Source organism: Oryza brachyantha, chromosome 6 (assembly GCF_000231095.2).
Source record: "Oryza brachyantha chromosome 6, ObraRS2, whole genome shotgun sequence".
In the NCBI taxonomy this organism is placed as follows: domain Eukaryota; kingdom Viridiplantae; phylum Streptophyta; class Magnoliopsida; order Poales; family Poaceae; genus Oryza; species Oryza brachyantha.
The window spans coordinates 2,530,613-2,668,072 of NC_023168.2; the positions used below are offsets into that span (position 1 = coordinate 2,530,613).

The 137,460-nt window shown below is 40.6% G+C and overlaps 16 protein-coding genes across 18 annotated transcripts; 9 read left to right on the forward strand and 7 right to left on the reverse strand.

Moving 5' to 3' along the window:
* Positions 1 to 7,361: 7,361 nt before the first annotated feature.
* Positions 7,362 to 8,387, forward strand: LOC102718558 (probable calcium-binding protein CML30). Its single transcript, XM_015838443.2, has one exon. It carries the CDS (start codon positions 7,591 to 7,593, stop codon positions 8,299 to 8,301), a length of 711 nt encoding a protein of 236 aa, XP_015693929.2. The 5' UTR covers positions 7,362 to 7,590; the 3' UTR covers positions 8,302 to 8,387.
* Positions 8,388 to 24,818: 16,431 nt separating this feature from the next.
* On the reverse strand, positions 24,819 to 28,327 carry LOC102718842 (probable galactinol--sucrose galactosyltransferase 6). Its single transcript, XM_015838255.2, has 7 exons — positions 28,056 to 28,327; positions 27,664 to 27,954; positions 26,454 to 27,572; positions 26,141 to 26,350; positions 25,908 to 26,042; positions 25,488 to 25,797; positions 24,819 to 25,360 (listed from the first exon to the last, which is right to left on the reverse strand). The coding sequence occupies exons 1-7, from the start codon at positions 28,247 to 28,249 to the stop codon at positions 25,007 to 25,009; spliced, it is 2,613 nt and encodes an 870-aa protein (XP_015693741.1). The 5' UTR covers positions 28,250 to 28,327; the 3' UTR covers positions 24,819 to 25,006.
* Positions 28,328 to 38,047: 9,720 nt separating this feature from the next.
* LOC102713644 lies at positions 38,048 to 44,073 on the forward strand. The gene is made up of 9 exons (XM_040525548.1): positions 38,048 to 38,360; positions 39,256 to 39,317; positions 39,448 to 39,597; positions 40,211 to 40,387; positions 40,899 to 41,114; positions 41,202 to 42,877; positions 42,993 to 43,058; positions 43,146 to 43,215; positions 43,297 to 44,073. The coding sequence occupies exons 1-9, from the start codon at positions 38,099 to 38,101 to the stop codon at positions 43,528 to 43,530; spliced, it is 2,913 nt and encodes a 970-aa protein (XP_040381482.1). The 5' UTR covers positions 38,048 to 38,098; the 3' UTR covers positions 43,531 to 44,073.
* An 875-nt stretch (positions 44,074 to 44,948) lies between these two features.
* LOC102719120 (26S proteasome regulatory subunit 6A homolog) lies at positions 44,949 to 49,958 on the forward strand. The gene is made up of 10 exons (XM_006655779.3): positions 44,949 to 45,177; positions 45,349 to 45,465; positions 46,331 to 46,438; positions 46,984 to 47,175; positions 47,334 to 47,525; positions 47,823 to 47,941; positions 48,120 to 48,207; positions 48,628 to 48,747; positions 48,832 to 48,972; positions 49,616 to 49,958. Exons 1-10 carry the CDS (start codon positions 45,043 to 45,045, stop codon positions 49,691 to 49,693), a joined length of 1,290 nt encoding a protein of 429 aa, XP_006655842.1. The 5' UTR covers positions 44,949 to 45,042; the 3' UTR covers positions 49,694 to 49,958.
* Positions 49,959 to 51,252: 1,294 nt separating this feature from the next.
* On the reverse strand, positions 51,253 to 53,354 carry LOC121054672. The gene is made up of 3 exons (XM_040524865.1): positions 52,807 to 53,354; positions 51,591 to 51,732; positions 51,253 to 51,396 (listed from the first exon to the last, which is right to left on the reverse strand). Exons 1-3 carry the CDS (start codon positions 53,352 to 53,354, stop codon positions 51,253 to 51,255), a joined length of 834 nt encoding a protein of 277 aa, XP_040380799.1.
* Positions 53,355 to 63,932: 10,578 nt separating this feature from the next.
* LOC107304324 lies at positions 63,933 to 66,216 on the reverse strand. Its single transcript, XM_015837980.2, has 2 exons — positions 65,582 to 66,216; positions 63,933 to 64,563 (listed from the first exon to the last, which is right to left on the reverse strand). Exons 1-2 carry the CDS (start codon positions 66,214 to 66,216, stop codon positions 63,933 to 63,935), a joined length of 1,266 nt encoding a protein of 421 aa, XP_015693466.2.
* Positions 66,217 to 69,929: 3,713 nt separating this feature from the next.
* On the forward strand, positions 69,930 to 72,209 carry LOC102719394 (sulfiredoxin, chloroplastic/mitochondrial). Its single transcript, XM_006655780.3, has 5 exons — positions 69,930 to 70,122; positions 70,604 to 70,770; positions 71,490 to 71,523; positions 71,625 to 71,718; positions 71,816 to 72,209. Exons 1-5 carry the CDS (start codon positions 69,972 to 69,974, stop codon positions 71,829 to 71,831), a joined length of 462 nt encoding a protein of 153 aa, XP_006655843.1. The 5' UTR covers positions 69,930 to 69,971; the 3' UTR covers positions 71,832 to 72,209.
* An 826-nt stretch (positions 72,210 to 73,035) lies between these two features.
* LOC102714197 lies at positions 73,036 to 76,388 on the forward strand. Of its 2 annotated transcripts, none has more exons than XM_015837981.2 (4): positions 73,036 to 73,363; positions 74,352 to 74,637; positions 74,854 to 74,970; positions 75,068 to 76,388. In XM_015837981.2, exons 1-4 carry the CDS (start codon positions 73,083 to 73,085, stop codon positions 76,046 to 76,048), a joined length of 1,665 nt encoding a protein of 554 aa, XP_015693467.2. In that variant the 5' UTR covers positions 73,036 to 73,082; the 3' UTR covers positions 76,049 to 76,388. The 2 variants fall into 2 exon arrangements, with proteins under 2 accessions (XP_015693467.2, XP_040381170.1); XM_040525236.1 differs by lacking the exon at positions 73,036 to 73,363 and adding an exon at positions 73,384 to 73,454.
* Positions 76,389 to 77,197: 809 nt separating this feature from the next.
* Positions 77,198 to 82,666, forward strand: LOC102714471. Its single transcript, XM_015838815.2, has 4 exons — positions 77,198 to 77,273; positions 78,753 to 79,044; positions 79,278 to 79,394; positions 79,471 to 82,666. The coding sequence occupies exons 2-4, from the start codon at positions 78,760 to 78,762 to the stop codon at positions 82,324 to 82,326; spliced, it is 3,258 nt and encodes a 1,085-aa protein (XP_015694301.1). The 5' UTR covers positions 77,198 to 77,273; positions 78,753 to 78,759; the 3' UTR covers positions 82,327 to 82,666.
* A 140-nt stretch (positions 82,667 to 82,806) lies between these two features.
* On the reverse strand, positions 82,807 to 85,904 carry LOC102714746 (vesicle-associated membrane protein 711-like). The gene is made up of 4 exons (XM_040525077.1): positions 85,556 to 85,904; positions 84,732 to 84,922; positions 84,191 to 84,354; positions 82,807 to 83,178 (listed from the first exon to the last, which is right to left on the reverse strand). The coding sequence occupies exons 1-4, from the start codon at positions 85,773 to 85,775 to the stop codon at positions 83,088 to 83,090; spliced, it is 666 nt and encodes a 221-aa protein (XP_040381011.1). The 5' UTR covers positions 85,776 to 85,904; the 3' UTR covers positions 82,807 to 83,087.
* A 2,840-nt stretch (positions 85,905 to 88,744) lies between these two features.
* Positions 88,745 to 92,159, reverse strand: LOC102715029. The gene is made up of 3 exons (XM_006656633.3): positions 91,573 to 92,159; positions 90,656 to 90,825; positions 88,745 to 89,584 (listed from the first exon to the last, which is right to left on the reverse strand). The coding sequence occupies exons 1-3, from the start codon at positions 92,015 to 92,017 to the stop codon at positions 89,066 to 89,068; spliced, it is 1,134 nt and encodes a 377-aa protein (XP_006656696.3). The 5' UTR covers positions 92,018 to 92,159; the 3' UTR covers positions 88,745 to 89,065.
* A 1,863-nt stretch (positions 92,160 to 94,022) lies between these two features.
* LOC102719680 (putative clathrin assembly protein At5g35200) lies at positions 94,023 to 100,761 on the reverse strand. The gene is made up of 16 exons (XM_006655781.3): positions 100,566 to 100,761; positions 99,282 to 99,413; positions 99,124 to 99,193; positions 98,535 to 98,632; positions 97,606 to 97,747; positions 97,399 to 97,499; positions 97,048 to 97,131; positions 96,907 to 96,957; positions 96,747 to 96,812; positions 96,565 to 96,630; positions 96,255 to 96,335; positions 96,100 to 96,171; positions 95,592 to 95,741; positions 95,430 to 95,505; positions 95,037 to 95,146; positions 94,023 to 94,887 (listed from the first exon to the last, which is right to left on the reverse strand). Exons 2-16 carry the CDS (start codon positions 99,378 to 99,380, stop codon positions 94,471 to 94,473), a joined length of 1,683 nt encoding a protein of 560 aa, XP_006655844.1. The 5' UTR covers positions 99,381 to 99,413; positions 100,566 to 100,761; the 3' UTR covers positions 94,023 to 94,470.
* A 5,951-nt stretch (positions 100,762 to 106,712) lies between these two features.
* LOC102719963 (cystathionine beta-lyase, chloroplastic) lies at positions 106,713 to 110,344 on the forward strand. Its single transcript, XM_006655782.3, has 12 exons — positions 106,713 to 107,001; positions 107,103 to 107,215; positions 107,558 to 107,628; positions 107,708 to 107,799; positions 107,886 to 107,973; positions 108,066 to 108,177; positions 108,304 to 108,400; positions 108,503 to 108,584; positions 109,040 to 109,157; positions 109,338 to 109,445; positions 109,591 to 109,693; positions 109,877 to 110,344. Exons 1-12 carry the CDS (start codon positions 106,737 to 106,739, stop codon positions 110,065 to 110,067), a joined length of 1,440 nt encoding a protein of 479 aa, XP_006655845.2. The 5' UTR covers positions 106,713 to 106,736; the 3' UTR covers positions 110,068 to 110,344.
* Positions 110,345 to 119,940: 9,596 nt separating this feature from the next.
* Positions 119,941 to 123,302, reverse strand: LOC102715589 (probable glycosyltransferase At5g25310). The gene is made up of 4 exons (XM_040525044.1): positions 123,032 to 123,302; positions 122,700 to 122,926; positions 122,212 to 122,593; positions 119,941 to 120,901 (listed from the first exon to the last, which is right to left on the reverse strand). Exons 1-4 carry the CDS (start codon positions 123,239 to 123,241, stop codon positions 120,173 to 120,175), a joined length of 1,548 nt encoding a protein of 515 aa, XP_040380978.1. The 5' UTR covers positions 123,242 to 123,302; the 3' UTR covers positions 119,941 to 120,172.
* Positions 123,303 to 127,207: 3,905 nt separating this feature from the next.
* Positions 127,208 to 131,793, forward strand: LOC102720243 (hydroxyproline O-galactosyltransferase HPGT2-like). Of its 2 annotated transcripts, XM_040525045.1 has the most exons (13): positions 127,220 to 127,434; positions 127,504 to 127,567; positions 127,668 to 127,717; positions 127,813 to 128,006; positions 128,258 to 128,318; positions 128,448 to 128,520; positions 128,897 to 129,020; positions 129,098 to 129,185; positions 129,644 to 129,694; positions 130,353 to 130,424; positions 130,862 to 130,974; positions 131,062 to 131,125; positions 131,467 to 131,793. In XM_040525045.1, exons 1-12 carry the CDS (start codon positions 127,283 to 127,285, stop codon positions 131,082 to 131,084), a joined length of 1,065 nt encoding a protein of 354 aa, XP_040380979.1. In that variant the 5' UTR covers positions 127,220 to 127,282; the 3' UTR covers positions 131,085 to 131,125; positions 131,467 to 131,793. The 2 variants fall into 2 exon arrangements, with proteins under 2 accessions (XP_015693468.2, XP_040380979.1); XM_015837982.2 differs by lacking the exon at positions 131,467 to 131,793 and having other exon boundaries at positions 127,208 to 127,434; positions 131,062 to 131,280.
* Positions 131,794 to 134,810: 3,017 nt separating this feature from the next.
* Positions 134,811 to 136,293, forward strand: LOC121054748 (flavonol synthase/flavanone 3-hydroxylase-like). The gene is made up of 2 exons (XM_040525316.1): positions 134,811 to 135,714; positions 135,788 to 136,293. The coding sequence occupies exons 1-2, from the start codon at positions 134,863 to 134,865 to the stop codon at positions 136,067 to 136,069; spliced, it is 1,134 nt and encodes a 377-aa protein (XP_040381250.1). The 5' UTR covers positions 134,811 to 134,862; the 3' UTR covers positions 136,070 to 136,293.
* Positions 136,294 to 137,460: the final 1,167 nt, after the last annotated feature.

A 137,460-nucleotide genomic window follows, 5' to 3' on the forward strand; every position in this document is an offset into this window, starting at 1 on the left:
CCAGAGTATTGCACCCAAAGCATCCAGCCTTTTTCTTTCCTCCCGGTGTTTACCGGTCAGTCTGCCCAGTCCACTCCGTTTCACTGCTTCTCTTTTTGTGGCTTCTTTGAGATGTTGCCATGTTGATGCCCTGTTTCTGAAAGCAAAAGCAAAGATACCTAACCAAGCTCTCTTTATACTCCCTCCGGTTTTTAATATTTAACTTCATTGACTTTTTAACACATCCTATCTGTTCTATTTTATAAGACTTTAGGTTTGTCTAAATTCAGCCATATATCAATATATATGTTTTGTATATGTGTCTAAATTCATTAGCATACAAATAAATTTAGACAATGTCAGAAAGTCTTATAATACTAAACGGAAGGAATATGTTTGATCATTTATCTTATTCAATTAATCATTTGATCTTATATATATTCTCTAGATTGTGATAAACACCTGCGCTTGTATTTTAGAATTGCAGCCTTTGGATGCTAACTTTTTTGTTCTATTGACAAATTACATTCAGGCGGGCATTTCGCCCCACGGTGACCCATCAAAAAATGAAGTTCTATTTTCCCAATTGTTTCTTGTGACTTTGTTGGGATTTGGGAGAAAGGTGAACTTTATGTTTTGTGGAGAGAACACTAACCTGATTATAATAACTCGTGCAATGTATGCAATTAGTTAGTCATAAAGGCTCTGATGATCTTGCTGAATAAATATGTATATATCCAGATAGTTTGGTGCTCCAACTTATAAACAAAACTGTTCCATTCCACTAGCTCATGTCCTTGCTTATTGTAACCATTTTGAAGGGCAAATGATTCCGCTGCAAAGTATACTATACTGTATATGTGGTAGGTCCATTTGGGCCTTATAACAAACGAGAAAAGTCGGCACAAAGGACACAAGCAGCACTTTTTTTTTATTAAAAAACAAAAGTATATCCTTTGGTCTAAAAATTGTCCAGCAATCCTGTAAAAGTCCATTAAACCATTTGTAAAGAAAATGAGAGAAAAAAAAGGAAAAAAAAAAGGGAAAGTCACAATCTTCTGCCCTGGTGCACAGGCAACTATACATATACTCCTCTGCCACCTGTCTGTATCTGATTTCTCTGTTCATTATCTCAGGTCGATGAAGATTGAAGACGAACAGGTCAGGAAACTATTTTAAGCCAGTGATTTGCTTCACTTATTACAGAGAAGCGACCTGTTCTTCTGAACACATATTTGTCAAGAGTTAAAGAGGGCCCGGGTATATACGGCGCATATATACCGCATTTCATAAAACTCCAGGTCCGAGCAAAATACGTGGTCGCTGGTTCATCTTGTAAAATAAATTATTACTCCCCATATTTTTATTCTATTTATCGTAGTTGATTTTTAAATTTATATTTAGTCATTCATCTTATTTAAAATTTTGCATAATTATTAATTATTTTTTGGCTAAATTTATTACTAATGATTCTTTAAACATGATTTATAATTTTGTATAATTGCAAAATTTTTGAATAACATAAAGAATCAAACATAGATAAGATAAGTTAGCGATGATAAATTAAAAAAAAAATCCCAGTAGAAGTAGATGACACAGCCGGTCGCTAGCTGCTGATGTGTTGTTTTCCTGCGTTTATGAGAGGCCCAAACGTCTCCTTATTTGTTATTCGCTCGAACAGGCCACCTGTTCTTGTGTAGTAGTTGCGTGCGCTTCAGATTGTTACTTCTGCTTGACGATAAGGGAGAATCAGATGTGGTTTTTGCAAGTTATAGCACATGGTTAGTGCACTAACTGCAGTTGTGTGATCTAACAGGTGAAAGCTTTCACCTCCATCTTTTCGTTTTGCTTATACTTCTAAGCTAAAATTTAAATTTTTAATCTTAATTTTGAAATTAATTTTCGCTAATAATACGCATATAAAAGTTTTATTCACAAATTATTTTTTTTACAAATATATGTTGCTACAAAGTGTTAAAATACCTGCACTTTTGATTTTTCATGCCAACTCATGTGAACCTGTGGAGATCAGCCTTAATAATTCTTTTCACTATCATCGTTTCGCTTTTACTGATAAAAAGCCATGATGGTTAATTAGTGATATAAATATGTATATCCTTTGCGAACTGAAAGTAACTGACAAAAAATAAAGTTTAATGAAACCTCCCACCCTCCAACAAAATTAATTTCAAATTAAGGCTTAAAATTTAAATTCTTTGGATGTGGATTTTAAGCTATAGAGTAAATGATGAGTAAATTCCAGCAAACTCCGTGTTTTATGGCTGGAGTTGCATAAAACACCAGATATTATGACAGGTCTCATGTAAAGTATTATGGTTCTAAAATTTAAAAAAACTCCACTATACATGTTGATCGTGCATCTATTTAAAATTTTAAAATATACTCCATGTGTTGATTTTTTATACGTTTGACCATTCATTTTATTTTAAAGATTTGTGCAAATATGCAAAAATGTAAGTTATAAACAAAAATACATTTAGTAAAAAAATCAATTATAATAAAATAAATAGTAATTAAAATATTTTAATAAAATAAATGGTCTAACATGTTTTAAAAGGTCAATGATATCATTTATTAAAATACATGTAAATTAGTATGTATATGTTTTTAACTATTTTTTAATCAAGTTGGTTGATTTAACTCTTTCACTACTTTGATTAATATTATTCCAGGTATGCAAAAATTAATTGCAAAAATTAATTGAGATTTAAATAATAATATGAACCATTTAGACTATAAAGCATGTAGTTATGCGGCGCAGATCATAATACATGCGGTTTTACGTAACGTTGCCCATAAAATAGTGGATTCTCTGAAGTTTACTTTTCTTCTTTTTCTTTCGTGTACCATGCATTGTATTTTTCTCTTTTAATGACGTGTATTTAGTCAACACATGAAAAGCCAGAAATCTTAAAATTAATTTATATAGAGTCTCCGTGTATCATAATGTGTTAAAATGTCATCGAGGGGCATGCATGAACCACGTAGGGCCGTTCTTTTGAGCGTTTATAATTAGCAATTAGCCTTACTCAAAATAAGAAATATAATTGATTAGTTGACAATTAAGTATTTAAAAGTAAAAGTAGATTTATTTGATTTCTTAAAAAACTTATGTATATAAAATTTTCATATGAAGCATACCATTTAGGGGCTGTTTAGTTTGCAAAATTTTTTTCAAAAACATCACATCAAGTTTTTTAACACACATTTAAAGTATTAAACGTAGTCTAATTACAAAACAAATTTCAGATTCCGCCTGGAAACCGCGAGACGAATCTTTTGAGTCTAATTAATCCGTCATTAGCACATGTTGGTTACCGTAACACTTATACTAATCATGCACTAATTAGTCTAAAAAATTCGTCTCGCGATTTCTTACATAATTGTATAATTAGTTTTTTGGTTTATCTATTTTTAATGCTTTATTTAAATGTCAAAAATTCGATGTGATGTTTTTGAAGAAATTTTTTGAAAACTAAACAAGGCCTAAGGATTTTGGAAGAACATGCTAACGGACATGCATGTCACACACGACTTGCCCGCTCCGTAGAGTTCGAAAGTCAAATAAACTGCGGACATACATTTTCCTTTCATTTTCAAGACAACGAATCACCTGGAGACAAACATACATAGCATATGGGTCTATAAAGATGTGGGACATATCCTTTTTTATGTAAAGTTAATACCCACTTAATATAGTTAATGTTAATTCTCTTTTCTCTCGCGAAACCATATCACATCGATTGTTTTTAGTCTTAGGATAACACATTAAATGTGTATTGCATATCATCTCCAAAGTTCATTCTTACTAAGTGTAGTTAATGCTAACACTCTCTAAGTCACATCATCTTAATTATTTTTAACTTTAGGATAACACATCAAAAGTGTAAATTGTATCTCACCCTTAAAAGACACATCATACAACCCATCTATTTATAACCTCTGAATAATTGATAAAGTCAAAAAACATATTAACATATAAAAAATCATATAGTAGGTAAAAAGTATTTTTAGAACTCATATCTATTATGTTATCACACAACACGGTCATATCTATCTGTTATATCAGACCTTAAAGTCAAGGTACAATAAGTTAGATATACCAGTACAGAGCTAACATTGGCTATACCTGGCGTCATCCTCGGTACAGATGTGGTACATATGTTGTATGCAGGGGAGACCGTCATATCTCTCATCTAACACAGAAACTGAAACTGAAAGTACATGACTAGTTAATTATTTAGTTAAAAACAAAAAAATACTCCATATCATTTTGTAAAACAATTTTCCATAGATTTTTTTTTAAAAGAAACAACAGTGTTTAACCATCACAAAAACGAGTGAATAGAGAATTATGGAGAGAGAGAGAGTGAGGTGAGGGCGTGAGGTGAGGCGACTTGAGAAGAGAAGAGGTGGCCGTGGTACGAGACAATGCCGTTGGAGGAGGCAGTGCAGCGGCGTGCAGAAAAAAACGGCTACTCTGTCCTGCGCGGCGAATTTCGTGGTGTTAAAGATTGAGACAATTTTCGGAAGAAGCATCACGTTAAATGTTTTATTGAATGTTGGAAGGGGTTTTCGGATACGAATGAAAAAACGAATTTCACGGCTAGCCTAGAAACTGCGAGACGAATCTTTCAAGCCTAATTAAACCGTCATTAGCACATGTTGGTTACTGTAGCATTTATGGCTAATCATAGGCTAATTAGGCTCAAAAGATTCGTCTCAAGATTTCTTTCATAACTGTGCAATTAGTTTTTTAGTGTTTAATGCTTTATTTAGGTGTCTAAAAATTTAATATGATATGATGTTTTTGAAGAAAAAATTTGGAAACCGCTTTAAGGGCGCACGCACCGGCACCACCGTCCGGGGAGGTGGTGGACGGATGATTTTTTTATGGTGTGGCGCCTGCAGCTTCACGCGGTATTCCGTCCGGTTCGGTGGTGGCAACTAACGCAAACGCGCTTCCGCCTTTTCCTCTTGGAAAATTGTTTTCCCTGCTCCTGCCCGCTCCTCTCCCTCCAACTGCCGGTTTTGTTCTTAAGGGGGTGTTAAAGATTTTCAAAATTTTTTAGGTGAAATGTCAAATTAAATATTTGATTGGATGTCGGAAGGGGTTTATGGACACGAATGAAAAAACGAATTTCACGGCTAGCCTGGAAACCGCGAGACGAATCTTTTGAGCCTAATTAATCCATCATTAGCACACGTTGGTTACTGTAGCACTTATGACTAATCATGGACTAATTAGGCTTAAAAGATTCATCTCAAGATTTCTTTCGTAACTGTGCAATTAGTGTTTTTGGTTCATCTACGTTTAATGCTTTATTTAGATGTCCAAAAATTCGATGTGATGTTTTTGAAAAAAAATTTGGGAACTAAACAAGGCCTAATTAAGAATCTTTTCATGTCTCGGCTGTAACTCTTTACTAGTCGAATTTTAATTTTGGACTTGGGGCCTGTTTGTAGGAGCTTCTCCAGCTGTAGCTTTTCACAGAAGCTGTTTTTGCCAAAAGCTGCCTCAAACGGTTCACAGCTTCTGAGAATCTATAGTTACAGATTCTGGAAAATAAACTAAGAATCCAAAATCTGGAGAAGCTGGGTTTAGTAGTTTTTCCAGATTCTTAGAAATTAGGTACTTGGTTTATGATTTACTCTCCTATTTTATCATTTTCTCCTTGGTTTATATATATATATATATATATATATATATATATATATATATATATATATATATATATATATCTTTTTTTCCTTTTTAGTACGATGGATGGATGTAGATATAAAAGTTATACCGTAAATTAGTTTTATTTTAAAATACGATTTCGTTCCTTGGTTCGTGCACTTGCTTGGGTGGATGTTTTTTTTTGGGGGCAAATCTAGCGGTACGTTAGCTCCGTAGCTTTCATTTTTGGACATATGCAAATTTGCATTTGTTTTTTTTATCTACTACCTCCTTTCATATTATAAGTCTTTTTAGTTTTATCTGAATTCATCAATTGATGAATGTATATAATTTATATATATATATATGTCTAGATTCATTAACATCCATATGAATCTAAACAAACCTATAAAGTCTTACACTGTAAAACGAAATAAGTATTTTGCAATATATCAGTCTAACGATATTTCTAATCGGTATTTTCTTTTCCAATTTCTAATGATAATATTGTAATAACGATTTAAACTATTGTCAAACCTATAATTTCCCATTTACTTTTCGCAAGTGTACTTCTTTAACACATGCTTAAAGAGCCCGGGCCCATCGGCAAAGAGGCAAATAGCTAACTTCACTAAATTATGCACCCACGACTCCATTACAAAATATTATTGGTGTTTCTCCTGCTGACAGCTTGTACTAATACACACTCACGCATGCCATGCATGTACAAGATGAACAAATTGGATGTGATTGTTGAGTCCTATTGGACTGGTGACTTATAAGTTGAAGATACAGAGCAAAAGAAAAATAACTTTTATATACTATTTACGTTATCCGTCATAAATATAAGTATTTCTATATTATTTAAGTAGAGATTAAGACTGAGAAGAAAAGACTATAGTTTTGTTAATAAATAAGGAATGAATAAGCGTGGGAGGCTAGTTGGAAATAAAATAAAATAAATTTAGAATAAGAAATGATTAATGTGACAGGTAGTGCTATAAATAGTATCGAAAATGTTTATATTTTAATCCAAAGTTCAAATTTTAACGATGCTTAAATTTTTTACAACGGAAAGGGTACTGACAGAATGGGTCTGAATTCTCTATCATTATGCTAATGACGATATAGTCACTGGCGTGTGAATCCCACGTAAATGAGACTGATATATCAACGACTATAATGAATGATAGTGATATAATAACAGAGGATCTTAGTCCGACTAAGAATATATCTGAATCCTCACCACTAAAGCGGGTGTTTAGTTGGTGAAATAAAAATTTTTGTATGTCATATCATACGTTTGACCGATGTCGGAAAAAGTTTCGGATACGAATGAAAAAAATGAATTTCACGGCTGGCCTGTAAACCGCGTGATGAATCTTTTGAGCCTAATTAATCTGTCATTAGTGCCGGTTGGTTATTGTAGCACTTATGGCTAATCACATGCTAATTATGCTCGAAAGATTTGTCTCAACATTTCTTACGTAACTGTGCAATTAGTTTTTCGTTTTATCTATGTTTAATACTTTATTTAAGTGTCCAAAGATTCGATGAGATGTTTTTGTGTGAAAATTTTTAGAAACTAAACAGCCCCTAGCAATGACATTATAATCACTGACACGATGAAACAAAAAATAAACACTTAAAATGGCAGAGCTCCTATACAGTTTTCTTCCCTTGCCGTCCATGGATGAAATGAAACACACGAGGCCACGACACGAACCACACGATCTACCACCACCAGCCCGCACGACCGCCAAGCGCCACCTCCACGACCCCTTCTTCTTCCTCCTCCTCCTCCTCCCCACTCGTCGCCGTCGTCGTCGCCGTCGCCTCCCCATCTCATATATTAACCACCCCGTCATAGCACATCTTCGTTCACACTCACTCGCTGACAACCTAACCGCACCCACCCCACCCCAACCATGGCGCCTCTCCTCATCCTCTTCCTCCTCGGCGGCCTCTGCGCCCTCTTCTCCCTCGCCTCCTCCTCCTCGCCGTCGGCCGGCAAGAAGTGCGGCGGCGGCGGTGAGGCCAAGAAGCGAAGAGAGGAGGAGGAGGAGGAGGTGGCCAAGAAGCAGAGGAAGGCGCCGCGGCCTGACCCTGAGAAGGACCTCGGGATCGTGTTCTCCACGTTCGACCACGACGGCGACGGGTTCATCACGGCGGTGGAGCTCGAGGAGTCCCTGAAGCGGCTCGGCATCGCCGTGTCCGCCGCCGAGGCCGCCGCCATGGTGGCCCGCGTCGACGCCAACAGCGACGGCCTCATTGACATCCACGAGTTCCGCGAGCTCTACGACTCCATCCCCAAGCGGCGGAGGCACCAGCACCAGCTCCCCTCTGCCGCCGGAGACGGCGGCGTTGCCGGGGCCGAGGAGGCCGCCGACGAGGGGGAGGACGCGGAGGAGGAGGAGAGGGACCTGAGGGAGGCGTTCGACGTGTTCGACGGCAACAAGGACGGGCTCATCTCCGCCGAGGAGCTCGGCACCGTGTTCGGCTCGCTCGGCCTGCGGCAGCACGGCGGCCGCCCCGCCGTCGCCGAGTGCCGCGACATGATACGCCTCGTCGACAGCGACGGCGACGGCATGGTCAGCTTCGAGGAGTTCAAGCGCATGATGAGCGTCGTCAAGGCCTAGCACAAAGGCATATGCATATCAAATCAAAAAATCAAAATTTGGAGCGGATTCGCAAAAAGGCAACTAAACCTCAATTTGTTCTTGGACACGAGGTGGCTCACAAATCGATCGGTGGGAGAAATCAAAGCAAATCAAAATTGCTGCTTCTTGTTTGTAGGAGGAGTTGAAAGCTAATCACCTTCTCCTTGGTGTTTCTCCCCTGTTCTTGATCATCACTTCCTTTCGTTTTTTTTTGTTCTCTCTTTTTTTTTTCAGTCTAATTAACCTCGTAATTCGGTGACTGTTTTGACTGACAAGTTCAAATATGAATGTAAATATTAGTTCTTGCTCTGTATCAGGTTAATTTGTCAAAAAGAACGGCGGTTGAATGGAAAGGTTTAATTGATATTACCTGTTAATTCAATTTCTGTGCTGCGTTTATTAGTATTTTAACAGTTGTTGATCGGTAAAGTTCGTTTGTTTGAGAAGAAAAGTACCAAGTTCCTGACGGTATTAACAAGGCAGCTTGTTAATCCCTTTATTACTATGTTTTTTTTGTGATGGCAAGACTGAATTTTGTGGTCTTTGTGGCATGGATTCACATGTGTTGTTCTTGTTCAATGCTCGTTTCTTGAAAATTCAAGGTAATTTTTTTGCTTCATTGTTTAAGATCCGAAGCTAAGACTGAATGAATCCTATGGAATTATTCTGTCACACATAGGTTCATATTATTCAAATTTTGGATGTTTTTTCCTTGAAAAATTCAATGGTCAAATTTTGAGATGGTCATTCTTGTTCTACCTTTACGTGGTCAGGCACTCAAAGACCCTTGGGAGTTAGGACAAGAAATAATTTGCCAAGTGTTGCTTGCAAAAAGGACAAGTAGACTTGTCCTTTGTCTTTCTCTGAAGAATGCTTTGATCCATAAAAAAAAGCCTTTTTTTCTTGTTCTTCTCATCTTGCAAAGACAAATTACTATAGAAATCTACAACATAGCACCAATACATGTCCATTTCTGCAAAATTATGTGAAGTCACTCTCTTCAAGTTGAAACCTATGAGTTATATCGCCTGCTGCTTACGCTACCCTTGCAGAGTAAACCTGAAACTAGGCACCAGTAATCTGAATATTTCTACAACTATACCAAATTGCCAATTGTCAGAAAGGCCTCATCTTGTCTCTTGTGAACTTTGGCAAGATGCATGCAAAGACCCGTTAAAAACAGTCACCAAGTCAATGCAGTGACATTTCAACTTAAAACACTGTGAGATGAGATGTTTTATTACCTTCCAGATCTCTATCATGTTTATTAAGAAATTCCAAGCTTGGATCTGGGGCCTGCGAGATGATAATTAATTTCCGATTACTGAATCATGAAAGGAATTGTCAACAGCCTGCAGCTAAGAAATTAGATTACTCTTTGCTGTCCATGTGGGGGCTGCCAAATCTACACTAGTGACAGACTGATAGTGCAAGTGGATGCATAATGCTCTTCTTCCAATCGTCTCTTCTGATGGTTACAGATAATTAGACAACAAACCCTACAAGGTTGACATAATGGATTGGTGATGTGCTAGAACAGAAGAACACTGCAGTTTAGGATGGTTTTCAGCTGCAATTACGCATGAACTCTACCTAACGTTCAGTATCTTGCCTTTAATTTAATCGATCCACTATGACATCGGAACGGCTAGTCGTTAAACCACCAGCCCACTACGTTTACTTGACTAATCATCCATTAACACGAGGATAAAAGTAGTAGTAAAACAGATGCTTAGAAGCCTTAAATCAGAGTGAAAAATTGCATCAGCATCAGCAGTTAATGAGAGCAGAGCATCAGCAGTTAATAGAGAGCATCAGCAAGAACCGGCAAGTGACAGCAGTGTTGAGTCGGGATCCAAATTCATTTACACACGATCGCTATTCTTTTTAGGTTCCACCTTTATATATATTTCCTATAAGTCGTCGTTCCATGTGGTGATCTTATCTGATACGATGAAAATATTTATTGGTTGTTGCAAGTGGTTTTCTTTCTACCGCTTTAGGAGGATTTTTCACGTTAAATCTAATGCCTTATGTGATTCATATATTTGCTAATCATTTACTAACAAGCAGCAGCAGCAGCAAGATTCGCTGCTATCAAAAGGCAGGCACGCGAAGCGAAGCATGTGCTCCTCTCCCTCTCTCGATCGGCATCAATGGCGGAACCGCGTGGTGATGGAAGACGAGATGCGGATTCTGGGACAGGTGGAATATGGTTCGAGATTTTCGATCCAATCTTGGCTGCCGCACGGCACCACCAGAAAAGAATCCCCCGGAAAAAAGGCGAGGAGAGGTCGGGATGATAGGGCCGAATCGTCCCTGCCGACGGCAAAATTTAGAAATGTTCAGGAAATTTTGATCCCATTTTCTCCGATTCGCCTTTTCTGAATTTATTGTTTGTTTGGAATGGGCTGTAGCTGCGACGAGATCACGTGTAGCCCAACACTGAAGCCCGTGAAATGAAAGCCCAGTTATTCGATTTAAATGAGAGGCCCATATTACAGCAAGGCGAAATTTAGAAATGTTCAGAAAATTTTTCTTCTTTTTTTGCCTATTTTTTCTTCTTGAAACAAATTTGTTTGTTTGGAATGGGGTAAATCAAATAAACGGACCACGAGGATCCAAAACTGGTCCATGAAAGGAAAGCCCATTTACACAAATAAAACGAGCGGCCTATATTACAATGTGGCCCAATATACTGACTAGCCCACATTGGTTGCAATCATGGGCCCAGTCTACAAAGCCCATTAAGCCTGCGGCCCACCAACGAACCAACCCCACGTCTATAAAAACCCCTCACCCTCGCCTAGGGTTTCCTCTCCCGTCTCCACGCTCGCCGCCGCCGCCGTCGCCGTCGCCTTCTCGAAGCCGCCGCCGCCGCCTCGCCGCCGTCGACGACATGGGTAACCGCCTCGTCCTCCCCGCCTCTCTCTTCTGCTCCTCGTTGCGCCTGTCTTGACGGGGGTGCCGCTGCAGGTAAGGTGCACGGATCGCTCGCTCGCGCCGGAAAGGTGCGCGGCCAGACGCCCAAGGTGGCGAAGCAGGACAAGAAGAAGAAGCCCCGCGGCCGCGCCCACAAGAGGATGCAGTACAACCGCCGCTTCGTCACCGCCGTCGTCGGCTTCGGCAAGAAGCGCGGCCCCAACTCCTCCGAGAAGTAGGCGCGCTCCGGTGACGTCCCATCCCGTTTGTTCTTGGTAGTATGCAAGAAAAAAGCAGTCTTGTTAGTATGTGAGCTCGATGTTCTTGTGATGGGGGATCGAACTCAATTGTTCCAACTTTTATTATATGCGTAATTTGAGATATGATATGAGCCCATGACTTAATTTTGCTTAAAGTAACCTCTTTTATGGTCTTTTAATTGCGACTTTAAATTTGTACTTGTCTTGTTTTCTTCGGCCTGTGCCATTGACAAGTTGTGTGCTTGTCACTACGTTTAGTGTAAATTAGTCGATTAGTGGGCAATCGTTACTTGGAGTCGTAATTTTCTCATTGATACTCTTGCCACTGTATAATGTATGCATGTTTAGTAATTTGCATATGTTTTGTTCTACCCTGTTGTATATTGTCCCAATGTTTATAGATTATAGTTTGGTCCTGATGATCTGCTTAACCAGTGAATTCTAGTTTTTAAGATAGAAACCAGTGATTTTTATTTGACCGTAGTGAGAATGTGAGATGCTTTAGGGATTATTCTCGTTCTGGAAGATAGAAACTAGAGATCATTATAGAAACTAGGTGAATTGATATTCATCTTTTAGATGTGTGGTAAACTACATGTATTTCATTTAGTTATTAAGCATTGTTGAGTACAAACTTGTTTGATGACAGCAGGTTTATTTTCCAAGTGTATTTTGATATTAAAAGAAACTTGTTCATGTGACTGCACTGAGCTATTCTGAGGCCTTGTTTTGCTCTGGTTTGTTGTGAGTGAGATATTATAGCATTTGATTTGCTATTCTGAAGCCTTGTTCATGTGACTGCACTGAGCATATTATAGCATTTGATTTGCTTATTGTTATGTGATTAGACTTGTCTTTTTTTGAGAATGATATATGACGTGAGGAATTGTTGAGCGTTCATGTGACTTGCTCTGAGCTAATTTGAAGCCATGATTTGTTTGCTCCGTTTTGTTGATACGATGATAGAATTGCTTATTGTTACTACCTCTGAATGATGTGATTGGACTCTCTTTTTTGTTGAGAATGAGATAGCATTTTGTGTTTGGCTGATGGAATAGTAGCTTAGCCAGACACTGATGATAAGTTGATAACTGATGGAACAGTTCTTTGCAGAACCATGATACCATCCCATTGTACTGTAGAGCAAGGCTAAGAGCAAGTATAATAGCGGGCTATAAGCCAGCTAAATGCTGATGTGAAAAAGAGAATGGAGGAGAGAGAGGAGAAGCGGGCTATAAACTTATAGCCAGCTCAGCCATAAGAACTAAGACATTCTGTGAAAGTGACATGTGGGTCACCACTGTATAAGTGGGCTATAAGAAGACTATAAAAAGTCTTATAGCTAGCTTGTTGGCTATATTATTAACTTTGCTCATATAGCCAACAAGCTGTCTATAAGGCTTCTTGTAGTCTTCTCTTAGCCTACTCATATAGTAGTTAGCTCTTTATTATTAATGCAGAACTCACATATCTCTTACATAATTTCTTGGTTCTAGTGTTCAAGCTGGCTATAAGATTACAGTCCACTTCTCTCTCTTCCACATAAGTATTTAGCTAGCTTATAGCCTGCTATTATACTTTCTCTAAGCGTGCCTGGTACCAGGACAACATATGCTCTGACTAACCATATGTGACTCTTGGAGTGACCATATATGACTCTTGGAGAGAGCTGAAACATAATTAATCTGGACATCAACAATGTTGGAGAATTATTCCAGACTATTCCTGTGCCCGATGCAAGAACAAAGTAAAGATAAAATATGTTATAAGACTTTCTAGACTTTATATTTATTTGTGTGCTAATGAATCATACGACACATGCGAAACATATATATTGATACATGAATGAATCTAAACAAACCTGAAAGTGTTAGGCATTGATACTGTGAGGATTATTTATAGAGGAGTAGCTGCCTAGGTTCTTGATGTCCTTTTCCCTGCAACCATCTGGATTGAAGAGTAGCTGTCCAGGTTCTTGATTTCATTTTCCCTGCAACCATCTGGATCTCCATTGCCGTCGACGAGCGGACGGAGCTGGGCTGAATTGAATAGAGTCGTCGTCAGTGTCGTCGCAGTTCATAGTAGCATCAGTCAGTTCACGGGATTGCAGAGCAATCCCATCTTTCTTTCTTTTAGATTAAAGATGATTATCTAATTCTTGTGATAGCTATATAATGTTATAAAGTATGAAATTAGTTACAATAAAGTTAAAATTCTATTTTAGAAAAATAAAGTGATAAACTTTTACGTAGAAACTATTAAAAAAACATGTTTAGTAGGTTGGTAAGAGGGCGTAAAAAGAAGTAAAAATTATGGAAAAGCAGGAAATAAATACTACGATATATTTGGAACATGTATGATATATTTGTTGTTGAATAGAAAAAATGGCATAAGCTTTGCAATTTGACGTTCAAATAATTATAAATGACAATTTCTAATTGGACAATGAATATACGCCACAATTGAAATTTTAGAATTCATGTGTATGCAACTATAAATTGCTTTGATGCATTGACTAGCACACAAGGTTTTTAAGTTCGATTCCAGTCAACAAATGATTTTTCCCTTTTTCCTCCTGTATACTCTCTTGCCATGTATCGATTATGCATGTGTGTGGTGTTTTCATACTAAATGGTTTTGATACAATCAATATTTTTCTGAATTTGGGTCTGAATGAACAGTGCCATTACTGTAACTTTCATTCATTTATATTATATTTAATCGGTTTTGTTTTAGAGTTGGATCGTAGTAATGTTATTTTTGCACAATTTTATCACCAGACTGCTCTACAACCATGTATATATTACTATGTTTAACTTTTTTAAAAATTAAATTTGATCGAAATTTATTTGAATCAAGCCACCGGTAACGGTAACCGCTACCACTCTGCGGTGGCTTGACTGGTTTTTACTGGCGTTAAAGTATGTTTTCTTTTCTTCCCTTTCTTAAAAAATTTTTTAGAAAAAAATATATCGTTTAGCAGCGGGAGCGAAAACAGACGGAATTAGGTTAGGAAAGGGAACAGCCGAACACGGTAGTAGTCAATACACTTGATCATCTGAGGTTGCCACCATCGCCGTCATTGCCGCCTCCATTGCCATCACTGGCTCTTTCTCTAGCACTGAACATGTTTATCGTTTGTTGCCATCAGCTTGATAAAGAGGTTGCATAAGTCATCGATGAACACTCCCCTAAAACAATATTACTAATCTATTCGTGCATATACTCGTGATCTGGTATATGTTTTTGAGGCCTACTGATCCAGAAAACTTGTAAGCGCAAGTTCAACAAATCGGGGATGAAGAGAGTTAGCATAGAAGCAGATTATAGATGATTACGCGCAAGTTCAACAAATCGGGGATGAAGAGAGTTAGCATAGAAGCAGATTATAGATGATTAACCAATAGAATAGAATATGTGTCTTCTCTTTAGGAGACAAGAAGATAAAGATGAATGGTCTCGTGGAAGATGAAAAAGGAAGAGAGCACTAGCCGGCCATCAACCACCATTTTACCTTAAGCACCATCAATTAGTTATAATTGAGGAGGTTACCACTTCATTAATAAATTATTTAAATAATTCCCAAACACTCTTAATCTTTTCATTTAATGTTATGGATAATAGATCAAAAGACAAAATTTAACATAGAAAACCCCTTCAAGTTAGAGGAAAAAATCATGAGAGACAAATCTACTAATAACGTTACAAGATTACAGGTACAAGGTTGGCATATACTTATGTATTGTATATTTGTATAGTAATAGCACTTGGACTACTACTAGGATTAATATCAGGATTAGTCCAAGTACTAGACCAGGACCAGTATATTTGAGGCATAATTTAACAAACCTCCACTTAAATCAAAATCTCTATAAATACGAGCCAATGAGATAGCATAATGAGCCTTAAAATTTATTTGATTTAATCAATTTAAGTGGATTAGTTACCCAATTAAATCTAACACATTTTGCCATAAAGCGACACGAGGATACTGAGAAAACATAGGGTGGAGCTCCCCTCCCCCACGTACACACATCCTTGAAATCTCCGAGCATACGGAAGGATGAAGATATGCGTAGCGCATCGAGGCTTGAGCTTTCAAGTCTAGCTCCAAAGTTCCATTAAACTCTTATGAAAATGCTATCCAATTTACGAAAATAGCTTAGTTCACATTACCTTAGCCGTAGGCAGTGGCGAAACTACGTTTAGGTTCCCGGGGTTCTCGAACGCGAATAAAATATTCAATTATTACTAAATTACATCATATTAATTAATATATAATAACAAATATTAGATAATTAGTATATATTGGATAATTTTTGTTGTGACTTCGTCAGTGGCCGTAGGTGCGAGCATTCTCTAGCTCCGCACATGGCTAATGGCTATACACGAAGAGCGAGTGCGTTGTTTTATCAGGCAAATAAATGGTAAAAAAAATTAGTTTTTGGGACAGAAATTACCTGCAAAGGCTGTGTTGGGAAGAAAAAAAGGGAAGAGAGGAAGAACCTGGGTGTTCACCAAACTGATGGAACGACTCTCCTCTCTTCCAGGTCCAGATTCTGGGCACCGGCATGCATAAAGTCAAATGAAAGATGGGCGCATGTCAGGGAATAATTCGCTGCGTCATATCATACAATATCTGATTGTCGATCCAGAAATATATGTCATTTTTCTTTTGAGAGGATATATGTAGGATATGTTGATGCTTTGTTCCATTGGTAGTTGGTACAGTGTTTATATGTTTCATGATAATGGGATTTCCATATATATATTTCTTCTAGTAGTGATCGATCATGATGATGAGGTAGATGAAGAGGGATGCAGTGATTGGTTGATAGGCGAAGAAACAGTACTATTTTGGAACAAATTGAAATCCCAAATATAGCAGTATTTACGGGACAGAGAGAAATAGTTCAAAACCATGAAACTCTTTCACAGACAGAACCTCACCCGCATTCTCTGAATCCGCCGAAACATCTCTGAATCTGAATCCCTCAAAACCCCGAGAAGCATCTCTGAACAATCCGAAGGACCCTCATCAATTCATTCATTTACGAATGGTGTTTCGATTTACAAATATGATTTTGTTTTTTTTTTACTGAAAAAGCTAAAAAATCGCTAGTTTCGAGGTTAATTTTTGAAGATTCTTCATCGTAGTTTATTTTTCAGTATTGGATTTTAAAGAAATTTTATTGATAGATTATTTTGAATCACAAATATGTTTTTTTTCTTTTTTCTGTAAAAAAGCTAAAATTCGCCAAAACCCAGGCCAATCTCTCTGGATCTCTGAAACCCAAGAAGCATATCTGAGGGCAGTCCCAATAGTGTATTAATGGTGATTTCTATCCTCATTAAATAGTTTGCCACATAAGCAAAATGATGACATGACAGCCTAATTAACAAAGAAAGAGAAAAAAAACTTAGAAATGGTTTTCTCATGGAGAAACCAAATCTTCTCTTCACCCAATACAACAAAAAACCATAAATTCACCATTAGGGAGAAACACTAGTTTCTAGGGAGCATGTGTTATGCTTATCATTGGTGGAAGATATAGGGTTAGGAGAGAGAAAGAGAAAATAATTATTACTTAAAGACACATCTATTGTGAATAATAGTTTTTATAGATAATTTTTTATACTATGTTAAACGTGTCAGCTTCTTTCCATTGAAACTGCCCTGAATAATCCGAAGGACACCATCAATTCATCCATTCACGAATCGTGTTGGCGCCGTGCGTTCGTGCGCGCGAGACCTGGATGTCTCCGCGGCGCGTGCCTCGCGCGGTCGCGCCCCGCACGAGCGCGGCCATGCCGCGCTGCCCGCTGCATCACACCGAGACGAGCGACGACGACTGAATAATTCCGGTCCAGGTTGGTGAATTGATCAGCCGGTCCAAATTCCAAGCACCGCCCCATGGCTGATCTGCATCTGCATGCATCTGGTCAAAGCACAGGCTCAGCTAGTGATCCAACCCACGCGTGCTCACTCACTGACACTCTGACACTCACTCACTCAGTCAGTCAGTCTGACACCCAGCAAGCAAGGCGAGCTGCCTGTACTGACCTCCATTTGCTTCCAAACAACGTGATCCATGGACGGCTTGATGATCTCGAATTCTTCAGTTCACCAAGAACATGGTTAGCCTTGGGACAATGGAAGAAGCCATTCAGCCATTCAGCCATCCATTGCATTTGCATGGTCAGTCGCGCGTGCAGGGGGGGCGCAGCGCGCAGGCCGCCGCCTCATCCGGGCCGGCCGGCCGGCTGCCGTGCCGACCGAGGTGGCTCCGTCCATCCGTCTCTGACGCCGGCCTGACACCGGACGCATGTCAGAGCCCCAGCAGGAGAAGCATCGGACCTGCAGCTACCTGAATACTCTATCTGACAGCATCGCAGTTTCACAGCATCGATCTGCGTGATTAGTGGTAGCAAGGCCAATTCTTTAATCTACACCACGCTACACTGATCGAATCGAGAGGATTTCAGAATTCAGAAAATTCAGACTCCACGGTTACTCAGGTCTCTCTGCATCCATCCATCCATCCACGATCCATGGCTTTGACTCCATGTCTGCATCCCGGTGTAGCCACCATCCACGACAAGAGGAAATTCAGGTTCTTGCTCCATTACGACCTGCACACATCCAGACACCGTTTGGACAGACAGGCCAGGCCGGTCGATGATCATAGCTGCTGTGGGACAGCTAGCCATGATGTTGAAATTTAGTAGTGATCAAAATTGTACTCAGGGAGGAAGCATTGGTGTGTGTTTTTTTGCTCTTTGCCCCGAGATCTCCTCTACTATACCATCTAATATAGCTTCTCCTTTTGAGATTGCTTAATCCATTACTTAATTGATTAATCAACTGTTGCTTGCTTGATGGCCCCAAGAAGAAGTGAGTAGAAGAAGGCATTGGCATTGGCATTGGCAGGCAGGCCTCTGTTCACGGATGTCAGATCGGTTTGACCTTTGCGCGAGAACCTGGCGCATGCTTTGCTTTGCCCCTATTTTCCTACGCTTCAACATGGACAGGGTTAATTCTGGTGTCAAGGACAGGTTTTTCACCATTTTTGCTCTCCTATAAAATACGATAATTTCACGTGAATCGGTTCAATTTTGATGTGGCTGGTGAAAACGGTAATATGATTAATTAATATCGGGGTTTTTGGTTCAGTACAGTGTTTGTGATCAGCGCTTTCGCTATTTTGAAAAGCAACAGACAATTTTGGGAGGTTTCAGCGGAAAGTCAGAATGCTTCTAAATTCATTTGAATAAAAATTGCTAATATTTAAAAAAAATGGGAGGGGTTGGGAAGGGGGAGCAAAAGCACATCCTACCTGTACCTGTTGTCATGTTTTCAATGTGTAAAATTCAATTCATTTATTTCCAGCAAATTAATGTTGATATATATGTGTGTGTGTGTGTGTGTGTCAAAATTAAGATGATATTTACAGAATTATCGTTATGAGTATTTTTTTTCTCAAAAAATTATGTAATTTCTAACCTGAATTCAATCTGCATGGTTAAAACCATAATTCCGACAATAACAGTCACCTTTATATTTGTTTTGAGACAAAATCACCATTCTAAATTAAGTGATAAACAGACAAGACCATTTCATCCATTTTATAAGGGATACAATCATGTACAGAATCACTGGCGACCCCATCCAAATCTTGCTTTAGAATTGTTCTTGAAAATATTGGCACATCATAGCACTGGTGATCTGTACCCCACTTAGTCACTGATCACCACCTGCCGAGTGCTGACCTGCCTGCCTGTGGGGTGTGCTATCTTACTGAACCAGAAAGGCAGCAGCAAAAGCTCCATCTTTTCACTGTTTTCAGCATCATGCTCTTGCATGTTTTATGCACCCACATCAAAACCACCAACAGAAAGAAAACAAAGTGAAATGCCAAGCATTTTCTAAGCAGCCCAGTGGCACATTTGGCTCCGAGTGTGTCAAATAAAGTAATTGGCCTCTGTCTCCTATCTGATTTACAGCCTCCCTTGGATTGATGTGCCAAAAATTCTCCTTTTTCTTCAGAGTTCAGAGCTGAGAGAGAGAGAGAGAAAGTAAGTGAGGAAGAGCTGCTTGGAGTAGTGTTCAGGCTGCCTCCATATTCTTCTTGGGATTGGGTCCTTAGCCTCTCACCAATTCCCTCCTCACCTTGCTGGTATAAATTGCCCTAACTCTCCCCTCTTTCTTCCTCCACTTCCCTATGCTGAAGCCTACAAGAACCAGCTGCTTCTTGTGCCTTCTTCCTTCATTTCAAGTCTTCACCTTCCAATATACACTCCTACATGAGCTATGCAAAGAAGTGAACAGGTAGCCATAGTTTACTGCCTGCTCCTTTTTTATGAATTGCATGTGTTACTAGCTGGGCACCTGAAGAAGAAGAAGATCATGGCCCTCTTTGTAATCTTCCACAGCTTTCTTGAACTGCATCTGTGAGATACATTAGTACCCTCTGTATGGATTTTTACTTGCATGAGTTTGCAGTTCAATAAAGCTGTGGGAAATTACAGAGAGTGGCCAATTGACAACAAGTTGGAGATTTCTTCTCAGTTTTATGATGTAGATGCAAGTGCCTAGAGGGATAAGTGATTTCTACATCTTTAGAAGGTAAGCACTAGAGAAGTCTGTATAGTCATGGCTCTCTATCTCTATCATGTGACAAGATTTAGTTTCATGCTTTTTTCTTGAACAAAAAGTTTCATATGGTTCTTTCTTTGGCAGTTAACTGCTGAGGGTAATCTCTCAACTTCTTCACCTTGTGTTCTCAACTGTTAATTCTCCAATAAGTATATATAAACTGATTATATTAGCTTTAATTTTACTATGCTCGAGGAAATTATGAATTAGTTGGCAGCACATTGATATCCTGTCTCTGGGCCCTTTTTTTTTTTGGTTTCCCTTTCCTTCTCCTGTCAAGATGTTAATGCATGTATAATGCATACACTAGCTAATTTGTTGTTTCAATTCTGTTAAGATGTGCTGTTAATGGATAATATAATGCACTAACTGGCTAGTTTTCTTAAGTTTTTCATGTTACCTTAGTGTTTATATGTTAACTAATACTATTAATCTAAAGGCCACTGCATTTGTAGTGACCCTTCACTAATATTCCTTGCTGTATATATATACTCCTCCATACTGTTGTCCACTAATTTACATCAGTGCATGCTTTTTAATAAAATGAAAAACAAAAGGCTGCTTTCTGAAAACAAACTGGCCCTGCTGAAAGATCAAAGATGTTCCTCAGGGTTTGCAATGAGTAGATCTTTTGGTGGTGAAAGAAAAAAAAGGTTCTGCCAAAGAGCATGAAACCTCAAATCATACCAGTCCTTGCTTGCCCCTTTCTTTGCTGTAAAAGACAGGAGAGAGGCCAATTATACTGATATGCCTAGTGAGCAAGCAGCAAAGGCCACTGATGGATGGGACTAGTATTCCTGAAGATGCCATTGCCATGCCTTCACAGCCACTGGGCAGTCAAGGAGGCTTCCTTAAATAGTCATGCACTGCATGCCATTGCGATTGATTGTTCTTTTCACTGCCTCTGCATTGCTGTGCTCTGTGTGTTGTCTTGGGGCAACACTGACATGGCCTCTTACCACTGAACAGTCTGCATTTCTGAGCCATGGAGATCTGATGATGTGTGTGTGTGGGCGATGCATGTGTGTGCCTGTGATCTGGGGTTCATCAGTGATTCAGTGTGTGGATGCATCTTGTCACCCTGAACTTAAGTACTGTAGCCATCCATGGAAAGAAAGGTGGTGCAGAAACTGGCAAGTGTCAATTCACAGTGTGGCCAGTTTGGAATTCAGGACCATATGGCTGCTCACAGTATGATCATTTTGGCTCAATTATTGCACTAGGGAAATACACAGTCAGTTTGATGCAGGCAGGCAGATTGTGCTTACATTAGGGCCCGGTTCTGATGCATGTACAGACTAGTATTTGGTTTGTTGTGCTGATTTGTACTAATTTAACTAAATCTGAACATTAATTGTTTCAAGAAAAAGCCTCAACATGCATGGTGTGCAAAGCTTTCATGGTGTACTGATCTTAGGTGTTTAGGACACATGTAGTGAAGCATGTGTCGATACTGCAGGAACAACTTGATAATTTGCCTAATCATCCTATTAATTGGAGTAATAGTGCATGGAAGTACACCAAAAGTGAGAACAAAGTTATATCGTACGACTGAAGATGATTTTGCATATTTAACCATACTATGATGAAGTAAATGTACAATATACTGATCTTAATTCGTTTTCAGGGGTGTTAATTTGTATCTATGCTTATATTCCCTCCTGAAAGGCTGGAGCAGAACTAAAATATTGTCCGACAGCATGCATGGAGAGTATATATAACAGAAGTTTTGTAAACTTTATGTTTTGATTTGTTCATTATCTAATTAAAAATGCTTTGATTTTTTTCAATCTTCTGAAACTCTACTAGCATTGAAATGTTCTTGTTTCTTGAAATAACAACAATTATCAGTTTGATAATTTTTATGTTTTAGTTTGTTCTTGTTTCTTTAACTGAACAATTATCATTAGCCATTTTTCTTATAAGCCTGAAGCCCTGAACTGTAAAGAAGGAGATAATATAGATTAAAGTTGATCCTACATACCACATGCTATCAGATATACTAATGGTTTGTGCACACTGACACATTTCTTATCTCATATTGTATATCTATATAGTTTTTCCCGCCAGAAAATATTTACATTAGTTTTTGGAAGAGATAGAGAGAAAATTATGAACTGAAAATGCAAAATGGATGACTGGTCAGAAAAGTACAGAGCGACTTCTTCTAGCTCTCGTGCTTGCCCAGGTCGCCATCGAATCATAACCGGTTTAATCAGCAAACACTAAACAGTATTTAGTGGAACCCTAGTGTTTCTTCTTCTACAGTTGTGTAGTTTTGCTCTACCCTACTGTCTGCGTACGTGCGCCATGATTGTAGGGCAGTGTATTTTGACTGGACTTACTGCTTCTGTGCTGTCTTCTCCATCAGCTTTGCCATCGCCATCTCGCCATTGCCAGAGCTCGCTCTCCCAGTGAAGCAGCCACTCAATCGCCGCAATATCTGCAAGAAAGTGCAAGGTTTTGTGTACCATTCTTTCTCTCATCCATAGTAACAGTAAATCAACTTGTATCAATAAATCTAATTTTTTGAATAATTAGAATTATACATAGAATCTTCTAAGCAAAGGGACACATGTAATAATCATATGGAATATTAAGATGAATATAAATGAATAAACTGACCTCTAGCTACCTGTCACTCTGACGTCGGAGCACGAGGAGCTTCTCAGCTGCTGTGTGGTGGGGCGCCTCCGCCGCGCGCGCTTGCTCCGGCCGGGCCATGGCAGGTGGAGCCCCTCGCGCGTGCGGGTTCTGAATTTATGATGGATCCATCCATGGAAGGATTTGATGAGCTCTTCTTCTTCTTGTGAAAATTTCAGTGGCCACATAAAAGAGAAGATTTTGATCCTTTTAAACAGGCTGTGCAATATTGTCCAGATCCGCATTGGTTGAAATTTCACGTCGTAATTTTGCATGAACATGATCGAACGAAGCAAGAACTGTCTGAAAATTATGCAGCTGCAAAGATTCAGAACTGCACTTCACTACTCTTTGCCTGCATTGGTCGCGCGCTCCACTCTTTCAGAGTTCAGAAACAAGCAGTCAGTCAGATTCAGACAACAAAACAACCTTAGTGCGGTTGTCTGATTCCTGATCTCACTTGCGCAGGTAGCAGCAGCACCGCCGTCTGCTCACCGTCGAGAAGAAACAGCAAATGCCACCGTCGCCGAAGACGACGAAGACTAAGACGAAGCTAGACAAGCGGTATTGCAACTAGAGGGAGATGAACGAGCGAGGGCCGAGGGAGGAGGAGGAGCTCTCGCAGGAAAGCTCGCATGTCTCCGGCGATCGCGAGTTCGCGACGACGCCGCGTCGCCATGGCGGCGGCGGAGAGCGGGGGCGGCTTTCCGACGACGACGTGGCGCGAAAAAAAAAAGGAGGGGATCCAACGGCTGTGGCTCTGCTGACTCCTCGACCAACGGTGTGGATCGCAGCCAATAGCAATTTTGCAAAATAGTCCCTGCTGCGACCCGGAAAAATTTCAAAATACCCCTGACAATTATGGTTTTCTCAGAATAGTCCCTGGAGTCAGGTTCGGGCGTTCGGCGGCGAATCGCATGCTGCGGCGGCGGCTGCCATCTCCGGCCACGAGCTCGGCGCTGACGGTTTCATCGTCTCCGGCACCGGCGGCGCTGCTTCGAATGGTCGCATCACTGCACCATACAGACCGAGTCAACAGCGAAAAGCACCAACCTTTTGCACTGCCAGGACTGCCTGACTCCCTAAAAAAACCAAAGCAAATAAAATGTTTAGACAGTAGTTATAAGGCCTTGTTTAATTTAGTCTGCATTTGTTCTGGGTGAGACAGCGCAGATTATTTTTCGGCTTTTATGCGCACGTTTTTTAAACCGTTAAAGAGTATGTTTTCTAAAAAAAACTATATAAGAAGCAATCATCTTATATTTGTAATATAGATTTTTAACTTTGGAGCAATTAATTCAATCGTTTACACTATTAATCTTTCATCTATAAAAAAAAACCTTAGAGACAGTTTTTGTTCTATGATAGTGCCAAAACCTTTGCAAGTTTTAACGCTATCAAAATTTGATAATAGAATCTGTGTAGGCGAAAATTGGTAGCAAACTAGACTCCTTACGATATTATTGAAGCTACCAATACCAACAATTTTAGTGGAGCAAAAATCAGCTGGAAACCAAACAAGCCATAACCCTAAATCAAAAGAGGCCAAAACCAACAAGGCATAAAGCTGTCATCTGTGTGTAGCATTCACAGTGATCAAATAGTAGTGACCTGCTCCAGATCTGGAGAATTGCAGCCTTCCAGAGCAGTTTTCAGAAAGAAAAAAACTGCAAACTTTGTCTGAACTGCAAATGGTCTCACTGTGATGAATTCACTGTCTCATGAGCTAAACAAGTTTCTGTGAAGTCAAGTAGGCAAGTAATCTGAAGAATCAATAATTTTGCTGGAAACAGATTTTTTTTCTTCAGTTTTAGTCAGCTAGACAAAGTAGGCATACTGAATTTGCAACACCAACAACCAGAAAGAGAGATAATTAGTAGTACAAAGCTAGGGCACTGCTGGTGTGCCACACCATGTGCTCAACATTAAAGGGTTCAGAAATGAAGAGTTATTTTTGTCAGAGTATCATAATTCTGAAGGCCACTTGTTAAGTCTACCAATGGTACTCCAGTAGATTGTTTCAACAATATCATCGTATATTTTTCTTTTGACAGAAAAAATGTCACCATATATTCCTTCCCTCAATTGAATCAGATGATCAAATCCTATCCTCTCCAAATTCCTATCACCAAAATGATGCTCCTGATGAACATCATAGTGGATTCATCAGAACTGACATTCTGATGTGTTTTCTCCTACAATCTTACAACTCAATAACAATCTTGTGAACCCTCTCCTTGGGCATGGTCCCCAGGTCAAGCATCACCAGCCCAGAGGAAGTATCATAGGTGAATTCCACCTCAGCTGAAGCCAGCATGCACTTCCTTGGCCTGACCGAAGAATAGGCACCAAACCTTCCACATCCTCTGACTTCCATGCAGACCAATCCGACGGCCTGGGAGCTCAAGCTCTGCAGCTCCGGCAAGGTGGAAGGAGAGCCATTGCTTAGTGACTTTATGCCGTCGAGACGATGGTAGGTCAGGCCTTCCACCGCCGCCCCGCTGTTGAACATGTCAACCAGTCCGATCGGTGCAAACCTGAACCCAGGTGCCAAATCCTGCAATGGCAAGATTTATCAGTTAGTCCACAGATGCCAAGCCCTTTGCATTGCAAGTTTGCAATCATACAGCAGGTTAAACATATGTGATGCTAGTGGAGGAGAACATGAGGCAATGTGGCCTGACCTTGATTGGGGACACGGTGAGGATGTCATGTTCCAAGACCTTGAGGGAGATTGGCAATGCCGCGCCATTTGGAAGGAGTACAAGGTCACCACTTGCATGACGGTACACGGCACAATCACCGTTCCATTCGGGATCGGTCGCGGCATCGGCGATAAGATGAACGTCGCTGCCCTTGACGCCGCAAGAGAGCGCCTCGGAGCCGGTCTGGTGGAAGGTGTTTTTCTTCTCCACAGAGCTCCATGCTGCGCCCTGGCAATTGTACACGCCGAGCACTCCGGTGAACTTGTTCATGTTCCAAATCTTCAGCAAGCTACAGAAACCAAGCCACACAGTTCAGAATTTGATCACGAACAAGCTCCAAGCAGCATTAGCACAACGTGCAGCTTGACAACTCGATCAAAGGGGGTTGAATTCATTCACCTGACGCCATCACGCGCCGGATCGGTGAAGAGGCAGTCCTTGGTCGGCCGGCCAGGCAGCCGCGCGCGAAGAACGGAGCCGTCGGGCAAGACCATCTTCTTCAGCAGCTCAAAGTTGTGCTTCCCAGGGGCATCACTGCAATGCCATCGCCAAGAACACAGTTTAGCCACAGATTGCACCTAATATTGCCATTGCAATTGATTCAAAACTGCTCATGAGAGAACTGTGCGAACCTGACATAGACAGGGCCGCCACTGATCGCCCGCGCCGAGCCATGGTAGTCGCCGGCTGGGTGGAGAGAGTGGAACATGTCCCAATCAGGGAGCATGAACTCGCCGAGGAACACGCTGTTGTACGCCACCGCGGCAATGTGGATCGTGTGAGACACCGGATCCCTCGGGTAGAAATCATCCGATGCCCTCACCACTGCCGTCTGCTTAGCACTGCAGAAAGAAAATTTTGATCCATGAGGATCGAATTCAACACCATTGATGCAGCTCAAATGCTCAATTGAGTTGTTTTGATAGATGAAGAGATGGAGTGTACCAGTAGAGGGCGTCGGTGTGGTGGCTCATGCAGGCGATGATGCCGTTCTCCGGGAAGTTCTTGGCAATGGAGGCATCGAGCGCCTGGTGGAACTGGCGGGTGAGCGAGACGCGGCCGCCGTGGCCGGCGCCGAGCGTCTCCAGGACGCACTGCACGTCGACCTTGACGCCGTCGACGCCGGCGGCGGCGAGGTAGGCGTGGAGCTCGTCGTAGAAGCGGTACACGGCGCGCGGGTGGACGAGGCCGAGCCCCTGCGTGGTGAGCACGTCGGTCTTCATGCCGGGCTCGTTCTCGACGACGCCCGGCGAGACGTTGGGGAACTGCATGTTGGAGTGGTACCCCTCCATCCCGGCGACGCCGGGACGGACGCCACCCCAGTAACCGGTGATGGCGTGCCAGACGTACACGTACTTGAGGCCGTACTTCTCCTTCGCCGCGCGCACCACCGTCTTGATGCCGGCGGCCGGGTCGTCGCCGTCCTGGAACTTGCTGTTCTCCTTGATGCCGGTGAGCCGGGCGAGTGGCGGCTGCCTGTCCTTGGCGTCGGTGCCGGTGTCGTCGGGGTTCTGGTGGTCGGTGCCGACGGACTGCCAGCCGTCGTCGATGATGACGAACTTGGGCGGCGCGCCGCCGGCGGTGAGGCTGCGGAGGCCGGCCTCGACGCCCTCCTGGGTGACGTCCTGGTAGAAGGCGTCCCACGTGCACCACCCGAAGTAGTCGACGATGCCGGGGAGCTTCTTCTCGGAGCGGAGGCGGAACGTCTTGAGGCAGGACTTGGCTGCGGCGACGGCGCCGGCGATGGCGGCGAAGGGGTCGGACTCCGCGGCGCCCACGAAGAGCGCGCGGTCGAACGACACGGCGCGCGTGTCCGCGTCGCCGCTCTCGACGCAGAGCTGGAGCTCGTCGCCGCCCGCGCCGCCGCCCTGGAGGCTCGCCCGGAACGCGCCCTCGACGAGCGGGAGAAAGACGACGTAGGCGTCCTCGCCGACGCAGCCATCCACGGCCTTGGACTCCACCAGCAGGAACTGCGTCTCGTGCGGCACGTCGCCCCCCTTCTCCCCCATCCTCTGCGCCATCCACCACAGCTTGAACCGGAAGCATGCCATGAATCGCAACCCACTGCTCGCCCAAATCCACCAATCAAATCACAAACATGTTCAATATCTGAACAGAAATCTGGAGTCGAGAACTCGAGACACCAAGATCGAACCTTAGCGCGCCGAGGGAGACGACGTGGCGAGCGGCCGGCTCGGCGAAGTCAGCGCCGAGGAAGACCCCATCGACGGGGCCCGCCGCCGCCGCGGACGACGCCCGCACCACCTCCGGCACCCCGGACAGCACCGTCCGCCCATGGACCGAAAGCTCCCCTCCAGCGACCTTGACGGACGACGTAACCGTCATCTCCTCCGATCCCTCCCTCCGCTTATTCGACCACGACGGGAGGTTCCGCAACGCCGGCGACGACGACGCCGCCCCAACCGAGCACCTGCTCCTCTGCCACCTATCACCACCACCAACCCGACCAAAAATCAACACCAAGAACCGGAGACGCCACTGGACAGAGCAGCAGCAAGACCAAGAACGGGTGGACGAACACCGCACCGGCGAGAACCGTGAAGAGACCGGAGGCGGCGGAGGCGGAGCGGGGAAGGAGGGGACGACGACGCGAGGGGGAATGCGCGGGTATAAATGCTGCCGCGGCGCGGGAGGAGGAGGAGGGCGGCGGAGGAGCTCAGCAGCGTCCGCGCCATGGGATTGGCGGCGGCGATGGATCGGATCGGGTTGGTGACTGGCATCTGACACGATTGCGTTCGCGCGCGTCGCGTCGCAGGCGGTTGGGTCTGAGCCTGAGGCGAGGCTGCCGGACCCGAGCCGGGAGAGACGAGTCGTCACGTGAGTGGTAGGCGAACACGCGACGCCACCGATACGCGGGGGAGGGAGGGGGGGCGGCGTCTCCGGTGCACGGCACGTCGCGGCGAGGGAATGGCCGGACCGGACCAGGACGAGGCTGGCACGGCGGATCCGCGTCACCGGACAGATGGAACGCGGAACGTCGCGCCCAAATTGGCTTCTGTTTTTTTTCTTTTTTTTATTTTTGCCTCGTGTCAGCGCCACGTGGAGGTTTAGGAGGGTCATGGCAGTTTAGAACCAAAATGACAGTGACGCGACTCCAAGGCTGCACTATTTTCTAGAAAGTATTAGAGCAAGTATAATAGATTCTACTCACCAAGCTAAATAGATGTCCATGTCATAAAAATCCGGAAGAGAGAAGTGAGGAGAGAGAAGTGTTGGCGAGTATTTTATCGCCGACTCGTTGCTGGCGCAAGCAGCCTACCCGAGGAGCGTGTGTGTTTACTGGAGTGCTCAAACGGGTGGTAATTAATTAAATAATCTGCTAAACGCTCACTTTGCATGTTGCTCATTATACTGGGCTGTTTTAGGGCACTCACAATGTAGTACCAAGGGTAGTTTCTATTCCTATTTATTACATTGCCATGTAAGCAAATTGCTGATGCGTCATGTCATTTATTGAAGAAAGAGGGGAAAATGAAGATATCGTTTCTTATTTGAGAACCAGTGTCTACACGCGTGTAGATGCACTGGAAACGATCCAGATGCGGCGTTGGGGGGAAGGAGATCGTTTCCATGCCCTTCGCTCAGATCCAGTGCGGCCCGCGCGCTCCCCATGGCACGCATCCTCGTCTCGCGCGCAACCACGAGCTCACCAAATTTTTCTGCAAGCACCAGTCTCCCGCGCGTCGCTCAAGGTCTCGCGCGCCAAATCTCCCTCGCAGAGCTCTTGTCTCTCTCCTTCTCCTGCTAGAAGCTGACCAAATCGAGGTAGGAGACACCACAGATCGATCTCCCTCCAATATTTCTCCGTTCTCCTTCCTTCTGCCGCCTAGAAGCAATCCAAAACATGGATTAATCTCAGTCGCTTGCTCCAAATTGACGTTCTTTCCCCAACTCCTGTGACCCAGCCTCTCAAATTAATCTCTCCCCAAATCGTCATTACCCCAAATGCATCCCCCAAACTCCGGGCCAATGAATCCGTTGGTTAAAGAAGGCATCGAGCATCTGAAAAGAACAAAAAATTCTAATCCAAGCTCCTGGCGAGGCAATGGTGTTCATGCTGCCCGTAATACTGTAGCAGATGTTGAAGGTGCGTGTGTTTCTGCTGCTCATACTGGCACATCTAGTACACAAGCTGTTGATGACCGTGACAATTATTCTCCTCCTATCTCTATTTCACCGATTGGTGGATGGTGGCCATCTACCAGGGAAGGGTAAGTTGCTATTGATTCATTCCCTGTTATACTACTGTAATTGAATCATATCATAGTGAAAGAATTAATTTTCTCAGTGAAGGAAAATTATAGCTATGGCATAAAAAATGACTGTCATTCAGTACCATTGTCTCTAATGATTTATTATATTAGTAATCTGCTATGATAGAGAAATACTTGTGATAGAATCTGCCATTTAGTGCCATTGTCGTTGATGATTTATTATATTAGTAATTTTCCTTGTCTCTGATATAAAAATAAATTACCATTTAGTATGATGATTTATGTAGGTATACATTTAATTTTGTCTCTGATGATTTATTCTATTAGTTTTCCCTATATGTCATAGTAAGAGTTTGTGATGTTCATTTTTTTCTATTTACAGTTTATACCCACAAGGAGGGTTCACAAATTATTTGCAATCATCGCATGGAAATAATTTGGAAGAAAATTTTCATTTTGTTGGTAATATAATGAGGCAGTCTACAATGTCTCCAAATGATTTATGTTCTAAAGGAACCCCATCACCAGTTGCAAATAATCCGGTGCATATTATAGATACAGAAGAGAAAGAGGCAATTGATGTTGATGATGACACCCTCCAGGGGTCTAGGACTCATAAGAGATTGAATTGGTCACGTGAGGAAGATACTAGATTGGTAAGTTATCTTTGCAACCATGTGTACTTCCATACATTTTGACTGCAGCAGTTAAGTACATTGTCTAAACTCTATGTATGCTAGCCCATGTAATGAAACTATGCATCTGTAATTGTAGGCTAGTGCTTGGCTACACAATTCAAAGGATCCAATTGATGGCACTAGTAGGAAGATAGATCAGTACTGAGCAGATGTAATTGAAACATACAACAAGACCACAGAGACAAGCCGTAAGAGAAATCGAAACCAACTGAAAATTCGTTGGGAACGTGTTAAGAAACCTCTTAGTGATTTCCATGCTTGTTGGGTAAAATCTGCTAGAGTATGGCAAAGTGGGATGAGTGATGACCAGATTAAAGAAAAAGCATATATGGAAAGTAGTACGCGGCGAGAAGAAGTGGTCTGCGTATGTCAATAGGCTGAACAAGGAAAAGGAAAACAATGCAAAAGCTAACCTAGCTCAAGTGGTGAATGTGGAAGAACATCGACCAATTGGCCATAAGAAAGCCAAGAATAAACGCAACAGCAAGGGAAAGGGACCTGATGTTTTGTTAGCTTTCAATGAAAAACTTGAAAAATTCATTGAAGTAAGCAATAATGCTAGGATGGAGAGAGAAGATGACTCAAGTTCAACAAAGCTTGGCTGATAAGAAGCTTGAAGCAGCAAGGCTTAATAATGAAACAAGTCATGAGCAAACCAAGTGTAAAATGCTAGACACCTACACACAGCTGATTCTTGCACCTAGTGCTCAACTTACTGCAGAAGCTTTGGATGAGAGAAACAAAGCACTGGAGAGCTTGAGACTTGCATTATTTCCTAAGGTATGGGATTGCTCAGAATAGTGTTATATTTTAGACTGCTTAGCCTACTGTTATTATTGGACTGATTAGCTTACTATTTTATTTTTTGTAGCCTTGTACCTGATGGATTTGTAATCGTTGGAAGATGCAGGATATTTATATTTCTATTAGGTAAGTACTGATCCATTTGTGATGTTTCATTTCTGCAATTGTGAACTGATCTGGGATTAGTGCTATTTAATTTCGGCTGGGAAAATGCATACTGTAGTAAAAATATTAATTTTGCAAGTGTGAACTGATTCTAAAGTAGGGCTATTTAATTTCGGCTAGGAAAATGCAGACTGTAGTAGAAATATTGATTTCTGCAAGTGTGAATACAGTAGGGCTATGTAATTTTGCCTAGGAAAATGCACACTGTAGTAGAAATATTAATTTATGCAAGTGTGAACTGATTCTATAGTAGGGCTATTTAATTTTGCATGAGAAAATGCATATTGTAGTAGAAATATTAATTTCTGCAGGTGTGAACTGATTCTATAGTAGGGCTATTTAATTTCAGCTGGGAAAATGCAGTGTGAACTAATTCTGTAGTAGGACCGTTTAATTTTTGCTAGGGCAATGAACTATCGAGTTCCTGCATGCAAGTGTGAACAGAGCCATTCACACTGCCACCACAGTTCTATATATGCACAACATTGCCTACTCCATGACACTCCTTCCCTCTGCCACCACATTCTTTGCTACACGACACTACCCTGCCACCCATACTCTCTACTGTCTTATTTTTGTAACCGCTGCCATGGATGGAGATGACAACATTGATCCTATTGATTTATACTCCATGGATGAGTATCTTCAAGAGCAAGCAATCATGGATGATTTAGGCAATCATCTAATATCTGAAATGCAGTCCATTGCTGATTGCTGATGGTTTACAAGGAGGAAGAGTTCAGCGTGGTTATAGGAGGTATGTGGACAGACCACGTGAAGAAGCTAGTGTCACGCCCTGAGTTTTACCCAAGCCAAAAAATAATAAAATAATGTATTAAAAATAATTTGTTAATTAAAGTTCAGGAGAAAACCCAGTGCAATTAATTTAATTTAATTTAATTGAAAGCTTTTTGGATATTCTAAAATGTCCCGAAAAGCATTTTAAATCAATAACAGGATTTAAACTTGAATTACAATAATAAAATTTGCTCAAATAAACTTAATAAAAATCGGTAAAATTGGAGGTAATTTCTTTTTTTCCCCTCCTTCCTTTTTCTTCTTTTTCCCTTCTCTCTTTTTCCCTTTTTCCCTTTTCTTTTCCCCTTTTCCTTTTTTTCCCTTCCTGGACCGAGATTTAATACATGCTATTGTTCAGAAATTTAGAGTAAATTTCTGGGCGTGACAGCTAGGCACCAACTAATGGATGACTACTTCTCGCCTAATCCAGTCTACAATGAGGTACAGTTTCGTAGAAGATTTAGGATGAGGAAGAGTCTCTTTTTAAAGATAGTGGAGGCATTGAGTGGTTGGTCAGAGTATTTCACCTTAAGGCCGGATGCTTTGAATCGTCTCGGATTCTCGCCAATTCATAAGTGTACAATAGCAATTCGTCAATTGGCATATGGTGGCTCTGCAGACCAACAAGATGAATATTTGAAGATGGGAGAAAGTACTGGTGTTGAGTGCTTGAAAATGTTTGTTAAGGGTGTCATTGCAGTATATGGTGGATAATATTTGAGACGCCCCACTGTACAAGATGTAGAGCGTTTGTTGGAGATTGGTGAGCGTCGTGGTTTCCCTGGCATGTTGGGTAGCATTGACTGTATGCATTGGTATTGGGAAAAATGTCCCTACGCATGGAAGGGGCAGTACAGTCGTGGTGACCATGGTGTTCCAACTATCATTCTAGAGGCCGTTGCTTCACATGATAGATGGATTTGGTATGCTTTCTTTTAAGTGGCAGGTTCCAATAATGACATCAATGTGCTGAACCAATCGTCTTTGTTCATTGATCGGTTGAGAGGAGAAGCTCCCCAAGTGCAGTTCTTTGTGAATGGAAGGCAATATAGCGAACCTTATTATCTTGCAGATGGCATATACCTAGAGTGGGCTGTTTTTGTTAAGTCAATACGTGCACCACAATCAGCTGAACATAAGTTGTTTGCGGAAAAACAAGAAGGGGCAAGAAAAGATGTTGAGTGTGCATTTGGGATTTTGCAGTCTCGTTTTTGCATTCTACGTAGACCGGCACGTCTATATGACCAAGGGGACCTTGAGAATATCGTGTTAGCTTGTATAATACTTCACAACATGATAATTGAAGACGAGAAGGACATAGAGGATGATTCTTTTGACCTGAACGAAGAAGGAACCACGTCTACTGTTCAAGCACCTACAGTCTCTCATGGTCATGATGCAGTGATGGAACAAGTGTTACAGAGAAATGAAGAGATTCGTGATCGCCAAATTCACAGGCAACTATGATCTGATTTGGTTGATCACATCTGGCAAAAGTTTGGGAATCAAACTAATTAGGTGGAAATATTAGTTGTATATATACTACCCTATTGCTAGTAGTTTTGTTAATATACCGCCCATCTCTTTTTCTTTCAACAAAATTGTTAATTTACTAGCTCATCGTATCTACAGGTTGATCATCAGGAAATGAAAATGTTGGTGGCTTCTATTTGGAGGATGCTGGATATGTTTTCTGCATGCAGGAAGACAAGCTACGGCAGGAGATTATCAAAATACTACTCTATAATTATTTTGGCATTCGAGCATGGTCGACTGAGCTTAATTAAGTGATAGCTGCTGCAGAAAGAAATGCAGCCACAACTGCAGCAGAATTTTCCACTTTAGCTCAACCGAACACAATTATATTTATATTCTTATCTTATTGTAATGAACAACGCTATCTACGTCATGGTTATTTAGGTGCAACCCACTGCTATCCACATTTCTATTCTAAGTGTAATGGTTGACTTTAATCTATATTTGGATGCACTGGCGTATCACTTTCATGTACAATGAGTTATATTGCATACATACTATGCCACACATTACCTTGTCACACATGATCCTTCTTTTATGTGATGTATGCATATGCTCATTAAATTTTAGTCTCCGTAGAAACTACTACAAGAAACCATCCATTAGAATGGTTAGTGTCTATCTTACTATTAATACCTATAGAAACCATGCATTGTGAGTGCCCTTAGTGCTGACTCAGGATGATGTGGCAACTTCATTTCGCCGGCAATCGGCGCAACCATTAGCTTTGCTCTTATAGCCGTAAACGACGAAATCAGCTGATATAGGATTAAAAATATATTTTATATAAACAAAGATGATAAACTTTTATATATATTTGTTTTTAAAAAATGAGAAATAAAATCTGGAAATAATCTAGGTGGTTGATATAGGCCAGGACCACCTTGGATTTTACCATATTTAAGTGCTATATCAGTTGTGTTGTGTGTTGATTGTTTAATTTTGAATCGTTGTTTATAATTCTACCGATGTCAAACTTTTAGCAAAGGTTATACTGAATTATTCTGTGTACTAACTAATATGTTATTCATGTACCAAATATACTACAATAGTTATTTCTTATTTTTCCATAATTTTTTAGTACTTTAGGATTTTTTTCATTTAAATTTCCCTCAAACTCAACTAGCCATGTCTTTTACCAAAGCCACACGATAATCGTCTGAAACCACACGATTTTATCATGAAAAACATAGAGTTTGAATTCAAATTATTTAAACGCAAATTTGCTATGGTTTTAACCGGGTCCGCGGTTACCGCGCTACATGCAGGCAGCTGTAACCATTCGTTGCACGGTTTCGGGAACCCTGTCGATGATTAGCAATTCAATAATGTCCGCTAGTTCGCACGACATGTTTCATATTTAAGTTATTTTGGATTTTCCCCTGGATTAAACACTTAAGCATATTAACGTTTGCTAATCATCGAAAATTAAATACTGCCACTATCACATAATGTAAGCATTTCTAGTTTATTTTATTTAATAAGGATTAAGATTAATAATAAAAGACTATGTCGTCTCTTGGTGTAAAAGAGGAATGGATGAGGATGTGAAGATATGTGAGGTTAAACCGAGAATAATTTTGAACGAGAAATGATTGGTACGACAAATAGTACCATAAATAGTGTTATAAAATAATTATATTTCGTATAACATAAATATTAGAAATGCTTACATTTTAAAACATGAAGAGTATATTTTAATATTATATTTATTTTGTATTATAAATACTGGTATGTTTTAATGAGCTTGGTCAAACTAAAACAAATACAAATGGGGTATCTCTTTCTAATTACAACTCTCCAATTATGCATGATGCAAGACGTGTATTCAGATAACGCAGTACATTCAGATACAAGGGGAGAACAAGCTAGCGTCGTCACTCGTCAGAGATAAAGGTCTTTTGATTCAAAAAAAATTCATAGGATTTTATTTCTATAGAATTTTTCCTATAAAACTTTTTAAATCAAAGAAATAAACCCTATAAAATCCTATGAAATTCCTGTGGAATGCCTCTTACCATGTAAATTTTGGAGAAAATTTAATAAGAGGTAGAACCTCATGAAAAAAAATCATTTTGAGTATTTATCTCTCCTTAAATTCTTGTGTTTTTTTTGGTCTAATCAAACGAGCATTCCTGTGTTTTTTTATATGTTTTGCAATTATCTGTTTTGCACTTATATTTTTTATCAGAATCATATATTTTTTCTATTTCTCTGTTTTTTTCGTTCCTGTAATTCAAAGGGGCCCGGACAGCAGGAGATGACTCGGATGGGTATGAACTTGGACATGATCAAGATGGCACCAATTCACGGATCTCTGTCAAAGTCTGCGTAAAGTTTATACCTTTATGCGAATAATGCTTGTACCATGGCATCACTCACAGGGTGCTGAAGTCGTCATCAGGTCACAGATTATTACAAAACTAAACAGCAAGTGGTCACTCCTTGACAGCTCCATGTACGGCCATAACCTAACCACATTCAGAGAAATGAAACCTTAAAAAATCCAACAGATGAATCAATCAATAATCCAATGTAAAGCTCGCCATCACAATGCAGAGATGATATCAACCAATGTATACTAGTGATCTAATCTAAGTTCGATGCCGACCTCGAACTGATCGAAGGATCAGGGCAGAGAGATGGCCCCAGATTTTTTTTTTCTGGACGAACTCCATTTTGGATAATGTGATTGGCAGTATTAGAGTGGCCCAATCGATGAAAGGGACAGCTTCCCGTCGCTGCACTCGTCTTCTTGCTCCGTTCTTGGACTGATCCGGTGTGAGTCTTCCGTCAGGACAAAGCTTTGAGCCTGGGAGGCTGCCATTGTCGACCTGTCCGTGATGATGGGGATGGCTGGATCGACCTGACGAGCCTGAATGGATTATGGATGGATGATGATTAGGTCAGGTTATTGGTTGGATCAGATCAGAGAAGATATTTCAGTAATGGCGATTTGACTGTACTGTTGTGGTGGAATGCATGAGTGAGTTTTATAGTACGCACTAGTATAAGAGTATCGTGAGAAAAAGTAGTCATGCCATTTACGTATTTTGCTCGATACACTGTAGGATTTATACACAGATTTGTCTCCGGTCTCACCTATTTATATGTATTTTTAAAATCATCATGTCATGTATAAAAGTGCCCAGACAAATGAATGGTCAGATTTAATGCGCACTAACGGGTCTTTTGGGTGATTGATTGGTTTTTTATTGAAAAAAGTCCAAACAACATATTTACAAACAAAAAATAATTTATTAATACAACTTGTATATACATATTCTTAGCGATTTAAAAGATAAGGTCGAAAAAATAAACTATATTGAAAAAACCCAAAATTCAAGGTTAAATTCAAAATTTGGCTTATAAGTATAAGTATAAACGGAAAGATTATGTTTTTTAAGTATGATGTACAGTGCGGATATGGTGCGGCCCAAATAGTGCGTCTAAAAGAATTTATAATATCTTATTTGCTCTTTTAAATTGAACCATAGGCCTTAGCGCTTGCACGAGTATACTATTAGTATCTATTGAGAGTATGATGGTCATTTTATTTTTATTTTAATATCCGCTAAGCAACCTATAAATGATTATATTTAAAAATTACTATTTTGTTTAGGATGAGCCATGATTCATCTGCAACAAGAGAAAAAAAAATAAAAACAGTGTTACTAACTATTAAAAAAAGTAGATTGCACTTTATGAAAATCATATTGAACAACGATTAAATCTATCTTTGAACCATGTAAATTTATCATTGCTGCGGTGCGGATCATCTCAAACAATTTTTTCAATACGAATCAATAACCTTAAACTCATTGGCTCCAGTAGACCATCTTACTCCCGTTTGTACCGTCCATATTTTATGCAATATATATAATAAAAAGTTTCGATACTTTTTTGTACTGCCACGTCTAGAAAGCCAACAAACCTTTGAATTGGCCTATCCTAATCCATCTATGGGTCCCATCATTTAGCCAAATGCGAAAAATACGTCAAACAACATACCAGTTAAAACTTTTATATTTGTGTTTTCTTTGACTTAAACATCAATGCTAAATTAAATTTTAAAATTTAAACTGTAGGCAGCGAGATGGGGCCATATGCAGATAAGCCGTAAATGAGAACCAGAGCGGGGGCCCATGAAAACGAGGCCTCAATGTAAAGGCAGGCCCAACGGCATGAAAAGACGCTTTCCCTAGTACGTTAGCGTATTTTGGAGTTTCCGCTTCCGAACCCGCCAACCTCCCCTGAATTTATGATGGGCGCGCGCGCGCGAATGGCGCCGCCGCCTCGCGCTCGCGCCAAAACAGTAGAAACCCTAGGCCCTCCGCCGCCGCGCTGCGCTGCGATGCCGCCGTCGGTGCAGCGGCAGGTGGCGGAGATCGCCGCCGAGCCCGACCGCGCCGCGGCGTACGCGCGCCTCCTCCACCTGCAGCGCGACTGCGCCGATGACCCCTCCGCGGCCGCCGACCTCGCCGCGGCCTCCCCCTCCGTCCTCCTCCCCATCCTCCTGCGCGACGCCGCTGACCGTGACGAGGCCGTCGCCGCCTCCGCCCTCAAGTGCCTCGGCTTCACGCTCTACCACCCCGTCCTCGTCTCCACCGTCTCAGGTAGAGTACCTTCCTCTCCCTATTATCCACAGCTCGTCAGACGTCAGTGGAGTGTGCAGTTTCGGTTCAGCAGACTTGGGGCTGTTGACTAAATGTGATGTAAAATTGTTTTGATTCGGCGTGGTTCGTACACTACAGTCGTGTGATCGTGGTTAATGAAACGAAATCTGTGAAGTGATTTATGTTTATGGAATAGGCCCCTAAAACCTGAGCTTGAATTTCACCAGGGTGATTTGATACTTATAGGCATTAACTTGTTCATTCTACTGGTGCCCTGTCCTATTGATATTTTAGGTTATTTAATTTAAAATTATACTTTATAACTCAGACTGATTCAGATGGTAGAATTCTGACAATATATACATGACCACAGTTACATCCTCCATTTTTTGAACCAAGGGTGTGAACTCCCATTTCTATTATCAGAAATGTGACCACCGTCAGAGTTCCAACGAAAAGCGCCAACCAACATAATTAAAAAGCAGATTCTTGGCAGTGATCAAAGGCCAAAGGTGCCATCCCACCCCTCGCCCTGCCCAGGATTGTCTGAACTGGATACCAGCAGAGGAAAGCGCACGGCAGCAATTGCATCCTTGGCCAGACTGACTTTCCTCTGATCTAGTTTTATCATGTTGAAACTGACCCTTCATGAAATTTGCCAATTCTCAATTTTCTCCTTTAGTGTTAATAAGGTTCTTTTCATGTATATCGATGAAAGGAGTTGTCTGACCGATTTTATCATCGCTATCTTATTCGCCACTATCTCTGCCATTCTTAACCAGCCAATTACTCCTCACAACTGATGCAATGTGCTCATACACATGATTGATAATGTTTCTAACTTTTTGATTTTGAAGGAACACTCTTGATATTAGTTTTTTTAAAAATCCTGCAGGGCAGATGGCTCAGTTATTATTACATACCTTGATACAGCTAATCCTGACCACCCAGATGAAGGTTGATCTCACTTTCTATCCTTCTATGTTTAAATGTTTCTATTGTTCAATATTATCATGGAGAGTTTGGCTATGGTTTTGGTAATCAAGTTCTTATTTTATCCTATTTAAATGACCAATTTGTATTGTAGGCTATTTGTAATCTGGGTGTCTGGTGCATCTCTGTGCAACAATTGGAGGCAGTGATTTTAGATGATACAGCAACTTCTTTGCTAACTGCTATTGTTCATGCCATTGACAATCCATTTTGTTCTTTGTCTACAACATTTGAGGCTGCTCAGGTTTACTTCATACTTGAACTGATTCCTATTTCATTACTAAGTCTGGATATGCAGTTACACAATAAGTTTATCTTCTGAGCATCTGATTCTTGTATACTTGAGATCAATTAGGAATTATTACATGCTAATACCAAACAAGTCATGCTAACATTTGCTTTGCATTGTAGCTTGATGTCAATAAATGAGTAATTAATCGATGGCATTCATAAGCTTTCTATTTTGATTGGAGTTGACGTGCAACCCTGCAAAAATCTTATAAACCAAGACAGCCTTGCAGATTTTCCGCATGAATTGATGAGCATTAGGTTACTAATTAATTCATTCGTTCTGTCGTTTTTCTGTAAATTTTTAAATTAATTTTATTCTACACCAGCACATATAGCTCTTGTACTGGCATTGATAATGCTAAGGAAAAACACGTGAGTTTATTAAATAAAAACCATTTTTTGATTCCATTTCTTATAGCTCCCATCCTCAATATGAGGACACTTAGACAATCATCTAAGGGGGAAATTCGAGCACATTTGTCATGAGTGTCAAAATTTGCTTTTTTTCTTTTCTTTTCATGTGTTAGCTGTTAATACCACTAACATTGCTTTTGAAAACTGTGAAGGCTATTATTAAACTTACGTGCCAAAATCCAGAAAGAATGAGGGAACTATCAAGCATATGGGTTCCACCGATATACCGAAGACTCTTGAGTACTGATAAGGGGGAAAGGGATATGGCAGAAAGATGCCTGCTTAGGGTGTCATCTGTTGTTTTACCACCACAATCTCCTCTTTCGAAGGTAATTGAAAAGATTATCGTATTCTGAATGTGCTAATGGTAACATAATGGTGTTTCATTGTTAAAGTGAGACCTTTTTTTTTGGTGACAAACCACTTGAGAATTTCTAATAAAAACATTTCACCTTGAGTTGTTAAAACTTTGTGGGCAAACAAAAAATTATATTGTCCTATCTTCGTAGTATTTCTACTGAAATGAACTGCAATACTATTTGGCCTGAAATGCTGTAGAATCTTTGTACAAAGCAAACTAAATGTTATTAATTTAGGCCAATATATATCTGGCAGACTGGCACATGTCAACGCCACTTCTTGTTACATGTTTATGTAGCATTACATGTGAATTTTTATATTACTTTTTTTTGTTTTTTTAGATACATCATATTAATGCATCTCATTGTTTCTATGCTGCATTTGACTTGTATCATGTTACTTGCCAATGTAAAATTCCATTTCGAATCTATATGGAGTGACAGCTTCTCAACTTAATTTTGTTTGACGCTTGCTGTGTAGGCAGTAGCTTCAGACCTTGAGCATTCTCTGCTCTCTCGTATGTTGAATATGCTCAATGATCCTGTAAAGAAAGTTCAAGCAGTGAAGTCATGGGGATGGTACATATCCTTACTTGGCTTACATGCAGTGGATAATAGACCTCTACTTAATAAAATCCTTAAGGTCCCTGAGCAGATGTTCATTGATCCTGATACACAAGTCCAGATTTCCACAGTGGTGAGCTAAATTGTTCATTTATCAAGTAAAATTGTTCTCTATTTACTGATCTGTCCCTTGTAATATGATAATACTTTCAGTTTACAGGTTGCATGGAGGAATTTGGTGAATGCATTTTTTCCTCCTCTGGCTTCAGAGACTCCGGTTCCAGAAACTAAAATTTCTCCTATTGAATCCAGAGCAGATGCAAATGCTCAGCTGAAAAATATAAGGCTGATTATGATGCCTTTAAGTCGAATTCTGTCAAGAAGTCGTAATATAGCTTTAAGTTCCTCCTGCTTAAGCACATGGCATCACCTCTTATATAAACTTGGTGATCTGATAAACCATTTACCTGTTCTAGAGGCTGCTTTCGGGCCCATACTCAAAATAATTTTCTCCATTGGACCTGATATTAAGAATAAGCCACTCTATTCATTTTGTGTCAATCTGTTTCATGGATTTATTTCAGCAAAAGTTCAAAACATGACCTCAAATGAAGAGAATTTGCCCATTCCATTGAATAAGAACTTGCTATCCCAATCCTGTATATATCTGAAGGGCTTGATGGATGGTCAGCGTATCAGATGGTTACCATGGGATCTTTCTTGCTTTGATTTTCATTTGGAGATCCTTGGCTCTATTGCGAATCCAGAACTACTTCATAATATGACTCTTGAAATCGTGGTGACTGTTATGGATTCTGCAACACAGATTTTCAGGTTGCTTGTACAGGGAGTTCAGCTTGACTGGAAAGCAAACTGTTCTTATGACAATGCTCTGAAATGCATTGCTAAGGTGTGCAAGTTTGTGAAGGTGTTTATGGATCTTGTAGGAAAGCAAAACAGCAACAACTGTTCAGTGTTACTGCAATTTGGTTTTCAGTTTGTGAAAGTTATTTTGGAGGAATTGGATCATTGCCTACTGTCTTCTGGAACCTATTTGATAGGCTTAGACATCGAACACATAAAGGAGATGCAATATGCAGAATGCAGCCCAAACTTATCATGTCTAGGAATCAAGTCACAATCTTACATGGATATGGTTTCTCCAGCAATTTACATGATTGCTCTTACTCTATCAGTTGTAGCAGAGTTTACTGGAGAACTCTCGCATGGAGATGCTGAACAATTGGCTATGGTTATTTGCTTAGCCAATTTCCAAGACAATTTCCATGCTGTTGTTTCTATTATGTATAAGCAGATCATGCATCTGACAGATAATAGGCTAAGAGTGAGATGGTTGATGGTGTGGAACAAAATTGCGAAGCACTTGGGCGAGCAAACTATGCCTCACTTAAAATTCATCTGTGGCATAAGTGCCCAAGATGTACTCTATCAGTTCTTCTGTTATCCATTTTTTGCTTTCCTAATGCATGGAAAGAAATCTACTCTTTGCGATGCTGAAAGTTCTTCTGTGTCATACCTCTCTTTGACACATGACCTAGAGGTGGAAGTGACTATTGAGGTTTTTAAATCCATTTGTGCAAACTCCAATCATGGTCCAGAGGCTGCCCACAAGGTTTTCCTAGAGCGCTTTTGTGGATTTGTTTCAAGCATAATTGATGAAAACATCTCCATGTTCCAAGCCAACCTTGAGTACTGTTCAGATAAGAAGTTTAAAAATATCGCTTTCCTTTCTGCTCTTGGTGAACTAGTTAGTGGATTGTTAGAGAGTGGTCATATTTTGAACCATGCCAATAAAGAGCTGACAGAAACAAGTGAAGAGCCTGCTGTAAGTGGCCAACCTAGCCTCGTCCTGAGTTGCTTAAAGCTTATTAGCAGGTATGTTGAATTATACTACAATAAATACTTGTAATTTATGTTGCATAGCATAAGAGGATCGTGATGATTTCAAGATGTTTTTTAGTAACCTCCAACAAATTCATGACATATGCAGGTTTATGGGACTGTCAACTGTTGTTGTCAAAGCAAATCCAAATTCCCAACACCAGATCATGAGCAGGTAAACACCTGAATTTAATCAGTAGCAGGAATCTGCTTCAGTTCGGTATGCATCACATTCTCTCTCTTACTTTTGGTTATACGGCAGGGTTTTTTCATCGTTATCTACGTTTGCTGGGCATCTCCTGTTGAAGGAAGACATTCTTCTATTCTTTGAGGTTTGTGGCATCCTCTTTGTACGAGGCACATGACATCTTATGTGCTAATTGCATTAAAAACATTGCCTCATCCTCTTGCAGATTATTGGAGAGCAACTTACTGAATGGCTCTTTTTATCTAGCACATTGTACGGTGAAATGCTACAAGGAGAAATCATTGATCAGCTTGAGAGGCTCTGGTTCAAGATCATCACGTGCCTAAAGATGAGCAAGCTCATCAATGATAGTTCCTTCCTTCAAAAGCAGCTAGTGTTACTTCAGGCAGCACTAAACCACTCACATCGTCCCATTTCAGTTGCAACTACATCAATTTGAAGAGCATCAAGATCTGACATCTTAAGCTTGCAGCATTCGTCATGCTCAGTTTCGAACCTAGATGAATTACCAATGGAGAGCAGAAAAGATCTTACTGATCCTTGTGCTCCTCACAACGCCATTGCAGTCGAAGAAATTGACATTTGGAGGAAGTTCAAACACCCAAGGTCAGAGATGGAGAACAATGATGAATCTCTTAAGATGAAGAATGATGAATCTCCGAAGGTGAAGAGTGATGAATCTCTTAAGATCTCTGTGGGTCTAGGGAGAAAGAGGCTGAAGATTATGAAGTACTCAATGAAGCCAAGGGAACCTGGTAAAAGTACAGTTCCTCCAGTAGGTTTTAGTTCTAAAAAGGATACTAGTGCCTTCTCATCGCACTACATGGAAAGCAAAGTTTGTAGGAAACCAGAATTAATACTGGAAACGCTTAAAAGAAAATGATAGACTGATGTCACGAACATATACGCTCGTATGATTGTCTACAAGAAAAAATTGTTGTATTCCTGAAAAAATATATAAAATTCTTACACATGCGAAAAGTTTTGGGTTATTTGAGTATTTTTGAGTATTTTTTGTCACTCTGATCGTCCAGCTCTTTTATTTTCATGGTTGCTAACAAGAGAAATAAAAAAAATCCACCTAAAATTGTTCATATAGATCAAACTTCGAACATTCAAGTTCTTTTTTGTACAATTGACGCAGTGTCCATTACGGACTTTTAAGTAGCAAAAAAAAAATGTTGTTTGGTCGCATACCTCGTTATTAAGTAATAGAGAAATGTGTGTTTGGTCGCATAAGGATAACTTCGTATTTAAGTAGTAGAGAATATGGGTGGATACTACTAATTGTATTCACCAAACTTAAAACATTTCGGGCCTCTTCGGTTCGAAGGATTTTCAGAGGAAAAATTAGAGGAATTGAACTGTTTCGTCTGAAATTCCTGTGATCTAAAGATGCACCTTACAATGACGATAGCATACTCCATGCGATAGGAGATCATTTCAAGTAATACAGATAAAGTATGCAATAATTATATATATAGTTATACAGTAATTGAATCGAACCGGGTAAAACGTGTACCAAGGCGTATACCTTATATAAAAGTACACGTGTATCCCATTCTCCCCGGCAACTCAGCTCAGGGGCTGTTTAGTTTCCAAAAATTTTTACCCAAAAACATTACATCGAATCTTTGAACATATTAAACATAGATAAAACGAAAAACTAATTGCACAGTTATATGAGAAATCGTAAGACGAATATTTTGAGCCTAATTAGTACCTGATTAGCCAAAGTGTTATAGTAACCCACATACGTTAATGATAAATTAATTAGGTTTAAAAAATTCGTGTCAAGGTTTACAAGCCATCCGTAAAATTCGTTTTTTTTTTCATTCGAACTAAACACCCCCTCAGTCGCGGCCTCCGCTTCCGCTGTGCGTGCCGAGCGCCGTTTTTCTCCCGACGCGAGCGAGAGCGACAGCGAGGCGAGGCCGAAACCCTACCGGCGATGGCGTCATCCGGGGCTCCCCCGCCGGCGGCGATGGCCGTGGACGACGCGGAGGACGACCAACTGGCCTCCATGTCCACGGAGGACATCGTCCGGGCCACCCGCCTCCTCGACAACGAGATCCGCGTCCACAAGGCAAGCCGCCCCTCCTCTCTCTCTCTCTCTCTCTCTCTCTCCCAAACCCTAGATCCCCCCCAAACCTCCGAGTCTTGCCAGTTGCCTCCTCCGCCGGTTTGGAATCTACGCTCGGCGTTAGGGTTTCGGGTTGTCTGACTGGTGTTTGTGTGTGCGTGTGACGGTGCGCAGGACGAGCTGCAGCGGAGCAACTTGGACCTGGAGTCGTACAAGGAAAAGATCAAGGAGAACCAGGAGAAGATTAAGCTCAACAAGCAGCTTCCCTACCTCGTCGGCAACATCGTCGAGGTAAAAATGGAAAAACAAATGTAATCCTAGTTTGTTAGATCGCGTCTTGTAGCGGGTTTGGCTATTTAGTTTAATCTGAGATCATGGGTATTGCGGTTAGGGGAGAATCCTTTTATGTGTGTTATTACTGGTGCTTTATCCTGGGTCAATTCGGTATGAATTGCTTTTGGTCTGGTTCATCCTGATTCTGCTCATCATTATCCTATCTTATCTAGTTGTGCTCAGAAGATCCACAGTTCCTTCTAAAAAATGACTTGGTTCATACTGTGCCCATTTAATTTTGCTTCTGCTATTGGTTCCTTCTCATTAACTATGTGGTAGCATGTATTTGCAGCAGTAACAACTCTCAAGTTACTAGATTTTGATCTATTCTGTTCTGTAGGACTGTAATGACTTTATCTGGTCAGAAATACTAATACCCAATAGTGTTGCAACTTGATTACTGGTCTAAGTATTTCAATACTCATAACACTCAAGAACTTCAATGTCTGAATAAGTTCACCCTGAGTAGATTAACGTAAATTTGCATAAGCTAGTACCTACGATCCACTTGAATAATCTGCACTCCTTGGTTTGCAATATGGTTTGGTGCATCCTAGATTAAGTATTTAAATCTAAAGCTTTATATTGATTCAGCAGTGCGATAGCTATGTGCTATTACCAGCAATTGCTGTTTCCCTATCTATGTGACTTTTTTCTTTGGATTAATTTGGGCATTGTAAAGCTACATCTCTTTTATTGATTCAGCAGTGTGATAGTACGTGCTATTACCAGCAATTGCTGTTTCTCTATCTATGTGACCTTTTTTCTTTGGATTAATTTGAGTATTGTAACCATATGGTTTCTGTTTTTCTCAACTGTTTAGATTTTGGAAATGAACCCCGAGGATGAAGCTGAAGAGGATGGTGCTAATATTGATCTAGACTCACAAAGGAAAGGAAAATGTGTTGTTCTGAAGACTTCCACGAGACAAGTAAGAACAAAAAAAGTTTGTGTGCCTATTCCTTTAGCTCCTAGATTTTACATTATATGAACGAGGTGCTTCCTTTTTCATCAAATAATTAAATCTGACCAAATAATAGGATTCCTCACATAAGTGTTATTGCAATATCAGCAATTGAAATCAGTTGTGTTGGAATGGAATAGTTTGGATGGGAGATGTAACTATACAAGGAATATAACTGCAAATAAGAATATGTTGAAGCAAGTGTAGTTGGTTGGATTTTTTGTAAAAAAAACTGTTATATACACCAATTTATGCCTGTCACTCAGCAAGAGTCAGTAAATGTCTTTGCTTTGATGCAATAGTGTCTGACTTTGCATGGGATTGTGAGTCTTTTATTGACGCATGTTTACTTCCAGATGTCTGCCTGAAATTTCTTTTAACTGTTTGAGATCCAGATCTAAAACAAGTGAAATAATCTATTTTTTTTAGGCTTAAGCATGACTTTTAGTTCAAGAAAATGAGAGATCAAACTCATTTTTGTAGAATCTGCTTTGTTCCTATTTTGGTTGCAGACTATATTCCTTCCTGTGATCGGGCTGGTTGACCCTGATAAACTCAAGCCTGGTGATTTGGTTGGAGTAAACAAAGACAGCTACCTTATACTGGATACACTGCCATCAGAGTATGATTCACGAGTAAAGGCAATGGAGGTGGACGAAAAACCCACTGAGGATTACAATGATATTGGAGGTCTTGAAAAGCAGGTAAATTGCTCAGTAAACATTAAAAGCTCAAGGTTCTGTCTGATAAATATTGACAACCAGCTCTTCAGGGAATAATAGAGTAATTTGCATCACTTAACGCGTCAAGCATGTTGCATTTCCATTCTCTCATCCTTTTCATCTTACGTTATTGAATATAGATTCAAGAGCTTGTGGAGGCAATTGTTTTGCCAATGACACACAAAGATCGCTTCCAAAAGTTGGGCATTCGTCCCCCAAAAGGAGTTCTTTTATATGGACCACCTGGAACTGGGAAGACGCTGATGGCACGTGCATGTGCTGCACAGACAAATGCGACGTTCCTGAAATTAGCTGGTCCACAATTAGTCCAGGTATTTTTTAAACAAACTACATTGAGTTTTACTATGTATTTTTCTTGTGACCATGTTGATATTTGTTTGGTGACAATAATTATGTGATTTATCATTGTTTGGTGGCAATAATCATGTGATTTATCATTGTTTGGTGGCATCACACAGATGTCAATTGGGTTGTGTGGTCATTTACCTTCATCATTCAAGAATCACATATGAACTATTGCCTTGTCTTCAGAAGTCTATTTTATTTACTCTTTACTTGTTTTTATAGTTTTAAACGGAGGAATAATGATATTTTTGTGGCCTGCCCAGATGTTTATCGGTGATGGAGCAAAGCTTGTTCGGGATGCTTTTCAACTTGCTAAGGAAAAAGCTCCATGCATCATTTTTATTGATGAGATTGATGCCATTGGGACTAAGAGGTTTGACAGGTATGTTTCGTATGATGATTTTATTCCCTGGTATTTGTGTTGCATTATTTCAAAGCCTAGGACATTCTAATTTTCTGCATAATATTTTGAATATAGAATTCTCATTTGCCTTTAGCATAAACAAAATGAAATATTTATTCTTAATTTTTATTGAGCAATTTTCTTTATTCTATGACAGTGAAGTTAGTGGTGATAGAGAGGTTCAGAGGACTATGTTGGAATTGCTGAACCAACTTGACGGGTTCAGCAGTGATGAGCGGATAAAGGTTAGGATTTTTATGTTTGTTACTTGGTTGCAAGCTGCTGCGTGTCCTAATTATCCCTGCCCTGATGATTTAGCTTAGCTATTGAGCTTTTCAATCTCTTGATCCAATTTAAAAATGGATTCTGTTAAGTAACATGTTGAAAAGACTCATCCATGTTTATTTTTCTTTCTTGAACCATCCATTATAGTTTTATTATTATGTTTATAATGATATAGGCAGTCATTCTGTTGTGATTCTACTACATCATCTGGAATTTTAAACAGACTTAATAAGTCAGCCTTAATAAACTATCCAGAATATAATGTAACATTCCATGTTGCAATGATTTCATCGAGCTATCAATACCATATTGGTAACATTACTTTGTTTTGTTTCCAATCGTTTCATCTACTTGATGGTGTATTATTGGTTAACTTGCAGGTTATAGCAGCAACAAACCGCGCTGACATTCTTGATCCTGCTTTGATGCGATCTGGTCGTTTGGATCGAAAGATTGAGTTTCCTCATCCATCTGAAGAAGCAAGAGCTAGAATATTGCAAGTAGGTTTGCAGAATTTTGATGAAGTTTATTCATCTGTTTGCTATATCTGGGAGTCATGCTTAACTAATGTATGTTTCCTGTAGATTCACTCAAGAAAAATGAATGTAAATCCAGATGTGAATTTTGAAGAGCTAGCTCGGTCAACAGATGATTTCAATGGAGCACAGCTGAAAGCTGTTTGTGTAGAAGCTGGTATGCTTGCACTGCGGCGAGATGCTACAGAGGTGTGACATCCTATTTTGTTCTTATAATCCCCTCAAATGTTCCTGAGATCCTACCAGCTATTTAGCGAGGGAAAAAACCGCACAAGTATTTGGTTTCTGGACTCATTTTTTTCCTGATTGAGAAGGGAAACTAATCAACTAAATAAAGATAATGAGCTTTTTTACCATTCTTGAGAAGGTACCTTGAGATACTAGGTTTCAAAACTTTACATTTGGTACCTCTAGGTACTTTCTCAAGAGCCATAAAATTTCTCTAAGATAATATATGAACATTTGCAAAACTGGCTAAAACATCTCCCTATCACAGAGGCCACAAGTTAAATGCCATGCATTCAATCACATTGCCTGTCTGCCTATAGTGGCTGTTCTTTTGTGGTATCACTCAACATATAATATGTCCTTACACGCCCCTTGTTGTTTTGCCAGATCGTGGTTTCTGCTCATAGGAAATAGTTTTCCGATGCCTTTTTATTTTGTAATGCTTGTTGTGGATGTTCTTAGTAGGCGCTCTCTCCACAACATATTTAGTTTCTTTATCATTTCATCACTGGAGATCGTGGTACTCTTAACTGGCATTCTTAGATGGCGATTTTGGGAGGAACATCTCATTTGTGGTCTCTGACCTTGATTGTTTCTTGCGCAGGTGACTCATGAGGACTTCAACGAAGGCATAATACAGGTGCAGGCTAAGAAGAAGTCTAGCCTAAACTATTACGCTTAACAAGTTATGCTAGAAACCGTCAGGGCTCTGGAGTTGTTTGTAACCATACTGTTTGGATAAATCTAAGATGTGGCTTCGCGTTTAATTTTTCATACAACTTTTTAACACTAGCAGCAAGTCATCACTTGAGCTTCCTATGTGATGAAAAAGGGTTTGTTTATTTACAGTAGAGATACTGGGCGATAAATGGATGAACCAGATGGGCCTAGTATGTTGTATCGTTTTAATTTCCACGAGGCCAAAACATATTTGTCTTTGTCCAAAGGCCCCTCCAAGGATATGGGATCTCAAGCCCAGGGCCCTGATGATGGGCATGAGTTACGCCTACGGTTCATGGTGTCCATGATCTTGTTACTTGAGAGGCTTAGAGCATGTATAATAGCAGGCTATAAGTTGACTGAAAATATATTTTAACGAGATAAGAGAAAAGAGTAGTGGGCTATAGATTTATAGATAGCTGTAACATGGACTTCAAGATATAGCCTGTGTATGATAGGTGTGGTACAGTGGAAGCAGTTTTTTAGCACACGAGCGTACGTACTTCTATTGCTTGCATGCCATCTGAATAGTTATAAAAAATTATGAAGAAATTTAACAAGATAGTTTAACATGAATTATATCACTTCATTAACATGTAAGTTTAATTTCAACTTCTACAAGTTGTAGCAAAAATAACAAAAACAATTATGAATATGCATATACTTAGTTTTAGTTTTGTTTGTTTTTTTTGCTATAACTTGTAGAAGTTGAATTTAAACTTGCATGTTTGTGGAGTGATATAAATCATATTAATCTATTTTGTCAAATTTTTTCATATGTTTTATAGGTAAGTATTATATGAATTAGCTATTAGATTGACTGTAGATGAATTAGAGCTAGTAGTTGGCTATACTATTGAACTTGCTCTTACGCCCTTGTCGATTATGGAACCGTGTGCATGCTTCGCAGGCTACTAACCAATGTGTTTTGTGTAAAAAAGAAAATTTAGAAAATCTATAAAGAAAATTTCCTCGCAAGATATTTATAAAGAAAATTTCAATTTTATAGCACTTAATTTAGTTATTTATATACTTAAATAGCTATAACAAAATTCAATCTACAAAGTCTAAATGCCTCGTAATCAGATAATTTAGAAAATCTAAAAATATCAAGAGAAAAGAACACCACATCAACAACTATGAGATGAACCATGCAACAAACACAAAATGATGAACAATACAAGAAACAGCATGGGAACTGTGTGTGCCAGATACTTTAATATAATTGTAACGTTCATACAAACGAACTTTGTTTCTGAAATGGAATACAAACCAAACGAACTTAAATTTATTTTTGAACCGGAGTACAAACGAAATTTAGAAAATTATCATAAAGGTACCAATCTATAATACTTAAAGAGTTTATTAAGATACCAGCTAAAAACTTGAAACGAGCTAAATACTTGAAACGAAATTCCAAACATAAAACGAGAAAGAACATATGGATATTCATTATTGCAATGCTGATACGAAACTGAAACGAATTAAGCCGCAGATCAACCGACTCCGGCCATGATACCATCACCAAGTCTCCACTTCTGAGCCAAATCTTGAGCACCAGTAGCATCCATCTAGTGCATGCCATTGCCATTCATCCATGGCGGAAGGAAAGCCGCTGCCGCTGCAGCAGAGCTCGGCACCGGCGGCGGCGCCATCGCCGGCGACCTGGCCATCATGAAGAAGGGGTTCAGAGGCATGCAGAGGCGCGGGTGCCTGTAGCCGAAGCCGGCCCGCGCGGCGAGCTCGGGGTTGGCCATCCAGTTGCCGCCCGCCGGCGCCGGCGCCGGCGCCGCTGCCTTGTGGCCGTCGCGGCGGCGGCGGCTGGGACCGACACGGCGGCGCGTCTTGGCGGCGGGGACGGCGGCGCCCTTCGCCTCCATCTTGAGGAAGTACTTCTGCGCGTGGCTGGAGACCTGCACCGCCGTCCTGGTGGTGACCAGGTGCTTGGAGATGCTCTTCCAGTCGCCGCGGCCAAACACGCGCAGCCCTTGCAAGAACAGCCTGCGCCGATCCATCCATCCATTGCATGCAACGCGAACCAGCAACCGATTAATTCATCAGAATTTTCGTGTCTCGAGAAAGAGACAGTGGATCAGTGACGGTTTTGGATCTAGATGACACCCTCTAGCATGTTTAGGAATATAGATCTGCATTTTGAAGTTTAAAATATAAATCTTTTTTTACTTTAATATCTGAAGTGTAAAAATTTGGTACCAAAGCTCGAAAAAAATTGATACCTCAAGTTAGCCATAAAATTTCTCTTAGGATAATCTTTTTTCCTATGATATATATAACACAACAACACAAGTTCAATAATCGTTGATGTACTTTATTTATAGCAAAAATGTATGCATGTGCTATAGCTCTAAGGGAAAAAATGATTTTAAGTTCAAACGGAAGACTTGAGGATTCCATTTTTAAATAATTTGTATAGATGGAAAGTTACAATTTCTTTCTTCAAAAAAAAGTAAAAATATTAATGATAATTCAAAACGAACGTGGCCGCATTTGTGTCAATAATCTAAACCATGTAACCGTAATTTCTTACAATACAAACAATTAAGCTAATCACTTGAAAGAAAGAAAAGTACATGCATGGTCACTACCATCTTATCGTTCCCTGTTCACAAAATGTGCCATTTTGGGAGATCGATTTGGCATCCAATTTTTATTGCAAAACATATCTAAAAAATACTATGATAAAAATACAATATTGAAAACATGTTTTTCTAGAAAAACCTATACATATGTTGTCATATATCCTGTCAAAATATTTTAAAAGCATTAATGTAATTTTTTAAAGTTTGACTTTGAACATATCCTAAACAACATACATTAACATTCGTGACGAGATTACTAATTAATTAGCTATAATACTTTATTACATAGAAAAATACTACACATATACACATGATAGAATTAGATGCACCTTGCACACATAGAGAAAAATGCAAAAACAATAAAAAAATTAATTAGCTAGGTATACTTATATGCACCTTGCACACATAGAGAGAAAGCAACAATAATAATATAACACAATTAATTAGGTATAAAGATTATATGAAAATAAATAACCTGTGTTCCTCCTCTGTCCAGACAACCCTTCTTTTCATTGACGGCACCACCCGTTGACGACTAGTCAGAATCTTTGACACCTCCACCACTTTCTCCTTAATCACTGATGCCGCTTCCGCCTGCACCTCCACCTCTTTCTCTACAACCATTTCAATATTTTGATCTATTTGATTACCCATCTCCATCTCCTCCAATGGATAATCAAACAGTAAACCCTCATTGTTCAACATGGTTTCTTCTTTCTCTAGCCTCCTAAGGTTTTCGTTTGCGAGGGCTAGGTCAATATTGCTCATACTATTGTCAACAACACTATTGTTCAGGCTATGGATGATCGCGGGTGTCTCTACCGTGAGCTTCAGATAAAAATCTATTACCTCGGTCATGGTCTTCCAAGGAAACCATTCATGGAGTTCACTCACAATGCTTCCATGTTTCTTGTCCCCGTTTCCACCACTAGAGTTGCTGCCACCACTGTTGGGGCTAGTGATCAATGACCTAGCCTCCTCTATCTCAGAAGCCGTCCACCCCTCAATGACTATTGAATCCATGGGAAGAAAGTATGGGATGACACATGAAAATTAGCGGTGTAGATCGAGGGGTTCAGAGTGTGGAAAAATAGGGAGAAGGGCAAGGTATTTATAGGCCAAATGAGTGGTGCATCCTTTGACTTGTTTTTTTTCGAAAATGAACGTAGCGTATCATATTCTCTACTGATTATTGATTAATGGAAAATATTAGTGCATGTGTAACGCATATTTAATTTTTATGCATATGTATCTTGATATAGATGTAGCGGATTTTCCATATCCATATATATCTCCACGAATAAATTAGCGAGATTTAGAAATGCTTTGACTTGTTGACATATACATATGTTCAATGTGATGAATTATATCGATGTAAACGATCTTATTGTGATTGTTGATGCATGCTAATGTTTCTACTGAGATATTAGTAGCTTAATATTGAAAAAAAGGGGGAAAATATACCAGTCTTCTCTCACATAATTAAGTAAACACACCACCCTTGAACAATGTTGATCCAATGGTTTTAGTTGTCCATGGAACTGAAAACAATATATCATGCTACCCTTGAGGTAATCCTATTCAGAGTATCATCAGTACATCCTATATTAGACTGATACTCCCTCAAATTTTTCAGGAGTACTTCAATGCGAGTAGTTTCTTTCTTAATTAGCTTGTAGATGGTAATTGGTTAATTTAATTATACACATAACATCTCTATATATAATTCACATCCTGTCTTTGTGTTAAATAAATGGTGGTCCATGAATTTAATGTAGTGAGTTCGTACATATATTTCTTCTCTAGCTTTGCACACATTTAATTTTGGTGTGTTGTATGAGAGCTGAGTAAAGGTTAAAGATAGATGCAGATCATATATGGTTGGGAAATCTATATATTAATTTTGGCCAGCATGTAGTGTGCACGAAACAGTTGACCTTGGCTTTCTCTTTCTAGAATAAATAATACCCCGTCAAGAAAGTCTCAGGGATCCAATATGTCTACAATATTCAGAAAGCTTTCAAGAGTTACGAAGCTACCAAATATACATATAGATGTAACAAAGAATTAATATGTTATACATATGTTTTCGAAACATCATATTTGTGAATAGAAAAAAAATCTATGAATAAATTATTTATATACCTTTCTTCGCGATTTAAAAAAGCCAAGACTGAAAAATGTAAACTTCGGTGAAAAAACCCTCAAAATCAACTCTAAAATTAAGGTTGAAAATTTAAATTTTGACTTATAAGCATAAGCATAAGTGAAAGATAGAGGAGACTTATAAACCAAAATTTGAATTTTTAACGTTAAATTTAGATTTGATTTTAGTTTTTTTCATCACAGTTATTTTCTAGCCATGCCTTTTAGATCGCTAAGAACACTTATAAAAAAGTTTTATTTATATACTATTATTTATTTGCAAATATACCGTTTGACTTTTTCATTCAAAAAGTGAAAAGATATACACAACTGCTTTTCGTATATTTAAACTGAATTTATAATGGTGTTAAATTATGAGTACAATTTATTCAAAAAAAATCCTAAACACCCTTAATCTACTCATGCGAAGTTACACATTTGCATAGATTTAGGCCGCGTCCTTGTTCATGGTTAGTAACTAGAGCGAAAAACGTAGACAGAGATTAACATGTCATTATTAGCTATAAGTTTTAAAAAATAGATTGATACGATTTTTTAAAGCACTATAACCATCATGTTATAGTGTTATATGTTAGTTTTACGAAAATATTTGTTTAAGCTAAGGAGGTGTCTGTTGAATTTTGTAGGGTCTTTGGTATAAATATTTTTTGGAAATCTTTTTACTCTGTATTGTAGCATAAAAAGTGATAAATAGTGGTTACTAAATGACAAAGGGTGACCGTGGGAGTAGTGAAGTGCTCTCTTTCTCTTTTACTGTCTCTTTCTCTTGTCGTCTCAGTTGCTCTCTGCGCACAGTCAAGATATATATATTCCTCTCAATTGCTCTCTCTGAGTTTTTCCATGATCATCTCTCACCTTACAGTCAAGCTAGCTTCTGCTCATCAGTTGCTCGATCCCTCTGTGTTTTTCTATTAATCTCCCATCTGCTCAGACTGATGGCTAATATTTTTTGGACGATGTGGCTCATTCTCCTATTTTGGGTTTCACTTTTCCAATAGAGTAGATATGTCGCAGTTGCACACACTATCATCCCCGATTGATAGATTTGATCGAATATGCCTGCAATTTAGAAACAAAGATACACTGAACATTTATCTAATAGATCACATCCAAGCTAATGGTCAGATACAAATAATTCAAGACAAAAGGGATGATTGTTTGGCCCAAACGACATATTTGAAAACAAAAATAATTTGTGAAGAAAATTATATACGTATTTTTAACGATCTAAAAGCTAAGGCTAAAAAATAAACTTCAATGAAAACCTCAAAAATTAATTCCAAATTTAACATTAAAAAAATTAAATTTTAGTTTATAAGCATAAGCACAAGAAAAAAATGAGGTGAAAGAGTGCCTTAAAAAGGATAAGAGAAATATAATTAATAACCATGAGCAAATGAGTTATATATATGTATATTAATATATTATATGATCTCCCACACGATCCATTGCAACTGGTGTCCTCATCCTTTTGCCATCGCGCGTAATAATAAATTACTTGCATAAATAAATAGTAAATAAATTGCTTTTTCAAAACATCAAATTGTAACTAAATTACTCACAGAGAAACCAACAACACATGCTCTGGCACACACAAGCTCATGTTCCTACATATTGTTAAAAATTTACTTTCGGGAGCACCACAATCTTAGAAGTAAAATTACTCCAAGTACTACCACCGAAGATTACTTTGTTTACTATGAATGCGAGTTATTGGAAATTTAGCCGTGTGATTTTCTCCATCGGAGAGTAATTTGATCATTTTGGATGCCAAAAGGAATCCGACAAATTAATAGCGTTAGCTTCATCAACACCTAGAGACACACTACATAGCAGAATAGCGCTACCCAGCCCATGCATGTATATATATAGAGAGACAGAGATCTTTTTTTTTTATTGTGAACTCTTTGATACATGAACTTAATAAAAGGAGTGCTGTACTTCTAGCTGTTCACCTAGACCCCAAAAATTAGAAATGCATTTTTGGCTAAGTCGGACCTCTTTTCTTTTTTTCTTTTTGGAACGGGATAGTATTAAAGTCAATCCAAGTCAATAGCTAGCCTTAAATTAATTTTGGATGGATCACACGCTTTGGGTCTCTACATCAATTGTAGACTTGATATCTCGAAGTGAGAAAGTGTTGCAATATAAATACACTTTTTGTCACCAACTTGTTAAGCCTTTTTTAAGAATCGGTTATTTTATAAAACTTAATATTCAGAGAAAACTACAGGAAAAATACGTGCAGAGCAGCTGGCTACGGGACCATCGTGCGTGTGTACTGTGTACCCACCTGTGTTCACCTTTCTCTCTTCTTAATTCAATTGACACTAAGTTCCACGAGAACAACTGTTGTAATAAACCACAAACATATACTACTTTCTTTTTTATTTGATATTAATAACTTTTAAATCTATTTTTATACAAATACACAATATTAAAAAATCATGCTTAAAATATCTTTGATCATAAAACAAATCATAATAAAATAACCAATTATTATATATTTTTTAAAATAAGATGAATGGTTAAATGTATATTTAAAAGACAACGGCGATAAATAAAAGATACCGGATGTAGTATGATATTACCTTCGTTTTATAATGTAACATGTTTGATTTTTTTATAACGTTTGACCATTCATCTACAAATATAAAAATAATAAGTCATGTTTAAAGTTCTTTGGATAATAAAGTAAGTCACAAGTAAAATAAATGATATTTTCACAATTTTTTAAATAAAACAAAAGGTCAAACATTGCAAGAAAAAAATCACATATCTTATATTTTAAAACGGAGGAAGTATATATGATGGCATATATATTATATTGTATTATATATAATGGGGCGAAATTACACTTACTTATACTGCTTAACACAACCAAATTACTGATTCCCCCAACGGCCACACATACAATGTCTTAATTAGCTTCAACGAGATAGATAATAAGGTTTTGTTGCCATGTTTTACAGGCTAGATATCACCATATGCCATCTATATAAATATATAGCTTAATCATAAGAATTTCAGAAAATTCTGGTTCATCCCCTGTTCCGCACGAGCATCGTAACCGCCTCCCTGCTGCTGATTGCAGCTACAGGCACGGAGTTCTCAGCCGCTGCCTCCACCGGAGCTACAGCTGCACCAGCCATCGCCGTCTGCTGCGCATCCCAGCGCTGCTGCGCCTGCGCCTGCGCCTGCAGCTGCATCATCTGCTGCTGGATCTGGGGGCTGTGCAGCAGCGGAGCCCAGACCGGAGCAGCGTCGTTGCCGGCGCCGTTCATGGCGGCACCCGAGCTGCCGTTGTGCATGATGGCGGGCTCGCCGACGTCAAAGAGGTCGACATGATCGCGGACGCCGCCGCGCTGCTCACTGGCGGCCATCCGCAGCCGGCGGGAGTACCTCCGGGCGTGGCTGGCCACCTGCACCGGTGACCTGGTGGTGACGAAGTGGTTGGAGATGTTGTCCCAGTCGCCACACCGGTACACGCGCAGCCCCCTCAGGAACAGCCTGTGGTTCTTCAAAGTTAGTACTCGATAATTAAATCAAATTAAATTCACGATATTCATTGGAAAAAGCACTTAAATTCATGAGCTGTTTAGTCTTATATTTTTTTTCGTTCCAGAAATATTATTAGAGAAAAAAATGTTCATTGATTAATAAACTGATTAGTTTTGTTATTACTGAAAGAAGTACACGTTTTATTTCTTAGGAATAAAAAGTACGCATAAATTTTACCAGTTTTTTTTAAAAAGATAGATTTATGAACAGAGTGTTAACCTGTGCTCGTCAATTGTCCAAATCGTGTTTGGTGCAGCATACTGGCGGCCGGGGCCCTGGTTCACCACATGCACCGGCGCCGGCGCCGGAGGCGGGGCCTGCACCACCATCTCCTCCATAGGACCGCCACCAACCACCACGCCGGCGCCGCCGTTGTTCATTCCGAGGTCGACGACGTTCATGGCAGCCTGATCCTCCGGCGGCGTGGCGTTCACGACGGCGCCAGCGCCGTCGTTGTCCTGCGGCTGATCGGCCGGCTGCAACATCTCCACCACGAGATCAACGTACAAGTCGATTACCTGACACACGGTCCTCCATGGGAACCACGACTGGAGCTCGCTCACAATGCGGTCGTGCCTCGTGCTGCTGTCGTTGTTGCCGTTGCCGTTACTGGAGCCGGCTTCGTAGTAGGCGGCCCCGGTCATCATGGACACGATCGTCCTCGCCTCCCTCACCTCCGCCTCCGTCCACTGCGTGCCGACCCTTGCGTCCATGGCGATGGCGAGAAGGGCACAGCAAGAACGAAGGCTGTACTGTAAAACAGTGAGAGCAAGTGTGTAGGAGAGAGGATGAGGATATGGATGTTGGTGTGGGGAAGAAGAAGGCGCAGCGCACTGCATTTATAGGCTGAATGTGTGGGTGCTACCCAGGGACTGCACCTACTAGTGGAATGTCTATCCTGGTAGATCATGATCTCACCAATGCCTAGGGCGGAGCTACAGTACACTCGTCAGGGTCAGCCGACCTGATGACCTTCAACAAAATTCAACAAAATCTATTGTTATATTGTTTAGATAATTAAGATGATATTAAAAATTATGTAAGGTTAGTGTATTCTGACCCCGATGACCTTAATGAACTAATTTTTTTAGCTCCACCTGGTAAATCATGTAAAAATAAGTAATATTTGTGTAGAAGGCACGAAATTCAAATCAATCGGACACATCTTACGTAGTGCTGCATGTATACGTTTGCGATACGATGTACATTAATGGTTTCATGCACGTTGATGGTACGATCCGTGCAATGGGCCGTACGGTTTGGGAATGCTCATGTCAACGGTTGTACGGCTCGTACGTCACAAGTGTAATTTTGTCGTTTATTTGCACATCTTACGTATTTGCCAATAGGACTGCATGGGTACGTTGCGATACGATGTACCTTAATGGTTTCATGCACATCAGTGGTATGGTTCCGTGCAATTGGCCGTACTGATTGAAAATGCTCCATTTCAACGGCTTTACGGCTCACATGTCATAGTCGCAATTTTGTCGTTTATCTTCCCTTTTCGCCAAACTCTAGCAAGGAAGAACTATGTCACTCTATTAAATATAGATATATGGCTTCCGTTATATATAATAATCATATATGTATAAGTCGATGGAACGGTTAAAAAACAATCTTATGCGCCATTATTATAGAAAAAGGTCTCTTAGAGAGAGTTCAAGAATTCACTGCCAATTCAGCGCCGGTCTATGGACATAAATACAGGAGATTGGGAGCTTATGTAATCAAGATAGAGACAGTCTGCATGGCAGTACACGTGTGACCCCAAATAAACAATCTCACATATATAATAGAAATAATATTTTAATTAATTTGACATGTCTGGTTTGTTGGCTTTGTCACTTCAGACAACTCCATGGACGCAAGCATGCCTCGGTTTCTCCATAGAGTTGAAAATGTATCATGCGATTATTTATCAATTAATGGGTGTGTATCATATATTTGTCAATTAATGATGAGTGTGTATCGTATACTCCCTTCCCCCGTTCCTTTATATTTGTCTCAAACCATTATTCACACATTTAAATAATCATTTATCTTCTTGGGAAAAACAAATACTTATATAAATGATATTATGCAAGTGTATTAATTACTACTTACATGAATATAACTATTGAATTTTTGTTTATTATAAAAAATCATTTAAAATTTAATGGTTAAAGTTGCTACAGTATAGTTCAATGGTGATAAATAAAAAGATAAAAGAAAGAAAGGAAGGGAGATGGAGCTTGTATCATGTCTAGCAAGCATGCCAAGCACACCCATTTGTCATCTACAACACGTGTGCTTGTGCTATATTTGCTTTCGGCGATACAGAACAAAAACAGTGGAAACTAATTTGATGTCAACATATAATCTTCCATATCAGAAATGCTCATGCAAATTGTCACTGGAAATTCAATATATGATTAATTGTGTAGAGTTGTGCATTGTGTTCTACGGTAATTCAAGTATAAACTAAACTTGATCTCTATGTATTTAAAGAAAATGGAAACATGTCAAAATTATGTGTCTTTTAGTACTATAGTGTTCTTGATGCGTGGATTGAATTTGTTGGGGGTGATATATGCAAACCTTGCCAATACAATTATTTATTATGACTTTTATTATAAATTGTATTTCTTAGTGGTAAAAAGTTATGCAAGGAGGCTGTGATCTGACCTCTATATATACTCGGTAACATTTGTTTCTGAACAAATACCATAGGCTTTGCAAATTGCAACTCAACTTGCACACATGTTTTCCATTCCATGCAAGTTTTGCTATATAGGTGTTATTATATCGACACTTATAGCATGCATTAATTGGCTCCATAAAAAAGAAATCCTTCACATAAATGAAGCTTCTTGCATGCATACATAAATGCAAAGATTTTTTTATATGTTTTCTATGGTATATGCGCACATTATTAAATGTGTATCATAAAAGACATATGGCCACTAAATTATTAAAATATATTTATGGCAAACACAAGTGGTTTCCGCCACTTTGTCTTGGCACACAGGTTTCCATTCCAGGGATGTTTTACTTATATGCCCGGCCCATAAATGAAGTTCTTGCAGGTATAAATGAAAATATTTTTTCTCATTATATTTTTTGCGATACATGCTAATTATTAAATATTTAATTATATTGGGTGTTGAACAGGAGCTAACGTACATACACCCAAACCTGTACAGTTGACAAAATGAAACTGGCAGTCGCATGCACCACATATCCACACTTGACACCGCCGACCCTGATGAACATCAACCGTACCAAATTTTTGCATATCTGAAACAGAAAAATGTAAAATCAAAATGTGTTTTGATTATTAATTCACGGTGAACGATTTATAGATGAGATAATTTGTTTTGATATTTAGAGTTTATCGATGAAGTTGTGGTATTGGTGTGGTCTGGCTTGACCATAGGACCACCAGCGGTTAGACTGCAATTGTGTTGGTGGTCATATTGTCGAGACCGACCGACAGTTGCTAGATCTGTTTTAATTTCAGTCAGTATTTTCAATTTTGGATTTATTCATCAAGAATTTAACTTCTAGATGGTTTATATACGTGTGGGTACTGTTGTTATGCTTGTTGTGTCAAGTTTTACACGAGTTGGATTCATGGCTTTAGGATGCATACCTATGGGTATAAATAGAAGATGGGTGGAGGCCTCTTGGGGTCAATTTTTCAGCGTGTTGCTTTTTGAGAATAGTTAGTGTTTTGAGTTTATTCAAATTTTGTGAAATGAGTGATATTATTACACTTTGTAAACAAGAATAGAAAAAAGTAAAGATTGATATATTTTCAAGATTTATTCAATTTGTGGTTTTCTCGTTGTCTACTGTCATACCAACAAAATATCCTCGGTCAGACCGGCAATATAGTGACGGTCATACTAGTGATCAACAGAAGATGGTAGAGCAAAGAGGTCAGGCTGGGCTAACAAAGTTGATCAGACTGATCTCCATCTGCTACGAGTGCAACTTTTAATTCCACTAAAAGGTTTTGGTTTTTGGTTTTCTAATCATTCACCCTCTTTCTAGTTGGCTTAGTTCTCTATGTTCGATCCTAAAAATCACTATTTTTCACTAAACAGTAATGAATTAATAATGAATTATAGGTGTCTGTTTGCATGACTTTTAATATAATAATTTCTAAAGAGTGATGATGCGACATGTTTGAATGCAAAGCTTTATATCCAATAGGTTTCAACTACATATAAAAATATAGATAAACATAAACACTTGTTAATTTTTAGGGGGAATAAAAATGTATTAATTGGTATGCCACAAACGAAGCAAATATATGTTTTTCTCAAGGTATTCTTTGTGCTGCGTGCATATTTTTTTCTAAGGGAAAATATACACGTTTATGATTTTTTGGTCGGCGGTGCAGCCACATATAATTTTGTCTTTTATGCATGCCTTACTTTTCACAAGGTTCCAAAATTGTTTGTAGCAATTAATGCCACTTCACGATATGCTTATAATATTGCAGGCTTTAAAAGCATATCTATCTCTTATTTACACACACAGAGACACACACGCGCGCACGTGACGAATTCGCAATGAAAATCCAGTAAACACAGTACTGAGATTGAATGCATTCTAAATTTGTTAAATGCATCAAAAAAAAAACTATAATATATGTCTGTAAATGAGATATCACAGAAAGTGTGAGGTCTCAAATTGGAATAAGTATGCACACCTGAACTTATGATAAAATAGTATATTATTTTTGAACACCAAAAATTTTATATGAGTACAATATCAATCCAACAGAGAACATTTATACTTCTAGCGTGGCCATTCATTGCAATCACATAAGGCAGGAATAAAACACAAGGTTACATTAAATAACCCTGGAATATAAGGGCACCCCCAAAAGATAATAGACATATAATAACCAGTGCTGAACAACCATAAATAAAGTATCTGCCAGTACCAAAAGATTTCCAAAGTTCCATAAACTTACAACCAAAGGAACAAAATTATATGTCTACAATTAATTGTAGAACACCTCAAGGGGTTAGATTACAGAAGCGTACAACCAAAATTCCCACATTAATTGTAGATGCCCTAGAGGTAAGCTTTTGTAATCGATAACTATTATGATTTAGGGATTAGATCACTTTGCTTTTAATTTGGATTAAGAATGTATTTTACATTTTTTGCATTGGCATAGTAGAAAAAGGAGTTCTAGCCTTATGCGATTATGAAAAGATATTTTTATGGTCCTATTTACGGTTTTCGAAGTTTTAGGATGTTACATTCTCCTCTTCGTCCTTTAATGGTAGGTTCTTAGTCACTTCTTGCATTTCCTTTTTTTTTCTCTTTGCACCCAAATGGCGGTGTGCCAAGGAATTGAAACTAAGAGTTGGATGTGATGGAAGGAGTTGTTAAACGGTAGTCAAAGTCAAGAGATGTCAAACAAGGCTGCATTCGGGGGGCGATAGTTATTAACCGGCGTGAAAAATGTGGTAATAGATTAGTATATGATTAGTTAATTTTTAATTATAAAAAATAGAAAAATGGATTAATTTGAATTTTTTAAGCAACTTTTCTATAGAAAATTTTCGCAAAAAACACACCGTTTAGCAGTTCGGGAACCGTATACGTGGAAAACGAGAGAATATTGGGTTACTTAGCTAGAAACGAACGCGGCCAAGATAGGTTTGTTGCTATCTTTACTTTATTTTGTAGTTACATATCAGCATATGCCATCTATATAATTAAATGTTTAATTATCAGAAGTACAGAACATGCTGAGCCACATATACATTGTCTTGGCTTCAACAAGATGGGTTTATTGCCATCTTCTAATATTCATAGGCTAGATCACCACTTCCCATCTACATAAGTATCTTATCAGTTCAGATTTCAGAACATGTTGTTGTTCATCATCCACTGTTCCGCAGGAGCATCATAAGCAGCTCCCAGCTCCTGCTGCTGATAATCTGCACCTGCCGGCACAAAGTTATCATGATCAGCTGCTCCCTCCATTGGAGCTATACCACCCATCATCATCTGCTGATCATTCCAATTCTGCTGGTTCTGCATCTGCGTGTCCACCATTTGCTGCTGCATCTGCATGTCCACCATCTGCTGCTGCATCTGGGGGTTGTACAGCAGAGGAGCCCAGAATTGAGCGACGTTGTTCATGGCGGCGACAGAAGAGGAGGAGGTTGCCGGAGCAATATGCCCCGCGCCGGCGCCGCCGCTGGCAGGCTCGAGGTGGCCGCCGGCGAAGGCGAGTGCCTGCCAACCGGCGAAGTTGTTGTTGTCCACGGCGGCGGCGGCGGCGGCGGCTCCGGCGCCCCAGCTGGGTTCAGCGTCATAGAGGCCGACGTCGTTGATGCTGTAACGCTGCTTGCCGGTGGTGTTCTCCATGCGGCGGAAGAACTTCTGGGCGTGGCTTGACACCTGCACCGGCGTCCGGGATCTGACGTACTGACTGGAGATTTTCTTCCAGTTGCCACGGCCACACTCTAGCAGCCCCAACAGAAACAGCCTGCCAGAAAATTAATTATAATTAAATTCTTGAGCCGTTTGATAAGCTATATCTTGCCTTTTAAATTCTTTCCAAATTAAAATTATTAGAGAAAAAATGATCATCGATTGATGGGAGTAGAAACTGATTATTTTTGTTGTTACTACTGGAAGGAAGTGCACGTTTTGTTTCCTAGGAATGCAAGGTAGAGATGTACAGTCCCATGCATAGACATAAATACTGCTACTACGTCCAAAATAGACATGTTTTTTTTTTTTGTAAAAAAACAACTTTTTAGGGTCAAACTAAATGGGTAAGATATCACTTCTGATTCATGTTGTGTAATGTTCAGATAAAGTTATTAATATATCAACAGTGCACGAATCCAGAACATGCATACGATTAATTTTCATATATACATAGAGCTCCAAACTGCATATATATTTTAAACAAATAGGTAAAACCGCGTAAAAACAACATATTTTGACTACAGTTTCTTACTATATAGATCATTATATATTTATACTCTTTTAAAATACTCTAGTAATTATGATGAATAGTACCAAATTTGCCTTTACCTACCACCATATCTCCTGATATATATGAGACTATTAAACAACAATATGATCTATATGGGTTCACTGTGTTATATCAAAACAATAATAAAGAGAGTTCTATACAGAACATTTATTTGGAAGGTACCGAATTCCAACAGCAATACGAATCTTGGATTAATATTTGAAATGTCGTGTTCTTTGAATTCTTTTGCAACGTATGTGCAATCAGCTAGTTAACAGGGAAAAAACTAAATATTCTGTTCATACATCACTACATATATATTTTTGAATAAACACATTAATTTTACTACACAAAAATCAACAAAATCGCATCATGCTTTTTTTGACGTGAAATAATAAACAAAACCTGCATGCATGAAGATATGCATGCATAATAAAATCTTCAAAATAGTGGAAAATAAAACTTCATGTGAGAAAAATAAAAATAGAGCATAAGATATAAGTATAGATCAGAATTATACTTGTGCTCTGTAGTTGTCCAAAACCTCCCATTATTTGGTGCAGCTTGCTGACGGCCGCCGCCGCCCTGGTTCACCTCCTCACCGTAGTTGCCGTTGAAAACCTGCGCCTGCACCGGCGCCGGCGTCTGCTCCACCGTCTCCTCCATAGGAACACCACCGAACACCATGCCGGCGCCGCCGAGGTTCATTCCAGCGTCGCCGTAGTTCATTTCGGTGCCGCCGTAGTTCATTCCGGCGTCGCCGTAGTTCATGCTGGCGCCGCCGAAGTTCATGCTGGCGTCGACGTTCATGGCAGCTAGCTCCGGCGGCATGCCGAAGTTGTCGTTCACGAGATCAAAAGATGGGTTCACGACGGCGCCAGCGCCGCCGTCCTGCGCCGGCCCGCCCCCCGCCTGCGACGACATCTCCACCACGAGATCAACGTACAAGTCGATTACCTGACGCACGTTCCTCCATGGGAACCATGCCTGGAGCTCGTTCACAATGCGGTCGTGCCTCGTCCCGTTGCCGTTGCCGTTGCCGTTGCCGGAGCCGACGTCGTAGTAGCCGTTGTTCAGCCTAGCCACGATCGACCTCGCCGCCTCCAACTCCGCCGGCGTCCACTGGCACTGATCCATGCCGAGCATGGGGTCCATGGCGATGGCGAGTTGAGGAGAGAGAGAGAGAGAGAGGATGCAGTATGCAAGAGAGTGAGAGAGGAGGATATGGATGTTGGTGTGGGGAAGAAGAAGGGGTAGGGCACTGTATTTATAGGGGATGGATGTGTGGAGGCTACCCAGGGACTTCACCTACCAGTGGGATGTGTATCTTGCAGATCATGATCAGCATTGGTAAATCATGTAAAAACAAGTAACATTTACATCGAATGCGCAAATTCGAATCGATATAATACGCCGTTACCCGACACTATAAAAATATGCGTATTTGCGACACTACGTACTAGATACAATAATGGTTTCATGCACATGGGTCGTACGTCCGTGCTACAGCTTGTATGGTTTAAAAAGTCTCCTCATGTCAACGGTGGTACGGTCCATACATCACAGACGCAATTTTGTCGTCTTTATGATAACGGTGATACGGTTCATGCTACGGTTCATATGGTTTGAAAATGTTCTGCGTGTCAGCTATGTCGCAATTTTGTCGCCATGGATATAGTAATTGGTATACATATAGTTATCGATTATATCCTGCATGTTCAGTTTTGCTGATCATAATATAGCTGTTTAAAATAGATCAAACGGTTCAAAAAATAGTATGTCATTATCAGTTTGTTGCCGAAAGTTATTTTTTGATGGAGAGAGTTCAAGATTTCACTGCCAATTCGGCGCCGATCTAAATGTAGAAGATTGAGAGCTTATGCAATCAAGCTAGACACTATGTGCATGGCAGCACACGTGTGACTGAATAAACAATTTGACATATATCTAAGAAATAGCATTTTAGTTTGACCGGCCTGCTCTGTTGGCTTTGTCACTGTGGACGACCCCTTGAAAGCCTTGCCGTGGAGAGTTGACAACTTGACAATGCATTTTGCATATGTGTATATGGTTCAGGGTGTGCATCATATATATATATATATATATATATATATATATATATATATATGTGCATGTGTTGTGGTGACAGTGTATAGGCTATATTTGCTTTCACAAATAATCCAGTGGAAACTCTCGATCATTTGATGTCCCTTGAGTGATATATACCCTTTCACTTTCTGAAATGCAGATGCAAAATTTTATGGAAAGTACAGACATTGATAGTGTAGAGTTGTGTGTTGTTCTACAAAAATTCAGGTCTAAACTTGTTCCGTATGCATTTAGAAAATATAAAACATATATATACGTATCGGAATCTTTATATGAGATATAGCATATACGATGTGTGTCTTGTGGATTGAATTTTTGATGGGTATGATATATGCAAACCTTACAAGTTGTAAATATGACCATTTAAATTGTTTTTTTATTATTTATATTTTTGAGTCATGCAAGTGATGTAAAGGGACGGACACCTGGCCCCTCGCTCGTGTACAAATATAGGTGGTTTCACCGTTTTATCTTGGCACACAGGTTTTCGTTGTCGGCGGGTTTTGGTATACATTTGTTTGTTCTATAAATGAAGTCTTGCATGCATGCATTAAAAATGATTTTATCTCAATATCTTTTCTGGATACATATATCTATTATTATTAAATGTATAAGGCATAGACACCAAATTATTAAAATAATATTTATGAATAAAATACAAGTAGTGGTTTCCACCACTTTGTCTCGACACACAGGTTTCCATTCAAAACTGGTTTTGCCATATTGGTACTCCATGATCCTAATTCTTGCACACATGCATAAATGAAAGGATTTCTTTCTCTAGTATATATGTTTATTAAGAAATATGTATGGGGATGAACACATGGTCGCTGAATTATTAAAATATATTTATGGATAAATACTGGTGATATGATTTTTTTATTGCTTTGCCTCGGCACTTAGGTTCCCATTATTCTAGATCAGGTTTTATTATATGCTCCATAAATGAAGCTAATGCATGCATAAATGAAAGACTTCTGTCTCCATACAAATTATTTCTGTTTAAATGTAAATTATTTAATATTTAAATGCACTGTATGTCAGAAAAAAAAAACTGGCATGAGTATACCCAAACCTGTACCGCTGTACGGTTGACAAAAGGAATTGGTCACGTGCATGACGCATCCATATCTGGAGTTTGGACCCATGTCAACCACTGACCGCTGACCTGTTTTTGGTCAGGAGAATCAGTACCAGATTTCTGCAAATCTCTGGAATACAAAAAAGATATGTACCATAATTACACTGTGTTTGACTGTTTGTTTATCACGGTCACTCACAATTAATGTAACAGTTCAGTATATGAAAGTATAGTTAATTAGTATGCCACAAATAAAGTTTAAATATGTGTTTTCCTTGAAGTAATCTTTGGATGCAAGAACACTCTTTTTTTTTTGTAAGAAAAGGATGCACATATCAGTGTTGCATTGTGATGTAGTAGTAGGACTATTGTGATCGGCGGTGCATGCAGCCGATATTTTTTTTTTTCTTTGTTTGATGCCTTTCCACATGGTTCCAACATTTTTTGGTTTTTTTCCGAACAAATTTCAACAATTTTTTGTAGTTATACCAACTGACACGATGTCACGATGTGCGTATATAAATTGTAGACGTGTTGATGCGATTTCTACGAGGCTTTAAAAGTCTCTGTCCTGCATATATATCTTAGGACGGATTCGCAACGAATAGAACAAATAAATGCAGTACTGACTTTCAAATGGATTTGAAAAAAAATTAATTGTATCAAAACCCAAAATTATAATAAATGTTTTCTCTAAGAAAGTCACTAAATGTGAAGAACACAAGAGTTAAATTATTTTCATAAAAAATAAATCATAGAACAACAAATTATATATACTCTCACCTCAAAAGTCAAAACTTTAAATAGTAGTATTTCTTAAGGGAAAATGTTTTTACTCTATGGTAAAATGGTACTGCTTGCGGAATAAGTTCATTGGAGATCCCTTAAATTGACAACGAGTTTGATTTTGTCCCTGAACCATAATACCAGATACAACATGCTACTCAACTGTCAAAACCGGTGTAGACGAGATCCCTTAGCAGTTTTAGCCGACGTAGTGTCTACGTAGCTGGTTTGACTTGGCTCTCATCCTATGTGACAGTGATGTCGCACTAAAAACAAAAATATAAAATTAAAGAAAATGTGTGTCCTTTACGACGATACCCTCCACCAAATCGACTTCCCCTGGCTCCGGCAAATTCAAGTAGACAGAGAAAAGAGGGGATGAGATGGAGAAAGCGGTGCCCACTACATGTGAGTCCCATTATTTTCTAATTTTATTATTTGACTGTCATGTGGGCCTACATATTTTGTTTTGTTTTTTAAATGTTAAATTTTACTTCATGTGCCACGTCAGATGAAAATCATGTCAAATTAGCCTGTAGGAACCACGTCAGCTAAAATCACGGTCTAAATTACCCGAGACTTACTTTACACCGATTTTAATAGTTAAGAGACTCCTGTTGGAGGACAAAAATCGGATTCTTTGATAAGTTAAAGGACCTCAGATGAACTTATTCTGCTCCCTGCAGTGTCCTCATGGCCGCGTACATTACAGGCCCAAAAAGCCCAATACGGGACAAAAAGCATTCACTAGAACGGCCCAAATATGACCTTGTCTATTTGGGCCGAAATTGAGGCCATGACATCCACATGGGCCACGACAGAAGAAGCCCATGGGAACGAAGGCCCAAATAGCTCCTGTGGTACAGATCGACGCGACGCTCCGACACGCTACGCTACGCTTCGGCTTTCGCTTCTCGGGAGAGAGACCAAAGAAATGGCGGCGAGCGCGAGCTTGGATTTGGCGACGGCCATGGCGTCCGCGGGGCTCCTCCTCCGCGGCCCTGCCGCGCCCGGCGCGGTCTCTCTCCGGGGACGGAGCGGGAAGGGCGGCGGCCTCGCCTTCTCCGCCGCTCCGTCCTCCAACGGTAGGTTCTTGCTCCGGCTCCGCTTCGTCCTTTGCATTTGTTCTTCGCTTTCGTGAGCAGCGGTGTCCGGATTGGAATATCTTTGGATGAGTGATTGGAAGAAAGAACTAGATGAGGTCGATGCAGGTAGTGGATTGCACAGTAGTGGTAAGGTTTGATGCTAGCCAGTGACTCGGTGATGGTTCTATGGAATGGAAGGGTTCAGCACTTCAGCTGAGACATTTCAAGAACAGTGGAATCGTATGGTTGAGGACTTCAGATCTAGTAAATTCAGACAGGGGAAGTTCGATTGTGTGATTGCCTGATTGGAGATTATGATTCATGAATCTGAACAAATAGGATTCGCCTTGTAGTATGTAATGTGCTTGTCCATGGGAAAATTCCTGTCATGGAAATTCTTGTCAATGGGAGAATGGGGGTTGATTTTTGATGTTTGGATTAAGCTGATTGTATGACTTGATGAAAATTTTTCATGATGCAGGTGCAGCTGTTCCATCCTCACTAAATGACTCAGAGAAAAAGGGCCCTGTGGTGATGGAAATTCCATTGGACAGGATTAGGAGGCCACTGATGCGGACGCGCGCCAACGATCCAGCCAAGGTGCAAGAACTCATGGACAGTATCCGTGTCATTGGCCTCCAAGTACCTGTGGGTATCTCTGGTACCTTTATCACATTTCCTGTCCACACAAGCACCACTTGTTTGGTTAATTGATGATCTAGTAATAAAGGATTCTGTTGAATTGAATATTTTGGTTGTAGTTAGTACAGGGTAACTTAGTCATATATGAATTCTAGAGTCATGCTTGTACTGCATGTTCCACCTCTAGTGAATTCACTGAAGCAGAAACGATTTGCTATTAGATTAAATTAAGCAAAATTTACTTTTGCTTAATGTTCGATTGAACTTCATGTCCTCATAAATATAGTTTGTGCCAAAACTGACCTGAACCCACCCCAGTTTGCTTACATGTGGGAAAAGGTAGCTGATTTGAGAATTCTCGTCTTACTTGATGTTTCGTCTGGGGCAATACACATTAAAATACATGAGTATAATGTTTACAAAACAATCTAAACATGCTAGGAGTATGTTTTTATACTTCCATATATTTCACATGCTTATCTAAACTTGTCTGAAAAGAAGGCAAATTGCAGCTTTGACACTGCACAATATTCCCTTTCAAATGAGCTATTCTTGGTTTAGTTGGCACATCCTGCTTGTTATCCGCCAGATCAATCATACTGGAGTTTATAGTTAGGAATTGGGGATCTGAATAACTTGTAGTATACATCACTTGTGTCCAATAACTTGAACCTCTAATATACTTTGTAGTTACACTTATGGGTTCAATTCTTGCATATTTGCAGATTGATGTACTGGAGGTCGATGGAGTCTACTATGGTCAGTAATGCTGATGATCCAAGTCATAAACTCGTGCCTCACCCCTTCGAAACATGGATCAGATTCCTAATGCTGAAAACATTCTCCTGCATTATCTTCAGGCTTTTCTGGATGCCACCGCTATGAGGCTCACCAGCGCCTAGGGCTCCCGACGATCCGCTGCAAAGTCCGTCGAGGAACGAAAGAAACGCTGAGGTGAGCCCATCTTCCTTCAGCCTGGATGGTCTGTTCTTTGCAGGCGCCATATGCGATGAAAAATTTCACGCACTCAAGCTTGAATCGGTTCTTTCAGGCACCATATGCGATGAATGGAGGACTGGATGGTAGGCTGGTAGCTGATGGACAGACTGCTTCAGGCAGAAAGTGTTGATCTGTGCAGCAAAGTGTTCATATGATATTCTCCTCATGTAAATGTTATTCAAACAAACTGGTTCATTACTGAATAGTGATTAGTGAATACTAAATGAAAATTTCAATCTAGAACTTACATGGATCAGGATGAACCCTAACTGATCAAATTTGAAGGGAGTAAATTGGGGTGCTCTATTCAGGTGCTTTATGCAACTACCGCAGTGAAAAAAAAAACACTACCCCAAGTCCAAGTGATGCACCAAACACTCTATACAACACTATGAGGTTTGGAAAATTCAGAATCGGAGTCACCTGCTCCCTACTTCCCATAAAAAACAAACCTCGTGCTGGATATGACACATCTTAGCACTCTCTCCGTTTCGCAATGTAAGACTTTCTAGCATTGTCTAGGTTCATATAGATGCTAATGAATCTAGACATATATATAAATTATATACATTCATTAATAAATGAATTTAGACAAGGTTAGAAAGTTTTACGATATGAAACAGAGGTAGTACTACATATCTTCTCTAAATTCGTTGTACTACTATATATCATATCCATTACTAGAGTTGCTTTTTGTAGGACATAAGAAGTAAAAAATAACATGTCTACTTTTGCTCTCAACTATTGTTCGAGTTCAATTTCGCTCCCTCAACTGCAATACGAAGCACGGATGCTCACTTAACTAGCGAAACCAGTGTAAGTGATAATCTCTCGGTGATTTGGCAGGTGGTTTTTGACGTGGCGCGTTGACCTAATTAAGAAGAGTTTACTACTCTCTCTGTTCTCTCTGTTTCACAATGTAAGATTTTGTAGCCTTGCCTAGATTTATATAAATGCTATTGAATCTATATATATATCAATTGATAAATTTAAACAAGGCTAGAAAAATCTTACAATGTGAAAAGGAGGTAGTAGATTTGAAGAAAATGCTTTGGGCCAGAATAAGATTGGTAGGGCCTTTCTTAGTGGGCCCAATTGGGCTGTACGCAGAGTTAGGCCGAACAGTAAGCTTCACTTTTTATTGGGCCCGGCCCACTAACTAAATGCTTCCTCTTCTTCTTCTCGAAGGCAAAAACCACACTGCGCAAGGCAGCGGCTTCAGGACGCGCGCAGACAGCAAAAACGCGCGAGCGGAGGAGACGGGGATGGCGGCGGAGGCGGAGGCGAAGGAAGGGAGGTGGGAGGCGGAACCGGAGGTGATGGAGGTGGAGATGGGAGTCGGGGGAGCGATGGAGGATGGGGAGATCGAGGGGGGAGTTGATCAGGAGGAGGAGGAGGAGGAGGACAAGGCGGAGGGGAATGGGGACGGGAGGATGGCTGAGGAGGACGGCGTGGGGGACCGGAAGGTGTGGAGGAAGAGGAAGAACAAGCAGCAGCAGCAGGAGCAGCAGCCGCGCACGCCCATCGTGGCGGAGAGCCGTGCCTCGTGGAGGGGCAAAGTCGGGAAGGGGATAGGACGGGGGTTTCACCACCGCCCTTGGTAATGGCCCTAGGCACCACCACTTCCTAGCTCTTGCTTCGATCATCGCGTTCTTGGATTTGGCCAGTGTGGTGTAGTTTATGCTTCCTAGGTGATCCATTCTTTATAAGTTTCTTGCTTTGATTGATGCTCTGCAGTAGAATTGGGTTTGGGTAGCATCTCACTATGCGTTGGTTATTACTGCATCCAGGCCAATTTATGGTGGTTTACTTACTGGTTCTGTAGGATCTTTTAATCTTTATGTAATGCGCCACATTGGGTTGTAGAATTGCAGGTGTCTTCCATTGTGGAGATCAAAAATTGATGCCAATTGAGCACCTTGTATAATGGGTGCATGGTGTGTTTAGTTGCTAACTTGCTATCTTTACAATTTGTTCGTTCGGACTGCATCATGCATATATATGGTATGGTGGTTTAGTACGACTCTACGCATACGAGTTGTGGATTTTTTTTTTCTTTCTGGGAATGAATCGGCACGAGAGTGTGCCCATTTCTTTGAATAGAGAGGATTAGCGCTAGTTGTGGAATTGATGGTGCCTGCATTCACCTTAGGGTAATACAGTAAATAGAAGAGCATTTTTTATTATACATACAAGTCGCATTATTGTATCTAGTTGGATCAAGTGTGAATTTATAGAGCTAGGATCTGACCGTAGTACTGTACACCGTAGTATACGTACTTTCAGTTTTCTGGCAACATCTACTAATTCTGTAGACTGAAAAGCACTAGTACTGCAGCACATGTACTTGATTGATGTTTGTTCCTGTATATAGTTGCTGGAACCTTTTATGCTTTCATTTTGTTATTTTTTACACTGTCGGCTTGGAGCCCTGATCATTGTTGATTTGTTTAAAATTGCCAGTTCTAAATTTGAGTGGATTGCTCAATGTTTCTGGACAATAGCAACTTCAATATGCTTTGACTATACCAGGTCTCTCCGTTAGTGATGCCTTGCACTGTCTCATTATCTTCTCTTTCATTTTAAAGGATTCTGCAACAGTACATGCTGAACAGATTTAACAGACCTGGAGTATACGGTGGTGCCATTATCATCTGCAATCACATGCTTAAGCGGGAGTTCTTCCAGAAGAAACTTTTTGGACTTCCAGGCTATGCTACATCTTTCATAAAGAAGATCAGAGCTGGTATGCTTCTCTTTGTGTTTGAGCATGAGGAAAGAAAACTTTATGGGGTATTTGAAGCTAATTCAGATGGATCACTGAACAATCTTACAAATCCATTTACTTCTTTGAGGAAGCCCCGACCAGCCCAGGTAATTACGCTTTTGTTGGCTTTGTTCTCCTAGTTTCATCTGTCCTTAAGGTCTGGGACCTCTGATTCATGTTCTTTCTGACGTTAAGCTCTTGCTTCGTGATTTACTTTTGGTAAATATTTCTAGCAATGCTATTAGCCGCTTCTTATACAGTTTACAATACAGAGAAATATTGATAAATGCTATTTTATCGTTTGCCTTGTGTCTGAAATTCAGGTTCATTTCAGAAGAGTGTGGTTTTGCAAACCCTTGGTTGAAATTGAGTTTTCTAGTGCCATCAAGGGAAACTGTCTCCAACCCCAAATGTCCTTCTTTGGTATATCATACCAACAGGTTTGCTATGTCAAGTTTCAGGTTTTTTATGTAATTATCTTTGCCCTAGTTTCTCTAGGACCTGCTTACTGCTGATTCAAGGTTTTTCTTAGTACAGGTTTTAAATCTGGTGGACCTGTTTGCTTCAAAGAGGATTGGATTGCAGCCTTACCAGAAACCAAAATCTAGAGTTATATGGGATTACAAAATCTCTCTGGCTCATCCTGGCCGAGAGTTCAGTCCACACACTCGTAACATGACCTCTAGCCGTTCACCTCCCATATTTTGCAAGAACAGATTTTCATTCCCACACAGTTGTTTCATGCAGACCAAACAGAATGCTAAGCATGGTGCTTGCAAGTATGAATCTCCTTTATATGTTCCACTTAAGTCTGTGATATTCAAAGCACCAGATGTCAAAGGAGAGAGCTTAGAGCCAAATGCTGATTATATACCACTTGAGCTAGATGATTGCAAGTCTGACAGTGATGCAGATCTGTCAGATGGTTTGGAAACTATAGGCTTCTATTCAACACTAGAGGGCTGCATCAGCCTTGAGAATCAAGATCTCAAACCTTTTAATGGAAATTTCATTGGGGATGGTGGGCATAATTCACATGTGCTGATTCCAGGGCTCAATTCTGAATGTGGAACAGGTCGAAACAGTGTGCTTTCTCACATTATGAAAGAGAGGCAATCAATCTTGCAGGCCAGGGGAGGCAAGAGGTGCAAACGCAAGGCAATTCTCGAGTTTGATGAACACTCATCCCCAAGGAGATGTACTATGAAAAAGGTTTCATTTAGTTTTTCTGGTGAAGAAATTTCAGTTACTTCTGAGAAATCATTGCACAGGCCTGAATTTATGGAATTAGATAGCAGAAGGGAAGCATCTACTGAAGAAGGAAAGCCAGAAGTTGGTTGCTTGGTTCAAAAGACTTGGAGCAAAGGGGAAGATGTTTCAGCAAAAGTCAAGCTGATGAGCCTTTCCTTGCCTGAAGGAATTGCTGATCATGTCCATAGCTGCTCCAGCAATAGTCGATCACTAGTGACTCAAACAGGTATCAAGTTGACCTACACAGTTCTCACGGACAAGGAATGAAAGTTGAAGAACAACCTTTCAATCGAGGAAATGTAGTAAAGATAGGGTTCATTCACTAGCTAAATATAGTTTTGTTGCACCAATGCTCTCCTTGAGAGGAATTTCTCCGAGGGAACTTCTTGGATAGGTAAATCCTAGGATGGCACCAATATGCTTTCGTCTCACAATGCTTTAGGCCTATTAGCTGATGTAAATATAGCCTCACAGTTATCACAGTTTTCGTCTTCCAATTCAACAAAACTCCAGCATGAGTGCTGTTTTGGATCTGTAAGAGGATCCGAGTACAATGCCTAACTGACATTTATATACTATAGTATTTTGTGGGCACTCTGCTTACTAGATGGGTATCTTCTGCATCTACATATATGTTTTTTGTCTTTCTTTTCTTGTGATGTTCATCTGTGAGTTTGATCATATCATAAAGGCGGTACCGTCAAGCTTGTGAGTTGTGAATATGATTTACCTTGCTTCATGCAGGATAAACTGCTTATGTACAGATCAGGGAATGGCAGGTAGCCACATTCTAATCGTGAATGCGTCGCTGAATCTTTCGCAGTAAAATTTATATGGAAAGAAATTTATGTGAAAAAGACGTAGAATTCCTGGTTTTAAATGGGCTTCAACGAGGGATTTGGGCTCTTCCAATTTAGCCCTAACAGAGAAGGGTCAGTCTGAGCTCTGAACTGAAGCCCATAAGTTTCCAGGGACCAGGTTGTGATTTCAGTTTCTTCCAGGAACCCTTCTGTACGTTGTGGTGTGGCTTGCTTGCTACCGTAGGGTGACTGCATCAAAATTTCATGGTACAATTCATCTGAGAAAATCAATATAGATCAAACTGTAGCCGAGAAAATCAAAATTTTATGGTCATAGCATTTTCAAACAACAGAGATTACGTGCAGTTCCTAACGTGTAGCCGTAATTGAAACTGTATGTGATCTCAATTCCATGTCTACTACTACTTTGCAAAAGCAAAGCTGGAGGGGAGAGAGAAGTTTAGAGAGGGCAGTAAAAGTGGGAAGACTCTGCCATTCTCTGCTCCTCCCAACTGCTCTGCTCCTGCTTTTTACCATCTCCTCCCTCCCTCCCTCCCTTCTCTCCTCAAAAAACCACCACGAAAGAAGCCAAGAACCCCTCATCAACCCCATTCGATAATCTTGATCTCGCCGCCGCCGCATTGCGCGATCAGGCTGCGCGCGACACGCTGCCTCCACTGCCTCCTTGTGTGGTATCGTTCTCTCTTCTCTTCCCACCCTGGATGTGTTTGCGTCCGGTTCTTGGTTGCTCCGTCTGCACTCCGCAGCTTGTGTGTTGCTGTTCATCGCTGCGGTTTCTTTTTCTTGCGTTGCATGATCAGAATGTTGATAGTACCGTGGTTCTTCTCTTTTTCTTTTTGGTTGGATGATTCTGTTCTTGCAGAGGAAAACCCCTCCTCAAATCGTTCTTTAGGAAGGAAATTTGTGTTTCGCCTTTCTTGGCCGCTAAACCCTTGCAAGAACCCAAGAACAAGGATACGCCTAATATTGCGTTTTTTCCCTGAGTTAGTGTGATTTTTGTTTGCCTTTTCTTATGATCTTGGACTCAGTATCGGTAGGAATGCCACGTTTTGCACGAGATCAAACAAGCCCTGTCTTCGAAAATCCAACACTTGGGTTGATGATGGATTGCTTATCTGATTTGATGCGCAGGATGCAGATTATTTCAAACAAAAGCTATCAATGTGTGTTGATATGTGCGCGATATAGAGTTTGGTGACCAACTCATGTGCTTTTTTTTTAAAAAAAATAGAAAATCTCCTGTTGAGCAATCAGCAACCTGCGTTTTATAATTTCCGTTGAGCAAGAGCAACCTGTGTTGTGTCTCACAGTTTGAGGCTCCGAGCTAAGTGGATGGATGCTGCGGGTTTTCTGTCAGATAGCTTGTGTAAAACGTTTGATTTGTGTACACATCAGTTGTTTTCTTGGTGTTGGACATGTTAGAGTTCGGAAGCAAAATAAAAGAAACCCCAATTTTGTGTATATATGTTGAACTTTTCTTGTATATTTTGCAAATTGCAAGTTTGCAAAATTTTGATACTGGCTAGTACACACTGTCAGGGAAAACGCCTTACTTTTAATTTCAGTTCAGACATCTTTTGTGGATACACACAACCCTGCGCGTTTAGTTCTAGGAAAATATACAAGAGGGTTCATCAAAGAAACATAATTATGCAGGATGGTGTGCTCCTTTGTGGTGGAAAATGGGATTTGGTTGCATGAGCCGTGTACACTTCTTTTCTTGCTTTAGTGTTTGGTAATGGTTACTCAACTGGTCGACTGAAAAGAACTATTGCTAAACTGGTGTTTGTGTTCAGTTAATTGCAATATACCTTTTACGTTAATTTGTGTGAATCTCGACATGTATGAATTATGAACTACATACTCTGAGCTGTTATTGTAATTTTATTTCATTTCTCATGCTGAATTACTAAAAGAACAAATTGAGTCTATCTGGAAATTCGTTTGCTTCATAGTTCATGCCACCCCTTTCTGTTTTTATCTGTTTTAGATAATGTTCCTGTTTTTATCTATTATACTTGTAACTTTTGTGTGCAATGACTTCTGCAACAAACAGAGCATGTTCAGAGCCTTTTTTTTTCTCTTTATTTTCAAGTACAAATGTTGAGTCTCCTGACTCTTTTACATTGTCAACATTGCTTGTTATCAAGGATTTTGATGAACTTTTGGATGGGCAAGGCACAGAGCAAGGAGGGTTTAACTTATGATGGCGCAATTTTTCTGTGCAACCGCCTGACCAGGAAGGAGTGCTTTGAGAAAAAGCTTTTTGGTCTTTCTGCTCATTGTGCTGATTTTATACAGACAGTGAAAGTTGGAGCAACATTATTCTTGTATGATGTCGATCAGCATAAACTGCATGGGGTGTTTGAAGCAACTTCAGATGGATCAATGAACATTATTCCCGATGCATTTGTGTCATCAGGAAAGTCGTATCCTTGTCAGGTATAAATACTTCCAAGATTTACCAAAAAATGTCTTTTATTGCAGTCTAGGATATTTTAAAAGTTTAATGGCATGTCTTGGACAATCCACTTGAAACAACCATCCCTATTCACTTTATATTTCACAACTAAATGACTGATTTCTTGCTGTCCCATCACTCACAAATATAGGTCTTCGTGACACATTAGGAGAGTAATACTAATTCTTCTCCTGTGATGTTTCACTAAATCCAGATACGTTTCAAGAGGATCTGGTTTTGCAAGCCATTAATGGAAAGTGAATACCATGATGCGATGCAGACTAAGTTTATGCCAAAAAACAAGTTTAGAAATGGTTTGTCACATCAACAGGTCTGTTCCACAGTCTTCTGGTGTCCTGTTAATTCACTCACATTCTGAGTTATCTAAAGAAGTCTTTCTTATGCAGGTCTTAAAGCTTCTACACCTGTTTTCTTCAAGGAACAGATTACAGCCTCGTCAAAATCAAAATTTACAGGATGATCTTCCAAGAGAGTCTGAAATGTCTTCCCTGGTCAACCTAACCGATATCCAGTCCAGTTCAAACAGCAGTTCACATGGTTCATTCAAAAGCCCCTGTCAAACATGTTCCTCCTCCACTCATGGGGAACGGGCAGCAACCTTGAGTCACAAATTATCTGATCTTATGCCATTAATTCACCGAGGACTGAAACCTGACACTGTTGGTGTAGTTAAGTCCAAGGACAGCTCAAAATTTTCCTTGCACATTGGCACAAATACGGACATTGTCACAGTGCCTGTTAGGCAAGAAGCAATGGATGACAAGTCTAGTGATGACTATATACCACTACCACAGGAGGAAAATGCTTTAGAGAGCATTGATGATCTATCTGATTTGCATGAAGATGAGAGCTACTCTTCAGGATCTCAAGGTACCAGTGACTCACAAGAGCACAGTACCTTCCACCAAGCTTACGCTAGGAAGGAAGATGGATGCTATCCACCAGTGGTAAATTCCAAGCTCCACGCTGATCATGAAGAACGAACAAGTGTGTTTTCTCGACTAATGGGGAAATCTAAAAATTTTGGCCCAAGAAAGAAGTTCAAAGCCAAAGCATTCCCATCAATGAATGCAGTGTCTTTCAGTCACCTTCCTCAAAGGAAAAAACAGTGGAGGAAACAGCATAGCAAGCCATTTCCATGTGATAGAGATGGAATATTGGGTACAAATCAAGATAATAAGATGAGCAGAAATCCAGCGTTGGATTATTCATTTGTTTGGGATGACAGTAAATCTACCAATTCCTTTGGTGGAAAACCAAGCAAGATTCTGACAGGTTTAGGGCCTTCGCTTTGTGAACATGGGAACAAATGGGATATATGTACTAAAGAACACAGCAGATGCAGTGAATTCAAAAGGCTAGTTATTCCTGAAGCTATTAGAAAATTGATCATGCCCTGTGACAAAGAAATGAATGTACCCCCAGTGTTTCCTGATGACAATGAAGTCAATACCGAACAAGAAGTAAATGACTCTTCTTTGGATTTGAAGTGGCATGTTAAGGATGATCAGGATTTCGGTGATGACAGTGAGAATGTTGAAGCAACACGGAAGAAGAGGCGGGTAGCAGATGCATTCTTCTCCCAAGAGGAATATCGAAGTGATACTGCATTGGTTCCTAAAGGCACCAAATATACAGACATGCTGGCGATATCTGATGAAAACTGCAAAGACAAGAGTGTCTGTTTGTCATCTAGGGACACATGTGCTGAGATGGCGAGGGCTTATATGCAAACCAATGTAGTCCTGCAAGACGAACAACAGGGAAACATTCAAGACCATTGCGAAGAAGCTGCAGTTAATTTGAAGACTTGTCTGAATGTTGAAACAAAGAGCCAGGTGGCTTGTGTTAATTTGGAAACCAGAAGACCCTTTCAAGATACACAGAACCAAAGTGTTGGGAGCTGCCATGGAGTGATCAATGGTGATAAAATTTTGCCCCTGGAAAATTCTGAAACCATGGATGTCTTGCCTAATCATGATGAAGATTGTCTATCCAAGAGTACTTTTGTTGGGAATGACAAGCATTTTGCTTCTAATCATCTGGAAGCTAAACTGCCACTGCAGGAGAAACAATCCCCAAGTGTTCAAAGCTTCTGTGAAGTTCTTCATAGTGATGACATGTTGATTCAGGAAGAACCTGATGACATGCTCTCTAAGATCGATGCAGACGGTGGAAAACAAAAGAGAGTGTCATTTGACGAAGCTTATAGCAATGTAAAAGCTTGTTCTCTGGAGACTCATGTGTCGCTGCAAGAAACCCACCAAATGGCTTCAGACCGCTGTGAAATAGTTAATGTTGATCAAGTGTTGGCTTTGGAAAATTCAGTAACCTTGGTTATTCCATCCAAGTGTGATGGAGAATGTGGTATGAACAGTTTATCTCTTGATGAAAATGGTGGCTATGTTACCTCTTATACCGTGCCTCTGGGAAAGGGGCGACATGAAGGCATTCAAAGCTGTGATGAGCCTGTTACCTGTAATACAATGTCATCTCCAGAAAATTCAATGGCCCTTCACACAGTAGAGTCGATTCATGATGAAAATGGAAACAAAGGTAAAAGTTCAGCGACCTGTAGAAGTTTGGGCTCTGATTATATGGAAGAAGCACACCAACTTGTGACTAACTGTTGTGAGGTATCTGCAGCAGTTCCTGAAAGCTCTGGAACTCTTATCAATTTTGCTAAATTCTATGGAGATAGTGTAAACAAGAACAACTTACTGGATGAAACTTCAGAGAATGTGAGCACTGATCATCAGGAAACCAGTATGCTCCCTCGGGATGAACAAAACCACAGTTCTGGTGATATTTCGTCTGCTTTGGAATATTCTGGCTCTGGCACTATGGATAGAAATACAGGTGATGGAGATAGTGAACACAAAAAATTTGATCAGAAAGATGGTGAAACTATATACCCAGTGACAGGAGTCCTGCTGCAAGCAGAGCAACACCAGAAACTTCAAGGTAAACCTGAATCATCGTCCCATGAAAACTCCAATTCAGATTCCTTTGCTGTCTTAGCTGAAGATAGCCGAAGCAAGAGTGGGCTGTCAGCTGATAGAATGGCTACTGATCTTGAAACCAATTCAGAGTCTAGGACGAGTTTCTTCAACAGCTCTTCCTGTGAGTGTGGCGAGAACCTCAGCGCTTCCGCTTCGAGCAGCGAAAATGCGCAGCAGAAGCTCAACGGATCAGCTGTCTCTGCAGAGGTCGCCAGACTCCAACATGATCCTGGAGAATAGAAAGAACAGGGGTGGCCATGCTGAATTGGGCGCGCATTTTGCCATCCTCTGCAGCAGCAGCAGCAGCAGCAGCTGCAGCAGCAGCCTAATTTATTTCTTATTTCTTTACATTTCTTCTTCTTTGAACTCCACAGAGCACCAAACCTTGCAGGGACAGTGAGCCTTATTTTTGTTGCCTTCTGGATGTAAGTTTCTATATATCGGGAAAATTTATGGAGTATATTAAGCATTTCTGCATACTGGAAAAATTTTCTGGAATTATTGTCACCCTAGCTGAGGTTCCGGTGTTTTGTCATATCAATGACATGTTCAAGAATAGAGGCTAATTTTTTCTTCAGTTCATTCCGTTAGTGCCACACTTCAGTTCAGTTTGATTTTCCCACAATTTGTTATCAGTTTTTGACCTGAGGTAGAGAGACGATTATACAATATACAAGTACAGATGAATGGATACACGCACAACAACATGAGAAGTAGCCAGAAAATAAGCACAGCACAGAGGCCCGCAGAATGCAGACGCAGCTGCATCAGCGGTGAAGAATATTGATTATGGTAGAACTCGTATGGCCGTACAACTCCAAAATAGGCGGATTTATGGGGGGCAAAGATCACAACTTTCATTGAGTTTGCACAATCAACACAGCATGATTACACAATAAATAGTAATCTCTACACAAAAAAACACCAACCACGGCCTATTGCAACACCGTTGCAATAGTTCAGCACTCACCGGCACAACCACACACGACATGAATGCCACCCTACCGAATACAAGTAGGCAGGGTGAAGCCATGGCACACATAGACGAGCACAATGTATATTATCACGGTGAGGAGGAATATCAATGCGATCCTGCACAAAGAGTAATGCGGATCATGTTAATTCTGCAGAATGCACATGAAAAAGGATACAATAACAGTCAAGTAAACAGGTCTGAGAATTCGTCAATATAAAGACAAATCGTCTACGTTCTGATGGCTTAGGTATCATTCGCACTTGGCATAGAATCATTATTCAGAGAGTGTAAGCTATGCCATATCACTGCTTGATACAACAAAAGGAAAAGGGGGAAATAGACAGTTGATCCATAACCCCAAAAGTAAAACCAGATTTCAGGAAAAAAAAGAATTGCCTCTTCGGCTCCTTATTTACACACGATATCGTTTTTTACCCTTCCACATGTGCTGATTCAAATTCCAAACCTTACTTTCTTTTAGCTAGAAGATGACTTATGCACGAATCTTTGTTGCGTGAACTACTATTAATTAACTAAAAATACAAGTACAAAATTAAGCAAAATTACAAAACAGAATAATAATTATAGTGACTGATTATTTGTTGCATACAACATATTACCATGGGGGTCATATTTGAAGGAAAAAAACAAAACGGCGTATTTGCAAACGGAAAATAATTTAAGAATAAGACTTTTACATACGTGTTCTTAGTGATCTAAAAGCAAAGTCTAAAAAATAAACTACGATAAAAAAACACCAAAATAAACTCCAAATTAAGGATTGAAAAATCAAATTTTGCGTTATAAGCATAAGTAAAAGCGAAAAGATGGGGGTGCATATCCACAAAGTAGCAGTCATTTCTGCTGCACAAAACAATATGTTGAAACTCTTTTGTTTTACTGCAATGTTTGGCATGATATTCCATCCGTCAATCATAGATGATGTTACTATAAAGGAACAGGACTAAGCTAATTCCATTGCAAATGTAAAATTCAGTGTAAATAAATCCACAAACCAAACAACAGTACCGAAAGATGGTAGCATCTAGCAAAGGAAATACAAAAGAAAAACTCAAGGTGCATGATAACATGTCGTATTAAAATGATCCTTATAGCAAGATGACATACGTGAGTTTAACATTTCTCCACCAGACGGTGTTTCTGAAGCGGCGAGCTTGCCGTTTAAAACGGATTGTATTTCCTTGCATATTTGCAGTCTTGTCGACCAAAAGGTCCAAACGGTCGCCTCTTTCAAGGACTTTATCAATATTGTCGATCATAACATTACGGACCTGCAAGAGGATAATGAAGAGTAAACATTTTCAATGCTGTAACTAATCTCAATGGTATGCTTCTCTGATAGAAGTAACATGCCTCTGTTTTTGTAGTAGTTTTACAAAAAAAAAAGACACAATATTTGGAAATAATAAGCAATGTAAATAAGATGACAAACTTGACAGTTCAAGTACTCTGTGTGTATGTCAAAAAAGAAAAACTCTGTTAATCCATGATCATTGAACTTCTAGCTTACAATATTTGGAAACCCAGCGCATGGTTACTCTAATTTTCAGATAAAATGGTTTATAGGATATAACTTCAGAATATACATGCAATCAAAGTATGATAAGTCATGTTCACACATGAACAACTGAAGAGAAAAGGGCAATACCTGACTGATTTCACCCCTCATGCGATTTATTCTGTCTGCGTTTGGATCATTTGAATAGTAGTCCATTTGCTGACTCAAGACCCTTGAGAACTCATCATTCATGCCATAAGCAAGAGATGTCAATGCAGCACGACCATATGTCTTCACGAACCTTCCATGTATATCCTCAAGGAAGGCAAAGGGGATTCGGCCTAGAAAAGAATGAAATTAATAAGCCGTTATTAAACTATTCACATAATAATACAAAAAAAATTGCTACAAAACATGATGAGACAAAATTGTTGGTAATTAAGCCCCTTTTAGTTTTAGGTGATGTTTAATGTGAAAGCCCACTCAATGCTCAGAGCGCAACCTTCGGGGAAACATATTTATTGTTGATTTCGTCATATTGCTCATTTGCTCTAGATCAGGTCTTGTTGCCTGTCTCAAAAACTTTTGCTGCATCGAATTTCGTTTGATCCCATAATCAACAATCGCAAAAGTGAGGTGTCCGGCCACCAGTGGAAAAAGCTCAATTCGTCAACTCCATGTATTGTCAGATGACAATTGGCCGCCTCTGACTTGCTCAATGAATCCCAACCGTGTTTGTCCCGATCCAATCTACCAGTGACCAATCCCCTGAGACAACCACCCTGCAAGCCAACAGCCATCGGAGACGCGACGCGCATACAGACAAACCCCCCAATTAACTCCGGATCTCCCCGATTCCGCTCGAGCCCCTCAATCCAAGTCCGAATCTCCCGATCGATCGCCGCAAGAGACGTGGCACGGGGGAGAGAGAATCAGAGAAGGAAGGAAGCAGAGAGGGAGGGGGGGGGGCTTACGTCCGGCGGCCTCGTCGGCCATGCAGAGGGCGGTGATGCCGTCGGTGCGCTTGGCGTGGAAGACGTAGCGGTCCTGCGTGTAGGAGACGTGGCTGTCGGCTCCCCCGTCGGGGAGGCGCTCCAGGACCTGGCGCGCCACGGCGCCCGCGTTGGTCGCCGCCGCGCTGTGCTCCGCCAGCACCACCGTGCCGCGCGCCACCAGCGCGTACAGGATCGCCATCCCCCGCCCTCCGCCCGCCTCGCGCACCGATCCCTCTCCCTCCCTCCCTCCCTCCCGCCCCGCCGCCTTGTGCCGTGCGGACGCGGAGACCGAGGCGGAGGCGGAGGCGGAGGAGGACGACGGCGTGGCCGCGTGGGAAAGAGAGAGAGGAGGTAAATAAATTAACAAAGAAAAAAGGAGGAGTAAATATAATAATAAATAAATAGGAATAGGATTATTTGGCGGAGACAGGTTGGCTGGGCTGGCTGGCTGAGTTGTTTAATGTGGGGCCCACCTGGCGGGTTGCGGCTGGGGACGGCGGCACATGTATGGTTTCGCTTGCCGGCGACGGTGGTCGCTCGTTTACCCTGGCAAGTACGCCCATATATAATACTACTGCTGACAGTAGTACTACATTCTGTATATACTCTTTTTAATAAATAGTAACGTGTAAATAGCCATTACTATTGACTAGTACTAGTCTACTGCCGCCTTAGTTTGAAATTACGGGGTATGAACATTTTTAGAGCCAAGAAAATATTTTTTTGTGAATAAAGATTTCATATATGTGTAAACTACAATAAAGCCCTAAATTTTGTTCCAAATTTAAGTTGAAAAAAATTAAGTTTTGGATTATATACATAATCAAAAGGAAAATATAGGGGCGACGATAAAAAAATGACTTAAATACCTCTTATTAAATAAGAAATTTGCATGGAGTGAGAGGTAGTTAGATATAAAACGTATATAGATTTGAATATGAGATGATGGATGTGACAACCCATGCTCCATAAATATATTTTTTGTGGGACAAATTTGAATCTAGAACATAACATTATGGGACAAATGGAATAGTAGATTAAAACACAAAAAATATTTTATGTAGCATAGAAAAGATGATTTAAATTTTCTAGTCATTGTATTGTGAGTACTGTAGAGAAACAAGTACTGGGCACTACTCTTGTAATACAAACATCGTATATGAATTTAATGTTACTCATCTCTTATCATATTTTAGGTGTTGTATAGAAATTATATCTCATATGGTTTTCTTCTATTTCTTTATTTAATCACATGTCAATGTAATCTTTCATCCTCTATGATAACGTATTTAATTCTATGGATATCATTCTAGTTATTGCACCGTGAATATCATTATATTATGTCACGACCCAAACTTTATTTTTTTTTCATGACAGACTGTCGTATCCTTACATACATACCAATAGTATATCTTATATATATACGTGTGTGTATCTATATATATGTGGGGGGTTGGCTCTGCTGAAGTTAAAGTAATAACTGCAAACTATTGCAGTTGGGAGCATCCGGCCGTTCAAATGAAATAACGGGCTAGATTGCCTTCTCTATCTTCCCTTCTTTTCCTTGCTTGCTGAGTTGCTACTCTCTTACAACACAATGCCAACAGAATGTTTACAATTAACTAAATGAAAAGGCTTAATATTGTGTAATTTATCAATAATGAGAGTTCAAATTAGTTTTCCCGAGCTAAAGTGCTAATTTTGCTCTGGCTGGAATGTTTTAAATTACAAAAGATTTTGGTTACTGACATCACTATTTATAATACCATGCACAAAAGCTCTCACCCATCATCCAAAAGTATAATGTTTATCTTAATAATAATCTGCAAGCAAAAATGTTTTTAGGTCAAAAAATAATGCATGATCAATAGTGCTACTAGCTTTGAACCATTGGTTCTAGAGTAGTTCAGAGGTTCAGAAGAAGCAGTATTCTTTACTGAATTGTTTAGTAAATTCCATAAATGAATTAACTCTAACAACGAGACCAACCGTTGCAAAGTTGCAATCGCTTCACCCAACTCCACTCCGTCGCTTGTGCATCTTCTCGCAGAAATGCATTCCGCCTCGTCCTCGTCCTCCTCCTCCGTTGAGATCATCGACGCCGACGCCTTCTCCGCCGATCCCCCTCCGCTCCCGAGGCCCGTCGCCGCCGAGCGCATCGCCTCGTCTCTGCGGACCCAGCAAGCGGTCGACGCGCTCTGCGAGAAGTACCGCGTCCCAGGGGAGTTCGCCGCGCGCCCCGCCGGCGACCTGCGCGCGTGCTCGACGCCGCCGCCGGGGGCCGTCTGCGTGTACAAGGATGCGCTGGAGGCTGGGATGCGCGTCCCGCTGCGCCCCTTCGCCTGCGAGGTGCTCGGCCACTTCGGCCTCGCCCCGAGCGAGGTCGCGCCCAACGGGTGGCGTATCGTGGCCGGCTTCCTCGTGCTCTGCCACCACGCTGGCGTGCCGCCGTCGCTCGCCGTGTTCAGGCATTATTTTGTGTTTAGTTTGTTCTTCCATTATTTTGGAAGTGTTCTTTTGGCGATAAAAAATTGACAGATTATCTATTTTTATAACTATAAATAATAAAATTAATTGCTATAAAATTAAAAATTTATTTCACAAAGCTGAGATAATGAACTTTTATATAGAATTTTTTATTAAAAAATATCATTTAACAATTTAGAAAGCGTAGAGCCGTAAACGCAAAATACAATGAATAATTTATGGATAATCAAGGTAAATGAACACCGCCTTTATCATATATTTATATATTTTTTATACGTACAATCAACCTAACTTATATTCTATGTGTTGACTGAGCATACGCATACCTATGTAATATCACTTGACATGTAATCCAAATTAGTGAAACACCAAAACAAGTGATTTGCAGGTTCATGTATTAAATCACACCCACCTCACAAGTTAACGCCCCAATAGTGCAAATTGAACCCATTTACATAAAGTGCTCCTTTTTAAGGCCTCCCTTAAATCACACAAGTTTTTCCAAGTCATGTATAAAAATTAAATTGAACCCGTTTACATGAAGTGCTCGTTTAGAGCGCAGGAATTTTATGGAAATTTCAGAGGATTTAACTCAGTATCTTCATGATTCCGCCAAATTTCCACAGTCCTGCCTAAATCCAATAGAATTTCATGCAATGAGGTTTACCATTCTTTGCAGTCTGAAGAGAACTCTAGGAAACTTAGCACAAAGCCCACATTTGACAATTTTTACAATGGGAGACCAGTATTACCCATAGTCTCACCCATGGCAGATTCATCACGGTTTTTTTTTATGTTACAGCATATGGAATGAGAGGATATACCCAACTTACATAGTGATATGCACACAGTAATAATATATTGGTAGAGATAATTTTCCCACGAACGCTGACACCACTGAAACCACCTGAAGGTTTTCATTTACAAGCAGGTGAAGGGCAAGGGGATAGAGAGACAAAATAAAAGGATAAATAGCCAGAGAGATCGCAAAGATCTTTGTTATTAATTGTCAAGTATCTCAAACTCTGAATCCTCAATGACATCCCATGACTCCTTCTTGGATAGCGATGCAGGCGGGGTTGGTTGAGGGGGCCGGTGGCTATAGTCAGTAGAAGATGCAGGTTTTCTTCTTACTGAATCCCGCCGCACCGAGGAACTAGCATAGTGGAGATTCCTCCGATCTGACAGAAGTGAATCCATGTATTTGTCCATGACAACAACATGGGCACTATCAGCATCACTAAGCTCCTCACCACTAATGTATCTTCTACCATCTCTAGAAGATTCCACATCAGAAGGTATTTCGGACCACTGATCCATGCTTTGCTCTGATTTTGACTTCGCGAACACCCATTGGTCAATGCTTTGATCAGATCTTGTTTTCAACAATGTGCGACCATCTGGAGATTGATAACCCTCTTGAGTGCTTTTCACGCTTTCAATCTCACAAACATTAGGCGCCGCATCAGACTCTATCTCATTGACCTGATGATGAACAGAGCCTCGTAGGTTCTCATCTTCCTGCAAGTACAAGAGGTTAAGACAAATAGGCGATACAGTACGATATTTGCAAACACAAAGCTCAGCATATTAATATCTTTTGTGCTTAACACCCAAATCATAGTTACCATATCCACATTGATCACTTCACTACAAAGTTAGGGCAAAGTAGGGTTAAAACTAACACAAGCTATTTCATACAAGATACACACAAATGTGTCCTGATGCCTACAACCAATCATTTGTGATTATTGGTGAAAAATGTTCATGATTTATTGATCTATGCAGCTTAACACTAACATAAATGTAAGTCTGAGATGTATAGAAAATTCTGAAGCAAATTCATACTCTAGTATTCCACCTGATTTGATGATCAGGTTTCAACATTAACACCCAAGACTTATATGGAATTTAGCTCAATTCTGCTGCTTGCTTGTCAATTGGAGATATAAGATACACAATCATGTTGATATCATGTGAAGAAAGCAGAAACACTAAGAAGAAAATACATTCCTTGATTATATATACCTGTAATATTTCAATTTGTATATGAAGATCACCAAGATCAGAATTAAATTGAAATGGCACTAATATTTGATCTACATCTTTGAGTTGTTTCATGTTTACGGAAGATATTGTTTCAGCATACAGCAACTATCCTGCTAACACTGTATGGTTTCTGAAGCATATCATGTTTCCCACATTAAGTCCTAGCATGACTCACAAAAGACCATGGGTAGGAGTGGTAATGGGCCCAAGTTTTTCTATACAAAATGGGGTTGGCTGAAATTTTATAGGTTTTTAAGCTAAAAATATTTAAGGGTTTAGTAGGGTTATGAAAGGACCCGAGGGCCTAGGCCCATTATCACCCTAACCATGGGTGTCATGATTCTTCAAAAGAAAAAAAAAACATTGGTGCAGTGGTGGTGCAACCATTGCAATTCAGATGACACAATCCTGCTAGAACATGTTTACTTTGTAATCCACAATGAGGTGCAATCATCCAAATAATAATAAATCACACTAACAGATACATAAAATAAGATCAGAGGTAAATTATACCTCTAAATAGGCCTAAACTACTAGACTTACCTCTGAATTATGCTCAGTTAGGTCTGCCTCAAGCAGCATGAAGTAGATTTTCCAGAACACATCATTATCCATATAAGAAGGGCAGAGCCTAGTTCGTAGAGATGCTAAGTCAGGCACAAGTTTTTCAATGGCTTCCAAATGATCCCTTTGTACATCAGAGATAATATAATCTGCAAGTTGCAAAAAGCGTAGAAATTGAGACAACTAGATGAAAATACATAGAACAGCTAAATAACAGCTGCAGATGATTCTTCCAAATATGAACAAAGTAAAACAAGTCACACTAATCCTAAATTCCAGGACATGTAAATATTGGAGATTCTATAAGTTGCAGTATGGTTCTGTCAAACTCAAACTTCAGTGATCCTAAGAGGTAAATGCAACAATTGCTAGAAACTTAACCAGCAAAAGGCACAGCACAAACAAGATATATTTACCTCTACATAAACATGTGCTAAGTAATAGTTGTTGTCTATATCTGGGTTTTTCCTGTTATAGCTATAATCATTGAACCAGCTATAATCAAGCAACTTGAATCTCTTCACACACTGTGTACTTTCTATTAATGCCAACGAATGTTCTTTAATGAGTAGAGTAATTGATTTCTTATAATTTAGTCCAATAGACCCTTCTACGATAATTGCCCACACACACAGTAATTTTTTGCTGATCCCCATAATCCCAGATGAAGCCACAAGGTAGTGCCTTTCCCTCTCAATTTGACTAAAACAACAGCATGAGACCCCAACAGATAGTTAGCAAATCAGCAACCTTTGCACTCATCTGGACCTAACGAACACATCTACCACGAAAGTACCCAAAAGGCGCAAAATCAGAGGATCAATCAGCGCGCCACAGATGCAGATGCTTTCCACAATCAGAAGCAAGCATGAGTATTCTAGAGAAGCGAGCATTACTCTCATCGAGCGCGAGGACGGGGAAGTCAATCCACGCCTCGGGCCGCGCCGCGAGGGCCAGCGCCGCCCCGACGACATCATCAGGGACAGCAGCAGCTGGAGCAGGAGCAGGAGAGGAGGCCGTGGAGGAAGCGGCCCGCGGGGACTCCGCGGCAGCAGTGGAGGCGGGGAAGGAGGCAGGCGGGTGGTCGGGGAGGGCGGCGCGGCGGGTGAAGGAGCCGCCGATCTCGGCGAGGTCGGCGAGTATACCGGAGAGGATAGAGGGGGAGGGCGGGGAGGCGGGGCGCGGGGAGGGGGAGCGGCGGGGGCGGCGGCGGGGGGGCGTGGCGGGCGGGGAGTCGGTGTGGGCGGGGGCGAGGAGCGGGTGGAGGAAGCAGGCGATGTCGAGGATGTGGCGGCCGAGCTCGGTGAGGTCGTCGCGGACGCCGCGGAACCCCCGCGCCATCCGGCCCCCGCGCGCGCGCGAGCGCCCTAGGGTTGCGGCGCTCGCTGCTGCTGCTGCTGCTTCTGCGGCGTCGGCGGCGGCGGCGGCGGGTTTCCGTTTGGGGTTGCGGGCGCTGGGTGGAGGTGGGGTGCGGGGGAAAGCCAATGATTGCGACTTGCGCGCCACGCGAGAGAACGTCTAGAGATAGAGAGAGAGAGGGAGAGGCGTTGGGCTGGGTTCCTTCCCGTATCGGGCTCTTCTGTTTCGGGTTCGGGTCGCGCCCGTGGTGTCCCGGCGGACGAGGAGTGCGTCTGCCGGCGGACGAGGAGTGGTGGTGGGTGGCGGTGTCGGCGTCGCGGGAGGGTGCGACGGCGACGGCGACGGCGACGGCGAGAGTCAAACGCCGGCTGACCAAAGTGGTTCCAGGTACGGGGCTGGATGTTGTCACGGTGGTACACGAGTCAACAACAAGGGATATGAGGTTTGTCGGACGGCGTTATTTACAGATAAAATATAATTCGTACACAGGTGTTTTATATACGGTGTTTTAGCGATATAAAGAATCAAGATTGAGAAATAAGATATAAAAATTCTAAAATCAACTCTAAATTTATTATTGCTTATAATATAAGGAGTGGTTGTTTAGCGGCATATTTATAAGTGATGAATAATTTGTAAATAAAAATTTTATATATTTTTAACAATCTAAAAAATAATACTGACAAATAAACTTTGATAAAAACTGTCAAAATCAACTCTAAAATTAAGATTGAAAATTCAAGGTTTGGTTTATAGATATAAATAGAAGTGAAAAATGAGTGCAAAGGCCGATAAACATGCACACTGTTTTTCTTGTGGATACGTACCGTTACCGTACCGTACGTAGGTACACGTACTCTTCCAGTAGTCCAGTGTCCATGGAGGACTTTTTCTAAACATGTGTCTCTAATTGCAGACCGCACAACCATACATCAATTAACGTCATTATATTAATATCAAAATACTTTAATTATGTTTTTATATTACATAATAATATCCTAATAGAACAATTTTGATCCAAGACTTATCGTAACAAAATAAAATACATATTACAGATTTTGAACGGAGCAATTAAATATTATATGGGTAGTAAGACCCTATTTGATTTAGGTGATTCATTAGTACCTTCACTTTAGCCTACTTTAATCCAAAAACCCAAATATAAAGGAATGAAAGAAACCATTAGTCCCTTCCAGATATACTTATTGAACCTTCCTTTCGTACATGTCCGTTTAACTAAAATTTACGTATGATGTACTTTTAGTCCCTCTAACTAAACAAAAGGAACTAAAGATTTTACTCCAGTGACTAACTTTTAGTCATATGACTAAAGAATCAAATACCATCTTAATCTACAGTAGCAAGTAATATTCACTTTCTAGCGTTATTTAGATTTATATGGATGCTAATGAATCGAGACACATGTATTCCACGGATAAATCTAGATATATGCTTAAAAAATCTTATATCATATAAAATTGAGAAAATATTTATGTTTTGGAGTATTTGCAAATGTGAGTACTCCCACCGTCACGTATTAAATGTATTTTTGGCTTGTAAAGTTTTGTTTCACAATTAATACACTGTGAAGTAGTAGCAGCAAGAAGTACTAGTTTTCCTTCTTGATAAGCATTTGTTCATATTTCATTCAAATAATCTTTTATATTTAAAAACAGAGGTAGTAATTAACACTGGTTTTCCTTCCAGCCGATATAATTTAACTATTAATCTCTTATTTAAGAAAAAAAACATTCAAATCATTTATCTTCTCTACTAGTTTATTCTTAGAGCATGTTCATTAGCTCATCCATCGCATATTCTATATACAGAATAAAAGATGATGAGAAAAAAAAATATGGTTCAATAAATCCTCTCACACATTTACCATTTTAATTTATTTTAAATTTTTCGCTTTAAACGACCATCCATATTACGTACATGTATACATGTACATGACAATCTTAAAAAAAAAGACAGTTATAAGTATTTAATGATAGTTGCATCTTAGGACAGAACGAGTATTTAGAATGGACCGAGAGAGTATAATACAAATTAATTCTGGAACAAACGAGAACCAGTAGTATTATACTACAAAGAATTGACACATCGATTATTATGTAGTAATCGTACTCAACGTCCATGAATAATCCAATCTTAATCCCCAATCACCCACCTGCACATGTGTATAAAATAAAATAAAATAAAATAAAAGAAATACCCATATACATACAAGCACGCATACGTATACGTACATTACCCCCCAAACGCCTACGTGCAACGTGTCCGAATCGGACGAACACCTTCTTCTACCTGTGCTACAAACCATCAACAATGGCAACGAGAGAGAAAGCTAGAAGAAATTGAGCAAAAAAAGAATGGACTTGGAGAGTAGTTTGATCGGCATCGCCGGAGCTGAGCTGGCGAGCTGGCGGCGATCATATCAGCCCCATGTAGCCGTTGCCGGCGCCGGCGGCGGCGGCGCCGTACGGGTGTACGGCGGCGGGGGCGAACGGGTTGCCGAACGGGTTCGCCGGGTTGGCCTGGAGGTGCTGCTGCTGCTGGTGGTGGTGGACCTGAGGAGGCGGGACGGCGGCGGCGGCGGCGGCGGCCATCATCATCTGCTGCTGGAGCATGAACGCCTGCTGCTGCTGCGCCATGGCGGCCATCTGCACGTTGTGCGGCGCCGCGTAGCCGCTGGAGGCGTAGAACGGGTCGTTCATCATCGGCTGCTGCATCATCGGGGCGCCGGCGCCGGGGTTGACCTCCCATGGGTTGTAGCTCGTCGGCTGGCTCGCTCGCCGGTTCGCGTCGTCGTACAAGCTGTCCAGCGTGAGCAAGTCCAGCCCACCAGCCTGAAAAAAAGGTCCAGTTTTTCGTGTGGTTTCAGTGAAAAGAATGATTGGCAAGATTCAAATTCAAATTTTCGTGTTGTTTCAGTTGCCAAAGTTTCATCTGTCTGAAATTTTGCTGCGTTTTGAAGGCAAGTGTTTGGGTTCAGTACCAGTTTCTTGCTTGAAGTAATAGCAGTTTCGTTTGAGCTGGGTGTAGCGACGAGCGCCAGTTCCCAGCCAGTGACTCCATTTTGAGCAGGAGCAGCTTTAGGTGCATCATCTGTCATAGAAAAGCAAGAACAGTAAAGGGCATGTCTTACAACATGATCAACTTTCATCTGATGACAGAATTTAATGGTTTTCGTTCACAAAGGGATTTAGGGGTGGTTGTTTGGCTTGTTCAAGAAAAAAGTCAAAAAACATATTTGTAAATAAAAATTTTATATATTTGTTCTTAGTGATCTAAAAGCTAATAAACTCCAATAAAAAAACATAAAATCTACTCCAAATTTAAGTTTGAAAAGTCAAAGTTTTGTTTATAAGCATAAGTGGGGGGCTCTTACCAATCGGAACAATTGCAAGGGCTAAAGCATTCTTCTCTTCTATCTCTGCTGCAGCAGGGTTGGGTTCATTCAGACCCTGGCAGTGACAAATCGAGCATTAGCAGGAGAATGCAGGAGCAGGGCTAATGACCTCTTTTTGATTGTGAGCAGTAGGAATGTTACCAGCAAGTCAGGCTCCTCTATAGGTGCTTCCTCTTTTACTGGTTCAGGCTCTGGCTCTGGTTCTTGTTCCGGTTCAGGCTCAGGGGCAGGAGGAGGTGAGGCCGGCTTTTCTTCGTCCTCTGCCTCTTTTTTGTATTCAATTGCCAGTACCTAAATACAAACAAGGCAGAAAAATCATGAATAAGATGGTTGAATGCCAACCCTGAAAGTGTAATTACTAGGCATTTGAGTGGAGTGAGAAGTTTCAGTTTCATGGAATATCACTTGGACATTATCATACCAATCATTTATTGGATGGAAATGTAATTGTTTTAGCTTAAGATTTCATTTGGCAATTGCCATACGTGCATGAATTTTAATTTCACTTCCAAATATATTCAAATCAACTCTCGCTGATAAAGGTTTAATATGCCTTTCCCTAACTAGGTTCTTGATTGTTTAACATCTTGATAAAATCAACAGATTTATTTGAGCTCTAAACATCAGCAACTTTCAACAGTTCACAAACCTTATCTTTTTGAGCTACTGTGGGAGCTTCGGTCACATATTCCTCCATGGTCTGTAAGAATGAAGCTGGAGGCTGCAGAAGTTTCAATAGAATCAGTAGCTCGCTAACATGGAAAAACAAGCAACAAATACATGCGAATCAAATATATATTAGACCTGTTCGATTTTCAAGAACTTCTCACCACGCCCAATGTGTATTGTTTTACACACTTCATAAAATTCTGAGAGTCTTTCAGCCTGCGCAAAAAATTTAAGAAATGAAAAGGTGAAGCACCAACGGTATAAACAGATTTGATCTGTTCGCAACAATTTAGTGGATTACCCCACTCTCTTCCTAACAGATCCCAAGTCCTTCATTGATTGAACTCAAAAAAGGACTTGAATTTCATTGATACATGCAAGTGGAAATAATCCAGCTAACAAATTTAGTAATGGATCAGCGGCAGAGGGACAGAACTTAATTCACCTGTTTTGTTGCTCTTTTGTATACATCAAGTGCCCTAACAGCATCATTTCTTTGCATCTCAAAGAACTGTAATACAGAATAATTCGTAAGTTGGATGAGAAAAATAGACAAAAATAGATAGTGAATAGCAATATTTACAAACTTATCAAGAATGGCAGCCTGGCAGGAATAAGAAAGGTCACCTTGTCAACCAGATTAATTGTACCATCACTAATAGCAGTGTAGATCTTCACACTTTCCAGAGCAACCTTCCAGTAATGCACAAGCAAAGTCAGGATGCATGTCAAGACTATCATGTTGCGCACTAAAAATGAAACAAGCATGCTAATTCATGCTACTGACCATTGAAAGTGCATGCTGGATTATGACATTGTAAGATGATGCCCCTTGTGGCTACAAAAATATATTCATTAAGTCACATTTAACATGTCAGGGGAACATGAAGATGGAAAGTGGTGAAATTGTTTGTCAAAAGCTAATTACCTGGCAAGCAAGGAGCCGAAAGAGAAGTTGCTGCAATGCTGGCAGATGGTCAAGCAAATCTCCAGTTTCAAGATCCCGAGTTCTCTGCAGAGAACAGAATTTTCAGAAAGTTAGAAAGACTATAGTTGGCACTTAAAATCTCTTCTCTCATTTCAAGAGTTTCAATTCCATAAATCAGTGTTCCAGGTCCTCCAGGAGAAAAGGAGGAAACCTTAAAATTGATAGTAGCTTGATGGTAGTTATGAAGTATAAATATGGTTTCCTTCCAGCAAAAATACAATTTAATTTAAACAAACCAACATTTGATAAGACCTCATATATGCAAGAGGAATAAGTGATTGGATTACATACTGGAGGATCTGTCTCCACATCATACTTCAGCACTCTGAAGCATTCAAGTCTCTCTTCTAAATATAAAGCATAAGTGCGTATCCATGCAGAAAAATCCCAAGCTGAACAATATAAGATCAAATGGTCAATTGGTCATTGTAGTTGAGAGTTGGAATGTCTAAACGGCTATAAAATTGACAGTACTAGGAATAAGATAGCAATTAGTACCTCCTGCACTAGAATCGTCCTTAAAGTAGGCCAAGTTTAGCATATGGGATCTAGATCTGCCATAATTGATAAGCTCTTCACGAAAAGTGGGATCAACCTCTCGAAGAGCACGATGTATTACAATTAATGTCTTCAATGCAACCTGAAATATCGATATTCGAGCAAAGAATGTTCATAATTTCCTCCATAACTTTTTTTATTGTGCACCACCCATGAAAAATGAAACAAGGAAAAGGAAGTTATATGCCATTGAAATGAAAGCTTAAGAATGTTGTGGCAAACTGTTATTTAGCAGTTTGACAATTTTATCCTTCAGGTTTCAGAAAGTTCACAGCCTATCTGTTCCAGTAGTATTTAAATAGAAACTATTCTTGTTACGACTCTACAGAAAAAGGACTAGACTGATAGACCAATTAGGTTTACAGAGAAAATGGAAACAGTAACAGAGGAAGCTAATGTCCCACAGAGATTTTCATAGTTTAGCAAATTGCATATAAAAGGACTAGACTCACATCGGTTGGATGCTTCTTGTAGACAATATTTTAAGTAGTTCACAGGAAAAGTACACAGAGGGCTCTAATATAGATCATAGGCAAAAGATATGTGTTTGTCAGTGAACAGTGAACACAACCAGCAGAGCAACTAGCCTGATGTACAAAATTATGGTTTGTCAGTGAACACAACCAGCAGAGCAACTAGCCTGATGACAAAGTTAAGGTTATATATACATTTTAACATAGCTCCATGGATTACAGAGAACTACAAACTTAAGAAAAAGGTTACGTTGAGATGCTTGGGGTAAGAAGGTTCCTTGGACAGAAGAAGTGCTACTACTAGTACATTCTAGTCTGAGCACTAAAATCATACAGAAACAAAAATGACAAAATTGTATTCAACTTAATACTGCAGTGAACAGAAAAGGCTCATACCGCCCAATTGCGTGTCTTTGAAAGACGTCTTGCAAGGGCATGGATGCAGTAAGCTACGTCTGCTCGTGGCCTTGAAGCAGAAATGGAATAAAAAATTTCTGCAAACCAATACACACGTGAGTATGCCGGTAATAGATGCCAGTGTTGACAATTTGAAGGAAAATCTGTGCACAATCAATATAATACTTGGTTTCGTCCAACAAAAAGAACATAACTACTACCTATGTTCCAAAATATAAGCATTTCTAGAGTGTTTAGCATAGACTTGGGAGGTGCCAAAAGATTTCCTTTTAGTTAATTCAGTGGTCAATTTTTGATTTTTGAATTGATTAGATTCCCTTTTTGAGCATCTGATTAGCTGAATGAAATCATGGGAATCAGTGTAGAAATGATTATATTCTGGTACAAAACTTGAATCCTAAAAATACTTATATTTTGGAGATTGCCAAACTTTAAGTTTTCAGATTGAAAAATGTTTATATATTCAGTTATATAATTATGAAAATTAAAAAGCTTTAAGATACTCAAAGGATGCAGCTATGAGCTTGCACCAGTGTTTCAATTCAGCTAAGAGAAGGATATGCCACACCTCTTATGTACTTCTCCTTTGATGGACGCTCAACATGGTTTGTAGCCTTCACAATTGCAATATCCAATTCCTGTTTTAAAAGAGAGAATGCTAAGCCCATGGTGACTACAGCAAAAGGATATAACAGTAAATTATTTAGTGGAGTTACAAAAATTGACCTTATAATCACTGTTCACTTTTGCCAAGCTCACAGTTGTTGTGTCCTTGAGGGCTCCAAGGTACTTCCTGAGGCTCGGTTGAGTGCCAACGCCTGCCATTCTCCTTAACTCACTGGTGATATACTACTTGGCCTGTATACGCAGCAAAGAACCAAGCATAGCACAAATGAGATATCTGCTCCAAATAAATCCACACTTCAAATTTAACAAAACAGAAATAACAGACAGCAACGAATAAGTTGGATCATAAGCATTTTAGGATAGGAAATAACAATTGGATCCAAATGGCATCAGCTAAAACAATTGGATCCAAATGAGCTGCACACAGAAGTGATGAAACAGACAGCGTACAACCCCGAAATCTCTTGAAGGAAATAGGACAAACTTTAAGAATGTACTGAACGCCAGCTCAGATCAAACTGAGCTAAAATGATTAGGCAACAAATGCTCCATCAATCACATCAAGGTCCAGCAAGGCACTACTCACCTACACAGGCTACAGAGCAAGATCACAAGGACATCCACAGGGGAAAAAAGTAGAGTTTGTTGTGATTGCAAAAAGGCTATTGGAGAAAACAACCGTAACAAAGAAAAGAAAGTGGATCGACAAAAACATAAATAATATCCCTAAATGAGAAAATGGGATTGGCCAAGGGAAGAATCACGTCCGAATTCTCCGGCAAATCACCAAAGCTTAAAACTATTCGATAAAAGGGGACAAAATTCCAAGCTTTGAATCCAAGCAATGGACAATTCAGCGTCAGCAAAGAACTTTGTCAGCAAAAATACCAGGAGCACCAGCAAACAGAAGTTCTTGGACTGAATCAGGCAAGACTGCAAGAGCTCTCCTGCTCTTATGCTCAACGCAAGGTCCTAATTTGATCCCAAAACTCACCAATTCCCCCCAGGGAGACTGGATCCAATTTGAGCAACCACAAATCAGAGACTAACAGACGAGCAGCAATCCTCGGGACGACTAAAAACACCCCGAATCACATCCAAAATTTCAAATTCAACTCGGGAAAACAAACAAACCAACCAACAAACAAACAATATATTATCATTCACTTTCACGGCACCCCAGGTAAAAAAACAAGCAACTTTGAACAGAGCTCGAGCCGCCAAAATCGCCAAAAGCAACGTTCTTGCCACCACCAAATCACAACCCCCCAAAACCATCAATCCGCCTAGAACGCTAGCCGACCTAAGCAACAGACAACCCGAGCTCGCTCGCTCGGATTAAGCCACAGGAAGCAAGAACAGACAAAGAGCACAGCAGTAAACCTCTTTCTCTCTTAGCAGCAACCAAAGAATCTCCCCCCAAGAACCAGCAGGGGAGGCCGGAAAGGGGGAGCCTTTCCGCAGCTGGGGAGGCGATGCGGAGACGACGAGGAGGAGGAGGAGGAGGAGAGGAGAAGAGGTTGAGGAGGAGAGGTCGCTCTCGCGGCTCGGCCAACCCGGAACGCGAACCACCACCCGGTGGCCGGACAGGGACGCGATACCCAATTAAAAAAGCAAAGCCGCCACCGCCACTGCTGCTGCTGCTGCTGCATCCGCACAGCAAAGCACAGCGCGAGGAGTGCAGAGAGGAGACGGGGCGGATTAGCGTACAAGCTTAGCTGATTAAATTAATTGCCCCCGTCAGAGTGCAGGGTCAATTATTAGCGAGCATTAGCTTCGCTTTTCAGTCTGTCTAATTGCCTCTGATTAATCTTGATACTCTTCGCACCGCCCTGTTTGTTTATTGGCTCGTCCTCTCCTCTCTCGCCGTCGTCGGTGGAGATGAGTATTCGCTGAGATCAATTGATATATATATTTTTTTATATAAACACGAGTTTTAGCTACGGTGCCATCTAGTATAATGCTACTGTCAATTGCTTTGCTAGAATAATCTTGACGATTGATTTAAGTTATACTATAAAGTAGAATAAAATTATCCTACTACTAATAGCATTGGATATGGTTAGTATAAATAGTTCTGATCTATTGAATTAGAAAAGATAAAAGGTTTAAATTACTTTACACCACCGTACAACACTTATTATAATAGTACGTGCTCCCTTACATATTATAATGTTGATTGTAAATATCTAAAAGTTTGATTAAGTTTGTGGAAAAATTACTACTATTTTCCATGACAAAAGAATAGCTTTATTTAATCCACAGTTGAATTATATTTTTAAAGTATGTTTATTTTGTATCATAAGTATTGTTCTATTTTTCTATAAAGTTAATATGGCTTAAATATGTTTGACATAAGACTTATAATATAAAATAGACTGAGTACTTTTCAAATAAAGAAATAGAGATTGGTGCTGCGTAAACTTATTACTTTTTAATTGGTTGATTATTTTCTGCTCCCAACTCAAGTGGCGGAGTCAAACACCGTGAACTCTATGGTCGAAAGGAAAAAACACTGTGAACTCTGAAGAAATAGTAGTATGATTTTCTAGAGAAAAATATGCTTCAGAAATGGTATAGTCAAACACGGTAAACTCTGAAGAAAACAATGCCAGAAACATTATTGCACAACTAAAACAAATTACTGTGATAGGAATCTACCAGAAAAGAGCCAATGTCACAAGCACCAAAAAAAAAAAATCACCGAGGTTTATGAGCCACTACCAAAATTTTAATTTTAAAAATTATGATAGTTGATATATGGGTTTTTTCGCGTGGTTTATTTTCTAGCTTTGGTTTTTTTAAACTGCTAAAACCTAACATAATAACTTTACACATAAATTATTTTTTTACTGTTTCATTTATTTTCAACAGGTTGGGATCCATAACTCAAACATCATCCAACTGAAAGAAGAAAAAAAGGATACCATTGAAACATTGCCATTCTATCAATATGGTAACCAGGCAGCAGATAGTGTTTACCAAAACGGATAGATAGTAATCATAAGGGCTTTTTTTATTATCCTCGAAAAATATCTCAACATACCATCATTTTTAATGTAAAAAGCATTTTTAGTGTAAAAAGTATGCTATCTTGAGGTATATCGTACATTGAGGTATCAAGAGGTAAAAAAGCCCTAACCATAAACCATTAGGGATTAATTAATAATTAAGTGACACGATTAGAAGGAGAAAGCAATGACGCAGGCAGCACGAGGGACACCGAATACGTACGTGAGCTGCAGCAGGAGGATGGGATTAGATTAGCAGGTGGAGTTAGTTGCTAATTGCCCATGGTTACCTGGAGATTAATTAGTTAGCAGCTAATTAATCTATTCCAGTCATTGGCCAGGGTTGCTTGCTTAAACACCTATGCTGCTACTACTTTATTTTAGTAGACCACAGTAGCCGTCAGTTGGAGAGAGTGGAATATTGATTGTGGTTGCTGAGTAGGATTGGCTTGTCTCTACTTTCTTTTCCTGATGATGATTTTTTTCTCCTTTTCTTTTCTTTCTCCCAATTTTTTTCAACCGGTGGGCTTGGCTTTTTTTGTTTTTTTTTTTGCAGCACACAAGTGTTCCACGTTTCACCACTTGGGAGTATGCAGCTGTGCAAGTGTTTGGACTTCTTTCCTTGTCAAATTTGCAGATGTGTCTTTTATGTATTGGGATATATGAAGTGTAAGTTGTCTGCGTTATTCACGTAGTGATAGTACCGCGGTTCGAAGGAATTTCTCGAGAATTTTTGAGAAATTGAAAATATTATTAAATTTTTATGTTCTGCAGGAGCCTATTTTCGGTATAAATGCTATGTTTATGAAATAAAAAATTATATAGGTTTTTTAAATTAGTACATTTAGTGTCTATTGCATCTATAAAGTATGCATACTAATAGACTATATCTTTGCGAGTATTTGCGTGGTGTATGAACACCAACAGCATTGTTGAAATTTGCCTAGAGAGAAAAAGACTTTTCTTGTAGGGGAGTTATGCTATGAAGTAGACAATGCATAACTGTTGATGGTTGTTGGTTCTGGTTAAGTGAGAGGGATATTTTTAACTTGATTAGGAAGGAAGGGATACTTTTTTTTTTTTGCTCACTCACCCTTTTAAACTTCATCATGCATCTAATGCTTTCAAGCTTGTGATGATGACATTTCTCTCCACCATCCATTTACACCTCAAAGAGTTAATACTTCAATCATTCCACATCAACCTCATTATCACACTGAAGCCCTCTCAAAACTATTCTTTTCTTAATTCTTGTGTTTTTCTTGTCCACACACTTTCATCTTTTAATTACACCACTCAGTTAAAGTTTGTATTCCCATGTCACATTTTCATTGAAATGTGGAACAATTGCACCTACCCCTACTCTATATACATATTTTAAGAAACCGAAAACAAGTAACCAAATGCTTGAAACAGAAATTCCAGGGTCTAGAATGCAAATGAGCCCATCTTTACCTAACTCCAGTTGTCTCTCCTGCCTATAATTTGCATGTGAGTTGGCAAGATGATTAGCTGAATAAACAAACCAGTAGAAGGCAACACAATGAGATGGGATCAGTGTATGGTTGGATGGAGGCCGGCTGCCAGTTGAGTACAATGTGGGGGAGGAAGCTGCACAGAAAAAAAAAAAGAGAGAAGAAGAAGAAAAAAAGAAATGAAAGGGACACAAAAGTCAGAATTGGTTAAAGCATCTTCTGTGCAATAGACAATCACCAGCACAGGGGGCCATCGAGCAGTAGGATGCAGTGCTGCTTGCCGACATTCTCTGATGAACTTGTCCCTGCCTGCATGCTCTGAATTTTACACTTTTGCAGAATGATTCTTGTTTTGTTTTCACTTTCTCATCTCCCCTAATCATTCTTAATACTAGGCTGTAAGTATACTGTACCGGCCACCTGTGATAAAAGAGAAGGGTGATGAACTGATGATCTGCATGTGTTATCATCAACCATGTCTGAAGCATAAAGATTGTAGTAGATAGATTCCCTGTCCCTTTATTCAGATATCAAGTTTTAATCTTTTGTCAAGCCAGGTATTTACCTCCGAACATAATGATGGTGATCAATAGATCGTGCTACTGTAGCACAGAATGGATTGAGATGGATTACTGTGGGTGCAATCATCTATCCACTCTGAAAGAGTCCGATTGTTGAATGTAATGTATATTCCCAGTCAAATTGATGCAGCACCAAGCATTTGATTTCAGCATTTCTTGTCCTATTTTCAGGATGTGTGTGTGTAGCCTATCCAATCATCCATCTCTGGTCAATTTTAGTCTAGAAGAACACCCTGAATATGACTGTCTCGGCTGAATCTGGAGAAGCCTGACAAATGTCATTGATTCAGTCATTCAGAGGACTTGTTGAGAATCTAGAACGGGGTATATAAGCAGGGTCGTTATGGCTAAGCTTGAAAGGAATTGACACACAGGTACAACGTTGAAGAGATACACCTTCTGGTTTCTGAAAGCTCTCCTGCACATTCTTCAGCTCTGAATTCTCCTGCAGAAAAGAAAACGCTCTTCAGTTCTGAAATCTTGTCTCTACTGGTAAATTGCTTAGTTTAGTTCTTCCGTTATTTTCAGGAGGAAATTGGTTGTTACTTCGATAGTGTTTTACTGCAAATCTGCAGCATTTGAATAATTAACCCGAACCAGACTGTACCTGTAAAATCACTAGAACTGCAGCTTCATGGCAGCATGGCCCGTCTCCTAGAATCTAATCCGTAAACTTTAGAACATGTAAACTATAGAACATGATAGTTTCAGTTGTACTTTCTTCCATTCCAATTTGGACACTGTTACTTCTTATGCGAAAAAGATTTTTGGACATCGTTATACCGCTTACCAGAAAGGAAAACTTTCTAGGCTCAACGCATTCATTGAATCCGGACGATATCCTATGCTCATCACACTTTCGAAGTAGTACAATCTTGCACAAACTGTGATGATCCTTGGCCCACCTACCAACCTCATACTGTCTTAGTAGTACTTATCAACTATTACTCCGTTTTAGGTAAGAAGATATTTCGATTTTTCCTAAAATTTATATGGATACTAATTAATCTATATATATATATATATATATATATATAACATATTAACATATACATTGGTTTATAGATAAATATAGAAAAAACCAAAACATTTATAACCCAAAACATGAGTGGTAATAATCAACACAGGGTGCCTATGAAATCTAGAATTCAAATAAGTTACACCAAAACCCCTTCAAGTATACAAACTGCACAGGCAAGTTACACCAATGAGAATAAGTTTAAGCAAAACCGCTTATTAATGATTAAAAATTAGTTTAGGGATAAAAGTTTTATATACATGTTCATATAGTGATATAAAAATAAAAGTTGAAAAAATAATATTCGATGAAAAAACCTAAAATCGACACCAAATTTAATTTTTAAAATTTAAATTTTAGTTTATAAGCATAAACATAAGTGTAAACATGGGGACACGTTATGTGCATGCAAATACATACTCTCATTGGTTAAAAATATTTGTCGTTTAGTTCAATATTTTATTAAACTTCTAAAATTTTGACAAACAATTTTGTGTTAAAAAATCATTTGTTTAAATAAAATTATAAAACCTAATAACTTTATGATATTATGACAGTGACTTTTGAGAAGTGTATATCATTTTTATTGTATTTAAACTAAGTATTTAAGAAATTATCGATGATCGAAATTTTAGAAATTTAACTAAATCTTATTCTACATGATAAATATTTTGCTGGAGGTATTAATCCTTTATATGAAAAGAAGTCCTCCCAGCAATTGATGTGTTTAAATAGAATCATTTGAAGAACAAACGTATGAGGTAGCCTCCTCCTGTTTTTAAAGGTAGAAAATTATATCCCATAACTACATGCCATGCAGGTACAAATCCTATAGATACACGATCTGTATGGATACATTAATCGATATGCTGGCAGATAAGCATATCAACAAATCACTGCATGCTATAAGTGGAAAGGCATTGTATGTGTAAATCTTAAAGATACGATTTTTTAACGTATTATTACCTTTATTTCATATTACGAGAATTCCCATACCTCTTTTACACGAATACTAATAAATGTAAATCTAGACACATATAAATTAATAAACGAATCTACATAAGCCTAAACTTTTTATAATATAAAACCGTGAGAGTAATTGGTTTTACTAGTAAATACATCTTTTCTCATACTCGTTACTTAGGGCATCGATACAGTTTTCAATCCACATCATTTTATCATTGTTTTCCAAAAATAGTTATTACTAAAATATCTTTACTCAGACTGTTCTTAAAAATTACTTCATTTTTTAAATATGAACCTAGACAACAACATGTCCATGTTCACAGTAAAAAAATATTTTTTTAGATAGTAAATACGTGCATTTCAAACAAAATCACGAAATAAATTACTGCATTACTGGCAAATCCTGGAGATTTAGGAAAAATTAATTACCAGCTCCTTTAAAAATGAGCAGTGACAGCTGACGGTGATACCAAACAACTCCCGCTTCCGACACTTCGCCGGCCATGAGCGCCACCGCCGCCGCCGCCGCCGCCGCAAACCCCACCGCTCTCGGCCGCCTCTTCCTCCTCCGCCCCTCCCCGAACCCTAGCGGCAGCTCCGCGCAGCCCCTCCGCGTCCGCTTCCCCCGCCTCACGCTCTCCCGCCGCATGGAGGCGGCCCCCGCGGCGGCGATCGCCGACTCCCGCGGCGGCGGGGATCCCGAGCGGGACCTGAGCGCGTCCGCGGTCGGCGCGGACACCCTGGGCTCCGTGGATGCTTCGGATTTCGGTGGGTTTGCGGGGGATTTTGAGGGGTGTGAGGTGGGATGCGGGGTTTTTGGTGTGGTTTTGGGGGATTGATGAGTGGTGTTTGCTTATTTTTGGGTGTAGATGTGGAGATGAAGGAGCCTAGCGTGGCGACGATTCTGACGAGCTTCGATAATTCGTTCGACGAGTTCGGGGCTATGAGCACGCCGCTGTACCAGACGGCTACGTTTAAGCAGGTAATTAGGAACAGAAATGGTGACAGCCAGTGAGAATTATACCTCTGCAACTGTTTCGTCGATGTATTGATACACTTACGATTACAGTTTTGTGAATGCATTGCTTGATTTACGATTGTCCGGTATGCATGCTAATGCTTATGATGAGGTTGCACTAATGCCTGAACTGAATAGCTGATGTTCCACATTATGTGGTTGTAAGGTTTGTACATTTTTAGGATTGTAGTTTGTATTTTGAGATACTTGATGAGTTTGCACTAATGCCTGAATTTTGAATAGCTATAATTTGCACTTTGTCTTTTTTGTTTTCTAGTACACTTACTCCTGCAAGTTAATTTCCAGCCTTCGGCGACAGATAATGGACCTTATGATTACACTAGAAGCGGTAACCCTACGCGCGATGTTCTCCAAAGGTTAGTTCAATCTCTCGTTCTTGTTTGGTGCAAAAGTATGTGTTGCTCGATTATTTCATGATTTCAAGGACATATTCAGCCTTATGGCTAAGCTTGAGAAGGCGGATCAAGCATTCTGTTTCACCAGTGGAATGGCAGCACTAGCTGCAGTAACACACCTCGTTAAGTCTGGTAATTGTTATATGTTCTAATGTTCCTTGCCATTGATTCATGCATGCATTTGTGAATATGATATTGATCAAACCTACGATTCTCAGGACAAGAAATAGTTGCTGGAGAGGACATATATGGTGGCTCAGACCGGCTGCTCTCACAAGTTGCCCCAAGACATGGGATCGTAGTAAAGTTAGTGCGATCTCTATATTTCTACTGAGATTATATTTGTTATTGGCTCTCCATTCCCCCTTACAAGCGTTTTACTTATTTTGGCATGGTAGACGAATCGATACAACCAAAATTAGTGAGGTAGCTTCTGCAATTGGGCCCCTGACTAAACTAGTATGGCTTGAAAGTCCGACCAATCCCCGTCTACAAATTACTGATATAAAGGTAACATTGATCTATGTGTGTGGTTATCATGAATAGTATATGTCGATTTTTTGTTTCATCCAGATGTTTTCCTGCTTAGTCTTAGGTAGTATTCTTATTCCATCCACTGTTTCTGTTGCTTCACAGAAAATAGCAGAGATAGCTCATTATCATGGTGCTCTTGTTTTGGTAGACAACAGTATCATGTCTCCTGTGCTCTCCCGTCCTCTAGAACTCGGAGCAGGTATAAAATTGTATATTTAATTATCTAGAACAACAGAATTCCATTTCAATCATCCTTGCATCCCCATCCACGATGATATATCATTCTCTTGTCCCACTGCAGATATTGTCATGCACTCAGCCACCAAATTTATAGCTGGACATAGTGATCTTATGGCTGGAATTCTTGCGGTAAAGGGTGAAAGGTGTGCTAAACTCTTCGTTCAATGATCATATCGACTCTTTTGCAGTTTCTCCATTTCATCTTCAATTGCATTTTGGCTGCCCCCTGCTGCTGCTGCTGCAGGCTGCAGCAGCAAGCCAATCAACATGGTTGCTCAGCTGTATCAACGGCTACCGAACATGCCCTTCATGTATATACGCTGTTCAAAGTTAACAACTTTTCACATTGCATGTTGGTGTCCGGTGGTAAACAGTACCTTTCATTACCCTCCTTTTCTACTTTTACTGAAATGGACACCACTTTACACTTCTCCTATCTATTGCTGGGTGACATTAATAGACCGTGAACATCCAGTGTGGATGTTAATGGGCTGTTCCTCTCTTATTTCTGTTGAATACATCTACTGAATATTCCTTAACGTTCAGACACCTTAGCTACCGGAAACTGTGATGTAATACGTGTTTCATTTGGCAACAGCTTGGCTAAAGAGATTGCATTTCTACAAAATGCCGAAGGATCAGGTTTGGCACCATTTGATTGCTGGCTTTGTTTGAGAGGAATCAAAACCATGGCTTTGCGGGTGGAAAAGCAACAGGTGAAAATTTTTCCATATGCTGTAATTTACATTTCAATATACATATTGAGTAGTGGAAAAATTTATAACTATGTAGTTTGTCTTCTGTTAACTATATTTCTTTTTCCGAAACCTTGTGTTTACATACGTGTTGATGCGATCTATTCAACTGAAGATATATAAAACCCCTGTATATGGCAGGCTAATGCTCAGAAGATTGCTGAATTCCTAGCTTCTCATCCAAGGGTAAAGCAAGTTAACTATGCGGGACTTCCTGGTCATCCTGGACGATCTCTACACTATTCCCAGGTAGTTCTCCAATTTTCAAGTTGCCTTACAATTGGTCTCATTAGGTGATTATCTATGTGTACGTTTCTTTAGATTGCCGTTTCTTCAGAATTGGATTCAGGATAATTCTAATTAGCTATGGTTGTCACGTTTCCCTTTTCTGCAGGCAAAGGGAGCAGGTTCTGTTCTCAGTTTCCTAACCGGTTCGTTGGCTCTCTCAAAACATGTTGTTGAGACCACAAAGTACTTCAATGTAACAGTTAGCTTTGGTGAGCATTCAGAAAACTACATTTCTGCTCCTTTCGACGTGCTGTTATCATACATCATCAGGAATCATGGTTTTTAAGAAACCACAATGAAACTGAACCAATAAAATTGATCCAACCATTTCTTATTGTATTTCTCAGTTCCTGCTTGCTGATCCAATCCAATTTATTTAAAACTAAATGCAGGAAGCGTGAAGTCACTCATCAGCCTGCCATGCTTCATGTCACATGCTAGCATCCCTTCCTCAATTCGCGAGGAGCGTGGATTGACCGATGATTTGATCAGGATATCTGTTGGGATCGAGGGTGCTGACGACCTCATTGCAGATCTTGATCACGCTCTCCGGTCCGGTCCAGTCCAGCGTAGCAGAGAATAGCCTGTGAATTGCTTGCTCTTCCTATTCGTTAGGGATGTAGGTGTGGTCATGTGGGTGCTATCTGTGTGGGTGATTCAATGGTCAACTCAATAAGCTGCTGTGTCAGCGAGGGAACAAAGACTATTAATCCCAAAATTTTGAACTCCATGTGGTGACCATAATGTGGTCATAATCAATTGATGTTTATAGAAGCTTTTCCTTGACCTGTGATTTTGTAACCAATGACAATGATGCAAGGACTTGGAAAAGCAATGTTGCTACATGCCATTGGATGTTAGCCTCTTACCTTGATGCAACTTGTTGTCTACGTTGCATATTTGCATGTGGGCCTTGGCCAGCCGTGCTGAGTTTGTGGAGAAGTATTCCACAGATTCTTTGGTAAATTATGCCAAGAAAACTGACCTGTTTGAAACACAGGAAACAATGCAGAAGTTCATAGGGGAGTGTAAAATTCTCACATGGATCGATGTCAAGTTCCAAATCTGACCTAAGCATTCTAACATTTTTCAAATTTGATTAGATAATTTCGTTCCCAACCAAATCCCAGAATACAATTTATTTCTTCCGGCGAATAACAATGCTACCAAGCCGCAATTGGACAATATACCCAGACTAATATCAGTACTGTTTATCCAGCTCTTGAGGCTGCGTTGGTTTTCCCTAAGATTTTTTGGACTTTCTCAAGCATCCTTCTCAATCTCTTAAACAATACGTTTCATGCAAAAAAATATATAAAATTTTCTCATCTGATTCTCTTAGAGAAAAAATTCAAATTTATAATAGTTAAATGATTTATTTATACTCTCAAATAACTATCACATAAATCAGATAATATTTCAATCTTAGCTTTTGATTTTTTTTAACTCATTAGCGGATCGCAGTGTAATTGGGCCAGGCCCAAAAGCCACACGATGTAATTGTGCCCAGGCCCAAAAGCCCACGATGTGATTGGGCCCAGGCCCAATAGACCGACCACTCCTATTCCTATATACCCAACCCTAGCCGGCGAGAGAACGATCGAGAAGCCCATCGACGACGTGAGGTGATCGGAGCAACATCACCGAGGCGGCGGCGGCGGCGGCGAGGGGGAGGAGGCGCGAGGATGGGGAAGACGCCGGTGCGGATGAAGGCGGTGGTGTACGCGCTGTCGCCGTTCCAGCAGAAGGTGATGCCGGGGCTGTGGAAGGACATCACCACCAAGATCCACCACAAGGTGTCGGAGAACTGGATCTCCGCCACGCTCCTCCTCGCCCCCATCGTCGGCACCTACGAGTACGCTCCCCCCCCCCTTCCCTTCGCTTCCCCTCCTCGTCTCTCGCGCGCGGTTGAGCGGATCTGGCCGGATCTAGGGTTGTTTGGGCATGGTAGCTTCGATCTAGTTCGATTTGCCGGCGTGGTATCGATTATTTCCTAAGGTTTGCGATGCGGGGGATGAATTCCTCTGCCTGGCCACCATTCGTTGGAATTATTATGCAGATTTCCCGTGGATTGATGCATGTCAACGTTACGTCGGATTGTCATTTGACTAGGAAAACGCGTTTCACATCAACCCGATTAAGTTAGACAGGGTATAATTTGGAGCAGTGGATTCGCTGCAAACTGTTCGCTCTGTGAGATTATATTTGTAGCAGTGCGTAACAAGTGATACAAATTGATTTTCATTTGGTCTTCTTGTGGTGATGCTAAGCCAATAATGTTGGCTGAATTTCTTTTCTTGTCTTACACTAGATTGTTTAGTTGAATGTGCTCATGTAACTTATGGTAGGGGTGGAACCAGATTTAGCTTTGTTACTGTAAGAGTTATAATAGTTACGTTGGCAACGTTGAAACTACCTTGAACATGAGTAGCTTCTTTTTGTTATTCTACGTGCACTCTTCTGTAAGCTAAAACATGTCACATAGCTCCTGGTCAATCTATGCCCTGATAGCCTGTGATATGCCAAACTAGATTATGTGTTTGAATGATTGATTGATTAGTACGAATGCTGTGTGGTGTCATGTCTGGGTTCTCCGGCAATTTGGCTTTATGTGGTATTGTTGTGGTGCATATGTTACAATTAGTTGGAAGCAAAGAAACGTGAAGGACGATCTGAGGGGGTTTTTGTTTACCTCTTGTACCTAGAAATCTAGGTAGCTTTAGACCATTGATACTGACATGTCTTAGGTTGCTCTGTAACTCTTAGTATTCTCCTCCAAGAAAGTAACACGAGTGCTGCGTAAGAGCATTTTCTTTGCCTCACTGTCATATTATCAGGACACTCACCCTGGATTGTGAATTAATTATTTTGCCTCATCATTGAAATCTTTTTGAGAATTGGAATTCAGAAGTAGAATTTGTAATAAGAAGATTTTGCTGACAGCATTACTATCTGAGGGGAGAGGGAAATGATAGGGGGTTTGAGAAAACTGCTAGTTCATGTCCCATACTGACGCCCTTATTACCTTTGATTGTGTTTCTGTGTGTAGTGTTGAATGAACACTTGAAAGTTTTCTTGATAGCACAAGAAACAAATATGGCCTGATTCATTCTGATGACTATGCAGATATGCAATGTACTACAAGGAGCAGGAAAAGTTATCCCACAGATACTAAAGGAGCCTGCAGAGATTGCCACAAACAGTTGGAATTTTTATGATCTATAATCATCCAAGAATGATATAACATTTTTGGTTCAGTTCTAGTTGTCCATGTACTATTTTCCATCTTTCCATGCATATCCAGTATGTATGACTTGCAAACTTATTTTGCGGCTTGCTACATATGGTGGTGGCATTTCTGTCACTGAAGCAATTGTTTAATAAAGCAAATTAACTGGTTGTTTCACTTGCAACTTGGTGCACTGATTATCAGATGTTTGACCAGTATTTGTAAGGTGCAACTTAGGCCTTGTTTAGTTGCCAATTTTTTTTTTCAAAAACATCACATCGAGTTGTTGGACACCTAAATAAAGCATTAAACATAGATAATCAAAAAACTAATTACACAGTTATAGAAGAAATCTTTGAGACGAATCTTTTGAGTCTAATTAACCCATGATTAGTCATAAGTGCTATAGTAACCAACATATGCTAATGATGGATTAATTAGGCTCAAAAGATTCGTCTCGCGGTTTTTAGGCTAGGTGAAATTTGTTTTTTATTTGTGTTTAAAAATCTCTTCCGACATTCGATCAAACATTTAACGTGACACTTTTCCAAGAAAATTTTTTCAATCTAACCACCACCTTAGACCCCAGTTGGTGGTGGAACGTACTCTCATGTCTGCTGTCATCTCACTACCAAAGTACGGAAGTATATTTGCCTATTTCAGGAAATAGCTGTCGACTAGAGGAACAGTGAGTCGCAAAGCGAAGCAATTTTTCTGTCTATGTTCTCTCTGCTTTCAGGTCTTACTCTGTGCATTTCAATTGTGTCTTCACGGTGTTGTGTTTTGGTGTATAAACAGTTCAAGGCGCTCCTTTTGGGTTTTGGCTTACGTTAGAATAAGCGAAATGATATATTTGTAAATAAAAAAATAATTTATGAATAATATTTTTATGCGTGCTCTTAGCGACCTAAAAGCTAAGACTTAAAAAATAAACTATAAACTATTATAAGAACATAAAATTAACTCTAAAATTTATATTATAGTGTGGCGGTGCAACACACCCTATCTCCTATCGGTCTATCCAGATTTGTTTTTGCACTTGCCATGCGTATTCTTCTGGCGGCGATATCTAAATCCGGTATATCTGGATTTTGCGAAAACAAACAGGCGTATGTGCAGATGGTTGGTTGATTAAATGATTAGTGTGCCGAAGTTGCATGAAATATCCGCTGCTGATTTCTCGTCCAGCAACCATGTGAATCAGGAGCAGGAAATAGGGTGCTGAAATAGGTGGCAATTTCTCGAACATCATTACTACTAGAGATTGAGGCGCGCTATCGCGTGCCGCTTATGGACAAGCAATAACCAAATCACTGCAATTCTTGTGAGAAAGGAGGGTTTAAAACAAAATAAAAATATAGAAAAGTAACAAACAGATAGAAATCAGGTATACTAAAATATCATCAATCCATTTCCACAGCAACAAAAGACCGGTATCTTCAGTCACATTAAATGAGAACTCAACACTCTTAAAGAAACCTAGAACAACTTGATGTCTTAGTACAAAATATGTTGGTTGAATTCTGGAAAAGAAAGGTTTCAAGAAATATGATTACCACTAGGATCAGCAAATCTTAGACATAAATAAACATGGCTGGCTACACCAACGTTTCCTTTAAGCAGAAACTGTCACTTCCAAACCATGAAACTGATAGATTCATGTACATGTTCAGACATATTCTTGACCAGAGATAGGGACGTCATTCTCGAGGAAAGAGCTAGCCAGTAAATTTTGCAATTTCAGCCCTTAGGCCCTCAGCACCTTCAAATGCTTCCTGATAATTGTTGATCAACACACGTTTGAATGTAATCTCTTTGATATCTGGTTCTTCTTGAGGGAACGATGGGAGCTTCTCATTGAGATCAGAACAAAGCTGAACGTATATTGGACAGAAGGTGGGTTCAAAAACAACCTTCTTAAATACGAGGGAAATAACATCCTGAACCAAAAGCAAAAGATAGATTAATCACAAAAGCTAGCTAGAAAAGGAAGCTTGAGACCAGAGAGTCAAAAGCCATTGAACCTTTAAAATATCAGCAGTAGTAAGGCCAACCTCCATTAGTTGGCCCTTGAGTAGATTGAAATTTTCTGGTGTCAGTTTGTTTAATATACTGCATAAGCAAGAGAAGTAAGCAGATTGTAAGACAACTTTAAGTATTATGAAGAGTAAATTTCAAAAAAAATGTAGTTATTCTGTCAAAACTATCAATTTGCTACAACTTTATATTGGCATTTCATAAAACTACAATAATAGCAAACGATTTATCATAAACTGCAACTTTATCCCTTTCGTATGTATGATATGTGGGTCCAACTTACAACAACATGTTTGTATGACATGTGGACACAAGAACAAATAAAGTTGCATCTTTCTGATAAATCATAAATTATTGATGCACTTTTCTGAAGTTTCTATCTAAAGTTGCAGCAAACTGATAATTTTGGCACAATAGTTACATGTATCTGAAACTTAATTAGTCCATAAAGAAAGAAAAATAAAAACATTAAAAAAGGAAAAAAAATAAAAAAGATTGCATGATAATTATGTTACCCTTTGACTGTGTTCAGGACTCTATCTTTCTCTGAGACATTGCCTCTTCGGGCAGACCAACGTACTTCAGCCTTGATAAGAGCAAGAGTCGGACCAACCTTTAATAACAAAAATAACATGGAATGATGATAATATATGAAGAAAAATATAAGTGTATAAAAAGGCATACATCAGCAATGGCCTGATCACAATAAATAAAATAAAGTATACAAGTTGCCAAAAAAACAACGCATTATTACATGTGAATTGATTGCATAACAAAATAATAGAATAATGCACTTCTAAGACTTATTGACATTATTCTGTAGCAAAAAAATTGTTTATAGGCCGATACTTCTTTACTGGTCTACATTTCAGCACTGATTGGAAGATATGGTAAAATTTGTATGTCAATAGCACATACATGGCAGTAACAATTAATTTCGTATTATGGGGGAGCAAAACATGCTTAAACAACACCATTCAGTTGGGTCGATCATCCCAACACCTGAAGCGACTGCAAAACCAAGTTGCTCTACTAACTTCATGAATAATCATAGCTATTGATTAACCAAGTATGTTAAATCAGTAAATCACACATGATCAATAGAGGGAGGCGACCTTAATTCAGAATCAGTGGCAAGCAGAAAGCAAACCTACTTCCAAAGTAACATTGTTTAGCGCAGCAAGAAATATGAGCTTATTCACGTTGCAAAAATAGGAGTAATAAGTAAGGTCAAATGGAACAACAAAAATAACAACCATGTAATTGCTGTCTTAACATACTTAGGTTTTCAAGCAAATTGGTGGTTTAATTGATCTTGCCTGTTAACGTATTCTTGTTGCCTGCCACTTGAGGCAAGTGCTTCTTTAGCTTCACGAATGTTGTCCCGGGACGTCTCTTCATTAGCTGCCAGACGCGGAACTGTTCGTGTATGTCAGTTACGATTATCTGTCTCACCATACCGATTGTGTGCTGGAGTTGGAGTTTGTGTCTTCACTTGCACCTGAACAACAAAAGATTACCATTTGATACAGAATTGGAACCGAAAGTTAAATGAATCAAAAACACGAAACGTGACGACAAGACAGGAAGGAGGGTGCTGGAGATTATAGAAAGAAGTTTGTTCAGCTCTAAGATTGTGACAGCTTTTACTGTTGTTCTTTCAGCTTCCTAAAATATTGTACAGTCTGAACACTGAAATGACATAGAAAGATCGGCTTTGCAATTTCTTATGATGGTTTACAATTTTACATACAAATTTTGACCTGCTGGGCCTTGTAAGTGATTGTCTTCAGTTCATAACCTTCAATCTAGACATATGGCATTATCAAAATTTTAAGAATAGAAGTTACCTTTGCTCGTGGGCAGAAGCTCATTATAATATAATATGAGCACATCAATGAAAATAAACTCTCAAGGGTTCTTAATAAGCAGTGCCGAAGTTTGGACTCAGGAACTTGAGCGCAAAGATCACTGTATGTAAATCTGGAAAGGAAATGCAAAACATATTAGAGAGGTGAGTATTCACAAAAAATTGTATGTTTATCCTTGTAGTTTGTAGGCACAAAATTCCCTCTAGAAAGCTGAGGCAGTCTTATGTGTAGAGTGTCTACTAAATGATACGTAGTAGCATATATCTTATACAAGTTTAGATGATCAGAAATGATGTACATACTAAACTTGAACTGGGGTATGCAGTCGAACCATGTAGGGAGCAGAAAATACTATTTTTGGCGGTCAACCTAAATGCACCACAATCTTTCTCAAAAAAAAACATATAACTCTACATAATAAAATCCAGACCTACCAAACTCAAAATTTTTTTTTAGGAAATTATATGTAAATTATGAAGCATAACCCAACTAAGCTCACAACTTCAGTTAAAAGCCTTGACACCTATCAAACATTGAAACTCAGTCACTAAGGAGATATTTTTAGGAAATAACCCCAATATAATATGTAAGCACAGAAAAGTCCATAGGTTTTTGTCTGAGTAAAGTAATCCATAAAATTCAAAACCACATACAGTTATATTTAAGTACAGAACACAATGAGTGGAACCAATATAAGTGCTGAGTACTGAGTACATATTTATTTCTCTTAGTATTATTTCCAATCTCCTGTAATTATTTCCAATTAGAAAAAGGATAACATCACATATCAAGAAATTGGTCTATTAACTGGTTGAATCCAGTACCTCTTCCAACATTTCCATCAGGACAAAATGAGTCTGAGAGAGTACCTCTTGCAGAAAGAAAATTACAGCCGGTCTGACCGAGAAGCAACCTAGGCGAGCAGGCCGAGGACAAGGCGGCACGGTGCAGACCGCCGGGTTAGTCTCCAGCAGAAGACGCCACCGGTGCCGACGCCGATGCCACCGGAGGCAACGGCCGGCTCGACCGCTCCGGGGCAAACTCGTAGATCTGTCGCAGTCGCCGCTGGGATACCACCCAGTCCGCCGGCAGCCGGCCGGGGCCCTGCCAACCTCCGTTGGCCCGAGATCCACCACGGCGGCGCGCAGATGTACGCCGGGGACGGCACTGTGCGAGATGACCGCAATATTGTGATTGGTGCCAGCCACATGTAGTCGGGCTGACCGAACCGCAACGCAGCCAACCAGGCCGGCACCAAAACGGCGCAGCGGACTCCGCCGGGTCGGTCTCCAGTAGAAGACACCATGGCCCGCCGATGCGATCGGTCGCAAAGGCTGCATCGCAGCGTGGCAAGGTCGTACACCTGCTGCATCCACCGCGGGCAGACCACCCGGTCCACCTGCAGCCGGACGGGGTCCGCCGTGCCGACCTCCGCTGGGCCAAGATCTAGCGCGGCATGCCGCACTGCTACGTCGGGGCGGCGGCATGCGACACCATCGCTAGGCACGTGCAGGCGGACCGAAGGAGGTAGAACGTAGGCGAGCAGAGCGGGAGCGAGGAGCGAGCCACACCGGCGGACGAGGAGGGAAAAAAGAGTAGGAGCAATGGGAACAAATGAACGAAAGCGTAACCAGAGCAAAACGAAAAAGAAGGGAACACGGCCGTAGCGAGGAAGATGAAAAAGAACAGAACACACCTGCAGCGAGGACGAAACCAACGGCTGAGCGGGGAGGATCGCGCCGACGCAATGCGCTTATGCGCAGAAGCGAGGAAGAGACTCTGCAAAAACCAGGCCACAACATTGAAAGAACAAGAGCATGACTAAAACAAAAGGATAAAAGAAACCAAGCAGCGAAATCTTGCCCGTAATAAACCAAATCGCCGACCTGTTCAGCCGGCCGAACCCATCGCTGAGCAAACGGAGAGTAGGGAATGGGAAGCAGAGTAAGCAAATGCAAGCAACAAGCAACCAAAAGAACCGAATAGAAGAGCAGAGAGAGCAAGGAGCGAGATGGTGGAGGCGAGAAAAAGGCGAGACCACCGAGGGGAAAGAAGGGAAAGCGTAGCCGAGCAGAGCACGGCAGAGCGAAATCGCGAGTGCAACGCCAAGCAGCCCGAGATTGACGATAGGGACCAGCCCTTCAAGAGGGCCACCTGCCAGGGGCCGCCACAAGCCACGCGGAACGTACCCCACCGACCAGTCTGAGCGAGCGAACCAATCAGATGCAGAGACGAAGCAGCCCCTCCCTAGGACGCAGCGACCAAACCGAGGGAGAAAAAAAAATCCAAAACCGGAGACATGCAAAACCAATAGCTGAAATGCAGAGCCCACAAAGGCTGGACCCATATGACAGTGGACCAACAGGCAAAGCAGCCTGTACCCAAAAAAAAAGTCACTTGGGAAACTACACCACTCACAGCAGTGTCCAACAGGCAAAACAGAAGCCTAGCCTGACACAACAGTCCCCTCGCTTCTCTACCCGAGCACACTGCAATTTGAGAATGGAAAAATGTACCTCTACAGTTCCAGCCGACTGTACAGAAACCGAGGAGGCAACCAACCAGGCGAGCGCGGAGAAACCAGGAAGGAATCGCTACCATTGTGAGGAAGAGAGGCGGACCCACAGGGCAGACAACACAGCAACCGAGCGAGCGCATGTTCAAAAACCGACATTGTTTATGTCCTACCGGCACTATTCATTTTCGACGTGGCTGGCATGCGCGAGCGGCCGCCCAGCGCGCGCCTTAATGTTTTCTAACAAGAGGCAGAAAACCCCACCCAGCAGTCACGGGGAGCAGCGTGGACCGAGCATACGCAAGAGCAAAAAGCACCACCGACAACGTGGCAGCAAGGCGGCAAGGCCACGACAGCGTCGAACGCTCCGGAAGCGTCAAAACGGGGGCAGCTTTAAGATTTTAGATAGATATAATGCTCTGTTGAGTTTATTCTTCATATTAGTAAAACTCAGGCTTGTCAACAGTTTCAGTATGGAGTTCTGTTATTAACATACATGATCACACAACATTCTGTTAGAACAAAAGTTTGAGGTATTAAGAATGCGCTGATTTATGGGCCTGAGATTCAGGCCAAGAGCATCAGGTGAACCATCACTTAAGGTCGCAAAAGATATGTTTAGGATTCATTTTTCTTGCTTGGATATTTGCGTTACTGTGACACTTTGAAGCTGCTGGTCACAACTAGCGAGGGATTCTTATTTTGTGACTCGATTTCCTGATTTCCAAATAACTTATTTTTATACTCTATACGTATTTTGTTCTCCATTGACTGAAGAGGAAATACATCAAGAGCTGCCTAGCTGAGAGTGAATCTGAATTTTATGATAGCCATATGAGGGTATAAATGATCTATAATTTGATCAGATGGATCATTTTTATACAGAAAACTTTTACACAAAATGCACACACACCTTTCAAACATCCCTAGTAGGAAACAAACAGGGCCTTACAGCTATGTTTTCTCTGAACTCTCTCTTGCAATGCTTTTCTTTTGTTGCTGATCAAAAATATTTCATTGGTTGCTGATCAGATGGTCAGTGAGTGTTGAGTCTGAGGTTGAGCCTCCTGAGCCAGACGGAGTGGAGGATCATGTGGAACATGTCGAGCCTCTCCGGCGGCTGGTGCAGCATGAAGTGGCGCTTCACCAGCCGCACGCCGTCGCGGAGGCGCTCCACCTCCGTCGCCGGTATCCGCTCCAGCACCTCCCGCAGCCTCGGCACGTCGGCGACGCCCACCGCCACGGAGAACGCCTCCCACCGCAGCACGTCGGCGAACGGCAGCGCGTACCCGTCGGCGACCACCACCGGCACGCACTCGGCGTGGATCGCCTCCACCACGCGCGGGCTCGCCACCTCGTGCCCGCTCGGGCACAGGCAGAACCTGCTCCGCCGCATGTACGCGTAGTAGGGGTTGCCGCCGCCGGCGCCGGCGCCACCGGAGGCGGAGACGACGGCGGAGGGGAGGTCGTACTCGTAGACGGGGAAGGCGGCCGGGTCGCGGCCCTTCCAGTGGCGGAGCAGGAGGTCGCGGACGTGCCCGTGCCGGCCGCCGGCGAAGAAGGCCAGGAACGGCCGCGACGACGGCGACGACGACGATGGCGCCGGCGAGGCCAGGAGCTCCGGCGGCGTGTGGCCGTCGTAGAGGTTGATCTCCGGGATGCTGACGTCCTTGGGCGGGCGGAACCCCTCCGACGTGTTGGCGTTGCAGAGCGCGCGGATGGCGTTGGCGTACAGCTCCGGGTGCCCCCTCGACGCGTGCGGACCCTACGCCACACACACGTAAAACCAACCATCAAAGCATGCATCCATCACATCACACGTGCACACAAATGCACCAATGTCTAGCCAGTCACAACTTTTTTCTTTTAATTTTGCTTATACTCTCTAAGTCAAAATTTAAATTCTTAACCTTAAATATAGAGTTGAATTTGAGGTTTTTTACTAAAGTTTATTTTATATTATTGATTTTTAGATTGCTACGAACACATATATAAAAATTTTATTCACAAATTATTTTTCATTTATAAATATACAACTTACCTTTTATTTTAAAAACCAAAAGATAACCCTCCTCAGCTTACATAATGGCTTTGTTTGGAACACGGCAATTTTACAAATTATTAGTTAGTCGCAATACAATCTTTCCTACGGTATTTTCATAAAAAAATATATACTAGTACTTGTGTAATGAATACTACACCCGTTTCAACCTAAGATAATTTGTAGTACCATTCTTTGTTGTAGCAAAAACAATTCACCTTTAGGTATTTATTGCATTGAAGCTTATGGAAATAGAAAATAAATATATTGGGACTGAATAAAGTATGAGATAATGAAATTTGGTAAAACGTCTAGTTTTATCTTTGTATGGGTATGTGTGAGATGTTTGAAAAACAAAATTATTTTGGAACGAAGAGATTAGAGATGATAGAGGATTGGTGGGAGTAAAAAGAAAATAAATTAAAATAAAAGTGACAGATGAGATAGTACTCCCCTGTTTCATTGATTAGAATCATCCATAAATTAAAATTGTCAAGATTTATTAATATCAATATGAATTTAGGACATAACTGAAAAGTCTTGTAGAACATAGGAGCACATTGAATGATATTAAAAATAACTTAAATATTAAAAATACATATATTTTGGAATAGAATGAGTTTTTTATTATGATTTTGTGAAACTTTTTAAATTTTCACCACCAATAATTTGTCAAATACTTAACTTAGAAATTTTTTGATAAGTATGTTTACCCTCGAAAATTGATATCGTTATAGTTTAAACCTATTATATTTATTAGATTTTATAAAACAATCTTATTACAAAAATTATGAAGAAACTTTAACTAAATTTTATTATAAACGTTAAATATTTGTGGCCGGATGGAGTAGGATTTCATATACACGATTTCCTAATTCGCCCATAATCATTAAATCTTGCTTGAAAGTTGAAATGTATATGTTTTATACTAAGATCAGTATGTAAGTAAAGGGAATCATCTGGTCTTGGAATTTGGGAAAAATAATTTTTTTGTCTCGAAAAAGAAAAAAAAAACGATCATTCGTAGTACTTGCCCAGTCATGGCAGGAGAGCATGAAGTGGTCGGCGCCGGCGGAGCGGTTCCAGAAGCGGTGGCGGGCGGCGACGACGCCGACGTAGTCGGCGACGAGGGCCCGGAGCGGCGAGAGGTCGTAGGAGAGCGGCCGGTACGCCAGCTGCACCATCTGCGAGACGCTGAACGGCAGGAAGAAGGCGTGCGCGCGCGCCGGGTCCCACGTCCGGACGCCGCCGCCGCCGCTGTCGGCCCGCGGCGCCGCCGCCGCCATGAGCTCCAGCTCCTCGATGAAGCGGCCCTCGACGGCGTAGATGTTCTTGCACGGGCCCTCGTGCACGACCGGCGGCTCGCCTTCCTCGTACACGTACACCTTGAACCGCTTCTCCATCTCCACGTAGCTCCTGCTTCACCGGAGGACGGACGGCGTCCGTGAGAGATCGACGGAGCGAGCAGCTCGCCGGAAGTGTCACCGTCCGGTGTACGGACCAGCGGTTTTCTGTGACATACCGGTAGAACGCCGCCGGGTTGCGGTAGACGCGCTCCAGGCGAGCGTAGTCGTCGACGTCGCCGAAGAACCTCAGCCAGTTCGCCGAGCTGACGTTGCTTCCCTCGCCGGCGCCGACGTGACCGCCATGACACCGCCGCCGCCGCGCTGCCCGCCGAATCGCAGCTCGCGCAGCGTCGAGCTCCCGCTCCACTCTCGGCGGCGTCCTCACCGTCGTCCCGGCCCTCTCCTGGTGACACACGGAAAAGACCAGCAGCTCATCGTCCTGCCGCCACTGCGTTGTGTATATCGTGCATGCATGCATGCTCCACCATGCCCAAACTACACAGCACACCTTGGCGAGACCAGTGGACAGCCGCCGCGCTGGGGGAGAAGAAGAAGGAGACGCGACCAGCAGCACCCCCGCGCCGCCGGAGACAGACAAGAAGCCGGCGAGCACGGCGGCTCCGACGACCGTGACAGCGACGACCAAGCAGCAGCTCGCCACGCCGAGCCGAGACGCGACCTCGCGCTCGCGTCGGTGGCTGCACCCCAGAGCCGCCATCCGTTCGGTCGCCGGCCGGATGCAAGCAGACCGTGTCTCGCCGGCGCGGCGCGGAGCTCGACCAGATGAAGGCAGAAACCAGCGAGCATGCGTTCAGCAAGCAGCGTGAAGTTAGCAGGGAAGCAGGTCGCATCAGGTTTGACTTAGAAGTTAGGTTGCCAGTGTAACTAAGATCTACTAGATCACATAATTAATTTTTTTACTAATTAAAGGTAATTTAGAATTAACTTACATATTACTCCCTACATCCCTAAATATTTGACACCGTTGACTTTTTGACACATGTTTGACCGTTCGTTTTATTTAATTTTTTTTAAAATATGTAAAACTATATATATGCATATGCATAAAAGTGTATTTAACAATAAATAAAATGATATAAAATAATAATTATGTAAATTTTTTGAATAATACGAATAGTTAAACGTGTATAATAAAGTCAGCGACATCAAATATTTAGGGACGGAGGGAGTGGTATATTTATACAAAACTATTGAGTAATATGGATAGTTAATATATGTTTAAAAGTCAATAACATTAAAATTAAAAGCCTGAGGAAGTAGGTTAGTCCATTTTTGGTATTTTTTATGTGATTAGATGCAAAAGAAATGGGAGTAGTTTAGCCCCCTTTTTGGTATCTTGCATGTGCTTAGATGCAAAAGAAATGGGAGATGACATGCATGTGGTTGCTTCTGATGCTTGTTATGTGATCATCAGTGGGCTGCCAGTTCTTGGTGAGCCGTATCCTCCGTTGAGCTGACAATTAATTACATGGTGATTAGTCGTGTACAGAAACAAAACGTAGACGAGGGAATCTCAGAAACATACAATATTGTGAATCATTAAACAAATTTCAAGAACAAGTTCGATTGCCGGTATTATTTACTCAAACTCCAGAATTTTTTTTAAAAAAAACTTAGCCACCGTAAATAAAGTAGAAGAAAAAGAAACAAAGTCAAGCTACTCCCAGTGACCAGCAGACCAGTTTAATTCTAGGGACAATCGTAAATTTGCCACTAGTTTAAAATATTATTGTAAAACTGTCACTAAAAAATTACAAAAATACCATTAGAACTATCATTCGAGTGACATCCTTACAATTTTAAAAAAACCAATGATAAATTTGCACATGCCCCTTAATGCTATGATCTATCAATTTCTGGTCATGGAAGCCAAAGCAATGGGAAGAAAACCTACAATGAAATCTCATGCGTTCATTTTTTCTGTTGCTCTTTCTCTTGGTTTTGGTCTTGCTGCTGCTTGATTTTTATCTTTCGTCCTATCTTTTCGCTTCTGTTTATACCTATAAGTCAAAATTTAAAATTTTAATCTAAATTTAGAGATGATTTTGAAGTTTTTCTATCATAGTTTATTTTTCAAACCTGAATCTTAAATCGCTAATAACATGTATATAAAATATTTATTCACATATTATTTACAATCACCCCCTTGTAATCGGGAGGCTTGTACTCCGGCACGTTACGAAGTACCAATTTTGACAAAACAACGCAGTACGAATCCCAGTCGGTTCTGCGCAAGTATTTGAGGTATTTCTTCCTCCTTTGCACCATCTCTTGAAGTCCCTTTCTGGATTGCCTGTCCTGAATTACACACATCAAAGTCTCATTACTTTCACCAGGAAAAATTAAGGCGATCCCGGCTAATCTACATGTCAAAGTAAACTATAATGTTGTATCAAAATGTTATGCAAGAGCACCTTCTTATGCAGAGTAGCTGACAAATGCTTGATTTTTGTGGTAAGTTGTGCACTGAAAACACATAGATGGGCATCAATTGCAGGAATGCAAGTCTGAAAATAAAGTATTAACAAGACCGAAAAGTGGAAGGGGAAGAAGTAACTTTACATATATATGCATAAAAGCTCATACAGAGCTTCCCCCTTTTTATTGAAACCAAATACAACAAAGTAATTTTTTCTAGGTAAAAAAGAGAAGGGGTGTGAAGATCTTAAAGAGACGCAATTGGCCTATTGTGTTCCTTTGCTCGTACAGCCGTACGCAGTGTGCCTGAACTTTTCAAGCCAATGTGAACCACCTCAAACTCATATGCAATTATCGAGCAAATCTATCTATCATGGAAACATCATAAAAAGTAATGAATCTGAACTCATCCTTTGAATCAAACACATTATTCTACAGATTAGGAATTAAAGGAATGTAGGGCCTGGAAAATATACTCAAAAAAAAATTTAGAGGTCAAGATTAACTAGTTTGAATATAAAGCCAAAAACTTTTAGAACTAAACTCCTAACTCACGGGGTCCAGGGTTTTAAAGGCCACATGCATATTGCATAGCTTAATCACATATTCAACACTCAACAGAACGTTACCCAAGCCTGGAACATGACTTAGATGCATGGTGACTAAACAAAAACCAGAAGAAGTTTGTAACAGAAAGTTCAAAAATGTTGTCATGGGCATCAGGCCAAGAGGACAAGGGCTAAGGTCAGCCCAGTACCCGGTAGGGGGAGTGCTATCCTCATCTCATATACAGTATGGTAGCTTGGTTGGGCAGAAGAACATTGAGGGAGAATTTTGATTCCTTGTTTAATCCAAATGACTGTACCAGACATCCTTGTATAGATGGAGGGAAGGACCCAGTCTAGTCCTATCCAACAGACTATACTATAGAATTGAAGCTAATAGTTGGCTATACTGTTGAACTTGCTCTAAAGAAACAAGCTACTGTACTGTATACATCTTATCCATGTATGAGTTAAATATCAGCATTAACAAATAACTCAGGTGGCACGACACCCCTCAATACACAAATTTCAGCCTTAAAAACTACCCTTGCTGTAAAAGCACACAGCATGTTGCCATTTCTCATAGGGAATAATACTAGTACATGTCAAAAGAAACATACTCAAAAATACTGCACAAGTCAGCACATACTTATGCTTAATCGTGAAAAGTTAGAATTTTCGGAAGGTGACAAGCGTTTGATATGAGCACAAATTCTCATGTTAACATATGAGACTCCTCACAACTAAGATGTCAGTTTCTCACAATTATATGGTTACAGAAGACACAAGCATTACCTTGAACCCGTGCAGAACCACAATCACTCTCAGCCATTTTGAACTCATCCCTTGCGCTCTGGAGCTCCAGCTTCATCTTCTCAGCTGATGACAATATGATCGGGGTGAAAGTACTGCCACGAACGAGCAAGCGACAAGTCTCAACATCACATCATCTAAACAACAACGAAGTAGCCGGAATGCATCAAATTTACGACATACTTCCTCCGTCGCAAAAAAAAAAAAACTAATTTTCGATTTTTGTATCGAGCATTTAACTATCCGTCTTATTTGAAAAATTTTTAATTTTTTTTAAAAAAACTAGTTACATATAAAATACTATTCATATTTTATCATCTAATAAAAGTAAAATTATTAATCGAAATTATTTTTAATAATACGAAGAGTTATATATTATAAGTTGATTTGTTTTGTGCACCTCCGTACTGCAGCAACCAAATGCAAACACAGCATCATCATCGTCAGTGAACCGAGGGCAATCCACCAGTTCGTGTAGGCGGCTGCGCCGGCGGAGGTTTGGGGGGTTGCGGGAGAGGTGGAGGCTGCGGCGAGCGCGGGGACAGCCGGAGGAGGGGAGGGGTCTGTGCCCGGGGCGCGGCGGCCGGCGGGGAGGACTTGAGGCGGTGGCGGATTGCGGCTAAGGGGGAGACCTCGGTGCGCGGATCGACTGAGGCGGGGTCATACCACGGAGCCGGGAACGTCCCATCGCCGGCGGAGGAGGAGGAGCGCCATCGCCGGCGGTGAGGTCGACCGGAGTGGTGAGGTGGCCCTCAAAGAGGAAGCCCAAATACCGCAGGCCTAAATTGGGCCCAATTTCTATTTGGTTCGAGAAATATTTGGGCCGCATTCGGCCCAAAAAAATATCCTCTCTTCTCGGCCCACGACGAGTAGACGCGAGAGGCTTTTCTCTACCAGCGGCGGCAGGTAGGAGAAGGAGGAGGAGGAGATCGTCGCCAGATCGCCGCCCCCCGCGCCGCGCCATGGAGACGCTGGAGAGCGCCATGCGGCGGGAGAACCGCCGCTTCAAGGGCCCCTCCGCCTCCGCCTCCGCCTCCGCCGCCCTCTCCTCCGGCAGGGTCCCCCTCGTCATGGCCTTCCTCTCCTGCCTCGCGTGGCTCTACGTCGCCGGCCGGTACGTACGCGCCTCAGATCCCAGGAAGCCGTGAGGAGTTTCTGATTGCTTCGGGCGGTTGGGTCGCAGGCTGTGGCAGGACGCGCAGACGAGGATGATCCTCTCCGGCCTCCTCGAGAAGAACTCCGGCAATGTGCGGATCTCTCCCTCCGCCGCCTCTCCACCCCACCTCACCTCCTTTTTTTTTCCCGTTTGATTTGTCAGTTGGTGTGACGGTGCCGGCCTAATTGCAGCTTCCGAAGGTTCTGTCGGTGGAGGACAAGCTGAGGAATCTAGGATGCATGTAACTTTCCTTGTTTCCCTGTGGAGAAATTCAGAATTGCACACCTGGGGGTGTCGATTTTTGTTGCTGATTCGAAATGGGTTGTTTGGTGGCAGTGGGATCGGTAGGAAGATTGCGGAGGCAGAGATGGACCTTACGAAGGCGAAGAGTGAGGGGTATTTGCGGGGGAATGGAACTGCTGCTACTGGTGGTTCCGACAAGAAGAAGCTCCTTGCTGTTATTGGAGTTTACACTGGTTTTGGTTCCCGGCTCAAGAGGAACGTCTTCCGTGGCTCCTGGATGCCGAGAGGTTTGCTGTTTTCTGTTTTCCAGTTGTTGGTGACAGTAATAACATAGTTCAAAATACTAGTTGTGATCAATAATTGCGGTAATTTGGAATTGCAAGTTAAAAAGCTTTTGGATTAAAATAGCCAAATAGAACCAAAGAATCAACTTGATGTCTATTTCTCCAAGAGCTTTTCCCGAAAATAAACCATGATTAAGCTTAAAAGGCTTCAACTATAGGAGTAACTGTTCTTTTTGCCTCACTGTAAATTGTAGGTGATGCTCTGAAGAAGCTTGAGGACAAGGGTGTGGTTATTCGTTTTGTTATTGGTCGGAGGTTTTGTTCTGGATTCATAGCTCTTATCTATAGCATCTCTAGTATCTTAGATAATCATGTGTCCATATCACCTCATCCTTTTCTTCATCTTTGGTTTTCCTGCTGAAATGTTCTGTTTGGGTCCTGCAGTGCAAATCGAGGTGATAGCTTGGACCGTAATATTGATGAAGAAAATCACCGGACTAAAGATTTCTTGATTCTGGTAAGGATGTACTAACATTTCATATCATGTTTCCTATCTATCTGTCCTTTACAAAAATTTAGTAATGTAGTACATGCAGAGGACTTTTTGGCTTTGCTTGCTTGCTTGCATGGAAGACCATGTTACATTCTGGAATATCTTGTATGTTCTCGTCCATGGCAGGCCTTCACTAAAATGCCTATTTGAAATTATCTCGATGTACTGATTCATCTAAATGTGGCTTTGAATTTGACTTTTGGATATACAGCCTCAGAGGTTATCAAAACCATTTTTCTGATGCTGTCAGATCTTGAAATTAACATAGCTTTGTAAACAAACTGCTTTCGCCTTATGGTGAGCAGAATATGATATAAATAGTCAACAAATGATCATACAGGAAAGTCATGAGGAAGCAGCAGAGGAGTTACCTAGCAAAGTTAAGTTTTTCTTTAGTGCTGCAATTGAAGCTTGGGATGCAGAGTTCTATGTCAAAGTTGATGACAACATTAATCTTGACTTGGGTAATTTTATTGTCGAAACAATCATACCTGTTTTTTATTTTGGCTTAATGTTTTGACTCATTGCACTCGTTCATTAGCTGGCTTAATTGAGATGCTTGAAGGCCGTCGGGGTAGCCAAGGACTGTACATGGGTTGCATGAAATCAGGAGCTGTCGTAAGTGAAGAGTATGTGTTTTCCTTCCCATCATCATTAGGTGTTTATTTATTTAGATGTTAGACAACATCTGCAGCATGTCTTAAAAACCAGCTACACCATCCGTTCACAAGAAAAGAAAGTCACATTTCTGCATTTGTTTTCCTTGTTTTGTTTGGCACTAATGCTTCCATGCTGACATCCTCTCCAGACTGTTTACATGTAGTGCAGTACTGCAGTGTATTGAGCATCTGAAGCATCTAGTCCTATAAAGGAATCATATTACATTGATAAGATTTTGAATTGTTCAATTTCATTATTTACCTTAGGTGCTACCATTGCATGATCTTGAGAAAACATGTGCCTTGCACACTCTTAATTGCATTTTATCATTTTCATATTCGGGGATGATATCACATTTAATGATTTGGATGGCTTTGCCCCTTGTTAACCAGTTGTTAAAGCATCTTCATATCAACTTCAATTTCAGGGGCCAACAATGGTATGAACCTGAATGGTGGAAGTTCGGAGATTCAAAAACGTGAGTAAATAACATATTCACGATCTGTGAAACCACTCTATTTTCTAGAGTTACATTTAAGGTTCTTTCCATTCGTAAATTGTCCTGAGATGCATCTTATCAGCACTATGTTGGGTGATTGGCAATAATTCTGTGCCTGGAGTAGTGATTAAAGATGGTGTGGGTACTATTAATGAAGCACCTCACCTCATGTTAATTCTGAATATTTAGATTTCTGGGTCTAATGCTGCATAGAGAAAAAACATTTCAACCTCCTGGTAGCCAGTTCCAACCTTAAATTCGAACCTAAGTATGAGTTTTACATAGCATTTGACTACTCATACACTACTCAGCTTCCTGAGTTACAATAGTCTTCCATGGCTTGCAGCAGGTGTTGTCGTCGTAACTCTGTTGTGTTCTAATAGCAGGTTCTGCTTGACTAGCAAGCTACACCGTATTTTGGTCTATAAGTAAATCTTGTGAATTCTGTTTCATATTTAAACTGAATACACCTTGCACTTGTAATTTCTGATATATCCTTTTTCTTTGTTTGGTCAAGAACTTGTGTACATAATCTTATCTATACGGAGTAAAATTCTTTTGTTGTTTCTTCAATGTTTCATTCTCTAGCTCCTTGGATTCTCTAGTTATCGCATTGACTGTGATTTTTAATTCTCAGGTATTTTCGCCATGCTTCTGGTGCTTTGTTTATCCTCTCTAACAATTTGGCACGCTACATCAACATAAACAGGTAAGGGCTGTGCATCAACCATTGCAGTGTACATACTCCTGAACCACTCAATGATACGTATTAGTTTGATTAGTGCAGAATAATTTTTGCAATTAGGCTGATTTTTCCCCCTTGGTGAATTTGAATACAAACTATACTTTCTCACTTGAGTCTTCTCTAGTACATGTAATTTAGTGACAATTTGCTGGATTTCCTAGAAATTACTAGTATTGTCTTTAACATTTATGAACTAATAACCATTCACTGAAATGCTATCACTGACCAACTGATATAGATCTTGAGGATTCAGGAATACTGTCAGATGTTCTCTTACCAATAAAAAAACTGATTCATATCCCTATTCAAAACATGAGCTTTCAAAATTTGACCAAAACATGTCATTTTCATGTAATCTATTTCACGTGAGTTGAGCAAAAGATCTTCTCTTCAATATGCAGTGCATCATTACAGAGTTATGCCCATGATGACATATCAGTAGGTTCATGGATGATGGGGCTGAATTCTACTTATGTTGATGACGACCGTTTGTGCTGCGGCAGTTCTAGACAAGGTAGAAGCTCGCCTCTTGAATCCATCATTTTATACAATTTGGGGAGATGAATTTTTTGCAACTTCGTAACTCTACTACCATTTGCAGAGAAAGTATGTTCCCAGGCGTGAGGGAGCAGGACTGGCTCTGACGGTGGTGTCCTGATGAAGAGGTGACGCTGTATATTTGCCATTTTGTATACACCAAGCGGCTTCTGTGAATGAAAAATAGTCATATCATTTCAAACGCTGTTATATCCGATCACCATACTAGCAGAGCTGTAGGGGAACTAGTTGACAAAAAAGCTATAAAAGCTGAGCTTACTTTTGGCGGAGTTTCCTGTTTGACTTATGTTGAAACCAAGTTTAGGGCGCTAGATGGACTTTGGTTCAACGTTTAGGGGGCTTGAACTATCATTTCGCATTGACATCCCCAAATCCGGCCCTGAGTTGATCCATTATTCACTGTCATTTAAACTATAAGATTAACGCATGTCATTGTCATCTTGGGCAGTGGAATACAAATGGAGGCAGGGCTGCGTCAGCTGCCGCCAAGGTAGATGCTTTGCTGCGACCACGATCGGTACAGATCCTGGCAGATCGCCTCGACTAGAAAATGACTCAAAACAGTCTGCAGGGTCAACAAGTCGCGTGAAATGGATCGGTTAGCGTACCGTCAAGATCAAATAACTCGCGTTACTTATATTTCGAAAATTATTAATTCGTAAGGAAAGGAATTTGAGTGCGTTGCAAAATGAGTTCTATCTGGTCTCGAATCATCACCAACCGTAGCACTGAAGAAATCACATATCACATATATAACCTCTGTTTTTAATTATTACTACCTCTGTTTCATAAATGTTTGATTTTTTTGTCGTAACGTTTAATCATTCGTCTTATTTAAAAATTTATTATAAATATAAAAAATTATAAGTCGTGCTTAAAGTTTTTTTTGATAATAAAGTAAGTCATAAGCAAAATAAATGATATTTTCATAATTTTTTGAATAAGACAAATGATCAAACATTACAACAAAAATATGAAACATCTTATATTATGAAACGGAGGGAGTATAATTTATATATCCATTGAAGTGGAATCTCACAGTAATCTTGTCCAACAGATACATGCCAGTAATTTTTGAGTAACTAAACAAGTTGATCACCGAGACTACTAATTAAATTGCCAGGTCACACTCAACAGATTTTTAATTATAAGTAACCTCATCATACAATAGAGAAATCAAACATGCCGCTACAATCAGCAAATCTGCGCATGAACGGTTCAGGCGATAAACAAATCGACAAATCTGCCTGCCAGATCCAAGAAAGCACATTTACAAATAGATTCCAAATCCAATAAACCCAACAAGATGTAACCATTGTTGAAACTATAAAAGCTGTGCTTAATTTTTGGTCATTGGTTGACTTATTTGTTGAAACCAGGGTTCACTATTTCGCAATGCAAAATATTCTGGTGGGACCATATTTTGGAAATTTTGAAACAAAATTCAAATTTTTTTAATAGATTTTTTAGAGAAATTTTGCAAGATTTGAACAAATATTAACTAAATTTCTAAAAGATAAATAGTTTGACCGGAAGAAGCTCCTGCTAGGACCCACCAAAATCCCGAAATTTGTAAAGCCTGGATGAAACCAAGTTCAGAGTGCCTGACGAACTTCCGTTCAAAATTCTGGAGAATACATGGGCATTTATTCTTCAGCTATCGTTTGGCTAAAAAAATCAAACGATATATTTACAAACGAAAAATAATTTATAAATAAAACTTTTATATACATATTTTCAGAGATCTAAAAGTCAAGACTAAAAAATAAAATATAATAGAAAAATGTCCAGATTTAAGGCGAAAAATTCAGACTTATATAAACATAATTAGAAACGAATAATTGATTCTCATTGGCACCACCAAAACCAGTCCTGATTTGAGGCCTCCATTTGGTATTTTGTCATTTCAAACTGTGAGGATAGGATTCCCCCCATCTCATCTTGTGCAGTGGCAAACAAACTGAAGGCCATGGCCCATGGCTGCATTGGTCCGCTGCAGCTAAATTATAAACTTTCACAATGCAATCCTTGCCCGTGTTCCCGTTTCCATGTAAATGATTTAAGACGATCACGATCAGCACAGATCACATGGCAGATTTCCCGGCAATTATTGTAAACCAGAAAATGACTCCAACAATCTGCATGGTCAACAAGATGCTTAAATAAATCCCTTGTATATATACTTGTTAAACCAAGCAACTAGTTGTGACGTTTTTGTCATGATTTGTAAAAAACAACAAACATTTGTCCTAACAAAGTATCATATGGTTACATAGGGACGCAGTTTTTTAGCACACGGGTGATGTCCACCCGTTACTTACATGTCATTTAAATAGTTATAAAAAAATATAAAAAAATTGATAAGATAGATTAATATGAGTTATATCACTCCACAAACATGTAAGTTTAAATTCGACTTTTACATGTGGTAACAAAAATAAAAAAAATAATTGTGAATGCGCCTATACTAGTTTCAATTTATTTTTTGTTTTTTTTTTGCTACAACTTGTAGAAGTTGAATTTAAACTTGCATGTTTGTGAATTAATATAACTCATACTAATCTATCTTTTTGTTTTTTCATATTTTTTATAACTATTTAGATGGCATGCAAGTACACGGGTGGTGTACTAAAAACAGTTTCCCGGTCACATAGCGTCAATTTTGTTTTACGTCGGACTGACGTCTACATGCCAATTTGAATTTTATTAAGACGAAGGTATGACAATGTTAAGAAGACTAAGAACATCATGGGTTGAAAGAAGCCTAGCCTTCAGCACTAAAATACAACTAAACAATCACATTATGGGCATGCTCGGTAGAGTTTTAGGCCCTCTTTTATTCATATTGAGCTGGAACTGAATTATGGAACCAAACCAGTTCACGTGACAAATTATAGAATAAAACAAAGTCAATTGTACATAGTAGATTTTCTCTTATTTTCATGTCAAGCAGGAGAATTTGGTCCAGAAAATATATAGGAAAGACATAGTTATCTTTTTTCAACCTCCATATTCATTCATGATTTAGTGTGCGTTCCATCCAGCAAAAGGAAGTATCGATTTTGCTGCACGTAAAACAAGCTACAATATCAGCTAAACTGTGATCCTCCACCGGAGTAGCGTCCTTTGGCGGGCTTTTGGGAGAGTAGCGATTGTAGTGTTCCCTTCCTTCCCCCTTCGAGTGTCTAAGTCTAGTTGCAGGCGTGTTTGTGTTAGCTTCACTCCCTTTCCCTTTTCCCTTGGGGTCTCTCAGGCCGGTCTAGCTTCGTTGCGTTGTGTACCAAAATTTTTTTTCTTCTAATACAACACCCCCTTAAATCAATTAATATCAAATATCCAATAGGAAGACCACGAGTCAGGGTGGAAGCGTCTTTTGTGTAATCATAAAAAAATATGAGCAATTTTACGGTCCAACAAAAATTAACAAAAATACCTCGAGTTACCGGTACCTCGCGGTACCAAATCGTTTCTGATCGTTCGATCTAACAGCGCACATCCTACTCAGCTAGATCCAATGAAAATTTGCTCCGGTCCAACAAAAAGTACCTCGAGGTACCAGATCATTTTACAGTCGAATGGTAAGAAATGATTTGGTACCTCGAGATACCGGTACCTCGAGATACCGGTACCTCGAAGTACTTTTTATTAGACCAGAGCAAATCTCAATTTCGATCCAATGGTGAAATGATTTGATATCTCGAGATATTTTTTATTGGGTTCGACCAAATCTCAAAAAATATATATGGCGTGAGCTCGAGTCCGGGCTATATATGTGGATAGTGATCACTTCGATCGTGCCAGTGAAGCCGACACACAGCAGTGAAGAACAGAGCTACTAGCTATCATGGTGCACCCAGCTCAGGGTCAGATGGTGCAGGACCTGGCCGCCAGCGACCTCGGGGCGCCGCCGAGCCGGTACGTGCTCAGGGAGAAGGACCGCCCGGCCGCCGCCGGCGCCACGCAGGCGCAGCCGGAGCTGGCCGCCATCCCCACCGTAGACGTGGCCCGCCTCGCCGACCCCGGCGACGTCGGCGTCGGCGAGGCCGCCGGGCTCCGGTCGGCGCTCCAGTCGTGGGGCCTCTTCGCGGTGACCGGCCACGGCATGCCGGAGCCGTTCCTCGACGAGGTCCTCGCCGCGACGAGGGAGTTCTTCCACCTGCCGCCGGAGGAGAAGGAGAGGTACAGCAACGTGGTCGACGTCGACGGCGGCGGCGGCGAGAAGTTCCAGTTCCAGCCCGAGGGTTACGGCATCGACCGCGTCGACACCGACGAGCAGATCCTCGACTGGTGCGACCGGCTCTACCTCCAGGTGCAGCCGGAGGAGGAGCGGCGGCTGGAGTTCTGGCCGGCCCACCCGCCGGCGCTCCGGCCGCTCCTGGAGGAGTACACGCTGCGGAGCGAGCAGGTCTTCAGGCGCGTGCTCGCCGCCACGGCGAGGGCGCTGGGGTTCGACGAGGAGTTCTTCTCCGACAAGGTCGGCGAGAGGGTCGCGACGTACGCGCGGTTCACCTACTACCCGCCATGCCCGCAGCCGGAGCTCGTCTACGGCCTCAAGCCCCACACCGACAACTCCGTCCTCACCGTGCTCCTCCTCGACAAGAACGTCGGCGGCCTCCAGCTGTTCAAGGACGGCCGCTGGCTTGACATCCCGGTGCTCACCCACGAGCTTCTCGTCGTCGCCGGCGACGAGATCGAGGTATGCACGCATCACGAACATCCGCTTCATGGTCCGTATCATGAAGCTGAATCGCTTGCTGCCTTTTGCGCAGATCATGAGCAATGGCGTGTTCATGGCGCCGGTGCACAGGGTGGTGACGAGCGACAGGGAGAGGATGTCGGTGGTGATGTTCTACCAGCCGGAGCCGCACAAGGATCTGGCGCCGTCGGAGGAGCTGGTCGGCGAGGAGCGGCCGGCGCTGTACACGAAGCTGAAGGCCAAGGACTTCGGCGACGGCTTCTGGGACGCGTTCGCCGCCGGCGAGCGCACCATCGACTTCCTCAAGGTCAAGGTCGAGCAGCAGAAGCCGGAGGCGGCGGCCGTCTCCAGCTAGCACTAGTAGCTAACGGTGTCTGTTAGTGTCATGCTGGTGCTTATGCTTAATTAAACTGAAAAATCGATGCGAATTAGATGTTCAAATTGCTGGTTAATTACCAGAATATGGTTGATAGGTGAGCCGTGTGTATGTCAATAATGTGTTGTATTATCTGTAGCGTGAACACCTACGATGATAATGGTATGAAATAAGAGTTCACGTCGATGCGAAAAATTAGCCTAGTTTTCGCTACTTACGAGCAGGAGCAATTCTCCTATGAAGAGTATAGTGATTCGAAGATAACAATTCTCGCGTGAATACGGGTAACACTTTATATGTACCGATTTTAGATAAACCGAAACCTATGAGCCATCCCCTATCGGGAAATAGTTTTTAGCATACGGTTGTAGTATACCCGTGTACTTGCATGTTATTTAAATAGTCATAAAAAATATGAAAAAAAATTGACAAGGTAGATTAATATGAGTTATATCACTCTACAATCATGCAAGTTTAAATTCAACTTCTACAAGTTGTAGAAAAAATAAATAAAACTGAAACTAACTATACGCATATTCATAATTATTTTTGTTATTTTTGCTACAACTTGTAGAAGATAAATTTAAACTTGCATGTTGGTGAAGTGATATAACTCATATTAAACTATCATATTAAATTTTTCTATATTTTTTGATGACTATTTAGATGGCATGCAAGCAATGGGTGTATATATACCACGTGCTAAAAAAAACTACTTCCATCCCGATACTATCTGGTTATTTTTAAGTAGTGTGGCTAATTTATTTATAGCTCTGCTGATCAACTCGATTTAGTTATATGCTCTGCAGTATAAACAGATGGTTATTAAATCGATGTTTATAATATTTGGTCATAAATGTGCACTAATATTAGATTGATATAAGTACTGACGAAACAAAGAGCGCACGTGCACTTCGAGTTACAAAAATCCATCTCCAAACTCCAATCATGCACGCCGGTTGAGCTAAAAGCTAAACTTCACATCGAAGGGAAAAAGAAGATATTTTCTTGTTTCAATTATTATAATAAGACAATCATGCCGACTAGTAGATTGGCTGACGAGGGATTATGTCTTTTAATCCCCAGCACGTTTTTAATTCTCTAAACGGTGTACTTATTAAAAAAATATTTAAAAGTTTCCCGTCTAAACATATTAAATAATATTTTAGTTAATTTAATGGTTTATAATTTTAAATAATAAAATCATTGACCGATTACGATGGAGGCCGTGGCCGGCTGGCCTAGCGGCAACGGCAGCGCACACAGTGATAGTGGCAGCGGCAACATAGACGGGAACAACACCAATGACCTTAAACACTTGTGAGGGTCATTATCTGGATATATCACTTACTTGTTCTTTCTGTTCAAAG

Excerpts from the sequence above, each read along its gene's own strand:
- LOC102718558 (XM_015838443.2), top strand. The coding sequence starts at position 7,591 with ATGGCGCCTCTCCTCATCCTCTTCCTCCTCGGCGGCCTCTGCGCCCTC.
- LOC102718842 (XM_015838255.2), bottom strand. The coding sequence starts at position 28,249 with ATGCCAGTCACCAACCCGATCCGATCCATCGCCGCCGCCAATCCCATG. Across the intron at positions 27,955-28,055 it reads TCTCTTCACGGTTCTCGCCG|GTGGCAGAGGAGCAGGTGCT; the intron begins GTGCGGTGTTCG and ends TGGTGGTGATAG. Across the intron at positions 25,361-25,487 it reads TCACCGTGTCCCCAATCAAG|GATTTGGCACCTGGGTTCAG; the intron begins GTCAGGCCACAT and ends TTGCCATTGCAG.
- LOC102713644 (XM_040525548.1), top strand. The coding sequence starts at position 38,099 with ATGCCGCCGTCGGTGCAGCGGCAGGTGGCGGAGATCGCCGCCGAGCCC. Across the intron at positions 38,361-39,255 it reads CCTCGTCTCCACCGTCTCAG|GGCAGATGGCTCAGTTATTA; the intron begins GTAGAGTACCTT and ends AAAATCCTGCAG. Across the intron at positions 39,318-39,447 it reads TCCTGACCACCCAGATGAAG|GCTATTTGTAATCTGGGTGT; the intron begins GTTGATCTCACT and ends TTTGTATTGTAG.
- LOC102719120 (XM_006655779.3), top strand. The coding sequence starts at position 45,043 with ATGGCGTCATCCGGGGCTCCCCCGCCGGCGGCGATGGCCGTGGACGAC. Across the intron at positions 45,178-45,348 it reads ACGAGATCCGCGTCCACAAG|GACGAGCTGCAGCGGAGCAA; the intron begins GCAAGCCGCCCC and ends GACGGTGCGCAG. Across the intron at positions 46,439-46,983 it reads TGAAGACTTCCACGAGACAA|ACTATATTCCTTCCTGTGAT; the intron begins GTAAGAACAAAA and ends TTTTGGTTGCAG.
- LOC121054672 (XM_040524865.1), bottom strand. The coding sequence starts at position 53,354 with ATGGATTCAATAGTCATTGAGGGGTGGACGGCTTCTGAGATAGAGGAG. Across the intron at positions 51,733-52,806 it reads TGGACAGAGGAGGAACACAG|GCTGTTCTTGCAAGGGCTGC; the intron begins GTTATTTATTTT and ends GGATCGGCGCAG. Across the intron at positions 51,397-51,590 it reads TGGAGGCGAAGGGCGCCGCC|GTCGCCGGCGATGGCGCCGC; the intron begins GTCCCCGCCGCC and ends CATGATGGCCAG.
- LOC107304324 (XM_015837980.2), bottom strand. The coding sequence starts at position 66,216 with ATGGACCCCATGCTCGGCATGGATCAGTGCCAGTGGACGCCGGCGGAG. Across the intron at positions 64,564-65,581 it reads TGGACAACTACAGAGCACAA|GCTGTTTCTGTTGGGGCTGC; the intron begins GTATAATTCTGA and ends ATTTTCTGGCAG.
- LOC102719394 (XM_006655780.3), top strand. The coding sequence starts at position 69,972 with ATGGCGGCGAGCGCGAGCTTGGATTTGGCGACGGCCATGGCGTCCGCG. Across the intron at positions 70,123-70,603 it reads CGCCGCTCCGTCCTCCAACG|GTGCAGCTGTTCCATCCTCA; the intron begins GTAGGTTCTTGC and ends TTCATGATGCAG. Across the intron at positions 71,524-71,624 it reads GGTCGATGGAGTCTACTATG|GCTTTTCTGGATGCCACCGC; the intron begins GTCAGTAATGCT and ends CATTATCTTCAG.
- LOC102714197 (XM_015837981.2), top strand. The coding sequence starts at position 73,083 with ATGGAGGTGGAGATGGGAGTCGGGGGAGCGATGGAGGATGGGGAGATC. Across the intron at positions 74,638-74,853 it reads GGAAGCCCCGACCAGCCCAG|GTTCATTTCAGAAGAGTGTG; the intron begins GTAATTACGCTT and ends TCTGAAATTCAG. Across the intron at positions 74,971-75,067 it reads TTGGTATATCATACCAACAG|GTTTTAAATCTGGTGGACCT; the intron begins GTTTGCTATGTC and ends TTCTTAGTACAG.
- LOC102714471 (XM_015838815.2), top strand. The coding sequence starts at position 78,760 with ATGAACTTTTGGATGGGCAAGGCACAGAGCAAGGAGGGTTTAACTTAT. Across the intron at positions 79,045-79,277 it reads GAAAGTCGTATCCTTGTCAG|ATACGTTTCAAGAGGATCTG; the intron begins GTATAAATACTT and ends CACTAAATCCAG. Across the intron at positions 79,395-79,470 it reads ATGGTTTGTCACATCAACAG|GTCTTAAAGCTTCTACACCT; the intron begins GTCTGTTCCACA and ends TTTCTTATGCAG.
- LOC102714746 (XM_040525077.1), bottom strand. The coding sequence starts at position 85,775 with ATGGCGATCCTGTACGCGCTGGTGGCGCGCGGCACGGTGGTGCTGGCG. Across the intron at positions 84,355-84,731 it reads TGAGGGGTGAAATCAGTCAG|GTCCGTAATGTTATGATCGA; the intron begins GTATTGCCCTTT and ends ATCCTCTTGCAG. Across the intron at positions 83,179-84,190 it reads TGGAGAAATGTTAAACTCAC|GATCGCATTGATATTCCTCC; the intron begins GTATGTCATCTT and ends CTCTTTGTGCAG.
- LOC102715029 (XM_006656633.3), bottom strand. The coding sequence starts at position 92,017 with ATGGCGCGGGGGTTCCGCGGCGTCCGCGACGACCTCACCGAGCTCGGC. Across the intron at positions 90,826-91,572 it reads CGTCCTCGCGCTCGATGAGA|ATTATATTATCTCTGATGTA; the intron begins GTAATGCTCGCT and ends TGCAACTTGCAG. Across the intron at positions 89,585-90,655 it reads TAACTGAGCATAATTCAGAG|GAAGATGAGAACCTACGAGG; the intron begins GTAAGTCTAGTA and ends TTGTACTTGCAG.
- LOC102719680 (XM_006655781.3), bottom strand. The coding sequence starts at position 99,380 with ATGGCAGGCGTTGGCACTCAACCGAGCCTCAGGAAGTACCTTGGAGCC. Across the intron at positions 95,742-96,099 it reads CAGTAGCTCAAAAAGATAAG|GTACTGGCAATTGAATACAA; the intron begins GTTTGTGAACTG and ends GTTTGTATTTAG. Across the intron at positions 95,147-95,429 it reads CCTTGCAATTGTTCCGATTG|ATGATGCACCTAAAGCTGCT; the intron begins GTAAGAGCCCCC and ends TTTCTATGACAG.
- LOC102719963 (XM_006655782.3), top strand. The coding sequence starts at position 106,737 with ATGAGCGCCACCGCCGCCGCCGCCGCCGCCGCAAACCCCACCGCTCTC. Across the intron at positions 107,216-107,557 it reads AGACGGCTACGTTTAAGCAG|CCTTCGGCGACAGATAATGG; the intron begins GTAATTAGGAAC and ends GTTAATTTCCAG. Across the intron at positions 109,158-109,337 it reads TGCGGGTGGAAAAGCAACAG|GCTAATGCTCAGAAGATTGC; the intron begins GTGAAAATTTTT and ends TGTATATGGCAG.
- LOC102715589 (XM_040525044.1), bottom strand. The coding sequence starts at position 123,241 with ATGGCGGCTCTGGGGTGCAGCCACCGACGCGAGCGCGAGGTCGCGTCT. Across the intron at positions 122,927-123,031 it reads TGTCCACTGGTCTCGCCAAG|GAGAGGGCCGGGACGACGGT; the intron begins GTGTGCTGTGTA and ends GTGTGTCACCAG. Across the intron at positions 120,902-122,211 it reads TGCTCTCCTGCCATGACTGG|GGTCCGCACGCGTCGAGGGG; the intron begins GCAAGTACTACG and ends TGTGTGGCGTAG.
- LOC102720243 (XM_015837982.2), top strand. The coding sequence starts at position 127,283 with ATGGAGACGCTGGAGAGCGCCATGCGGCGGGAGAACCGCCGCTTCAAG. Across the intron at positions 127,568-127,667 it reads TCGAGAAGAACTCCGGCAAT|CTTCCGAAGGTTCTGTCGGT; the intron begins GTGCGGATCTCT and ends GCCTAATTGCAG. Across the intron at positions 130,975-131,061 it reads CTGCGGCAGTTCTAGACAAG|AGAAAGTATGTTCCCAGGCG; the intron begins GTAGAAGCTCGC and ends TACCATTTGCAG.
- LOC121054748 (XM_040525316.1), top strand. The coding sequence starts at position 134,863 with ATGGTGCACCCAGCTCAGGGTCAGATGGTGCAGGACCTGGCCGCCAGC. Across the intron at positions 135,715-135,787 it reads TCGCCGGCGACGAGATCGAG|ATCATGAGCAATGGCGTGTT; the intron begins GTATGCACGCAT and ends CCTTTTGCGCAG.